The sequence below is a fragment of the Podarcis vaucheri genome (assembly GCF_965113315.1).
Source record: "Podarcis vaucheri genome assembly, chromosome: 7".
Lineage (NCBI taxonomy): Eukaryota > Metazoa > Chordata > Lepidosauria > Squamata > Lacertidae > Podarcis > Podarcis vaucheri.
Window position 1 is genome coordinate 66,096,537 of NC_138765.1, and position 126,178 is coordinate 66,222,714.

General features: G+C 46.1%; 5 protein-coding genes across 9 annotated transcripts; 1 reads left to right on the forward strand and 4 right to left on the reverse strand.

The window, feature by feature from the left end:
- Positions 1-2,666: 2,666 nt before the first annotated feature.
- Positions 2,667-14,893, reverse strand: PPIH (peptidylprolyl isomerase H). 2 transcript variants are annotated; one of them, XM_082233284.1, is made up of 10 exons: positions 14,679-14,893; positions 14,502-14,566; positions 9,630-9,653; positions 8,525-8,569; positions 7,987-8,029; positions 6,537-6,629; positions 5,440-5,527; positions 4,352-4,392; positions 3,774-3,860; positions 2,667-2,793 (listed from the first exon to the last, which is right to left on the reverse strand). In XM_082233284.1, the coding sequence occupies exons 1-9, from the start codon at positions 14,742-14,744 to the stop codon at positions 3,792-3,794; spliced, it is 534 nt and encodes a 177-aa protein (XP_082089410.1). In that variant the 5' UTR covers positions 14,745-14,893; the 3' UTR covers positions 2,667-2,793; positions 3,774-3,791. The 2 variants fall into 2 exon arrangements, with proteins under 2 accessions (XP_082089410.1, XP_082089411.1); XM_082233285.1 differs by lacking the exon at positions 9,630-9,653.
- A 1,607-nt stretch (positions 14,894-16,500) lies between these two features.
- On the reverse strand, positions 16,501-62,996 carry CCDC30 (coiled-coil domain containing 30). 3 transcript variants are annotated; one of them, XM_082233277.1, is made up of 26 exons: positions 59,923-62,996; positions 56,019-56,201; positions 51,381-51,501; positions 45,699-45,889; positions 44,594-44,683; positions 43,838-43,991; positions 42,089-42,142; positions 39,811-39,926; positions 38,852-38,962; positions 37,635-37,726; positions 36,804-36,996; positions 33,116-33,208; positions 32,824-32,949; positions 32,453-32,569; positions 31,973-32,142; positions 31,185-31,431; positions 24,371-24,532; positions 23,458-23,667; positions 22,526-22,683; positions 21,698-21,863; positions 20,915-21,036; positions 20,110-20,251; positions 19,481-19,617; positions 18,184-18,298; positions 17,445-17,512; positions 16,501-17,164 (listed from the first exon to the last, which is right to left on the reverse strand). In XM_082233277.1, the coding sequence occupies exons 1-26, from the start codon at positions 59,938-59,940 to the stop codon at positions 16,957-16,959; spliced, it is 3,564 nt and encodes a 1,187-aa protein (XP_082089403.1). In that variant the 5' UTR covers positions 59,941-62,996; the 3' UTR covers positions 16,501-16,956. The 3 variants fall into 3 exon arrangements, with proteins under 3 accessions (XP_082089403.1, XP_082089404.1, XP_082089402.1); XM_082233278.1 differs by lacking the exon at positions 59,923-62,996 and adding an exon at positions 59,546-59,666; XM_082233276.1 differs by lacking the exon at positions 59,923-62,996 and adding an exon at positions 59,351-59,499.
- A 135-nt stretch (positions 62,997-63,131) lies between these two features.
- PPCS (phosphopantothenoylcysteine synthetase) lies at positions 63,132-66,347 on the reverse strand. The gene is made up of 3 exons (XM_082233282.1): positions 65,767-66,347; positions 65,081-65,184; positions 63,132-63,679 (listed from the first exon to the last, which is right to left on the reverse strand). The coding sequence occupies exons 1-3, from the start codon at positions 66,278-66,280 to the stop codon at positions 63,362-63,364; spliced, it is 936 nt and encodes a 311-aa protein (XP_082089408.1). The 5' UTR covers positions 66,281-66,347; the 3' UTR covers positions 63,132-63,361.
- Positions 66,348-66,395: 48 nt separating this feature from the next.
- On the forward strand, positions 66,396-73,208 carry ZMYND12 (zinc finger MYND-type containing 12). 2 transcript variants are annotated; one of them, XM_082233280.1, is made up of 8 exons: positions 66,441-66,640; positions 68,381-68,522; positions 68,814-68,985; positions 69,569-69,738; positions 69,966-70,088; positions 70,397-70,517; positions 71,302-71,447; positions 72,975-73,208. In XM_082233280.1, the coding sequence occupies exons 1-8, from the start codon at positions 66,525-66,527 to the stop codon at positions 73,092-73,094; spliced, it is 1,110 nt and encodes a 369-aa protein (XP_082089406.1). In that variant the 5' UTR covers positions 66,441-66,524; the 3' UTR covers positions 73,095-73,208. The 2 variants fall into 2 exon arrangements, with proteins under 2 accessions (XP_082089407.1, XP_082089406.1); XM_082233281.1 differs by lacking the exon at positions 68,381-68,522 and having other exon boundaries at positions 66,396-66,640.
- A 770-nt stretch (positions 73,209-73,978) lies between these two features.
- Positions 73,979-115,483, reverse strand: SLC2A1 (solute carrier family 2 member 1). Its single transcript, XM_082233279.1, has 10 exons — positions 115,161-115,483; positions 90,607-90,699; positions 85,197-85,357; positions 83,835-84,075; positions 81,695-81,857; positions 81,132-81,319; positions 80,641-80,745; positions 79,202-79,303; positions 77,802-78,009; positions 73,979-76,620 (listed from the first exon to the last, which is right to left on the reverse strand). Exons 1-10 carry the CDS (start codon positions 115,179-115,181, stop codon positions 76,424-76,426), a joined length of 1,479 nt encoding a protein of 492 aa, XP_082089405.1. The 5' UTR covers positions 115,182-115,483; the 3' UTR covers positions 73,979-76,423.
- Positions 115,484-126,178: the final 10,695 nt, after the last annotated feature.

The window sequence follows — 126,178 nt, forward strand, 5'->3', positions numbered from 1 at the left end:
CATTCGACCCTCTTACTCAGACCACATTTTGTCCAACCCACATCAGCTCATCTTCCCAGGCACCAGCTCCTAGTTCTTACCTTGAAAGTTCTCCCCAACTTTTTCTATCTGCTTTCATTTCCTTTTAAATGTTTGTCTGAGACTTTTGCTCCTCCAGCTCTGCCACCCTCAGGCCATGCAATGTCAGCCATTCTGCATTGTTTCTCCTTAGGCAGCAGTGGTGCCAAATTTGGGGCGCCTCTGCAAGTGCACCTGCTCCTAGTATCTGGTTGCTCAATATTTCAAAGAGTAGACAGACCCTTGTGTTACTTTTATTTTTACATGTCTGAGTTCTGATCGTGCTCCTCAACACTGAAGACAAAGCGCTAAACACCAGGAAGATCTATCTGGCAGTAAGAACTGCTTGACAGTGGAACAGACTCCCTCGGAAGATAGTGGACTCTCCTTCCTTGGAGGTTTTTAACCAGAGGTTGGATAGCCCCTCTGCCATGGATACTTTAGTTGAGATTCCTGCATTGCAGGGGGTTGGACTAGATGACCCTTGGGAATCCCTTCCAACTCGGATTCTATGAGCAGATACACTTGCATGACAAGGACTGCTGGCATAGTTCAATCCTAGTATTGGGCTATGGAAGCATCTTGCTTCTCTTCTTCACCCAACCCTTTGCCCATTCCCCCTCTTCATGGCAGGGATGGGGAAATCTGTGGCTTTCTGAATGTTGCTGGGCCATGGTTTTCACTGGGGGAATTGGCCATGGTGTCTGGGGCTAACAGGAGCACAGTATCATCTAAAGGGCAGCAGGTGTCCCATAGACTAGTGCTTGAAACTGAGTATCTGATGGAACCTGCTGCCATAGCAGCATGGAAGACTCAGCTGCATCTACACCCTGTGATCATTGTCTGATCAAAGTATCTGGCAAGCCAGGAAGCTATTTTGCCAAAGATCAGAAGGGTAGGTCTGTGCCACATGTGATGCACCACAGGCTGGCTAGCGTGCAGGCACCACCTGCAAACAGCACACTGGGCAGGTCCATGGATGACCGCAAACAGGAAGCAAGTAAGAGTTGGCAAAGACATTTCTGTAATCTAGGAGAGTGCTAGCTCTAATCCCTCTCTCCTGGTCTGCCAGAAATCCCATTAGGATGTTATAGGCACACGGGCTAGCAGAAAGTTATAGACAAATAGCTTTTGTGGCGTATTGTGCGATTTCTCAAAAGGGACACTTTAGATCTGTATCTGTTCACTCTATTACTTCCTCTCCCCCAGTAACCCATTAGCCTCTGCTTGAAAATCGGGAGGTAGACATTTTTTTTAATATAAAGTAGGGTGAGATCCAATAGGCATTTGCAACTGTGGCAGCTTAGCTACTGCCCCTGCCAAAGCTGTTGCCTCCCTCAAATTATTTTGCTGACTTTTATGCTGTTCCTTCAGTTAATTGCTTATTTCAGTCTATAGCTACACAGTGGTACCTCGCAAGACGAATGCCTTGGAAGACGAAAAACTCGCAAGATGAAAGAGGGCTTGCTTCGCAAGATGAAAATGTCTTGCAAGTTTGTTTCCTTTTTCTTAAAACCGCTTGAAGAGGTGCAGTTGCGACTTGACCATGCTTCGCAAGACGAAAAATTCGCAAGACAAAAAAACTTGCAGAACGAATTAATTTCGTCTTGCGAGGCACCACTGTACTGTATCCTTTTTGGTTTTTGGGGGCAATTTAGGATATGCTTTTAATAATAAAGGGTTTTGTGCAATGCTAATTCTACTGTATACCCACCTAAATTATCGAACATGACGTAGGCCCATTTCTTTCACTGAGAAAGTTAGATATAACCCATTATTCCTGCTACACCCACACAAGAGGAAAACACCAGGTTGTGTTGCTGTATACTCCTTGCTATGCTCTTCTGGGGAGAGGCAGTGTCCAAATACCCAAACAACTACTTCCTGGGCATTGTGCTTGCTGTCTGCTGAGGATTGTATCCAGTTCTTGCCCTACTCCGCGTAGGACCACTGGAGTTAATGAACACAATAACTTGAGTCCACCACTTTCAGCAAGTCTCTCAGAGTAGGACATCATTGGATACACCCTTAAGATTGAGCCACAGGTGCTTAATGAATCACACAAGGTTTCTCAACTGGATTTTTTCCTTCCTATTTCTCTTGAGTAAAAAATGGACTGCCACACCTAAAAATAAAATGACATATATCTAGCATATATACTGAGAACAAACTTGATTCTCCATGCCATTCCTCATGTAGCCAAAACAGCACCACCAATGCAGAAAAGAGAGGGAGCAGCAGGGCTTGAGTGAACCCAGTGGTTTGCAAAAATAAATTTCATGGGGCAAAAGCTTTTTTTGAGGGGGGAGAATTCAACCCAGTGAGGACTAAGAATACTCAGTGGTCCAAAAGACTAATTGTTGGAGGGTGGGACGGAAAACAGGGGAAAGGGAATGAAATGGAGAGTTCAGGAAGAATCCTGGTGGAATCCTGACCAGGAGGCATGGTGCACTGCAATCTTTTATTGGAAGCCTCACTTGCAATTGACCCAAGTCCAGGTTCCCTGGGATGACTCACTCGATGGACTTTGCTGATGTCACAAGACAATGGCCCCCAATAATTCTTCCCATTTGGCAATTCCTTGTGCATTCCAATGGAACAACAGACACTTAACCAAATTCCTTTATTTACAATGGGGGGAGAAAATTAGTTTGGAATGTGGGGTAGATTAGACACCACAGGAAAAACATGGAGCAATCGGGAAGTGATGGTGATCCAAGATGGAAAGAGACTAACCTGGAATCAGGAAGAGGCAAAGAGTCAGTCATCATCACAGCTGTAACACAGTGTACCAGAAACAGCACATTCCAGCCCAAATAAGATGCTTTGTGAATGGATCTTGGCAATGCCACTAGAGGTCCGTGTGGGGTTGCAGCACCCAGAGATACTAGTGATCCACTCAACTATGTAGCTGGGGAGCTCACAGGATTGGTAAACTTTTTTCTCAGCTGGAGGGTCACATTCTCCCTTGTCCAACCCTACATGGGACTTTATGTCATTGGTAGATGTGGTCACACCTGCTGTAGGGGTTGGTGATTGCCAAAGCCTAAGAAGAGTCTTAAAGGATGGATTTTATGCCAAGGCAGCTCACACAATGCAGTATATGAGTGTTGTCAGTAGACAAACCTGATTTCCTTTTGATTAATATTTTCTGCATTTATTGTACTTAATAGAATTTATTTAGCAATGTGCTGTGGGAACTTGAGGGCTCTCAAGGGGAGTGTAGCCTCCACTCTTGACCACTGTAAATCTTTATTCAGCAATTGGTCTGTGTTGGAGACTCCACCAGGCTGAAACAGGATTTCAAAACCAGATGAGCAAAACACTCAGTTTCAAAATGTTACGTGATAATTACATACTTGCCTCTAGTTTGAATGAATGTTAAGATTCCTACAAAGCTGAATTCTGCACTTTTATGGAGCACAACATACACTAAGGTTTCATTCAACTGAAGTCACATTCAAAAGTAGACCCACTGAAATTGATGGGCATTATTAACTTAAGTTTGACAATTTGATGTGGTCTACTTTGAGTCTGACTTGGCTGAATACAACCCTTGGCATATGCTGTATTCCATAAAAGGAAAGAATTCAGCTTCCTAAAAATCTTTATTTTTTTACTCAAGCTAGAGATAGATATGCAATATAGCTTATCCACCCTCCCCAGCTTCATTGGGCCAGGTTGCAGCTATCTCAGCTATGGAGATGGGTACCTACCTTGAGAATCGTTTCCCCCTACATCTCACCGCATTGGGCAATCACCACTGGCAGCTTGGGCTTGTTATTTGGACCGGTGGGCACGTTCTGAGGAGGGAGCAAAAGGCAGCATTATGAGGAGACCCTCAGCCCCTGCTGGGAAGAGCCATTATATACTTTTCCCACCCCTTAGCAAGCCATTTTCAAGATAATTTTTCTCATCTATGATTGGTTGGTGTCCTCAGGACTTTATTTTTCTACTGGCAAACCTGCAACCCACAAAGTTGTGTCTCACAAACTGACGGAGATCCTTCTCAGTTTTGAACTGAAGAGCTGCCTGCCACTTTGAATGATGTAAAGCAGCAGCCCCATTTACAGTTAACAGATCAGAATGGTTAAAAAGGCAGCAGAAGTCAAGCCTGATCACTCAAGCCCAGGGTGGTCAACATCTTCATGTGCTTTACATTCTGCCACAATAAGGACTAGAATCTTAACTTAGATTCCTAAGCTGCCCAATTCTGCATGGTAATCAGACTGCCGACTTGTGCACCAAACCCGCAAATTAGCACAATAGTTACTTCTCTGGCTAAAATACTTACTTCAATTTTTCTCATGACAAGCAGCCCGTCAACTATTTTACCTGCCGGGTTTAAAAGAAAAAAGAAAAAAAGGATGATTTTAATTTTTCAAGTATTTCCAACTCATCGTCAGCAAAATGAAGGTCGAACAATGCAATATACAGATGTGGCCTTGCTTGACCATGGAGATCTGCAGGGGAATCTCTTCTAGGGGTTCCCTATGGCTCAGACACACGACTCGTATCTACTAGGATCTGTGCATTTGGTATTGTAGGATTGATTCTGTGGAACTCCTGACTGAGACCCCCTTCCTGTTAAACTTCTGATGACTGATAAAGACCTTTCTATTTCAGCCAGCATATAAGTGAACTCTCCTGTTTTTATTATTGATTCTATCTACTTCATTTCCTTTGTAACTTTATTGTATGCTGCTTAGAAGCTATGCGTTACAGGCTGAATAAGTTGCCTAAATAAATAGAGGGGGGGGGAAATGAATCATTCAAAAGCAGATAGCAGTATGGGGATGGGCGATGGGTTGTTTTTTTGGGGAGGGAACTAAAAGAATTCCCACAGGCCCTCCCAAGGCCATGGACACACCTAAAGGAGCTTTTCTAATCTTGGTCCTTGCCCAGATTGGAACTAAGAGCATAAGAACGTAAGAAGAGCCCATGGCCCATCCAGTCCAGCATCCTGTTCTCAGAGTGGCCAACCCAGTGGCGTAGCATGGGGGGTGCAGGGGGGGCGGCCGCACCGGGCGCAACATCTGGGGGTTAGGGGGTGCAAATCCACGAGTTAGGGGGCGCAAATTACTTGCCTTGCCCCGGGTGCTGACAACCCACGCTACGCCACTGGGCCAACCAGATGCCTCTTCTGGGAACACTGCAAGCAGGATTCAAGCACAAGAGCACTGCCCCTTCCTGTGGCTTCCAGCAACTGGTATTCAGAAGCATTACAGCCTCTGACCCCTGGGTCAGACCACAGCCATCTATAACCCTCTCTCCTCCATGAATGTTTCCATTCCTGTTTAAAGCCATCACTGCCTCCTCAGAGAGAGAGTTCCACAGTTTAGCATGAAGGTAGGACTTAAAAATTTTGTCCTGACTACTCACCAAAGACTACATGCTTCCCATCCAGCCAGTCACACTTGGAGCAGGTGATGAAGAACTGGCAGCCATTGGTGCTGGGTCCACTATTTGCCTAGCGGGGGGGGGGGGGGGGGGAAATCCACATAAATCATGGAAGGCAAATGCCCACACTCAGCCTCGCTTTGCCACAGCTGGTCTAGTGCACAGGATCCCAAAGGAACAAATAAATAAAAGGTGGTCCTAAGACCGCCCTACTGATATGTCGACTAGCTCTGATCTGGGCAGAGAAATGAAAATCACTTCTTTTCAGGGTGAATAAGCTAAAAACAGATTAAAACATATACCTGCATATGCCTGACTAAACCATAATACTTTTAGCAGGTGCTACACCAGGCCTTTATGGTGGCAGGAAAGGTGAAAAGTACTCTGAGCCCCTGCTGAACGACCGCAGTTTCAGACAGCTTATGAGGAAATTCTGTTTCTTAAAAACTGTTTAATGAGTATTGTGCAATGTATCTGGTGAGTGGCTCAAGGTAATTCAGCAAGCATCATGCCCAAGTAGGGTACCCCATGCCAAAGACACTTGACGTCCCACTGCTTTTTAAAGGCACACCAAATGGCAGGCTAACCCCATCCTTTTATAGGGGTCAGAAAAGGGAGCCTGAAGTCAAATTACCGTATTTTTCACTCTATAACACGCACCTGACCATAACACGCACATAGTTTTGAGAGGAGGAAAACAAGAAAAAAAATATTCTAAACGAAACAGTGGATGTACGATTTTTGTGGTTCATGCTGTAGCCACAGACATGTGATCTGACGGTGAGTTTGGGGTGGCCCAATGCAAAAATCCTGAGGATCCATGTGGATCCATGCTTTGTAACCATGTTTTTGCACCATCGTGGCCCCAGGCAACAGTGGGTGCGTGATTTTTTTGGTGCAGGCTGTAACCATGGATCCTCTGCTCACGACTGCAGCAGATCCCCCTGTCATCTGTAGGCATTCGCTCCATAACACGCACAGACATTTCCCCTTACTTTCTAGGAGGAAAAAAGTGAGTGTTATGGTGCAAAAAATACGGTAAATTACTGCACCACAATAATTTTCTCCAGGCTACTTACCATGGACAGCAGACCAGGAGCGGAGTGTTTCAGCTTGAAGTTTTCATCTGCAAAGGGACCCCGGTAGATGCTTGCCACTCCGGTGCCATCTCCCTGTTTTAGAAAGTGGTCATGCACTCAATTCCACAGCTGAAGTTTTATTGGGAGTGAGTAATGTTCTCATTTATTGTTTATTCTGGATGCTGACAAGTGTCTCTTGATAAAACCAGCCACATAATTAGAACACTTGCAGAAATGTGTTTTGGGAACCTCTTTCCCTGAACAGCTACATGATCCTCCTCTCTTCCTTCCTTCAAATCCGCCCTTAAAAAACAGACTTTCCTCAAGTGGCCTTTGGCTCATCCTCTTAAATCTGTTTCCAGCAGCAACATAGTTTTGCAATACAAGTGTAAAGGCACATTCTTGGGCTGCCCAGGTCTGTTCCTGACACTTTGGCCACACTCATTTTTATCCTTTGACTATGTCCACATTTACTTGTGTCCCTAGGGCAGTTGGCCACTGCTCAATGTGGCCCTTGGTCTGAAAAAGGTTAGCCTGCCCTGATTTACATAGATTGTATGTAATAGTAATAATAAATAGCTAATTGAGGAGTTTTGTGCATGGTCTAAATCAAAGTGCTGTGGGCTGATTATTTATTGCATTTACAGTGGTATCTCAGCTTAAGAACTTAATTCGTTCTGGAGGTCTGTTCTTAACCTGAAACTGTTCTTAATCTGAAGCACCACATTAGCTAATGGGGCTTCCCGCTGCCACAGCACCACTGGAGCACGATTTCTGTTCTCATCCTGAAGCAAAGTTCTTAACCCAAGGTACTATTTCTGGGTTAGCGGAGTCTGTAACCTGAAGCGTATGTAACCTGAGATACCACTGTATATACTATTTTTCTGTCAAGGCACCTAAGTAGGTTTACAATTTTAAGGTACTAAAGCAAATGATATAACATCTAAAGTTGGCTGTGGGGCAACTGAATGTTGTCTGTGCCTGCCTCTCTTGACTTCCTCTTGCCTCTTATTTTACAACTGACGTGTTGTATGCAATATCAAGGCTTGTCCATTCAGGCACCAATTCAGGTAAGTCTGCCAGAACATATCAGACTACCTATTTTGTGAAGCTTAAGGGCAGTTACACAAAACTTTCTGCAGCCTCAGTTAGCTTTTATTGAGCACCCACCAAAGAATTATATTTTGTTGGGCAAAACATGGCTTAGGGTGAACATGCAGACTCCCATAGAGGAGCTCATAGCTGCTTTGCTCCTCCTCTGGCCCTGCTTCTGTGGATTAAGCCATGGTTTGGCTCAGCATGTCGCCTGAACTTGGGTTCAACTCAGCCAGATGGGCGGGGTCCCAACAAGCAACAGGTTGTAACTAAAGGTAAGATTCCAAGAGGAAACACTGCAGTGTCCTTCCCCTTGATGACAACAAAGCAGAATGAAAAAAAATGGAGCACTTACATTTACAAAATCACCTCCTTGGATCATGAAGTCCTTAATGACCCTGAAAAAGTGGATGAAATAAATAAAGTGTAGGCTAGACAGACAAAACAGTTACTCTTCAGCACACAGTTGGGAAGACTGCCAGTTGGCTGTGTGTTCTTCAGTGGCCTTGCAACCAGCCAAAGAGCAAAATTGCACCCACAGGGCCACCTGCTGATCATTGCCGGCATTGGAGTAGTTGTTAATCTTACTCAGAGCAGATCCACTGAAATCCATGGTCATAGCCATTTCTATTAATTTCAGTGTGTTTACTCTTGAGTAGGACTGATGTTGTCTACAACAGACACCTATTGTTTTTAATGAAGGAATGGGAAGAAGCTATTTGTGCTGCTGTTCCCAAATCCTGCTAAGCCTTGTTTTCTATATCAACAGTGGGTGATCCAAGACAAACTCTTGAGAAACCCTTCAAGGCTTGCCCCTTGAGCAACACTTCCCAAACATTGGGTTGTTGCCATACATCGAAAGCTTCACTTTAAGAGTCAGACAAGCAATGTACCTGTGAAAAGTGCTGCCTTTGTAGCCGATAGGAACTCCATCTTTCCTAGAATACAAATATACAGACATGGTGAATTTGTGAAGCCTCGGACCACAGGAACTACCCCACCCCAGTCATCAAGGCATTCACATCTGCAGTGGGTCTTGAATTGGTGACCTGAAAGATCTCAGATGTGGTTTCAGTTGTGCGCCACCAATGAGCTTTGGTCAAAGAAGTGGATTGCCAAAGGCCACACAGCCCCAAAAGGTCAAGGCAGGTCAAGTGCTACTTTCTGACCCTCAGCAGATGTGTCTGGGTCATCTGGCTACATATGGAAAGCAGTCATAGAAGCCAGCTTGGACAAAGTGAGAGGCTGGCTTTCTGTAAGATGGGCAGAAAGTGTCCTCCTCCCCCTTCTGCCTAGTGCAAGTCTGCTTTGATTAAACCAAGAGGCCAAGTGCTCTTTTTACACCTGTCTGCACACCCAGGTGAAGGGCAAGAGAAAATACCACCCAGAGAGGCATCAGCGTTCTAATTATATTTAGGACTTATTAGACCAACACTCATCAACACACAAGGGACTCAGACTGCATAAATAAGAACTTGCGGCTTAAATTGAATGGGGAAAGTGTGAGGGAGAAATCAAGGCACAGTATTTCTGCAATCTAGGAACTCATCAAAATCCCAGTTTTCAAACTTACAAATTCCCAGTTCTCAAGGAATGTATACTCCAAAGAAATTGCTGACTTATGACCACTGTAAAATAAACTCCCATGTCACTCTCCGAGCCTTTCCTTCTGCACTCCAGGTGATAAGAAAACAAAAACTCCAAACAACAACCAAGTACATCTCCGGAACCAAAGAAATGTTGTACACAAGCAGAGATGAGCATTTGCAAAGCCAGGCAGGTTATTCTTTGGGGGGTTTTTGATTCTTCTTCCAAGGCGACAAGCCACCATTTGATCTTTAAAATGGTTTGTCTCCTTGATGTTGTGCACTGCTGCAGTGAAAAGGGCAGCTACCTCTGGTTCTCCTATGTATACGTATCACAGCTTTAGAACCCGGCCAGGGAGGAAGGTTTCCCTGCTTGCTCAAATGCTTATTTTTTTACACCGAGACAACATACCTGAATTCACCTGTGCAGAACTGCCTGAAAAGAAGAAAAAAATCTACAAGTTAGTTCTTCTTACAGGGATGTTCTTTTTTAGGCCCACAAGTTTAAGTACTCCTGAATACTGGAATAACTGCTAAGATGGAATTCAGTGTTAAGTTGGAATTCTAGAATTCACAGTGATTGCTAGAAAACCAACTTAAAACTTTTAAATTATTTCTGTTACAAAATAGTACATACCAAGTAGGAAGGGACCAATAATAATCTAAGTTCAGTGCTGAGCAAATATTTTTTGGCTTGTGGGCTACTATGAAAAAGACAGAGAAAAACCATTATGTTCTCCCTCCATGGTATGCCATATTCTTTTGAAAAGGATGGAAGTTTGCTCTGCATTTAGAGAAAGACGTTTAGTCCAATACAGTGATATCTTGATTCTCAAACGCCTTGGTCCTCAAATGCCTCGGTTCTCAAATGCTGAAAACCCAGAAGTAAGTGTTCTGGTTTTTGAACGTTTTTCGGAAGCTGAACATCCGATGTGGCTGTCGGCTATTGTTTCCAGGGCACCTGCACCAATCAGAAGCTGTGCCTTGGTTTTTGAACATTTCAGAAGTCAAGCGGACTTCCAGAACAGATTAAGTTTGGCGCTTTTGTTTTTGGTGGTTTTGAGGTTTTTTCAGGTTTTGTGACTGTGTGGGACCCAGTTCAGCTACTGATTTATTGTGTGATTGCAGGAACTGATAAAAGCCCCACATCCAAACAATATCATCAGTGCAGGTAAGAAAAAAAGTTAATTTTTATTTTTATTATCTACAATACTATCTTACTTATTTTATAGTATAGTACATTGATTATTGCTTTCATTTTATGGATCAATGGTCTCGTTAGATAGTAAAATTCATGTTAAATTGCTATTTTAGGGGTTGTTTTTAAAAGTCTGAAACGGATTAATCCATTTTGCATTACTTTCTATGGGAAAACATGCCTTGGTTTTGGAATGCTTTGGTTTTGGAACAGACTTCCGGAACGCATTAAGTTTGAGAACCAAGGTACCCTTGTACACAAAGAACAGATTATGTCTAAGTCTAGTCTTTTTCTCTTTCCACCCATTGCTTTCTCGCACCATGTGACAGATTGCCTGGGAAAGAGATGAAGAAAACCCAGAAGCCTTCCCAATCTAGTGCCTTTGTAGTTTTGAACTACAAGTCCCATTAGACCTCCTCGTATAGGGTGGTATATAAATTCAATAAATAATAATGATCATCAGCCCCAGTCAGCATGTCTAAAGGCTGGCAATGATGGAAGGTGCAGTCCAAAATACCTGGAGGGCACCAGATGGGAAAGACTGTGCCAGAAGAATGGCATAAGGAATAATATTTTTTCACGTGCACTGGCTGAACCAATCTGAGGAAGGGAGGGGAGGTTATTTATCTGGAGATGGTGAAGACCAGATTAAGCCAGTGACCTGCCAGTTACTGACCTCTGATCAAATCCAACCCTACAGGCAAGAACTAGCTGTGTGGTGAGAGAAGACAGTCCCCAATCAAGGTTTATTGCTGTCTTAATACAGATCTGCCTATGGGCACATTTTGCCATGACAGGTTTTCTGGCTGGATGGAGAGCAAGCCAGTAAAACCAGTGGTTGCATTGTTTACTAGACTCTATTTAAATTCTAGTCAACATGAAAAGGCTGGGGAAATCCAAAGTGCCAAGTCACTATGATAACCAGTGACTACTTGAGCAAATTATTAGTCATTGGATCACAATGAGTAAGACTTTGAGGGGCTTCCCATTTCATGAATCTAAGAGTTGACAGTGGAAGTGAGGAACAGGTTTAAGGATTTAGATTTGCTGGACAGAGTGCCTGAAGAACTATGGGTGGAGGTTCGCAACATTACACAGGAGGCAGCAACTAAAACCATCCCAATGAAAAAGAAATGCGAGAAAGCAAAGTGGCTGTCCAACGAGGCCTTACAAATAGCGGGGGAGAGAAGGCAAGCAAAATGCGAGGGAGATAATGAAAGATACAAGAAATTGAATGCAGATTTCCAAAGAATAGCAAGGAGAGACAAGAAGGCCTTCTTAAACGAGCAATGCAAAGAAATAGAGGAAAGCAACAGAATGGGAAGAACCAGAGATCTGTTCAAGAAAATCGGAAATATGAAAGGAACATTTCGTACAAAGATTACCATAATAAAGGACAAAAGTGGTAAAGACCTAACTGAAGCAGAAGACATCAAGAAGAGGTGGCAAGAATACACAGAGGAATTATACCAGAAAGATATGGATGTCTCATACACCCCAGGTAGTGTGGTTGCTGACCTTGAGCCAGACATCCTGGAGAGTGAAGTCAAATGGGCCTTAGAAAGCACTGCAAATAACAAGGCCAGTGGAAGTGATGGTATTCCAGCTGAACTGTTTAAAATTTTAAAAGATGATGCTGTTAAGGTGCTACACTCAATATGCCAGCAAGTTTGGAAAACTCAGCAGTGGCCAGAGGATTGGAGAAGATCAGTCTACATCCCAATCCCAAAGAAAGGCAGTGCCAAAGAATGCTCCAACTACCGCACAATTGCACTCATTTCACACGCTAGCAAGGTTATGCTTAAAATTCTACAAGGAAGGCTCAAGCAGTATGTGGACCGAGAACTCCCAGAAGTGCAAGCTGGATTCAGAAGAGGCAGAGGAACCAGAGACCAAATTGCAAACATGCGCTGGATAATGGAGAAAGCTAGAGAGTTCCAGAAAGACATCTACTTCTGCTTCATTGACTATGCAAAAGCCTTTGACTGTGTTGACCACAGCAAACTATGGCAAGTTCTTAAAGAAATGGGAGTGCCTGATCACCTCATCTGTCTCCTGAGAAATCTCTATGTGGGACAAGAAGCTACAGTTAGAACTGGATATGGAACAACTGATTGGTTCCAAATTGGGAAAGGAGTACGGCAAGGCTGTATATTGTCTCCCTGCTTATTTAACTTATATGCAGAATTCATCATGCGAAAGGCTGGGCTGGATGAATCCCAAGCCGGAATTAAGATTGCCGGAAGAAATATCAACAACCTCAGATATGCAGATGACACAACCTTGATGGCAGAAAGTGAAGAGGAATTAAAGAACCTTTTAATGAGGGTGAAAGAGGAGAGCGCAAAATATGGTCTGAAGCTCAACATCAAAAAAACGAAGATCATGGCCACTGGGCCCATCACCTCCTGGCAAATAGAAGGGGAAGAAATGGAGGCAGTGAGAGATTTTACTTTCTTGGGCTCCATGATCAGTGCAGATGGCGACAGCAGTCACGAAATTAAAAGACGCCTGCTCCTTGGGAGAAAGGCGATGGCAAACCTAGACAACATCTTAAAAAGCAGAGACATCACCTTGCCAACAAAGGTCCGTATAGTAAAAGCCATGGTTTTCCCAGTAGTGATGTATGGAAGTGAGAGCTGGACCATAAAGAAGGCTGATCGCCGAAGAATTGATGCTTTTGAATTATGGTGCTGGAGGAGACTCTTGAGAGTCCCATGGACTGCAAGAAGATCAAACCTCTCCATTCTGAAGGAAATCAGCCCTGAGCGCTCACTGGAAGGACAGATCGTGAAGCTGAGGCTCCAATACTTTGGCCACCTCATGAGAAGAGAAGACTCCCTGGAAAAGACCCTGATGTTGGGAAAGATGGAGGGCACAAGGAGAAGGGGACGACAGAGAATGAGATGGTTGGATGGTGTTCTTGAAGCTACCAGCATGAGTTTGATCAAACTGCGGGAGGCAGTGGAGGACAGAAGTGCCTGGCGTGTTCTGGTCCATGGGGTCACGAAGAGTCGGACACGACTAAACGACTAAACAACAACAACTTGAGCAAATTATTAGTCATTGGATCACAATGAGTAAGACTTTGAGGGGCTTCCCATTTCATGAATCTAAGAGTTGACAAAAGCATAAAATAAGGAAGCTTTGCTTTAGGGAACCTGTGGCACTCTTAATGTTACTGGATTACAAGTACCACCAGCCCGCAACCAGTATGGCCAATAGCCACAGATGATGTGAGTTGTAGTCAAGTGACATTTAGAGTGCCACATAATCCACACAAGACTCCTGGTTTCCAACAGTCTTTAGAGAAAGATGCCTTCAGTGGACTTCCTGAGTGGGCCCATCAGCTGCCTCCTCACCTTTGTTAATTCATGCAGTTGCCCCTTCATCTGATGTCTCCCCTAAAACCAAGACTGTGCAACTGCCTGGGAAGGGAAAACATCTGAAGGTTGGTCTCCTGTCTCACCATTCCCCTGCGAACTGGAGACAGCTGTCACAGTAATGGAGGGGCCACAGGAAGAGCAGGCCCAGGAGGCTTTAGGGTTGGCAGTGGGGTCCCTGCAGCTACAGGGCAAGGCCAATCCGTAGCACCAGTCCTAGGAGCAACCCAGAGTTGTGACTGGTCACCAGAACAAGCAGCATCAGCGAGGAGCTTCTGCTTTTTCTAACTCAGCATTTCTTGTTTGTTTAAGTATCCACACAAAACAAGATCAGATTTTCTAAGCAACCCCACTTGGCTAACCCCATTTCTGTGTCGGACGTCTAGGGTTGCCCGTGCCGATTTCGACAGAAAATGGGATTTTTAAATTTTATTTTTTAAAAGGGAAGGAAATCAGCCACGTGGGACCAGCCCAGCTTCCCGCGCGCATATGGGCCAAGACGCGTCGCTCTAGGCCTGCAACTCGTTACCCACCGCTACCATCATTGGCATAAAAGGGCTGCCGGAAGAAAAGGAGGCCGGGAGACTATGCGGCCTGGGGCCCGGAGGTGCCGCTCTCGCCGCGCATCTTTATGGCATGCCGTATTGTCTGTCACACACAAACACACGACCAATCCTCCGCCGAGTTTTCTCCTCAGGCTTACCTAAAGTTCTCCGCCGTCTTGGGTACCACGTCGGCGAAGAGCTCCACTTTCATGCGGCCGACCTCCTGGGCATGGGCAGAACCGTCAGAGCCTCCTCTTCCTCCTCCTCGCGCGCCCCTCCCTCCACCCCACGCCCAGACCCTTCCCCCCCTTCAGCCTCCCCCGAGCGAGCCTTACCTGGCCGCCTATCGTGACATCAAAGAACACCACAGGGTTGTTAGGATTGGAAGCCAACACCGCCATGGCGACCACCTCTCACCCGGAAGTGGAAGCTCGGGGCCCCCCCTCGCGGTTCACGGAGAGGCACCCGGTTGGGAAATACGTCACATCTTGTTACTTGCCGGAAATTTTAAATGCTCACAGTTAAAAGCTGCCTCGCGGTCTTTGTTCGGGTTTCCTGTCTGCCGTTGCGCTTCTATTCGTTCGAAGCTTCGACGGAGGATTTTTGTTTCTTTTTGTAGAGATGAGTGGGCTTACCTGTTGCCCTTCGTATGGCGCTGGAAACCAACTCTTTATCAGCCCCCTGCTAGCGTGTACAGCAGTCAAGGTTGATGGGAGTTGTAGTCCAGCAGCGTCAAGGCAACACGGGGTGGGTGGGGCTACCCTGATATGTAGGTAAGGAAGAGACGCTGTTCCACCCGTTTAAGGAGCTGTGGTGAGAAGAGTTTCCATTCCCCACCCCACCCACACATTGGAAGTCTCTTAAATTTGACTACCCAATTAGTTAATTAATTAAAATCAAATTTGTATACTGTACCATAGCTGTCAACCTTCCCCTTTTTTGCGGAGAAATTCCCTTATTCCAGCGCTGTTCCCCGCTGCTATTCCGGATTGTTAGATATCCCGTAGACTGTCCCCGGGACAGGTGAGGCTGCTGATCCCTTCTTTTTGAGGCTGCTGATCCCTTCTTTTCAAATCTGAAAGTTGACAGCTATGTACTGTACCGTCCTATACCCGCAGTTCTCGGGGCAGTTCACAGGATAAAATCACAACACGGCAGCTTCCTTTGTTGGCACAGAGCCACGTGGCAAATATATCTGTGTGGCATTTTAAGTGAGGCAAGGAAAACATGAAGGTGCATGTTTTACTCTAATACACATTCAGAGATTAAAGATGGAAAAAATGAAGATGTTGGATGTGAGCACAGAAGGACATGTAATGTTGATGAACTTTGAAGAATGTTGCCATTGACTGATGAACTGATAGTTAATGGTTACAACTTGGCCCTTGTGATCTACATGGTATTGTTGGATCTTCAAAATCTTCATTCAAAATGCTGCTCAAAATAGTGCTTTAAACGGGGCTTCTGAAGATTCCTGCAGGCGATGTCATTGTGATGTTGGGTGATGCACATTTGGACTATCAAACCTGGCCTGTGAGGGCTGGGGAACATAAGCACCTGGCTTGCCAGGCTAGAAAGGTTCCCCAACCCTGTCCTACCTCAACAAATCCACCTTAAAAACAAGAAAATGGAATTCCTCAAGTTTTGAAAGCAACAGGAAAAGCATTGAAAATATAGGATGAATGTGTAACTATCCAGGAGGCAAGAAAGAGCTAACCTGCATAAGCTTTGTGAAAGCCAGTTAAGATGAATGCTCAATAAACATCTGGAAGGGCCCTTCGTCTGCGATAAAGCTGAGATTATATAAATCCATGCTACGAGATGGAAGGCATTGGACTTTGCACCACTGAAACCAAGTGTGTTCCTCTGAAGCCTGTTGCCTATGGTGTGATCCCTCCCATATTTTGCATTGACTCTGTATGAGATGGCAACAGCATCTCAATACCATTCAAGCTCCAGGGGTTTAGGGCCCAGAAAAAGTAAATGCATATGGAGGCCCAAGGTGTATGTCCAATGTTACTCTTACTCAGAGTAGTCACACTGAATATAATAGGCATGACTACCACAGGACTATTAATTTCAGCAAGTCTATTCGGAGTATAGCTTAGTTGGATGCAACCTTCTGAGTCCTCCTTTGTTCAAAAAGTTTGTCACAGATACATTTCTGGAATATTTATTTAAAAATCTGGCACAAGATAAAAGACTTATAACTAAAATAATATGTGGCATATTCAGCAGGAGAAGACAAAACAATTACAGTAGTTTCCTTTCAAGTGGGCATTTCCTTAAGGTATGGAATCCCCACACAGACATGCCAAATGAAAAAATGAAGGAACGAACAGTTTTGCTGTTTTCTTCTCTCTTTTTTGTATGTAAAACTATCCCTCTCTTGTTATAATTTACAAATTTTAATAAAATATATATATATATTTTAAAGACTCATAACTACATCTGTACAAGTCACATTTTTAACAAAGACAGTAAGGTCTTTAGAAGGTTTTTTTAAAAGCTAAAAGTCTGATAAAGCAGCCTGACAAATGGAAGCAATACTACCTAGCAGTGACAAGAGGTTTCTGTACTGTTATTCCACTTCGGAATTTCCCCCTTGTCCCCTTAGACGTGATCGCAGCACAAGGCTTGACTCTGCTCCTCTGTGCGTAAGTCTGAGGTTTCCCCGGGAGAAGCCACGTTCAAGTAGCCAATCTCCGAAGGTGGGCAGGGCAAAGAGGCAAGCAGAGACCTTTCTGTGTGGTCCTCGGGTTTGCCATCCTGGACAGCTTTCAGAAGGCCGTGAGAGTCCGAAAGCTCCATCACTGAGAAGCTGGAACAGAAACCATTAGCCTCACATGAGCCACTCAGGCTCATAGCATCATCTGACTGAACCTAAACACATCTCTGAGTCCCTGGAGAAAGGCTAGGAGGCCTGCTAAAGAGGTTGGCAGAGCTTTATGCATATTAAGCATAGAGCCAGAAAACAAGGGAGGCAGTTACAGAGAAAACAAATGCACCTGAGCACATGCAAAGGGCATTTTCTATTATTACTATTCCCTCCACCATCCCTCCACCCAGCCCCCCACATGTACAGCTCAGGGGCACAGTACCTTACGCTGCGAAGGGGGAGAACTTTGCTTTGCGGTTGGAATTCAGAGAAGCCGATACTCTTCAGCTCCTGGAAAAGGGGAACATGCACAAAGTAAGACCTTTAACAAAAAAAGAAGAGAGAGGGAGGAAGAAATCGGGCTGTTATCCATAAATGCTTTGGGCTGCAGCCAACTCAATTTTCTCAGAGTAGACACAATGAAATTAATGGACCTAAGTTAGTCCTGTCTAATTGCAGTGCGAGGAATGGCCAGCCGGCCCAAGAAAGCAGGGAGAGGTCCTTCACCCAGCAGTTCAGTGAACTGCTCTGTGCAGCAGCCTCCTCTCATTTAAAAGGGGGTGGAGTAGAGGGGCAAGGAGATAGGGAGGCTGTAAAGATTTGGGGGGGGGGGTTTGGTCAGATGCTGCCAAAGTGGCAAGAGGAGTTGGTGATCAGAGTAAGCAGGGGCAAATACAGGATAGTGTGTGTGTGTGTGTGTGTGTGTGTGTGTGACTAGCTATCTATACTGAAATTCTTGGTGGCAAATGAAATACCATGAGGGAAATCATGGCTGTGATCTGAGTATAGGTAACTACTAGAAAGAGCCAAGTGGCAACCAGAGAGAGGAAACGGAGACCTGGTGGACCAGCTGAAAAGGCCCAAGCCTATAAATAAGATGGCCCATAAAGACACTGACTGAGCCGCAAGCCCTGATTCTGCAGAGGAGAAGACCAAAAGCCGCCACAGCAGCCTATCCTTACCTCCAAGCTGTGGCTATGAATGCTCCTCAGCGCCCGCTCCAGGAGCCCAACCTGACCCGTCAGCTGCAGGGTCCATTCCTGGAGCTGCTTGTTCTCCTCGTCCAGAAGCCGCACTCTGGAAAAAGCCACAGGGAAGATGCCTCAGTGGCATGTTCATCCCTGCCAAGACGGAGCTGTGGGAAAGGATGTGGCACAGGACTGCAAGGGAGGGAAGCGACCGGGGCCAGAAGGAGAGAGGAAGGGGGAAGTCGCTCTGGCTGGGACCATAGCCACTTTCCCCTTTCTCCATTTGGCCCCAAGTGTCACCAGGAGGAAGTGACGTCCCCTGCCTCCTCCCGGGAAGGGAATTGTGGCATATGGAGAGCAGCCTGACCCCATCCGTCAACCAGAGAAGGGGCAGGGTGCTTGCACTCCCTGCTTGAAGAAAGCTAAAATAATTAAATCACCTGTTCAGGCCTCTTCACAACTGTCATTACTGAATATATGGACCAATAAGATGAAAGCTTGTTGCTCTAAAGCGCTTTTGACATGGATGTTAGCTGCAGCTAGGATTTCAATAGCTCAGCAATGGAAAGCCCTGAGAAACCTGCTATTGCAGAAAAAATAGTCTGCAGAGGGATAAGGGCAGATACAAAACACTTGTATGTCATCTGATCTGCTTCAGACTTAAGATGCCCAACATTCACCATCCATGGCAGCTCAGGAAATATAGATATCTTGATTTATATTGGTGTGTTACCACTTCTTCCTCTAATTATTTTTTGTTTCCTTGCTTGCTTTGTATAGGATATGGTGTATTACCCTGCTACTGCACCTTTGGGTTGTTAGTAATGGTCATCATGTTACAATAAAAAAATAAAGAAACAATAAAAAGAAATACTTATAAAAGAAAATTTTATAAAAGGGGAAAAAAAGAAATGAAAATATGGGGTGCTGATTTATCTTGTCTCGTTTTTATCCAAGTGCTCCTCTTTATCTGTCTTGGTTAACCTCATATCTTTCTGATGTTTTGAACTACAATTCCCATCATCCTGTGCAAGTGAGGTGTGTATGGGAGGTTGGTGAAGGCTGTTCTATTACAAAGGAGACAAATTTAATATTTGGACAAGGTCTTTGGACAAAGCGTGCATTTCATACATTTTAAACAACAAGGGTGAGACCAATGTGGTCAAGATGACTCCTGCGGCTGAATGCCAAACAGCACAGACACCTCAAGCTGCATGGCACTGAATCACAAGGCTTGCAATTCCTTTTAAATATTTTTTTTAAAAAAACAACAACACAAAGCTGCTGCTACCTGCTCTGGATTGTGGAGAGTTCCTGCTTGCTGCTCCGCTCCGCTTCCTCCAGTTTGTGGAGCTGCTGAGTGAGCTTCCGCTTTTCTTGGAGTAAACTGTCGTTCTCAGTGGTCACCTGCGCGATCAGCATTGCATCCTGCAAGGAGGGATGCCACACAGAGAAGCCCCGTCATGGGATACGTTTCCAGCATTCTCTGCTCCTCTTCCCTTCCCCTCCAGAATTGTAACCCCATCAAACCATGGTTAAAATGCAGAGGGGAAAGGGAGCCTCCAGACCGTCAGGATTTTGCATGAGGCATTCAAGCAAACAGGAAAACATCTAAGAGTTGGCACCTGGAGGATTTGAAAGCTTCCACATTATTTTATGGTGACATTTTGATGGGCCTAATAAAGGTCTTGCTCTATTAGGGATTTTGGTGTTATTATTCTGCTACATGCTTTTTTTGTCTAGCATTTTGGCAGACTAAACTCCTTTTTCTTCTTTGACATTTATGATCCAATGTGACTGGGGGTGCAGTTGTAAAACATATCTAACAAGAAAAATTATTGGAAAGCTTCTTTTTTTATATAACAATTCAATTACTATTATTATTTTTAGAAATAAACCACCATCTGAGAGGGCTCTCACCTTTTCTGACTGACTTTTGGAGAGCTTGAGTTCATTCTCGAGGTGCCTGATGCGGACATCACGCTGCTTCACTTCGCAGATGAAGGTCTCCTTCGCTCGCCGGAGCTTGGCCTTATGCCGGAGCTGTCGCTCTTTCTGTTTCCTGAGAAAACAGGCCGCAGCCATCAGAAAGGGGGCCCTGGTGCCCCAGACACACAGCCAAGTCAGCGGAGGCCTGGCAATCCATACCCAGCCTCTGTCCTCCCTTAGTCAGCACCCAACTCCTGACTTTCAACCAGTCCAGGGGGTGGCTTCCTCCTCATCAGTGGCACTTAGATCTATAGATGAACATGAAAAGGGAAGAAGCATATGACCCATCCCAAAGACTCGAGACATGTAGTATTTATTGCCACTGGTGCATGCAGGAGAAACCCCCTATGGATGGCCACTCTTGCCATTAGCCCAGGGCTGAGGAATCTTTCCCAGCCTGAGGCTACATCCTCAAATGGGCAACCTTCCAGAAGCCACAAACCAGTGGTGGATGAGATCAGAGGCAAAGGTGGGAAGAGCAGTGACTGCCCAATAGGCTGGTTTCTGCATAGGGACCCCTCTCTCTGCTGTCCACCCAAGCAAGCAAGAGGCACGATCAGAGTTCAAGGACACAGTCTAGGCAGACAAAAGCATGCAAGGAGGCTGCAAAGCAGAGCCAGGAAGGAGTGTGGCCTGAAGATAATCCCAAGGGAAAGGCAGATAAACCTGGAGGGCTGGATTCATACCCCAGGCCAAAGGTTCCACAGCCATGCTTTAATCTCATTTGTGTGGTCACCTGACAGAAATGGCCACCTCCTTCAGGATGTGCTCATACTCTTCTCGGAGGGTTTCCCTCTCCTGTTGCAACCCCAACAGCTGCCCTGAAATCTTCTGGCTGTATTTCTGACACTGGAGATGCTGAAAAGGAGATTTGGCATGGGGTCATCAGTCAATTGCCAACCAAATTCAGCCAGAGGCCAGCCATGTGGACAAGCAGGCAGGTGGTCACTTGTGACAGAGCCCATGTAGCTGCTGTTCTAAAAGGACAATCCCTGGTCTCAACCTTGCAGAGCCTGGAACCAGAGCATCTAAGGGCTACCTGCTCCCATATGCTTACCCAAGAGGCACTGTAAAGGCTACCAGGAAAGGGTCTCTGTGATGCTGTGATAATTGTTCAGGTAACTATAATACATGATTTAAAGTATGTGTCAGGTTAGGAGGGGAAGACAAAATGTGCTTGGAAGTGATTGGTGATTGAATAAGCGTTTGAAAGGGAGTTTGAATGCTGATGGGCTCAGTTTGGGGTGGGGGTCAGCTGAGTTTGGGAGTGAGTGGCAGTGGAGAGAGTGTTTGGATGGTAGCAGGGCTGGTTTAATAGAATAGGATCAGTACTGTTATCAGCCACTACTTTATATGAGACAAAGTAACAGGTAAGAGAACACAAAACTGAAACCATCTGCTTCTGTACACTAAATAATCACAAAAGCCTTATTTATTATTTCTGTCTTTGTAGATTGAAAAAATGGTAAACTGAATTCATTGCTGGATTTGTCCATCCCTAGCAGCGACTTTTTCTCACCTCATTGGAGAGGGTTTTCTTCTCTTCTTCCAGGATCCGCAACTGGGCCTCCTGATGCTGATGCTGGATCTGCAGCTCAGCAAAAGTCCTGGCCAGCTGCGCCTCATTCTCCTGGGAGTGCCTGAGCTGCTGCTGCAGATCTTCTGTCTGCTGATCCAGGAGCTTCCTGGCAGCCAACAAGGAGAAAAATCCGGTGATGCAAAACAGGAAGTCATCCAGTGTGGTTCATTTTTCCATGGTCATTAGTAACAATGGGTTGTATCCAACTAAGTTCTACTCAGAGTAAACTTATTAATGTACCTGGGTTAGTGAATATCAATGGGTCTAGCTTTGAGTAGAGCTTGCACTGGACATAACCTTATGACTGGATGCCAACTGCAAATATGGTATTTGGCAAGTTTGACATTTTTGAAGCTTTTCATTTTGTTTACTAAAGATAACTAAAATAAACATGCTAAATTGGATCACTCTCTGGGGCATCACCATTTTTATTTATTTTTTGGTAATGCCAATTATCCAATTCAAAAATGCAAATTATCCTTTGCGTCTTATCCAATTCAAAATAGCCCTATGCAGATTACCCCATTCATAGTGTCTCAGCCAAGCCTACTTCATAGAGTTCTGAGGATAAAATGGGAGCGAGAAGAAACGTGCATGCCACCTCGAGCTTCTTGGAAAGAAAGTGGAATGAAAATGTAATAATTAATAAAGAATAAAGAACAAACTTTTCCTGGCCAAATCCCTGCTGATTATCAGCTGGCCAAATCTCCCTACACCACAGAATTTGTTCCTGTCTTACAGAAGAGAAACTGAGGTGATTTCTGCTACCTTTTTCGCTGCTCCTCTTGGAACTGCCGCTGGGCCTTGGTTTCCTCTTCCCTGGCCTCCTTCAGCTGCTCCTCCAGCTGCTTCCTCACCAAGACGTGGGTCTCGGAGAGCCGTACTTGGTGGTGAGATTCCTTCAGTGTTTGCTGCAGTTCCAAAATCTAAGAAGAAGGTGATGCGAGACAGCAAGGGCTCTGAGTGGCCCAGGTAGGTAGCCATTAACAAAAGGGACCTGAAGAATTTAGGAACTAAATAGTCACAGCTGTATGGGATGCACCTTCCCAGTCTGCCAGAGAAGTTGGATGGGAGGAAAGAGCAGCCTCAGGAGCAGCAGAGATTTGGAAGGAAGAGATACACAGAAAGCAAAGCATTGCTTCAATGTGGGAGATGCAGCAGGAATGAACAAAGAACTCTTTAGGGGCTACAACAACCCACTGACACTCATCAGGAAGCAGCAAGAGGGTTGTAGGAGGATGTTTCAAACTAAAGAACATTACTTAAGAACATAAGAAGAGCCTGCTGGATCAGGCCAGAGGGGGCCTGTCTAGTCCAGCATCCTTTTCTCACAATGGCCAACCAGAGACCTATTATGGGAAGTCCACAAGCAGGACTCGAGCACAAGAGCACTCCCCCTCCTGTGGTGTTCAGAAGCACTGCTGCCTCCAACCATGAACGCAGAGCGCAGGTATCCTGGCCAGCAGTCCTCAATAGCCCTCTCCTCCATGAACTGGTCCAGCCCTCTTTTAAAGCCATCCAAGTTGGTGGCCATCACTGCCTCCTGTGGGAGCAAATTCCACTGTTTAACCAAGCCACATTGAGGCACATAGTGCAAAGCAGGGTCTAATTTTTTTTAACTAAACAAACACTTATGCAACTTTTCAAGATGGCATTGTCGAAAGCAGCTAGGGACCGTGAACCCAGCTGTGGCCACTGACCTTTCTCTCAGCCTCAGTGGCCCTGGCTTTCTCCTGGGTGATCTTCTCCCTCAGGCCGCTCAGCTGCTTAGCCGCCTGCGTCTGCCTGAGCAGCTCCAGCTCCAGCTCTTTGACCTTCTGCTGGCTGAGCTCCCACTGTGAAGTGAGTGACGAACAGGCCTTGGCGGAGTCGGAGAGCTTCAGCTGCATTTGCCTCAGCTCGGCTTTGACCTGACAGGGTGGGACAGAGAAAAGGTGGCACTTTCAGGAAAGTAGGACAACAAAACGGCAGTTCCCTGATAAAAGTCCAGGCCCTCCTTGCCAGGCAAAGAACTCCAACTCCCAGCTATGGGTCTGCCAAAGGCTTCAACACTCAAATTGGACTGGGACATGAGGCAAACAGGAGGTGACACAGTTCAGCTGGTACATAAAAGTATTGATACAGGGCTAAGTGCAAGCTAAAATGGTGATCCAACAAGCAACACCTTTCGTTTGGAGAGTTATTTGCATGGCAAGACTAGGCAAGCAAACGCCAACTGAGTCTTACTCAGAGGAGACCTACTGAGATTAATGGACCTTAAGTTAGTCATGTTCACTAATTTCCAAGGGTCTGCTTCAGGTGGAACTTGGTTGACCACAGCCCACAAAATCCAGCCTGAAATGGCCAGGAATAAGCAAAGAGTTGTCTTTTCAAGAAGCACCTCATGAATATCATAATGAAAATTGCGTGCTAGTCAAGTGGAGATGCTTTGGCCTAACAAAGCCAGGCCATAAATCTGTTCAATGAACACATGTCTTAAAAGGAGGAAGAAAAAGAAGAAAGAAAAGGAGGAAAAAGAGGAGGAATAAGAAGACAAAGAAGAAGGGACATGTCCCCATCTCTTTCAAAACTGTCACTTGGCTTTCCTGCCCCTATGGGGATGGGGTCACCTACCTTGATGTTTTCTTGCTGAAGCAAGATGTTGCATTTCAAGTTCTTCTCCCTTTCGTACCTCAGCTCCTTCTCGGCAGAGCTGCCCAAGTTCTGGATGCGCTGAACATCCTGCCAGAGAAGATGCCCGTCCTCCTTCTGCTCAGGTCTCTCCCCCAGCAGACCCTGTGAGACAGAGCAGAAGCTGTGAGGAAGGCAGCTGATACAGTTGCCAGATGAATGCAGAGAGGAGCAACACAGGGCTTGGACTGGGACTGGCACCATTTCCTGCTCTCTGTGACACAACCTGAGCAGTATTGGCCACATGAGTTGGGGACATGCCCAACACTGCCTAGGAGCCTTCTGGGAACCAAGTGATGCTCAGTAGCCAATCCCATGCCAATACCTGCCACAATGCTCCCAGATCTGCTGAGCTCTCTCAGCCTTACCAACAGACCACAGAGGGTTGCCAGTAGACCATGGGTTGTATACATCCATCCAGTGCAAGTCCTACTCAGAGTGGACGCACTGCAATTAATGCATAGTTCAACAACAGGAGGCAGTGAAAGCCACCAACTTGGATGGCTTTAAAAGAGGATTAGAGAAATTCCTGGAGAAGGCTCTTGATGGCTACTAGCCATGCCAGCTATGCTGGAAACCACAAGAGGAGAGAGGTGCATGAGCTCTGGGTCCTGCTTGCTGGTTTCCCACAGGCATCTGGTTGGCCACAGTGAGAACAAGATGCTGGATGAGGTGAGCTGCTAGCCTGCTCCAGCAGGTTCTTCATATGTTCTTAATGGGAATGACTAATTCAGGTCCATTCTTTTCAGTGAGTCTAGTCTGCATAGGGCATACACCTGTGACTATGGACTATCCACTCACTGCCGAAACATTAGGAGGAACTTTGAGCATAAGAGCTGTGATGGGATGATTAGCTGCTTGTGCGTAAAATCGTGGTCCCTCAGAGTTTGTGCAACTCCACAAACCTCTGTGTGTGACAGAGCTCCTCAAACATGTCTGCCCTAGTCACTCGTAGATTCCGACAGTGGCTGTCTGCGGAAGCGCTTCCAGCAAAGAAGCTCCTTAACGGAAACGCGTCTTCTGGACTCACGACGTGGCAGCTTCCTGCGAAGCATGGGTCTCCCTATGGGAGCTTCTGACACCTCCCCGCTGTTCTCGCTGGACGTGTCCCTGATCCCTCCCTCTTCCCTGCTAGTTCCTGCTTTAGCTGCTGCGTCTCTCTCCGCATTCATGAGACCCTCCTCCAGAGACCCCTCTCTCCCCCTGCTGGTCCCTGCTTTCGCTGCTGACTCCCTGCCAGCCTCTGTGAGCCCTTCCACCTCCCTTTCCTCTGATGGCAGTTCCCTGACATCCACCTCCCCTCCAGGGCCCCCTTCCCCCCCGCCCATTCTCTCTCCTCTGGGCGGTGAGGAGATAAAACCCCGAAAAGAATCCTCTTCATCTTCAGACGTCTCGAACATTTCCCTCCATCGGTCTTCGTTCCGGCTCGCTGAATCCTCCTCCTCCTCGGAATCAGGGAACCCCTCCAACTCTTCTTCTTCGTCGGTGGTGGCAAAGTATTCCCTCCGGAACCTCGCCACTGGCTGAGGTTTACGTGGGAACCTCTGATGAAAAGTTTCTATTAAAACCTCGTCATCTACATCCTCTGCCATAACCCAGGTGTTTTCCGACTCCGGCTCCCCTTCCCACATTACCAAATACTCTACTTGATCTCCCTTCCACCTGGAATCGAGAATCTCCGCTACATGGTAGCTGTGTTCCTTCTCCTCCATTGCTGGTCCCCTATTGACCCGCCCTTCTCTGTCCCCTTTATACGGTGACAGCAACGACCTGTGGAAAACTGGGTGCAGCTTCATGTGGTTCGGTAACCGGAGTCTGAAAGCCACTGGGTTGACCTGCTGCGTGACTTCAAATGGGCCCAGCCTTTTGGGTCTTAACTTCTTACAACCCCCTTTGAATGGTAACCCTTGGGTTGACAGCCACACCTGGTCCCCCACCCTAATGCTTTCCCCTTCTCTTCTGTTTTTGTCTGCCTGCCTCTTATATTCCTCCTTAGCCCTGTTTAAGTTAAGTTGGAGCTGGCGATGGATCGCTTCCATTTCTTCTACGAACTGTTCTGCAGCTGGAACGCTCCAGTTCTCCCCTTCCCCCCCTGGGAAGGCTCGGGGATGGCACCCGTAATTAGCCAAAAAGGGGCTCATCCCTGTGGACACGTTCTCTGCATTGTTGTAGGCAAATTCTGCCAACGCCAGCTTCTCCACCCAACCATTCTCTCTGTCATTCACATAACACCTCAAATATTGCTGGAGGACGCCATTAGCTCTTTCCGCCTGCCCGTTGGTTTCAGGATGCCGGGCAGTTGAGAAATTAACCTCTACATGCAGTAAGCTCATGAGCTTCCTCCAGAACCTGGAAGTAAATTGTTTCCCTCGGTCTGAAACCACCCTCAAGGGGGCGCCATGCAACCTAAACACATTTTCTACAAACAATTTAGCGGTTTCTTCTGCCGTGACCGCATGTGAGCAGGCTATAAAGTGGGCCATTTTGGTTAACAGGTCTACCACAACCATGATGGCTGTTTTCCCTCTGGACCTTGGCAGATCAGTCATGAAATCTATTGCCACTGTTTCCCATGGTCTTTCAGGTGTGGGTAGTGGTTCTAATAACCCTGCCGGTGCCCGCCTCTCCCCCTTGGCTCGTTGGCATTGGTCACACCCTCTCACATACTCCCGCACATCTTCCCTGACCTTGGGCCACCAAAATTCCCTGGTAACCAGCCACATGGTTTTGTGTTGCCCAAAATGCCCTGCTGTGGGGCTATCGTGCAGTTGCTTGAGTACCTTCTCCCTCAATTCACCTTCAGGTATATATAACGCTCCCTTGTAATACAACGCCCCGTTTCTCTCCTCAAAACCCCCGGGTTTGTCTCCCTCTCTCCTGAGACCCCTGAGTTTGTCCTGGGCGTATTCATCATGCACCGTTCCCTCTACCAGTTCCCTTTGCCCCACCAATGCCGCCCCACACACCCAGCGGTCCTCTGGAATGACATGGGTTTCTTCGGGTGCTCCCTCCCCCTCCAAATATTCAGGTTTGCGTGAGAGAGCGTCCGCCCTAACGTTCTCTGGGCCTGGCACGTAACAAATCTCAAAGTTAAATTTGGAAAACTCCTGGGCCCATCTCAACTGCCGTTGGTTGAGCACTCGCGCAGTTCTCCAATACTCTAGGTTCTTATGGTCCGTGCACACTTGCACCTTATGTTGTGCACCAATTAGCAGGTGCCTCCATCTCCGGAAAGCCTCATGAATAGCAAGAAGTTCCCGGTCGTACACCGTGTAGTTCCTCTCGGATTTGTTCAGCTTTCGCGAAAAGAAGGCACACGGTCGCCACTCTGACTCCTCCTTCCCTGGCTGCAGAAGAAGAAGCACCGCCCCTATGGCTCTGTCCGATGCGTCTGTTTCGACCCTCAGCTTTTTTTGTAAATCCACATGCAGAAGTTGTCCTTCAGAGGCGAAGGCCCTTTTCAGTTCCTCAAACGCTCGCTCCGCCTCCGCAGTCCAAACAAATTTCTTCTTACTGCTGAGACAGTCCGTAATGGGCGCCGTCAGGTGTGCAAAGTTTCGGATGAACTTACGATAAAAGTTTCCAAACCCTAGGAACCTCTGCACATCCTTCTTGGTTTTGGGTGTTTTCCATTCCAGCACTGCCTGGACCTTGCCGGGATCCATGGCCAATCCCTTGTCTGACAGGCGGTACCCCAGGAATTCCACCTCCTTGGTATGAAACTGACACTTCTCCAGTTTCACCCACAGCCTGTTGGCTTGCAGCCTGCTCAACACTTCTCTGACGTCTCTCACATGCTGCTCCTCATTCTCCGAATACACCAACACATCATCTAGGAAGGCCACGCAATTCTTGTAGAGCAAAGGCCCCAGTACGTGGTTCATAAACGATTGAAAGCATGCGGAGCCTGCCTGTAATCCAAATGGCATAACGAGATATTCAAATGCCCCCAAAGGGGTGAACATGGTGGTTTTCCATTCATCCCCTTTCCTTATACGTATCAGGTTGTACGCCCCCCTTAGATCCAGCTTTGTAAAAATCTTTCCCTTCCGCACCCTGGTCAAAATGTCATCAATCCTGGGCATAGGGAAAGCCACTGGTTCTGTCACTGCATTTAACCCCCTGAAATCACACACAAGTCTCGGCTTGTCCGTGTTCTTTTTATCCACAAAAAACACTGGGCTACCCCCCGCTGCTTTGGACTCTCTGATGAAGCCTCTCTTCAGGTTCTTGTCAATGAACTCTCGCAGCTCCTGCATTTCTCTGTCTGACATGGCATACAACTTGCCTACAGGAAGCTGTGCTCCAGGGAGTAAATTGATCTGACAGTCAAAGGGCCTATGCGGGGGTAGTTGGTCGGCTTCCTTCTCGCTGAACACGTCGCTGAGATCTGCATATTGTGGTGGTACCTTCACCTTCTCCATTACTTCAGTCCCTGCTAGGGTGGCTTGGGCCCCTGCTGAACCCTTTTCCCCTTTGCAGTGTTCTAAGCAATGTGCTGAACCAAAGGAAACCACTCTCTGATGCCAGCCCACCAGCGGATCATGTAGCGCTAGCCAGCTCATTCCCAAAATAATGGGAGCGCCTCCCAAGGTGGCCACATTAAACGCTATCAGTTCTGTGTGCCTTGCCACCCTCATTATCATTGGGACGGTCTGCAAGCTGACTCCTCCTCCCAACAACTCCCTGCCATCGATCGTGGTCACCTGCAGGGGGTTGCTTAAAGGGATCGTCTGTATCTGGTGTTCAGCAGCAAACTCCTTGCTCATAAAATTGCAGGAGCTGCCTGAGTCCAACAGCGCCTTTATTTTTAGGGGGTGTCCATTTTGCAGCTCTAGCGACACTTCAATCACTAGAGCAGGTTGAGGAGCTTCTGGCACGGGCACTTTCACTGCTCTTTGGCCTGGCTGCTGTGCCCCGACTGTGGCAACCAGGCGTTGGCTTTTACCTGCTCCGTTTCTCCCTGCTCTCTTCCCTCAACAGCTCCCACCATCCCTTGCCATTCCTTCCTCTGGGGGCAGACTCTGGCAAAGTGGCCTGGCTGTTGGCAGAGATAGCATTTCCGTGCGCCCTTTCCCTCCTTTCTTAGCCCCCTCACTGGGCTTTGAAACTGCGCGCGCGCGCGCTGTTCCTATTTCCATCGGCTCTGCCGGCGGGAAAGTTGTCTCTGGAATCTCAGGAATGCGGAACTCCTTCCAGCGTTCCCCTTTCCCTTCCCGCCTCTCCAAAGCTCTCGCCTCCTGGCGCGCTCCTATAGTCAGCGCAGATTTAGTCAGCTGATCCATGGAATCCGCCCTAGGACCCCAGGACAGTTCGTCTTTCACGGCCGAAGCCAGGCCTTCTTCAAATAGCATTTGAATGGGCGCCGCCGATAAGTCCCAACCCAATCTGTGAACCAGCATAGTGAACTCAGTCCAGTACTCACGGACAGATCGGCTTCCCTGCTTGCAAGCCATGAGCTGTCTGCGCACCATTCCCTCCTCAATATCGCTGGAAAACATGAGATCCATTGCACGAAAGAACTTCATGGTGTCCTTTAGGACGTCATTGTGCGTTGCCATCAGGGGCCTAACCCAGTCTCTCGCCCCCCTCTCAAGATGCCCAATCACGAAAGCAACTCGCGATTCCTCGTCAGGGAATTCATCAAACTGCACATTGAGGGCATATTGCATCTCTGTTCTAAAGGCATGATAGTCCTTGGGGTCCCCCCCAAATTTCTGCACCAATCCTGGTACCTTTCTGTTGAACTGGGTGGCTCTCCCCTTCTTGTCTGCATCCTGAGCCCTTCTCTCCTCAAGCCTAGCCGTCTGCAGCGCCAATTGGATTTCCAACGCTCGGTACCTATCTTCCAAGCTTGGACCCGCTCCAACTCCTGCCTCTCCGGCTCCGGCTGGGTCGCTCATGATGCCTCCTCCTGCACAAACAGCTTACAAAGACTGTCGGAATGCTGTGATGGGATGATTAGCTGCTTGTGCGTAAAATCGTGGTCCCTCAGAGTTTGTGCAACTCCACAAACCTCTGTGTGTGACAGAGCTCCTCAAACATGTCTGCCCTAGTCACTCGTAGATTCCGACAGTGGCTGTCTGCGGAAGCGCTTCCAGCAAAGAAGCTCCTTAACGGAAACGCGTCTTCTGGACTCACGACGTGGCAGCTTCCTGCGAAGCATGGGTCTCCCTATGGGAGCTTCTGACACCTCCCCGCTGTTCTCGCTGGACGTGTCCCTGATCCCTCCCTCTTCCCTGCTAGTTCCTGCTTTTGCTGCTGCGTCTCTCTCCGCATTCATGAGACCCTCCTCCAGAGACCCCTCTCTCCCCCTGCTGGTCCCTGCTTTCGCTGCTGACTCCCTGCCAGCCTCTGTGAGCCCTTCCACCTCCCTTTCCTCTGATGGCAGTTCCCTGACAAGAGCTGTTCAACAATGGAACAGACAACCTCAGGAGGTAGTGAAGTCTCCTTCTCTGGAGGTTTTTCAACAGAGGTTGGGTGGTCATCTGTCCAGGATTATTCAGCTGTTATTCTTGCATTGCAGGGGGTTGGACTATAGGACCCTTAGGGGGCCCCTCCCAACTCTACAATTCTAAAAAATAGCTTTGGAAAGTTCTAGGTTCCTCTGTTTACATCTGCATCTGCAATGGTTCCATGTTCCTACTGAGACACCCCCCCCCCAAATCACAGTACTTTCTCTTTTTTGCAGGAGGCTGTCTTACTTTGGGGGACCTCTGTCTTGCAGAGAGGTATTTCATTCAGGAAGCCTTCTTACCTGCTTTGGTTCCCCATCTGTGCTCCCCATGGGAGTCTGTGTCTTGCGGGGTGGATTCTCTCCAAAGCCAGCCTCGCGCTTTGCCCTGACGTTTGCCGTGCTCTTGGTGTTAAGCTGACACTGGAGATCCAGCATGTCTTTCCTTAACTGCATGTTTTCTTCCCACAGGCATCTTCTCTCTTCATAGCTCTCCTTAACCTTCTTTTCTAGTTCCTCCGTTTTCTTCTTGCTCTCTAACAATTTAATGCTTCAGGTTGAAGGTGGAGGGGGGAGGAGAGGAGAGAAAGAGGCCGAAAGACATATGCCATTTACTGCAGCATAACCTATTAAAAATGGGGTGTGAGTTTTGTAATTCCTCCAAGATAAGGGACAAAAATATAAGCATGGATACTTGCTGGAGTATTGGTGGCTTCTTGACATGGGCTGTGTACAAACCATCCACTTAAAGCACATGATATACCCCAGGGAATCCTGAGAACTGCAGTTTGTTAAGGGTGCTGAGAGTTGTTGGGAGACCCCTCACAGAGCTACAGTTCCCAGCACCCTTAACAAACTGCAGTGCTCATTTATTAGTGTGGTGGCAGGGAGAGACTTGACTGCAAATGTGCTTTAAATATATGGTGTGGAAGTGAGCCAAGCCCTATTCAGAGAAGCCCTATGAGAGTCATGTCTACTTATTTCAGTAGGTCTGCTCTGAGCAGGCTCGACACTGGAGACAGCTCAGTATGCTTAGAAATGCATACATTGGGATAAAATATACTTTTTAAATCTTTATTTAGATATTTTACCGCAGCTGCTCTCTTTCTTCTCCCTGGCTGTGGATCTGATCTTCCAAAGCCCTCTCCTTAGCTGTCAGCTCAGGGCACATCCTCCGGCTTGCCAACAATATTTCCCCGGGTTTTTTCCCTTCTGTAAGAATGTGGTTCAGCTGCTCACATTCCTGGAAGAGCTCTGACACCTGCAAGGTTAGGAATGCAAATATCCCAAGTTTAGAGTGCTGACCAGGACCAAGTAGTGTGGCCCTAAAGGGGTGGGCTTGTGCAACTCAAACAGCACCCTCACCCTTCCAAATATCACATGGCAGTGTTCTGAAAATGTTGGGGGACCTCACTCTGTAACGTGATGTGGGTCCTCCTGGTTCAAGGTGGGGAGTGGGAGGCTAAGATCCAGTCATAGTGTACTCGATTGTCTGTCTCAACAGAAGGAAGCTTATTCATGGGCATTGTTTTCAAAGCACTTCTGATTACTAAGCTTCCCACAAGGCTCACCTTCATTTCCAGCATCACATTCTCCTGCTGTAGTTTCTCAAGAGTCACGTGCAGAAAATCTCTTTCCTCAGCTGCTCCCCGAAGCCGCAGAAGCTCTGACTTGGAACTGTGCAGCTCCTGGTTGAACAGCCAAAGGAGTTAGCTGGGCCGGCTTGCAATGAGAGCTCTTTAGCTGGCAAGTTTGGGGGGTGGGCTCAGTCTGGATGATACCCAGGGGTCCTTTCCAAGCCTGTGATCTTGAGTATGTGAGGCTGGAATCTCTAACAGGAAACTTGCTGAACCAAACTATTTCCTTTGTCAAGGCATCAGCTGACCTAGTCCTTGAAGGCTCTCTAAAAGCAGCTGACAATAGTAATTTGGGGACCACTCACCTTCTTTCCATCTTTCAATGCTTTCTGTGTCATTTCGAGGTTGCAGGCCAGCTGCTTCCTCCACTCTGCCTCCTCCAAGAGTTTGCTTTCCAGCTCTTCCACTTTCTCTCGCTTACTTTTCTCCACCTGAGACCAGTGAAAATTGCAACCATTGTCAGCCTGCTGAAAGGGGAGGTCTGCAAGTATGGACCATGCAACCCAATGGTGATGGGCCTCAGAGGTGCACCCCCACCTTCCACCTCCTTCCCAATCTAGGGCCCCCCAAAACACCCCCTTCAACCTTGCTCCTTGCCTCTTGGGAATCTGCCACTTTGCTTGTTTCTTCGTCAGCCATATCGGATTTACTCTTCTGCGCTTTCCAGAGTTCTGCCTCTAAACGAGAAATCTTGACAGACACCCCAAACAAGAGGGAAGAGGTTTTATTTTAAAAAAAGAAGTGCCTTTTTCAGTCCCCCAACCCCTTCACACAACTCCTGATGTCGGAATACATGGCTTGGGTGCCCAGGTTACCTGAAAGCTCATATGTCCCACTACAAGCCTGGCCTAGTTTTAAGATCCTCAGGGGAGTACCTTCTCTCCGAGAGGCATGGCTGGTGATGACATGAGAGCCTTTTCTGTAGCTGCTGCCATATTGTGGAATTCCCTCCCAAGAGAGGTTACACCCTCTTTATTAACCTGTCGCCAACAGGTTAAGACCTTCCCGTTCAGATAGGCCCTTGGAAACGAAGGGGCAGATGATGCTGACCTGAAGTCAGGGCAAACTGGATTTTAATTGCTGGTTCTGAATGTGTTTTTGATATTATTTGTATTTTATAACAATGTTTTTAAATGTAACCTGAGAGGAAGGTGGGATAGATGTGTTATATATATTAATAAATTACATTTTAAGATGTGGTAGATATAATACAGTATTTAATATGCTTTATACATTTGCTGAAATTTCAGCAGCCAATATTCTTTGTATTTTGATTTTGGGATTCATTGTTTAGATTGTATTTTTATGCTGTTTACTGCTCTGAGCTCCCACAGGAGGAAGGGCAGTATAGAAATGGAATCAACCAACCAACCAATCAATCAATCAATCAATCAATCAAAGAAAAGCTGGTTGAGAGTGTGAGCTGAGAACTCATGAGCTCAAACCTCACCTTCCCTCTGAATCCTTTGGAAAGTGGGCTATGCACCGCCACACATGCATGCAAAAAAAGGCCTGGCTTCAGGTGCCGGCATATCTCATGTAGCAAGGACCACACAGGATCACTGCCAGTGGGAAGACACAGCTCTGGGCTAAATGGAGCACAGGCCTGACTCAGGACCAGACAGAAAATACATTAAACTGCGGCTCCAGATCCTGCTAGACTCCAGCCCCCATCAGTCCTAGCCAGCTGGGTCAATGGCAAGAGATGATGGAATTGCTGCCCCAAGCCCTATGTTAGGGTAAAGGACAGACAATAATTATGATTAATAATAATAATAACAACAATGTCCTATCCAGGAGACTTTCCCCATGAGAAATGTCAGCCACCCCACTCATTCCCTCGTTTTCTATTGCTGTGGCACCGGAACAGAACCCCACTTAGGAGCAAAACTGAGAATTATTATAGTTCTGTTCAGTGCTTTTTTTTCTATTAAAAAAATGTTTAGGAGTACTCTCATTTTCCTACTCATATTGAAATACTGCCCCTCAATGAGGCCAAACTGAAATTCACAAAATGTTTAGGGGTATGCGTCCCCCTGCGTCCCCCCAGAAAAAAGCACTGGTTCCATTCACCTAGGAGAGATAGGATTGTTTTTGGTTTTGAAAAGAACCCTCCATCTCCATCAAGAGATGAAACCCAGGACCTTGTGGTCTGGATGAGGCCAGGAACTGGGCTTAGTAAGATGCGTTGGCCCTACAGTTAGGCCAGGGCTAAGGAACCTCTCTAAGCCCCCAGATGTTGTTGAACCACAACATCCATCACCCCTGACTGTTGGCCATGCTAGCTAGGGCTGATTAGAGTTGTTGTCCAGGAGCATCTGCAGGGCCACCCTTCTTACAAAGTGAGGAAAACCAAATGAAAATACCTGTGTGCCATGTTCTCTCACTGATCTCCTCCAATTGAGCTACTCCTGGGTATATTATGTTTCTTTCTGGCTCCCTATCACTGAAGTATTCCTGTAGCTCTATCTTATAAAGGGAGGCACACGAGGCCCTTGGCTCAGGAAGACTCCAACTGCTCTTGACAGTTGGAAACTGTTAGCTCAGCCTTATAGCTTCCAGCTGTTCAGGGTTCTAGATCGCTTTCCTGCCAGGGAGATTTTCCCTGCATTGGATCCAGTGATCATGCCCCACATCAGTCCTTTTTACCCATCAGCGTATATTCACCAACACAGCATACAAAAAATATGTTATGTAAGGGCAAATGGCAAATGGCTGACAAGAATGCGCATATTTATTTATTTATTCAGAAGCCTTTTTAAATTTTAAAATGCCTGCTGAAAACCCTTTTATTCTTCAGTCAGACTTACTGCAGGCAGTTAAGAAGACACGTTTCCACAATAGTACAGTACGATGATTTCTTATTTTAACTTTTCAAATATGGTTTCTGGCGGTTCCCTCACTGCGAGAAGCCAAGTTACAGGGAACCAGGCAGAGGGCCTTCTCGGTAGTGGCGCCCTCCCTGTGGAACGCCCTCCCACCAGATGTCAAAGAAAACAACAACTACCAGACTTTTAGAAGACATCTGAAGGCAGCCCTGTTTAGGGAAGCTTTTAATGTTTGATGTATCACAGTATTTTAATATTCTTTTGGAAGCCGCCCAGAGTGGCTGGGGAAACCCAGCCAGATGGGCGGGGTATAAATAATAAATTATTATTATTATTATTATTATTATTATGGTTTTTATTGTGTGGCTTTATGTGCAGATCACTGTGATCACTTTTGTATTTTTAAAATGAATTAGCATCATATAAATGTTTAAATAAATAAAACATATGCCACTTGATTGTAAATTGGGAAAAACTGTATATAATGCGTATGTTACGGGAAATGTGCCTGAATTTATTGAATAAAGAAATAAATAAATCACAAACTGATGTGGAAAAGGAGTGAACTGAACTCAAGGTTGTTAAAAAAAAAAAGGAACTGAAAGAAATCAAAACTGATAGATTGTCTGTCCTAATAATAAAACAACAACAACAACAACAACAACAAATTATTTATACCCCGCCCATCTGGCTGGGTTTCCCCAGCCACTCTGGGCGGCTCCCAATAGAATATTAAAAACACGATAAAACATCAAACATTAAAAACTTCCCTAAACAGGGCTGCCTTCAGATGTCTTCTAAAAGTCAGATAGTTGTTTATTTCCTTGACATCTGATGGGAGGGCGATCCACAGGGCAGATGCCACTACCGAGGAGGCCCTCCGCCTCATGTCCCATAACTTAGAGACTGTCTCCTCCCTCCAAATCCTACCTCAGCCTCTACCCTTTTTCAAAGTTCACTGCCTGCTTGCCCTCCAGTTCAACCAACCATTTCACACCGTACAGACATTCAACTCCAGCGGAGGAAAAACAACAACACAAAATGCCTTGATGGTCAACAGGAGTCCAGCTTGCAAGAGTGTGAACTGGGCTTTGAAAGCCCCTCCTGGACCCCAAGGTCTAGAGAAAAGACAGCCCTGTGACTTGCCTCAGTGGGAGAGACAGGAAGCAGAAGACTTATTCCATCAACTTTGCCAGAGCTCTGGCTCCACCAGGCACCTCCTGCCCCTGAAACGGGGCAGCTGATCATTATACGAATAACTGTCTAGAAATTGGTGTCTGAGTTTTGATTTTCCTCTTCCCTCCCTAACCCTTTTCCCCTGCGTGTCATTTTAAAAAAAACTGTAAACTTTCGCAGGCAGGGACTGTCTTGTTTTGGTTGTATGTGGGAGCCTTTGGGGCTGATGAGCAGGGTATAAAAATGCTCTAAACAAGTAACACCTGGCCAGTCGGGGTTACCTTCCTCTGCAGTCCGTCTATCTCACACTCAAACTGCTCCCGCTCATCCTTAGTCTGGTTCTGTGTCTCCCCTAGGAGGGACTCCAGTTCCTCATTCCTCTCCACCAGGTCCTCGTGTTCCCGCTCCAACTTCTGGAGCTTGTGGAGGAGCTGTGAGTTTTGGCATTCCACGCCTTCAATGGCTTGGCGGCACCTACGTCAAAGTGAAACACATTAGCAGGAGGCCCCTGAAGCAGCTGGTACAGTTTAAGTTAAAGATTTGAAATTACAGTGGTACCTCAGGTTAAGTACTTAATTTGTTCTGGAGGTCCGTACTTAACCTGAAACTGTTCTTAACCTGAAGCACCACTTTAGCTAATGGGGCCTCCTGCTCCTGCCGCGCCGCCGGAGCACGATTTCTGTTCTCATCCTGAAGCAAAGTTCTTAACCTGAAGCACTATTTCTGGGTTAGCAGAGTCCGTAACCTGAAGCGTATGTAACCCGAGGTACCACTGTAATGTTGCTACCTGATGTAACCTGAGATTCTACCAGTATCCGCTGTGTGAATGGACCAAAGCATAAATTCACAAAATGTAGTTTGCGGAAGCAAGGATTGTGGGCAATGAAACAACAGCATCAAAGAAAGCAGCACATTTACATAATTTAAGTGGTCACAGAATCACAGAATTGGAAAGGACCACAAGGATCATCTAGTTCAACCTCCTGCAAAGCAGGAATCTTTTGCCCAATGTGAGGCTCGAACTCACAACCCTGAGATTAAGAGTCTCATGATCTACCAACTGAGACTTGGTGGAAATCATTTGCTTTTTAACATTTGCTTAGCTTATTCACCTCTGATGAAGGGCCTTGTTATGTTCAGATTCTGAGGCAGCTTCGTCCAAAAAGCTTGTTTCTTCTTCAGCTTTCAGCTTTCCATTTTTATCCTGTGATCCAAGAAAATTTAGGAGCATAGTAAACTACCTTCTATCCAGACAGACCACGGGTCCATCTAGCTCAGCTTGGCCACCAGCAGCTCTCCAGGTTTTTAGGCAGGAATCTTTTCCAGCCCATCTTGATATGACCTCCTGCATGCAAGGTGGAGCCCTAACTACATTGTCCCATAGTTGCAAATCCTATTCAGCAAAGGTCCTCCTACAATGTTAATTAGAAGCTTCCTTCTCCAATTACTTTTGTTCATCACAGCTAATGAACAGGCTCTTTACTGGTCCTTAGTTAGCCAGTTCTGTTCTCTGCTTGAAGGTCCATGTTAATTACTGCTTTTTCTAATTTTTTGTCTATTCTTTCAGGTCTGTTTCCTACCCTCCATGAGAAATGGGGTTCCTCTACAAGTGTTGCCAGGGCTTGGGGTAAAGCACTCAAAACATATATTTAGAAGAGCATGATTCCACTTTAAATAGTCGTGGCTTCCCCCAAAGGATTCTGGGAGCTGTTGTTTGGTTAAGGGTGCTAAGAGTCATGAGGCGGCCCCTTAGTCCCCTCACAGAGCTACAATTCCCAGAGTTCCCTATGAAGTGGGATGGATTTTTAAGCCACTCTGGGAACCTTAGCTTTCGGAGGGGACTAGGGGTCTTCTAACAACTCTCAGCACCCTTAACAGACTATGGCTCCTTTGGGGGAAAAGCCATGACTGTTTAAAGTGGTGCTTTTAATATTTCTCTAACTGTATGGGGTGAATGTGGCTTAAGAGCTGGAAATAAGTGGTGGGTAGGGGAAGTGTTGAAGATTAGCCCCTTCAAATCACAACCTCCCCTCTACCACTTAAATCCGACCCTTATGTGGGGTGGGGTGAGAAGAAATAGACTGCCAGTATGGCATAGAGGATAGACAAGACTGGGACGATCCAGGTTCAAATCCCCTGTTGGGCCCAAAGCTCACTCAGGAAACATGGGCCAGTAACTCTCTCTCTCTCTCTGACTAACCTTCCTCACAGGGTTGTCATGAGGATAAAAGGGGGGAATCAATTTATGCCACTCTTAACCTTCTTGGAGAATGCAGGGGACACAAAAATAACAAACAAACATGCAAACAAACAAACAAATTTAAAATACCTGCAACAAGCAGCCTTCTTGTTCTTTAGTTTGGTCCGTCCTGGCTAATACATATCTTGGCTCTTCCTCAGTCACCTGATACTTGGGAACCTCCTCATCAAGCTTTTCAGCCTTAAATGCCAAAAAGAAAGAAAGAAAGAAAGACTTCCAATGGTTTTCATTCAGAAGAGAGAATTCACATCCAACCTCTGCTCTCCTGGGCCAGTTCACCCAGGTTAGAAAGACCCTCTCAGAGCAATTCCTCGCCTGATGAGGATTTCCCCCTCCAAAATGATCTTGCATAATCTAAAAACAGTTTTTCTCAGTTTCTCATTTTTCCATTCTTCAGTTCTCCACAATTCCACATATTTATGTGATTTTTTTAAAAAGTAAATTCTCATGAAAAAAGTACCAGAAGTTTGGTGTGTAATTCTCCTAATACACACATTTTTGCAAAGCAATCCCCCCTAATATAATGCATTTTGTATGTTCCCCCTCCCCAATATATGCACTTAGATGCAAACTTTACCCTAGTACTGTATAAGTATTTTTGTACACATTACTTGGCTGGAAAGCTGCATTATAAAATTCAGAGACGTCTTAATTTCAGTTCGCCTCTAAATGCAAACTGATTCGGAATTCTCCCCTATCCCTCCTCAGCACTGAGAGGACCACCAAGCATGGGTAGTTGCAGTTAGCATTTTGGGTCGGCAGTGTAATAGGGTCAGCAACTTGGGCCATTGGCAACTGCCTGAGGATGCCAGCCCTTAGCGGCGAGCCTGTCTGAACAGATCAACACAACAGTTTAACAAAAAGCCAATCTGGTGCTCCAAAGGTTCACGTGCACAACAGAAGGCCTGCCCTGCTCAGGTAAGATGCAGCAACACTGGTGATGGATGAGTGACTCTTCGGCTCCACCACACACACCACACCGGCAACTATGGTCACTAGTACTCCAAACATTAGTGACCCAGACTGACCTGCTCCAAGAACATTTGTCTCTCCGAGTCGAGGAGCTGGACTCTGCTGCGTAGTGCCAGGATTTCTTGGTCCAATCGGATGTTCAGCTCCCTGGCCTTCTGTAGCTCTGACATTTCTAAAGGCAACCAGGGGCCATGACCAGCAGGTATCCAAGTAGACGCTGTTCTACATCTCAGAAATGGCACCGCTTTGCATTTTGTGACAGTGGCTCAGGCCACGATTGCCAAGTTTTGGAAGTCTTTTATCTCAACAAGCTGGAATATTGGTATTCCAAGGCATGGCATAAGGTAAAAGTGCCCAGGGGCCCAATTGCTTCTTTTCCATAGGGTCTAATCTTATTTTATATACAGATAGAGAGGCTCAGGAGCATCAGGTCCCACAGGACCATGCGACTGTCTTGGGTTTAGTGCAGTTCAAGGTTACTTTTTATCTTTTTTTCACATTAAAAAACATAATTGTTTTTTATGTTTTTGTTTTTTATTGTTTTTATGTTATGGAAGCTTTTGTAATTATAGATGACACATCCTTTCCCTCTTGGTATGTTTTACTACTGTATCCTCTACTTATTTGTTGGCAATGTGACAATTTTTTTTAAAAAACGGGGAAAACTTGTTGGTTATTACTAAAATTCAATTTAAAAAAATTGGGAAACAAGAAAAATTAATGACCTAGTTCTTTAGAGGAGGCACACAGCCCATTATGTTTCCTCCACCAAAATCCTCCTATTATCACAGCAGTGCAAATTCCTGGACACATGACCAGGATATTGTTACTGAGTTGTGTCATAGAAGTGCTTTTTCTGGGGGGGGGGGAGGGGACACAGGGAGATGCATTCCCCTAAACATTTTGTGAATCTTTGTACTTCTGTCCATTTACTTTTCCCAATTTGAACTACAAAATGGTGATTTTCATGAGTGAAAATGAGAGTACCCCTAAACATTTTTTTTTTTAAAGCACTGGTCATACCCACTGATCATGCTGGAAGAACCCTCTTCAGAGTTTAGCCTGGCACTCCCAAAGCAAAACATCACAGGGGAGCAGTCTGTGAGGCCAATCAGGGAGATCCAGGGCCCTCAGGGGAACTAGCAAGCCAGCCTACCCCACATGTCATAAGTAGCCCCTTCTCAGGCTGCATTCAGATGACACTTTATTCTGTCTTCTTGTCATTTCTTTACATGCTCAGTTTTCTGTTTTATTTGATCTTTCATCCAGCATAAAAACCACTTCTGGGAATTTAGTGGAAGTTTAATGCTCATCCACGTTAATTGTTTCCGGGAGGAAATATAGCTGTACCACTTCAGGCTACTGGTGGGGCTCAGTTGACTGGATGCTCTTTCTGCACAAAAAGGCTCCTTCTGCCTAGAAGACTAGACGATGGCTCTAGCCCAAGCTTTTCCCCTGGCATGTTTTCAAGTACAAGGAATAACTGGGGGTTGAAGGAACATCTAGTCATGCCTGTTCCTACAATGTGGAGTGGTGCAGCTCAGATGCTAGTTGACTGCCCCAGTGAAAATGTCGTCAGACTGGGATGTCGTCAGACTGGGACTGAGAAAATACATGAAGACACTGCTGGCAAGGCCAGGATTTGGCTGTTGCCCAGAAACATTGATAGCCAATGAGGGGGAACCAATGAGCTGCCTGGGCAGATGCAGCTATGATGGAACCGAGCAGGACAGCACAATTCTCTCTAATAACAAAATCAGCTGGTTGAGTGCCAATAGGATCATGCTCTTAAAAGCCACAAAGAAATAAGAGAGGTATGCCAGCATGCTTGTGGGGAATCCTAATGTTTGCAGAAGTACAAAAAAGAAAAGAAAGAAAAAAGAACAAGGATCTTAAGGAAAACCCTTGTGGGGGAGAGAAGGGGAAGCTAAGGGAGCAAACAAACCCTGAAATATTCTTCAAAATTTGTTCATTCACCCCATCCCCCCAAATTGTTAAGTGATTTTTAGGAAAAGAAAAGGAGATGAGGAATGGAATGGAGTATCCAGGTCGCGAGCATGCTGGGGCAGGAGTACTCCATGCTGCCTCTAGTATCAATTTCAGATGATGACTGTGACATTTTGTTGCAGTTCCCCCCACTTACATCTCTGAAAACCAAATGCAGAGAAGGCCTGTTGCCTTCATGCTCTGCTTGTTAAATGCTCTGCTTGTTAAACATCTCTTTAGCAACTGCTGCTAACAGGATGCTGAACCAGATCGTTCTTTGGTCCAATACAAATCATAATTATTCCTGCAAATGTGGTAAGCAAGTGATATAGGCAGCATGCAACTTACCACTGTCTTTCACCTTATTCGCCTCTTCTTTCAAGCTCTCTGCCATGGATGGAGCTGATTGAAAAATGGAGCAGTTTTTTGGGGGGTGGGGGGAGGAGAGTTATAGATTACTGCTGTCCCTATAATTAAACACATACACAGTAAGTACAAACAGTGTGATGGAACAGTGTTCTTCAACCTTGGGTTCCCAGGTGTTGGGACTACAAATCCCATGATCCTGGTCAGCATCTGGGGTCCCAAGGCTGAAGAACGCTGCTAGAAGAACTGTCCCAGAAATCTCTGATCAGAGGGGTCTGTGTGCTTTAGGCAATGCTTCTCTATTTACTAATTTTTTAAAATCCATTAATTTATATTTTAAATGGATGCGTGTGGGGCACCAATAAACAACATTAAAGCAATTGCTAGGGACTAGCCACATTCATCTATCGTTGCAAAAACAAGAAATAATATTGTTGTTAACCTATAATAACCCACAGTGATCTATTAAAAGTGAAAAAGGTTAGGGATAGCTGCTTTGTACCTAAAATAAATCAGGGATTCCATCTGATTTGTTTTGAAGAGGTAGAATAAATCCTTTACAACAGATTTCACAAATTATTAAAACACACAGGTCTTCTTAATACATCACCCAGAAGCCCAAGTTTAACCTAAAGAGCCTATCTGGATAAATTTCTAACCTTGAAAATGGAATGCCACAGAATAACATAAAATTCAAAATACTAAAAGCCATAGATACACAAACAAGTGTAAAAAAAGAAAACACCACTTGCAAATTGTAACAGATTTCTCACTGGCTCAATGCACTCGAGGGTCACCCAGAAAATGAATCCACCAGCAGCTCTGATGGGGATCTGGCGGCGCACTGCTGTTGGGAGGCTGAGGCACATTGTACAGAACATGCCCTCTGAGGCAAAAGCTGCCCTAAAAAGAAATTGATCAACCAAAGCAGAGCAGGAGGTTGGACTGTGCTGAGCAGAGCAGCCAGTCTGGGACCCACACTAACTGACAGTTCTATGGTGATTTTGCAACACTCTCTGCCTTAAGGGAAAAAGGAGTTTAGAGTGTCACATTCCCAACTTGTCAAGTCTTCGGGGGGGGGGGAGCCTCCTGTGTTTCACAAAACAGCTTCCACGTCTTTCTCCTGGAAAGTAGTTATTTTGGGGACAGAGGCTGTATATCTCTCTCCTTGAACTCAGTTTCCAGGTGAGAGTTCTTGACTGCCTTGAATGCAAGTTAGAAATCTGAGCTGGCACAGATACCAAAATGTGTGTCAGGCTGTGTCCATCCCCATTTCCTCTTGATGGAGATCACCTGGTCACAGTGGCCCACGCTCTGACAGCACCCAGATTAGACTCCTGTAATGTGTGCTACATGGGAAGTTGCCTTTGAAAACATCTCAAAAACTCTCTTGGATAAAATCAAACCAAACCATAAGTGCTACACCACTAGCTGTGGCTGGCTATATGGAGCACATATTGCCAGTCCTTAAACAGCAGTGCAAATTCTTGGACATGCAACCAGGCCATTGAGGGCAAATAAAGAGAATAGATCTGTAGGCCCCTTGGCCATTGCTAATATTTTTATATGTTAACATCATCTTAATGTATTCCTTTGTGTTTATATCTTATGTAAGATTGGGGGGGGGGGGGTTGACATAGTGTGCCATCTTCCGGAGAAGAAAAATGGATCACAGCCAAGGTCCGCCAAAAATGTTTGAGTTGTCAGTGGCTGCAAGCAGTTGGAACTCACCCAGTTTGCTCTGGTTTTCCTTCTGCATGGCCAATTCTTCTGTCAGCCTCTGGATCTCTGCCTGCGCCAACTGCAACCTGTGTGTGGCTTCCTCCAGGTGCTGCTCAGTGTGCCTAAGCAAGGCACTTTGTCTAGCCAGCTCTTCAGCATGAGACTAAAAGACAAAGTAAAATATTTAGAGGAAGGGCCCTGGCTGGGGATGGCCTCTCTGCATCCTAGCTGACAGAGCCTTCATTTTTAACAGATGGGCACAAGTGGGCAGAATTAAGGGCCAATGACATTGCTTCTCACTCAGGGATGGGAAGGTGGTTGTGGGTGGAGCAAAGCTTTCTTAAAACCGGTGGCTTCATCTTACAATAGCACACAGCCCTAGTACAGAGGTAGCAAATGTGGTGCCTTTCAGGATTACAGCTCCCATCAATTAAAACAAACAAACAAACAAAAATCTGTGGGCAAAATAGACCAATCTTCTCCTGACTTTGTACAGGACAGCTTCATAAATTCACATAGATCTTCATCCCATAGGGGACTTTCCATTTCATTCCCCAAGGTTTCTGTCAGTGCTGTATCTGGTCCTTCCACTACAACTTCTATAGACAACTTTTCCCAGGAATTATGTGATACCTTAAAAAAAATCCATGCATGGCTGTCTTTCAATTGACACCATGTTACCCTTGATGCGCCCAAGATACACTATGACGCTAAGCAGCATGAGCAGAAGTGAAAAAGGTTGGACCAATTTCTTCTCTTTATTACTTTATGCGTCATCTCTTTGGTGCACTGCATAGATTTCCGTTGCTCCTGAAGCTCATCTTCTAGTGTCCGCTGGATATGATCCAACTGATCCTTAGACAAAAAAGAAAAAGTAAGTAAGAAAGAAGAATTATTAAAAATACATAACTTCACCAAAATACTTCCCCTTGCATTTCTTCATAGTACTAATATAAATAACACGGAGAGTAAAAACAAACATAATGTTTTATAGGGTGAGCAGATGTTATCTGAAAACACCTTTTCTGCTCCTTGAATATACATACTTCTCCCCTATCAATCTGGAGGGAAATTAACTGGGAAATCTTATGTTTTCCTGTCTTAGTGAGACCTGGAAACAAAATGGACAATATATATTTTTTAAAGGAAAAAGCCAGCTGAGGTGGCTAGCACATTAAGAACATAGGAACAGCCTGCTGGATCAGGCCAACGGCCCATATAGTCCAGAATCTTGTTCTCACAGTGGCCAACCAGATGCCCCAGAGGGAAACCTGTAAGCAGGATTCGAGCACAAGAGCCCTCTCCCCTCCTGTGGCTTCCAGCAACAGGTATTCAGAAACATGGCTGCCTCCATCTATGAAGGGCAGAGCAGAGTCATTATGGCTAGTAGCCTTCAATAGTTCTCTCCTCCATGAGAGGTCACTGGTCTTCAGCTGCTGAGTCAGGACCCTGTGCTACAGGGTGGGGAGCTCGTGGGCCTCCAGATGTTGTTGGACTCCCGTTCCCATCGGCCTTGGCCAGCATGGCCAACAGAAGTTGTAGTCCTCGTCAGAAACCACTGCTAATCTACAACACATCACCCAGAGACCTACCAGTAGATTGCAACCTAGCTTTTGTCCACCGCTGGTGCAGACAATACTGAACAAGGCAGACCAATGGCATGACTCGGTATAAGGCAGCTCCCTATGATTCTAGGGCAGAAAATGCTGCCTCAGTAATCCTGGCCCCATATGGACACCATGGCATTTCTGTTTCCGATGCTACACTTGAATGAAGACTATACTATGACTCTTTCGCAAGTTGCTCTGGGAGTCTCTCAGGTCTTTAAGGCAGAATACAAAAGCATTCCAAATAAAGAAGGATGATGTACCTGAAGCTGAGCAGCGCAAAGGCTTTCCAAACAGCTGGGGGATTGCAGTTTTTGCTCCAGTGCATCTATCTTCTCCAGCAGGGTGCTTCTCTCAACCAGCAAATAAGCAACCTGTTCACTGGGGCTACTGTGGGCGATATCAAACAAGCCTTCCTGCTCCAACATTTCTTCCACTTCCTTCTGCTGAGATTCTGGTGGGGAAGAAATGCACACCTAAGCATCCTAAAAAAGGAACCAGCTTTCTTGGAAAGAGTTGCTGGGCTTCAAAACAAGGCCAGAGACAGGAAAGACCCACCTCCAAGATCCATAGCCAAAGAGGGGGCTGCCTCCACGCCTGCCCAGAGAGCTGAAGGCAATTCAGCTGCTGCTTTGTTGTATTCACTCATTCCACTTCCACCTCCAGAAAATAAGATTTGCAAGATTTTTGTCCCATTTAAAAACAAAACAAAACTCTGTTCTCCACACTTGTCTACCTCTATTCATAAAAAAATCACTATCAGAGCACTTTACAATAACCAAATACATATACAATAAAACCCACATAAAACCATAAAGGATAAAATCAAAGATCATCAACTGTCTGCAAAAACTTGGTGGCACAGAAAAGTTTTGAGCAGACATTTAAATGTTTAAACAGATGGCACTTGCTAAATCTTTATTGGAACAGCATTCCACAAGACTGGGCCAACAACCCTAAAGGCTCAGTTTTGTGTTACTGTCAGATGAGGCCTCCCAACTTGGGGAACAACCAATGATGCTCCTGCAGGTGATCTCCATGACTGAGCTGGGTTAAAAGGGTTCAAGAGGTATCCAAGTACCCTGTGCCTGAGTTGTTTAGGGATTTGCAAGTTAATACAAGGCCCTTGAACCCAGCATGGTAGTAAGTGGGCATTCAGTGTAGCTGTTTCAACAATGGGGTCACATGTTGTCGGACAACAGCTCCCATCAACAGTCTGGCTGCTGCGTTCTGCACCAGATGGACCTTCCGAATCAGGCCCAAGGGCAGCGCATTGCAGTAACCAAGCCTCATGGCTCCCAATGCATGGACTGCAGTGGTCAGGCTATCCCAGTCCAGGAACAGCCATAGCTGGCAAACCTGACAAAGATGTGGGATAAATCTAGGGTATCATTTGGCTACTGTCTCTAGTTGATCTCTGATTTTAAAATTTTAAGTCGTTTTATTGAATGGTTTTATGTATGATTTTTATGTATGTCTTTCTTCATGAAATATTTTTATAAACAAATAAATAATCCATGCAGCGTGATTCTAGCACAGCTATTTCTGCTCCCCTCTTGCTCCCTTTTTGGTTGTTACTGCCTATCCTCGGCCTTTTGTACACCCCCTTTATTAAACTGCAGTTTAAAATCAAAGGGGATAGTACAGAGTGGAAACTGCAGAGATGTTTTCGATTCCAAGAGCAAATGAAACCGGCAGCAGGGCCTCTGAGTGGAAACATGCAATTGATTTGGTCAGGGAGTACACAGTCTGGCTTTTGCTCTGTTTAAGCATGTGGAGCTCAGGGAGTGGATGGAGGAACAGTCGTGCCTAGGTCCCACAGCAATGATTCCTATGTACTTTCTGTTCACATAGAAACATAGGAAGAACCCTGCTGGACCAAAAAGAGCCCATCTAGTTCAGGATCCTGTTCTCACAGTGGCCAACTAAATGCCTGTGGGAAACAAGCCAACAGGATTTGAGCACAGAAACACTCTCCCCTCCTGCAGCTTCCAGCAACTGGTATTCAGAAGCATTGCTGCCTCCAGCTGTGGAGGCAAGTAGCCATCAATAGTCCCTCTTCTATTTGTCCAGTCCTCTGTGAAAGTCATTTAAGTTGGTGGCCATAACTGCCTCTTGCGGGAGCGAGTTTCATAGTTTAACTTTGCGCTGTGTGAAGAAGTCCTTTCTTCTATTTCATCTCAATCTCCCAACATTTAGCTGTGTTGGATGTCCACAAGTTCCAGTGTTATGAGAGAGGGTTTTGTTCACTTTTGTTCTGTAGGCAAAACCACTGCTGTTCTCCTCTCTAGATTCTTTCCTTCCTTCCATGTGATAAGCCCAAGCTAATCTGTTTTTTTTTATAATAATATTTTTTATTGCTTTTTTTCCCAAGGTCAGAATATGTCTTCAATAACACAGCAAAAGCGATTTTACAGAAAGAAAGAAGAAATTAAATAAAAGAAAATTCACTTTTCCGAATCTTTTTTCATAATCAACTGGACTTCCCCACATCTTCCATCCCCTGCTTTCTTTACAATAAAAATAAACAGCAAATTGATACCTTGTTTCATATGTTTTTGTGCTTTCATCTAATTATATACTCTAAAATTTGAACTTTTCACAATCATAACTTAATTTCCATCATTTTCATATTTCAATACTGAAGCATGTTTTTCCCAAAACTTAGCAAATTCTCAACATTCATATAACTTATAATGTTTTTGTAGATAGTCCTTAAATTTTTCCAGTCCTCTTCCACTGCCAAGCCCAAGCTAATCTGGATGGTTCAGACATCAATGTCACTGGACAGATTCTTTTGCATTCACTGGGCTCACTTTCCATAAAGATGGCACAGGTCTTGCTGATGACTGACTCTACTCTGCCAGCTGCCTCAGGCCAGTGGAGAGTAAGTCGTAGCTCTTCAGAAGTTGTTGGACTCCAGCTTCCATCAGCCTCACCAGCATAGCCAGTGGCCAAGGATGAAGGGAGCTGGATCCAGCAACAGTGAATGTTGGATCTTCTGCATGAAAAACAGATACTCTGCTGGCGAGTTTCAGCCTTTCCCCTTACTTTTTTCAGCGGCCCACTTAAGTGGTCAGCTTTCCTCAGTGGCTGACCAGATGCATTTGGGAAGCCAGGAGGACCTGAGTGCAACAGTGACTCTCCTCACCTGTGATCCCCAGCACACTGCCTTTGATTCCCTGCTTCCCCTTCCAGTTCTGGCAAGCACCAGCCACCAATGGTCACTTGGGAGGTGTGAAACCAGGGCACTGTGACTCTCATTGGGGAAATATGCTTTTGTTGGGAACCTTGTACTAAGAGGAGAAGAGAGTGCTGGGAACCAGGTTTCAAAGTTAAGATGTGATATGTGGCATGGGTTGAATCAAATGAGAGCTGGAATACCATTACTGGTTTTGAATATGCTGGTCTCTTCTACTTCCATCTCTTTGAGGATACATTGAAAAGGTGATGCCTGTTTTATCTTGCTGCTCTCTCATGTAACTTTTCTGTGCATTGGCAACTGAGATTTAAACTGCCGTAAGCTGCTTCAGGAGGCCAAGTTGGCTGCACAGCCAGGCACAAATACAATAAACGAGCAGGTCAATTTTAAAAAACACTTACAGTGGTGCCTCACAAGACAAAATTAATCCGTTCCGCGAGTCTCTTCGTCTAGCGTTTTTTTTGTTTTGCGAAGCAATCCTATTAGCGTCTTAGCAGATTAGCGCTATTAGCGGTTTAGCGGCTTAGCAGCTATTAAAGGCTTAGCAGCTAAAAGGCTATTAGTAGCTTAGCAGCTTAGAAAAAGGGGGGGAGCGAAAAAAAATCGCAACACTCGCAAGACGTTTTCGTCTTGCGAAGCAAGCCCATAGGGAAATTTGTCTTGCGAAGCAGCTCAAAAACGGAAAACCCTTTCGTCTAGCGGGTTTTCCGTCTTGCGAGGCATTCGTCTTGCGGGGCACCACTGTATTTGATTCTAAAACATCAGCAAAAACATCTACTCTGTGAACGCTTAAATTGCTCCATTCTTTTTCTTAGTTGGTTTGTGTGCAGGGCAATTTGGGCTTTGTGGTTTGGAGGTTGAGCACGCCCCGCCCCCCGCACTAAAGCTGTTGATCCATTATCACATAATGCATCGATCCACTCACTAAATGCATAGCACGGGTTAGGCAACAGCTGTGGAAGTAGCTTCTTCCTCAAGGTCAGCTCTCCGCTTGCGGCACTGTTGAGAACCACTGTGGGCAATGAGCAGAGGAAAGCAGCAAGAGCTCAATTCTGGTTTTGCAACTATACTCATGTGTATAGTTATTACTTTCCAACTCATGTTCAACCCTTTAACTTAACCACCTTATGTTCAACATTTATTTAACAGGACGAACTTAACAGGGTTTAACAGCTAAATGGTAAATATATTTAACAGGATTTAATAGGTTATCAATAGCTACTAGCTATCGATGGCTATACTCTGCCTCCACAGCTAGCAGCAGCGATGACTCTGAATACCAGTTGCTGGAAATCACAGGAGGGAGAGTCCTCTTGCGCTTGGATCCTGATTGCTGGTTTCCCACTGGGGCATCTGGTTGACTACTGTGAGAACAGGATGCTGGACTAGCTGGGCCATTACCTGAACCAACAAGCTCTTTTGTAATTAAATTAAAGCATACTTATTGCATCCACATTTACTGCCTGGTTTGTTTTATACTGATTCCAGTGCAACAAAGAAGGAGCCAATTTTTCCTTGAAGCCTCCACTGAATCAATCTCTCTCTTTTGTAGCTGTGTGTCAGAACCCAGATGTTTGCCCACTTCCTGTTTAGTCATTTTACAGAGAAAATATGTCTCCAAAAAGGGCCAAAGGAAAGCCATTCTGTAGTCCAGAAACATTTGGAGGGCCACAGAATTCTTTGCCCCAGTCCAAAGTCAGTATACCTCTAGATAACAGATGCCGAGGAGGGGAAAACTTCAGGAGAGGTTCTGGCCCTCAAGCTCTGTTTTAGGATAAAATACATTTGGAAATGTGTACACTGAGATAAAATGCAGGTCGTATTGAACTAAGCTGTACTCAGGATAGAATCACTGAAATCGCAGAAGTTAAGTCCATTGACTTATCTTATTTTTACGATAAAATGCATATTTAAGAACATATTTAAAACATGGATTTCTGTACAGACCACAGATTAATCCAGTAAGCACATCACAGACACCTGGACTGTGGTTCTCAGGGCTCCTGAGGTGAGCCATTTCATGAGTTCCCCCGGAACAGTCAACAGTCAAATAAGAGGTGCCCAGCACCTCTTATTTAGGGAAACTGGGGGTGGAAGTTATAAGAGGAAGAAAGTTACTTCATTGGGAGAGATGGGAAGCAGGGCTCATTCCATCAGCCAGCAGAAAGACCAATTCGATCTGGTGCCTCCTGCCTCTGAGCTGCTTCCATGCCAGCTGGCCATTATATTTATTATTTATTTGTAAAAATATTTATATACCACTGTATCATAAAAATGTGCCAAGCAGTTTACAATATAAAAACAGAAAACCAGACAATAAAGCAAATCTCAATAGACCATTGTAGTCTAGTTATCGTCTTCCAAAGCAACTACTCTATTCCGAACTTAAAAATGGAAAGCATAATGCTGGTGGTCAACAAAAGAGGTTTAAGTCTGCTTTTTCCCTCTTCCCTCCCTATCCCTTTCCCTTTGTGTATTGCGTATTGTGCTTTATACCTTGTAAGCCTGTGGTCAGGGACTGCCTTGTTTTAATTAGTTGTATTTAAGCCACTTGGGGAATGTTTCTGGCTGAAGAATGGGGTCCAAATGCTCTAAGTAGATAAAGTAATAAAAAGCAGGTTTCCAGTTTGATCAAGATCCTTGTGAGCAATGGGCTAGCTGAGGGAACACTTTTGGGAGGGTGGCCTCAGCTTCACGGTGCTGGATCTGACACATTCAGCAAAGTGAGGGGGAGAGAGAGTACCTTGCTCAAGTTGTAGCTGTGTAACTTCCACCCTAAGCTGCGCATTTTCTCTCTCAAATGCAGTTGCCAAAGAATCCCGCGCTTCCGTCAACATACGGATGTGGGCCACGTAATTTTCCACCTGAAAAGAGAAGGACAAAGCAAGTCTGTGATTCCCAATCAGCAAGGACAGGTCAGGCTGCATTATTTGCCCATTTATTTATTTATTTAAAAGTACATGCCGCTAAATCATAAAAATATATCTATGCACTTTACAACATGAAAAAGATAAAAACCGCACAATAAAAGCATAAAAAGGGGGAAACAATTTGAAAGCAAGAAAGTTAAAAACAAGCATCAATAAACCACTGAAGAAGGATGAACTCTCAATTGCCTGCATAGGCCCTGAGGAAAGGTTTTCAGCAGGCTTTTCAATACTGGTATAGCAGGTGCCTGAATCACTACTGGAAGAGTTCTATAGAACCTGACCGATGACACTAAAGGTTCCATTTCTTGTTGTTGTCAAATGAGCCTCATCAACTCGAGGAAATACCAGAGATGAATAGCTGTCAATGTTTCCCATTTTTTAAGGGAAATTCCCTTATTCCGAATAGGATTCCTCACAAGAAAAGGGAAAAGTTGACAGCTATGCAGAGATGCTGCTGTAGATTATCTCACCAACTGAGTTGGGTTTAAGTGGTAGCTGTAAATTAACACAAATCCCTTGAACCTGTGTCATTAGTAAATGGGGAGCCTGGGCAGCTGTTTTAACAACTTTGCTGTATGTTTTCTGCCAGAAGCTCCCATCAGCAGTAACATCTACTGTGACTGGCACTAGTGCTCCAAGGTCTCAGGCATAGGTCTTTCCCAGCAGCCAAAAGAGTTTTCTTTTGCTCATGCATTCATTCATTCCTGTCTTCTATGGCAAAACCCAGTTTTTGTTTCTGGGCTCAATTTAAAGCGATGGTATTAAACTTTAAAGGCCTGATTTATTTGGGATCAGGTTGTTTGAAAGACCATATACCCATACTAATCTGCACAGTGCTGAAATTAGGTAATTTCTTTAACTGTCAGCAGATGGAGTCATTGCTTTGCTTAACTCTTGCTGTGACAAATGAGTTTTTTTCAGCGGACCAACTCACTTCAACACTCCTGAACTTGCTTCAGGATCACAATGCAACTTCCTGTCAGATCGTGCAGCTCTCCAGATCTGACTATGCGGTTTAATGTACAAAAGTAAGGGCACACACAAAAATATATATTTTAGCTAAAATAAGGCACACAAAATGTGTAACACAGATATGAGTTTGGGGCACATTTTTTTCAATGAAGCTGTACAAGACAGAATGGCACAGGCCTATGCCTTAGCACCCAGCGAGTCAGAGAAAGAACAGAATTAGGTTGCTCAGTCCATCCCTACGAGTGCCCTGCCTGAAAACACTATGGGACTCCCTACACCAGAGCTTTCCAAACTTTTCATGTTAGTGACATACTTTTTACACAAGCATCATTTCACAACACAGCAATTCAGTTTTACTAGCAAACTCGAGGCAAAACAAACTCCTTTCCAGCCCTGGGAATAGTGTAGGGAGCATTTGCGTGACACACGTATACGCTGCAGCCGACACACTAATGTGTCACGACATACAGTTTGGAAAGCTCTGTCCTATCTTCTGCTCAATACTGAGGTTAACCTTCATGTGGATTTTCACATGTTTGAGAAATCTTCAGAGTCCCCTAGATCAGAATGGATTTATGCCGTTCATAGCTAAAGAAGAAGCCTTCAAACTGTCTAGTGCTAGAGAAGAATTTCCATGTTAACTGGTGGGCATGGGACCATTGGTACATCTGCCACAGAGAACTCCTGCACATCACAGAGGATTCAGGTAGCTTTCTTGGATTATGCCCATTTAATCCAGTGCTCCACTGTCAGAGTGGCCAACTGGATGTCCTAAAGGGAAGCCTACAAGCAGGTCTGGAGTGCCACTTTTCAAAAGTGGCAGCACTCTTCCCACCTATGAATCCCAGCAACTGCTATTCAGAGGCAGATTACCTCTCACAGGGGAGAAAGAACACACCATTTATGGGCACATAGATCTATCATGACTGATCTTCCCCTTATAACCAAATGGAAAAAACCAACAAAACACAGTTGAAAGCCACTGATCTAAAGTTTGAATCAACAAGAGTTTAAGGTCAAGACAAGGGAAGCCTGAAGCCCCCTGCCCACACCAATATATTTCACTAGAACAAAAGAAGCTGTCCTATACTGTTAGCTCAGTATTGTCTGCACTGAATGGCAGCAGCTTGTCAGGAGGGCTTCAGGCAGAGGCATTTTCAACCCTATCTGGCATTGATAAGAACTGACAGGCTCTTCCCCACTTTATCATTTCCAAAGGAGTCCAGGTCTGGCTGTGCTTGTTGACACTTCCACAAGCACTTGGCCTCAGATTGTGATCTGACCATTTCCTAAGTGGACTCCTGGCATCCTTAGCCCCTGAAGCAGGACACATCCAATGAAATGTGCACATGTTCAAAGGGTTGTATTCAATCCAGGACAGGTTGAGAAGTGCAAGTAGGAACTGAAACCACCTGGATCACTTTTAAATTATATATTTCCAACTATTATTTTAGACTGCCAGTTCCTTAAGTGCAAGGGTCCCATCTTTTTTTTTTTTAATTATTACATTTCCAGAAATGTGAATGGTGCGCGGGGTCAGGAACAGAAAAGCCACACAAAATGGTTGCTGTCTGTACTGTCTCTTTGAAACACTTTGCTGATTTGAGGATTCGAACATACTTCTCCATTCATGCAAGGGGCTTTTGCCACGTTGGAAGCCCATTAGTCCACACAACCAGCTTTGTATGCTGAGGGGGCAGTTCCAAAGCAAACAGCTTTGGCATCATCCCTGCAAGCCACCCCACACTCCAGGCCCTGTAAGGGGGTGTGGGAAATTGCCCTATCTCCTGGAGCGGGCAACATAATAGCATAGGAAGAGACTACTGGATCAGACCAATGGCCCATCTAGTCCAGCATCCTGTTCTCATAGTGGCCAACCAGATGCCTGTGGGAAACCAGCAAGCAGGATCCGAGCACAAGAGCACTCTCCTCTCCTGTGGTTTCCAGCAAATGGTGACACAGGAGACATCTGGCTGGCCACTGTGGGGAACCAGAACACTTTTCTGAGATGGACTTTTGGCTCTTATCCAGCCGGATGATTCTGGCGTCCTTCAAGTCTGGGAAAACCACCAACCTGAGACATCTATTTTGCTCCTTTTCCGTTCAATTAGCACAAAAAAGTCAAATGGCATATTAAATATATCCAGACATATTTTACAGACATCCTCTGTTCAAAGCAGGAGGAGATGTGCTTACACAGCCTTCTGTTGCTCACAGTGGGCAGGGGGTTCTTTACAACTGTGATGTGGGCAGATTTTTCTCTTTGTGGACATTCAAGCCACATGGCAAAGATCTAAATTTCACCTTGTCAAGCTGACGACAGTTGAGAAACGCAATCAATCCTTTGCGTCAGACATAAGAAAGACCCTACCACCTGCTGTTCCTATTATTTTTGCTCTTCTCTTTGAAGGCCACAGGGAAAAAACCCACCTAGAACGATTCCCATCACCAGCCAGGCTGAATCAAACGGGACTTGCCCAAGAACAAAGGATGCCATCCTGTGCAAATCCTGTTCCTTTCAAGAGACCTTGCACAGGAAGGTTCCCTGTGAGCTATGCACTATGAGTACTTTTCCTCTCCTATTGACAACATACCAAACACCTATGACAACCGGATGCAAATTCCAAAACAAAAGCCAGGAAACCAACAGAAATCATGGAAAATTTTGCTCCCCTGCCCCATGCCAAGGTAAGTAGGATTTTTTGTTAAAGGGACAAAAAGATAGAGCTGTGTTTATGGACATCTTTGGGAGGCCCTAAAATATGAGAGGGATAAGCAATGGGCTGAACTGGGACTCATTCACACAAAGCTAGCCCTCTCTGGAGAAACCACATCAATTCCCAGTAGCTGTCACGGTAAGCCTGGAAGATTAAAATGTACAGTTCAAACATGCTCCAGCTCTGTTAGAAGATTTGTGCTGGGACAGAAACAAACCACAGACTTCTATAACATGTTCACACAGCAGCTATATCAGCCTTTGCTAACAGGGCACCCTCTGTGGGTTCTGAACCACAACTCCTCTCAGTCCCGGTTGAGAGAAGCTGAGCTAAAAGCTCAGTTCCTGTGCTGTGCCAAAGATGGAATGTAATGCATAAACAAGCCCAGGTCCTATACTGCACATTATTAACATTATGGCCCAGAGGACAGGCCCTCCATGCCTCTCTCGTTGTAGTCTGGGCACCTTGAGAGCAGCCACTTTCAGAATAAAAAACATTGTAAAATAAGCACAACTTGCCCAACAACTGTGGTGTAACATCCACCATATGCATAAAAATGGTATTTTCAGTCCATGTACCCAATACTTATTTGCTGTGGGAAGTTCTTCAGCATGGACTTCTACCTTGAGCAAATTGTCCACACCTAGCTTGGAACAATCCCAAGGGCTGTAAACCTGAAAGCATCTACCTTTGAAAAACCCTTTAGAAGTGGTTGGCCTACTCCAGTGTCAGCAGCCAGTGGCTGACAATCTTCTCACCTACCTCTCTCATCTCTTCCACTTGCTGTCGCCTGAGTTTCTCTAACTCTCCGGCAGCAGAATGCAACTCCTCTTGACTACGTAGGAACAAACTCCAGACATAACAGAGCTGGTCCTTTGCAGGCGCTGTAGTGTCAACCCCTTCTTCCTTGAGCTGCTGAGTTATGTCTTCTATATGTGCTTGCTCCTGTATAAAGGAATGTAGAAAGGAATCAGAAAAGGGGTCTTCCCTAAACAATTAATAAATATTTTTATTTATTTATTATATTCAGTCTTCTCAGTTATACTGCTTCAGCAACTGTATTTGGAAACATTCTGCTAGCCCTCGTGGCTAACAGCTATGGATAGATCTCTCTTCTGTGGAGCAGGCTATATCTTTCGACACTATAAATCGTAATGCCCTGTGGATTGTCCTTCTGAAAATTGGCTGCCCGGATAAATTTGTGAACATCATTTGGCTCCTCCATGGTAATATTACAGCAACAATCACAGATAACAATGGCTCTCAAAGTGAACCATTCACAGGGGGATCAGGTGTTAAACAGGGTTGTGTTACTGCACCAACTCTATTCATTATTTTCATTGCCATGATCTTACACTTTGTCCAAGGGAAACTCCCCACCACAGAAGAAATCTTATATCAAACAGATGGAAAGCTCTTCAATCTGAGCAGGCTGAAAGCAAAGAGTAAGGTTACCGTAACTTCCGTCATAGAGTTTTAGTATGGTGATGACAACGTAGTGTGTGCACATGCTCAGAGGATGCCCTCCAAACCATCCTAAATATCTTTGCAGAAGTTTACGAAAAACTTGGCCTATCACTCAACATCCAAAAAACCAAAGTGCAAAAAAGTGCAAAAAACCACCAAGTGCGAAATAACCCTTCTGCAGTGCCACAAATCCAACTCAATGGTGTAGCGTTGGAAAATGTCGATCACTTCTCCTACCTGGGCACTTATCTTTCCACAAGGGCTGACATTGATGCCAAAATCTAGCATCACCTGAGCTCTGTGAGTGCAGCTTTCTCCCAATTGAAGTGCAGAGTGTTTGAGGACCAGGACATTTGTAGGGAAACAAAATGCTTGTTTACAAAGCTATTGTACTACCAACCTTACTGTATGCTTGTGAAACATGGACCACTTATAAACACCATCTCCAGCTCCTTGAAAGATTCCATCAAAGGTGTCTCCGAAAATTTTTACACATCACTTGGGAAGACAGGCGAACTAATACCAGTGTACTGGAAGAAGCAAAGATCACCAGTGTTGAAGCAATTATTCTTCAACATCAGCTTTGTTGGACTGGTCATGTTGTGCAGATGCCTGATTATCGTCTTCCAAAGCAACTACTCTATTCTGAACTTAAAAATGGAAAGCATAATGCTGGTGGTCAACAAAAGAGGTTGAAAGACTGTCTCAAGGTAAATCTTAAAAAATGTAGTATAAACACCAACAATTGGGAAACACTTGCCTGCAAGCGCTCCAGTTGGAGAACAGGCTTTACCAAAGGTGTCATGGGCTTTGAAGTCACTTGACCTCAGAACGCAAGGGAGAAACGTGCTAAGAGGAAGGCACGCTTGGCAAATCCACACCATGATCAACTCCCGCCCGGAAACCACTGTGGAAGGACATGTGGATCCAGAATTGGCCTCCACAGTCACTTACGGTCTCATTGTTAAAACCATGTTTATGGAAGACAATCTTACTTGGCTACGAGTGAGCGCCACAGAAGGACAAATCTCTGGGCCCAATTCAAAGTGCTGGTTTTGACCTATAAAGCCTTAAATGGTTCAGGACAGCAATACCTCAAGGACCACCTCCCCACATATGAACCGACCCAAACCCTGTGTTAATCATTGGAGGCCCTTCTTCATGTGCCCTTTCCACAAGAGGCTCAGAGGGTGGCAACACAAGAATGGGCCTTTTATGTGGTGGTTCCGTTTGCAGAATGTGCGGCCCAGGAAGGCTCCCCTGGCGCCTTCATTACATATCTTTAGGTATCAGGCGAAAACATTTCTCTATAACCAGGCCTTTGGCTGATTGAACATTCCATGGCCTTTAAAATGTGTTTGTGGGTGGGGGGTTATTGGTTTGTTTTGGTTCTAGTTTTAGTATGTATTTCGTGTTCTCATTTTGTATTTTTGTGTTGTGAACTGCCCTGTGATCTTTGGATGAAGGGTAGTATACAAAATAAACAAGCAAGCAAGCAAGCAATCACATGCTCTGCATGCAAAAGGTCCCATGTTCAGTACCTGGTATCTCCAGGTAGGGCTGGGGAATGCTCCCTGTCAGAAACCCTGGAGAGGGGATTCTGGTCAACATAGACTAGGGATAGGGGACCTATGGCTCTTCAGATGTTATTGCACTCCAGCTCCCAACATTCCTGGCTACTGACTATGCTGGCTCAAGGAAGTCTAGCAACATCTGGAAGGCCATAGTTTCCTAATCCCTACTGTAGACATTACTGAGTAAAGTGGAGCAAGGGTCTGGCTCGGTATGTAAGGAAGAATCCTATGTTTCCTCCTCCTTTCAATTAATGCATTTAATTCCCTTTTGAAGCCATCAAAGTTACTGCCCCTCACCACATCTTGTAAATCAACATCTATCAGCTGCAATTGTCAATTTTTCAACCAGTCCATGTAGCTGCATCTTTAACAGCCGCATTATCTGCAACAATTGGCCAGTTACAACACTGGTCTCCAAAACATTCAAGACACATCTAGAAGAACATCTGGGCTCTTGCCAGATTGTTGGCACATTTTTCTATCTTTGGTGGGAATGCTCCTTGGTTTCTAAATTCCGAACTGCTGTTTAAATCTCTAATGTTTGTTAAATCTCTGGGGTGGCTAAGTGTGTAATACACACCTGAAAAGATCTGATAATGTGGATGCTGGCTGCACCCAGAATCTCAGTTGCCACAATGGTGGAAAACATCGAAGCACTGACATTTAACACAAATATAAAAATACATGGACTCTAGGGTTTTTCAGATAAACCTTCCCGATCTCCAGGGGGTCAGAAGACCTGGAGTGGTTTCACATTATACGGTGGGACTTTATTTCTTACACTTTTGAAACAGATGCACAAAATTGTCTACATGCACTGATGATGGAAATCAGGTTGTCTTGATGGACCCTTTTCCTGAATACGCATGTATGATGCAAAACTTACTTTTGATATTCCGATCCAGGAATCACTTTTTTTTTGTAATTGTTTAAATAAAGTTGTTGGCTTTTTTGTTTTAAAGAATCTCACACAAAAGAAAAACAAGGGCAGGGCAGGGCAGGGTGTGTGTGTGTGTGCAGCAGTTCAGAGGTGCACTTTTAGAAGAAATTTACACGAAACAGAAACTTGGCAGCGTAGAGGGATCTTGTTCCAGTTTTCATTAACCCAGCAGGGATTTTTTTTAATCTAGCCAGTGTGATGTAGTGGTTAAAAATTTTGGGCAAGACTTGGGAGACCAGGATTCAAATCCCACCATTCGGCCACTGGGTGGCCTTGGGCCGGTCATCCTCTCTCACGGCCCAACCTACTTCAAAGGGTTTTTGGGGTGACTTTGGGTCCCTTCCAACTCTACGAAAAGGGCAGAAATGTATCTACAGCAGATATGTATCTTGTCAGGCAAATTCACTGTTGAGCCTTCCCTGGCCAGGCACAGTCTACCTCCCGCTGCCACTGCGAAGACAGCAGCACAAGGGGAGGTTCGCCGGGGGCTTCCGTGGCCGCTGCTTCTCGGCGGAATGCCGCGCGGCTCTTTTCTGAGGCGCTTGTAGTGTGTTTTGTTTCTCTCCCGACCAACAGCCTCGCCGGGGCAAGGAAGAAGAGAGCTCACGCTCCGCTCCCCGCTACTCCCGGCTGCCCTTCTTTTGCCTTTACCGGAGGAGCCGCATCCACCCCCTTCCGTACTCACCGGCTGGGCTCCCTCCATGCGAGCTCGGCAGCGCCAGTTCAGAGCCGGTTCGGATTACCCGAGCCCAAAGCTAGGCCGCGGTCACCATGGCAACGAGGCCTACCCTCCCGGATAAGCCTCAGTGCAGTGGGGGGAGAAGGGCGCCCCCCTCCCGCGGAGCATGTAGTCGTGGCAATGTGACAACGCCCCCGCCCCCACCGCGGGTAAAACCCATTTCGCTTGCATTGCATGCGTTACTCGGAAGTAAACTTTGCTGCTTTTCTCCCTAAGGCAAGCACCCACAGGGGTTTATTATTTCATTTATGTCCCATATTTTCCCGCACCCCCCCCCCGCAAGATGTTTAAGATGGTGAATAGTTCTCCCCAATCTCCTTTAATCCCCCCTCCACGACAACCCTGCGAGGTAAATTAGGCTGAGAGGCAATGACCGTAAAAGGTAATGTGACTTGCTAAACGCTCACAGGGTTGTGTTTGCTGTGGGAATTGTGCTTATTTGGAAGTTAAGTTGCCCAGCATTCAATGGGGCTTACTCCCAGGTAAGCATGCAGGAATGGTAGTCACGCACTCGTGGCAAGGTAACAGGGTAAATTCAAAGAGTTCACTAGGATTTGTACGTAAAAGACATGCATAAGTATGAAGCTTTCTGCTAAGAAGTAGGTGCCAATTTCCGCTTTTGAAACATACGACCAACCCTTAAGCATGTTGACTCAAATGTTAAGTCCCAAAGAGTTGCTGGGATCAACTCCAATGCAAGATAGCACAGAACTGCAGCATATGGGGTCAAAATAATCACAGGAAAATCCTATACATTTTTGGATGAAAGACAACTGGAATGGAGTATTCCCACATAAGGTATGTATGTATGTATGTATGTATGTATGTGTGTGATTCTTATTCTATCTGCCACACATGCCAAAATGTATGTATAGGATTGCAGCCACACAGCTTAGACAGATACATTTCTAACTCTGCTTTGGAAACAGCGGAACTTACCTGTGCATAAATATGCACAGGACCCAGCTTCAAAGTGAGATATCAGACCAGCCTGCATAGAGATACCTGCTGCTCTCCACTGTGAGCCAACCTTTGTCCATACCCATGTCCCTGTCCCTTGTGGGCAGTCAAGATTAGTGTGTGGGGTGGAGAAATAATAGGAAGTCTCAAAACCCAGGTTTTTGTGACATTGCCAGTTTTTGTGACATTGCTGCTTGATTTTCTGGCATTGAAAAATCAGAACATTAATTCCAATTGTGGGTGACCTTTTCACTGGCATTACAAACCTATGCTCCAGATTTTCTCAAACTAGATACTTCCATCTCCTGGCACTGCTACCTTATGGTAGGTTGTTTCCTGAGGGTTGTTTCCAACTAAGTCCTAGACAGAGTAAACCCAATTGAATTAAGGGGTCTAATTAGTCATGTTCATTCATTTCAATGGGCCCACTCTGAGCAGGGCTAATGTTGGATACAATCCATTCCTCAGTCAACTATCCCCACAAGGAGACAGAATCTGGATCCTGTATGCCTGTGTACTCTGTTATCTGTTATTACTGCTGTTGTGAAATCTCGCTGTGCTTGTTTTCAACATATATATGCCATTGCAAAGTTCCTTTTGTACTTTACATATGGAGGCATACGGATGTGTGTACCCCGATCCCCATTTACTGAAAGACATTAGAGATTTAACTTCACCAGGATTGAAACATTTAAAGAACAATTTTAGTCATCTACCTGGTTCTGAATCTGAACATGAACAAATACATCAGGCCTTGAAGCAGCCTTCTTCAGCCTGTTGCCCTCAATATTTTCGGCTAAAAACCCATCATCCTCAGGCAGCACAGGCTACTGAAGAGTTGCTGATGGGAGTTGTTATCCAAAAGGTCCATAGTGCAGAAGATGGGGGAGGCTGCCTTTCAGACCATCTAGCACATATTCTTCTTATATAAATAGACTTTAAAATAAATGCAACACCATTTTGGTGGAGCTGTGCACTCAAATAAATGAACATAGAAAGAACTGAGGAAGCATGGAATCACATGGCAGGAAATGGACAGACACAACATTCCTTTACTGACCTGGGAGGAAGCACTGCTGAAGGGGTTTACTTCTGTGGAGACATGCATTGCTCCTGCACTGATGTTCTGTGCTGCTCTTTTGTTACCTTCATCACTGATTAGTTTTGTGATTTCATTTTATGATTTTAATATAATTTGTACCTGGCTTAACTCCGGTGTTTTTGAAACCTACTCTCGGACCATTTGATTAAAGTCCAAATAAATGTATGTAAGATTATGCTTTGTGAAGCTAATGGGATTTGTAGTAGAAAACACCTGACAGGCACCAAATTGGGGAAGGCTAGCAAAAAATGGTACTACATACATCACTGCCGCCTTTCAAATCCATCCTCAAAACCAACCTCTCTCAAACCCTGTTCTTAATTCCCAAATGGAAAACTCCTCAGTATAATCATTTCCTTCCTTCCTCTCCCATCACACCATCATCTTGTCACCCCCAACTATTGAAATTCAGATTACTGTATAGCCTCGACATGACATGGCTGTTGTCATTTTCAATGCTTATGGTGCCCTCAACTGTGATGTACATGGGGCACCGTATATCAATTTAAACCATGGAAAGTACAGCTGAATACACAGTATTTTACTCCTTAGCAGAAGTAAAAAACTGAACCCAAATTAGTGGCACATGGCACAAAGGTGAACACCTCCAAGCCAGAGGTGGGTTTCATTCAGTCCTACAGCCTGATTTCAAAAGCCCCTATGCACAATCAGCTCAGGCCTCCAGCAAGAGTGAACTGCTCCTTCCCCAGCAGCCCACAGGGTGGAAAAGAAAAACCATGCCAACTTCTGGCTCTGCCCACGGCTGGCTTCTGTCCCAGCCACTGCCAGCACACAGTTTACCACTGACAGGAATGCAAAAGGAAGGTACCTCGGCCCTGCTCTAACCCTATATAATATTTTAACATAGACCCAGAAGGTTATGTATTAGCAAGAACCTTTATATGGCAATGCAAACAGCACCAGGGCCAGTCCTGGTCAGACTGTGACCAAGTGAAATGGCCAGAAGTCATCATGGTCAAGGTGTAGCCATTTAACCTTGCTTGCAAGGAGAGAGTATGCAAACATTCCCTGAGGTTTGATCACACAAGGCTAAACAAAACAGGAGATAGGGATGGTACACTCAGAAAAGCCGTGACTTAGGAATGTTTAGATTTATATGGTATATATTTCTAACAAGCAGCAAACGTGTGTTGTGCAAAAATAGCCAAAATTATGTCAGAATTTCACCCTTTTGATCCTATACACCATTGTAGTAAAGTTTTGACACGATTTAGCATTAATAAAAACATCTTCGGTTCACCTCTTAACCATTTGTCTATTCTGTTCTGAGGAATCAAAGAAGTCACTTTTACTCAGGAGAAGTCATTTCTCCATAAAAGCCCTGTGCTGGGACTCAAGATAGCTGACAATCTTCTCTTCGATTTCCATGCCTTGGGCCACTTCGTCATCAGAAAGCGACAACTGAGTCTCCAAGTCCTTGGTGACCACAATCACGGAGGTTCTCCGGGAGTCCAGCACGTTGGCAACCACCACCTGGTGGCGGTATTTCTCCAATGCCTGCTTTGCTTTGTCAATCAGGATGGAAGGGTTTGTTTCCAGCTTGAATGAGATCACAAATGCCTCTGGAGCCCATTCCTTAACCAGAGGGGATAACATCTTTGGCACCATCTTCATTGTGATCTGCAACAAGGAAAGGAGTGTTAGACAAATTCACAGAGGAGATGGCCACGGCTGGAGACAGTAATGATTCTGCATGCCAGTTGATGTAAACCACAGGAGGGGAGTGCTCTTGTGCTCAACTCCTACTTGACAGTTTTCTACAGGCAGCCAGTTGCCCACTGTGATATAGGATGCTGGACTAAATGGCCTTGTGACTTGATCCAGCAGTGCTCTTCTATGTTCTTAAGAAAGAAGTTCAGCATAATGCACACACACTAGGCCTGGGCGATATATCACCCAGGACCAGTATGAGGAGCAGACCACGAAGTCGGTTTCACTCAGCAGTACATTGCTGGTGAAACAGCCACGGCTCCCGAGTCCTTCTGCTAGCAGCGATCACTGGAGGCACTTACAGGCAGAGCCAATGCAGCTCATTTTTTCAACTTTGCAGTATATAGCCAAAACACAATGTTTAGCTGGTGATACACTATGAAGTTGAAAAACTGATATCGCCTAGCCCTAACGCACACATGCTCTTGATGCAGTGATAGCCTGAGCTTGGGAAAGGGATGGGTTAGCACAGAGAGAACAACAAATAACCCAGCCTTTATAAGCAGTCCTAATTTAAAAATCAGTGAACCATTTCATACTCTATAACTGCACTGGTGGTTCTGGCCACAAAGTCAGTTTTCTTCCCGCCTGCTATTCTGTGAAAACAAACATTGGTGTTCCTTGGGTTTGGTATTTATTTGTGTTTTCTCATTTGTCCCAGTGTGATCATTCCATGAACACATGTACAGTACAGACAAACAGACACACAAGCAGATCTAGTAACAGGGCCTAGACTGCCCTGTCCACCCCAGTTTCCAAGTAAGAGATCCATCCCAGGGCAACAGAGGAAAAGCTGATGAGTGCTTCTAGAGGGGGAATATAAAAAGTGGAGCAAAGTAACAATCTTTTACTACAATCCAGGATTCTGGTGCTTGGCTACAGGCCTCTGTAGCCAAATATATTGATGTATATGTTGTTAAGTAGCTTACATGTGAAGAAATATTGTTAGGAAAATCTGTGAGTGTTTGTGCAGGGGAAAACTAAGCTTAGGACCAGTTTGACATAGACACTGATTTCTTGCTGAATCAGGCATCCATCTCTGATAATGCAGGCATGCTTCCCCTCTGAAAATATTATTTTATTTCTATGCATGCAGAAAGCAAAGGCAAAGGAATGCCTCTATATAGGCCTGTCTAATTTACAGGCCTTTAGCCACTACTTTTGTGGATTCCCCAGCAGCCCCTGTTGCTCTGACAACATAAAAGTAATCTTATACATCACAACTGGAGTGCTTAATTGAAGAAAAGTCACTACACCTCTTAATGGACCACAAGTCTCCAGGAACAAAATTCCAGTACCTGCTGACCTCACCTGTAGAGGTCCATCAGTAGACTGGATCTTATGCTCAGGCATCTCTGAAGCTGGGATGTAGAAATCAGACACAGCTGCTGCCAAGTAAAACATGGCACTGGAACCTGGTTGAGGATTAAGCAAGTGAGAAAAATTGGTACCATAAGTGGTGCTAGTTGAAAGACCTCCACAACAATTTCCACATGAATGTGCAAAATTTTAGACTGGAAGGTTTTAAGTTATTTTGAATTTATTTAGTTTCCAGAGTGTTAATGTTAATAGAAAATTTTTAAAAAGTAAAAAAACCTAAACCATAAAAGCGGGCATGGGGGAGGCAGAATGTATTTAAACTTATTATCTTAGTCTGTTTTGATTCAAATTTATGATTGTTCTAGACTGCAGTCCTGAGCACGCTTACTTGAGTGTAAGCCCCACTGAATCAGCAGTCCTACAACAGAGCAAATGTGTTCAGGACTGGGCTCCAGAGCTGCAAGCTTCAATACACAAACCTGGATCCATATTACCCACCACCCAACAAACATGCTCCAGATCCTGACCCGCAGAAAACGACCATAGCATTGCTGGCAGGAACTCCAAGGCTCACACTTGGAACCCAGGAGAAAACTGCTGCCGGCAATACTGAGGTGGACGAGCAGGCGCGGGCACCACGCCCTCCTTTCCTCCGACCTCCCACCACCTCCGCTTACCGAGCGGTGCGAGGGCCCGGGCGGCAGCGCGCAGGAGCGCCAGGTACTCCACCAGGCCGGTGAATTCGAGGACCAGGAGGGCGCCCTCCTCCTTGGCGCGGTGGTAGGCCAGCAGCGCGGGCACGAGGTCCGGTAGCGCGCTGCCGCTGCAGTCGACCAGGACGCGCTGCCCACCTGCGCCGCCGCTGTCACCATCGTGCACGCGCAGAACGTCCAGGAGCGCGGGCCCGCTGAGCGGCAGGGCGCGCGCCCAGGGAAAAGCCGACCGTGTGCGGTAGAGGAAGCAGACGCCGTAGCCGGCGCGCACCAGCCTCTCGGCCGAGGCCGCCCCGCGCCGCCCGCTGCTGAAGTTCTCCAGGAAGCGGACGGCTCGCGCCTCCAGCGGGACCTGCGTCCCGCCCGACGTCACCAGCGCCACGCGACGGCCCCGCGTCCGCTGTGCCTCTGCCCACGCCCGCACTCGTCGCTCCGCCTCGACCTCCACGGGAGACACCGGAGGCACCTGCTCGGCCATGGCGGCGTCGGCAGAGAAGGAGCTGCTCTGGCTCCGCGAGCGTTTCAGCTGCTTCTGTTTGCGCTACTTCCGCTTCCGGGAGAGGTGCGTTCATGCTGCGGGTGTCGCTCTAGCCGCCCCTTCTCTATGGGCGCTCCCTTGAGGCTTCAGGATTGGTTGGTTGTGCCGGAAGCAGAAGGAGCGTGTCGGAAGTCCGGCCCGCCGCCTTAGCGACGGCTCCCCTAGCAACCGATGCGTCGGAGCGATGCAGACGCAGCAGCTGGTGCCGCTCGCGTTGCCTCGCGGGCAGAAGCTCTTCTGCGAACTGTGCCGCGGGCCGGCCACGCTGCGCTGCGGATCCTGCGCTGTCACCTACTACTGGTGAGCAGGGCTGCGCTCCCTAATTCCCTGCCCCCACCTATGCCCGTAGACACAGCAAGCAGGCAGGCATTCGTAGGGTGAAGCTGGGGAGATGCTATGGAGCGGCGTCCTCAGGGGCAGTCGCCTCCTGTGGGCTTATTTCTTTATTTAGTTATTTTGCATTTACATGCCACCTTTTTCTCAAGGTGGCGTACACGGTTCTGCCCACCCTCTTTTTTAATCCCCCACGACAATCCTGTGAGGTAGGTTATAGGCTGAGGGGTCGCCTAGGTGAGCTTGAAGGCGACCAAGCGGCGATGCGAACCCTGGTCTCTCCCAGGTCCCAGTCCGACAGGAATAAGGAAGGGCTAGGTCTGGTGATGTGTGGCTTTTTAAAGGTCTATCCAGCAACCCCTTTAATCAATTTTGAATGACGGGGATGGATCCATAAGCAGAGCAAGCTTTTTGTCTATATTTTATTTGTTTTATTTTTTTAACAAGATTTATGTATCACTTAAGGAAAGAAAGAAAAAACCTCCAAGTGGTTTACAAAGAATATAAAATATTTGTTGATAATAAGGAAACTGTAAGCATGATAAAACCCAAATATGGATAAAACTGTCAGTTTTACTATATATATGCACAGTTATTATTTCTGCTCCTTGAATAAATACATATATAGATATATAGATATATAGATATATAGATATATAGATATATAGATATATATATAGTTGATATATAGTTGATATAGAGAGACTGTGTGGTGTAGTGGTTAGAGTGGCAGAGAGACCAGTGCTCAAATCCCCACTCCTCCACAGGGTTGTTGTGGGGATTAAATGAGGGTAGGGAGACCACCTTGAATTCCTGGTTGGAAAAAAGGTGCAGTATAAATGTAAGAAATAAATACAAATATATTAAATAAAAAGCAAGCAAAAATTCTCTCTGTCACTGATTGGGATGCTTTAAACTGGTCACTATTTTTTGTTATTTCTATCTCTGAATGTCGTCGTCGTCGTCCCCCTATTATATTATTCATTAATTTATATCCCACCTTTTCTCCAAGGAACTGAAGCTACCTTGAGTGTTATGTAAAGAGATGCAGGATATACACCAGAACAATAAAGAAATTGTTTATTTTTTCAAATAGGGTAATATCCGACACTTTAGTGTACCAGGTGGTAAGATTGGCCCTGTCTAAATTTTTCCAAAATTGTGTGATTGTCATTCTAGCCACTATAGAAGATGCGCTTTTTGTTACTCTTGACAAATATAGATAAAAGTGGTAGCTGAGAAGTTGGGATAATGTGGCAGTTTAGGATCTTAGCAATTTCTCTGAATGCTGTTGCCTAAAATTATTGCACTCTAGTACATCCCTACCATAGGTGGAAGTTTATCCAATTTCTGTACATCCCCTCCAACACCTTAGGGATGAAGATTAATTTTTATATGAGAGTGTTCTAGGAGTCATGTAGCATTTATGAATCAACTTTAATGACAGGCTTGTGTTTAACTGAGTTTTAGTGATAATTTTAAGAGAATATTTTATGTATACTACTTACAGGTTTTTGCAATTAAGCAGACTATCAATTCCATTAATTTAAAATAAATAAAATGAATAAACAGTTGTTTTTTATACTAGTAAACTGCTTAAAGCCTATTTTGGCAGGAAGCACTATATAAATTACCTAATATTAATTATAATTCATGCACGCATCACAATTTGTGCTGCTAATAGCCATGTCTCTCATCTTTTCTCAGCGATGTAGAACACCAGAGTGCCGATTGGGTCAGCATCCATGAGAAAATATGTCAACTTCTCATCCCTTTGCGTACAACGTTACCTTTTTACAATTCGGAGGAAGAAAGGAAGCATGGGCGAGAGCAGAAGTTAAGAAGAGAGGTAAGGGAGTGGTCCAGGTCCGGTAGGTTCACGGATGGACAGCAGGGTCCCATTCAGTTCATATGGGGAGAGGTGATCCTTGAGGTGTTGGGGTCCTGAGATGTGTCAGGTTTTATAGGTCAGAATAGGCCCCAAAGCAAACGGGTGGCTAGAACAGCGCAAGTACCAAAACTACTAATCAGAAATAAACAACAATAATAAAAGCTCTGTGTGTGTGTGTGTGTGTGTGTGTGTATACCTGTACCTGTACCTGTACCTGAGAGTGGCTTAACAATCCATGCTTGTCCACAGAAATTCCTGGCCGAGTTGACCCAGGCAGTCGCTCAGAATTTTCTTCTTGAAGGCAAACACGAAGATGCCATTCCAGCTGCGTTGCATTCGCTGAAGTTCAACATCAGTGTACACAGTTCAAATGCTGTGGAACTGGTGCCAGCGTACCTCATTTTAGCTGAGGCAGGTCTGGGTGAGTTTGGCTGGAGCTGTGCTGAAGTAGTTCTGTGTCAATTTCTAGATAGGGACAATGGTCTCTTTTTTAAAAACGTAATCGTGTCTTGCGCAGGGATTACGTTTTGGGGATGGGGTGTATATGCGAAAACGTGTATACTCAAACTGCCCCCTTGGAACCACTCCCACGTGAGCATCCTTACCTTTCTGTTGCCTGCGCTGAGTGGGCTTTGCCCCCCAAAGCAATGCAGAGAGCAGATATATACAGTATGATCACAACTTGCACATGTATAAGTTGTGCGGCATCAATCGTGCGCAGTTGAAGGCCTCCTGGTTGAAATTGCACAAATTAAATGCAGACAAGGTGCAGATCTTAAAAGCTCTTTTTCGCATCAGCAAAAGCTCTTTTTTCCTGGTGCAGGAAGAGCTTTTAAGCTCTCTGCCTTGCTTACCAGGCAAGTCCTGCTCAGTTCACAGGCTCTGGGGTGCTCTCTCAAGATGTCTCAGGGTTTTCCGAGATCTTGATCAGGATACTGTTTGCACTACAAACACAGACCACCACAGATTGCTGAATCTTTCTTGGCTTCTCTCCTTCCTGCTAGGCCTCGGGCACCTTACCCAAGCAGAGGAGTACCTCTCACAAGCCCAGTGGATTATCCTCAAGAATTCCCACTGCAGCAACGCCATTCAGTCTGACTTTCATCGCAACCTGGGCCTCCTTCACGCTGCCAAAGGGAACTTTGAGGACTCTTTGTACCACCTAGCTAATGACGTAAGCCTCTGCTAAAGTGCAAGGTGGACCTATGTGGCCCCCCAAATGGCTACACAAAGCTGCTTCTGTTGGTGGTTGGGTTTTTTTTTTTAAAAAAAAAAAACAATTTTAGTTGATTTTATCCATTGTATGTTTTTAATAATCTTATTGTAGAGCCCTTAGAAACTTTGGCGATTTCAGTGGTGTACCGATAGCTGAAATAAATAAATACATTTATCCCATTTCAGATTTACTTTTCCTCTTGTGCCTTTGGAACGAACCACATGGCCGCCTCGGGGGGATACTTCCACATGGCCAATGTCTTCTTCCGTCAGAACAGAATGGACATTGCCGATTCCCTGTACACTGAGGTCAGTCGGCTTGAGACGGCTGGGTTGGAAGTAGAGGTGATGCTGAACGCGGCAGCCTCATCTCAGGTTCCATCTCCCCTCTGTGTCATATCCCCATGGAAAAGTGTTATTTTTCTCAAGTGTGCCTCGCGCGCGCACACACAGCCAGCTGTGCATTGTTGGTAGCGGAGGTGGGGGGATATAGCAGCTATATTCTGGATCAGTTCCAAGAAATTGTTCAAAGGTGGCCCCAACATACAGTGGACGTTAAGGGGACAGGGATCACCACACCCTTTTCTTCCTTGCTTAATGAGCCCTCTTATCATCAGGTGACCAATATTTGGCACCACCATTTCAGCCACTTCATCGGCCTCCAGTACCACACGCTTATGACTCCGGCAGAACTTGATATGCTTGCGGAAGAAGAGGAGACTACAGAAGAAGTCCTTGGTAACTTCTGCTCTTTCAGATGGCTTCCGCTTCTCCCCATCCAAAGAAAATGGGGTGGTTTAAAATTCAGGCTGCTTCCCTCCTCCTGCCAGAGAGTTAGGTGGGGGCAGGGCAGAGAGATGCCTCTTCTGAGCCTGCTAACTGTGGCACATGGCTACTTCTTCTGAAAAAGAAATAATATTCCTCCCCATTCCTTTTCTGAGCTATTATAACATCCGCAAGTGGGTGCAGATTCAGTCAACCATATGAGGCACCTCTTTTTGCCACATATCTGTATTTTGTTTTCTCTTAGGTCAGGGGTGAGGAGCCTTCATCCCACGGGGCTTTTTAGGCTCTCCAGGCTCACATGGATATTTTGGCCATGTCACACTCACCTGCCCTGCACCTGGTGTCATATATGACACCATCGTATACGACATCAGGCACAGAGGGTGAAGACTGAGCTCAGCCAAAACAGTGTTTGCAGGCACCGTCAACCAGCAGTTGGTAATGCCCTGCAAAACCTTCTCAAAGCAGTGTACAAAATGGGGCTTTTCAAAAGTCACCTGATGTCCTAATGATTGGCAAGTAAGCGGTCTTGACAGGTGCATGGAAACTTTGCCTACAAGGGCTGGATGAGATAACAGCCTGATCCATTGTGCTAAAAAGAGAAAGGTCCCCTTCAGCTCGGTTTGGTAAGGCTCTTGCCTAAACAGGTCAGCCAGGCCAGCCAGGCCCAGAGATGGACCGTGCTCTCTTGACTGCAGTAGATCCTCCTTCATGGAGTTCCCTTTCTCCCTTACAGATGCAAAGCAGCGAGCTGAAGCAAAACAGATGCTGAGCGCCATCTTAGAGATCCGAGAGCAGTCTCCGCGACCTCAGCTGGCTCAAATAGCCAAGAACCTCCATACCCTGGCCATGTTTCATTACTTGATCCTGGATGTGCCAAAGGCAAGTTGACAATGCTGTCTGTTTGGGTTGAAATACATCACATATCCCAGACCAGTGTCATCACCCGGCATCCCTAAGCAATTGCATCCTGCCAGGGCCTACCAGCAATGTTTGCTCTGGTCTTTGTGTAGTCCCCCCCCCCCCGCTCGCTCTGGCCCAGCATTCCGAACAGAGTGCAGCATGGGAAATTAAAATGGGGGCTAGACCCAGCTGCTTGAGTTGTTGCTGCCCCCTGACCAGTTTGTGCTTGGCCCCTTGAAACCTAGAGTTTATACCATGTCAGATTATTTGCCCACCTAGTGCAGCATGGTCTGCTCTTTCCTAGTTTTGGATCAAACATTTCTTCTGAAACTTATCCTCTTGACAAATTAAAGAGGCAGATGTGGTGCCCAACGTAGAATGATACTCGGAGCTGATTAATTTTGGGTGTGTGTGTGTGTGGTTTCCCCCCCAGCGCTTAATATGTTCAAAGGAGGCTACAGAGGGAAATGCCTTGTTGGACATCATTGGGAAAGGAATTGGAAATAGAACTGCCAGTATTGTAGTGACCTTTGTACGAATAGATGGGGAGACCACACTTAGAAGGTTGTTTCTCAGTGCCACACCTCAAGCATGACATTGTAGACCTGGAAGAGGGACCTAAAAGAGGAAATGAAATGATCCAAGGGCTGGCAGAGTTGCTCCTGAGAAAAGGGCTTTTCATTGTGGAAAAAAGGAGAGAGTATAAAATGATGCATTTGTGTGGTTGGAGAGATGTTTTCTCCCTGTCCCATAACACTAGAACTTGAGACATCTAATGAAGCTGAATGTTGGAAGATTCAAGACAAAGAAATTAGTTCTTCACACAATGCATAGCTATGGAAAATGCCCTGTAAGAACTAGCGATGGCCAACAACTTGGATGGCTTTAAGAGAGAGCTAGACAAATCCATGGAGGATAAGGCTATTGGTGGCTACTGGCCACAGTGTATCAATGGCTATGTTCTTCCTCCAGTGGTGGAAGCAATATGCCTCTGAGTGTCAGTTGTACGGAGTCATGAGCAGGAGAGGGTCTTACTTGTGGGCTTCTTGTAGGCATTTTGATAACTGCTGTGAGAAATGGGATGCTGAATTGATCTGCTCCAAGGCCTTTTGCCTGCTTCCTTTTCTTTAATGAACATACTTCGCTAAACTACCCATTGCCACTTGAAACAGCAGCAGAGTTCCCTCCCTTCTTCTTCCCCCAAGTGGCCCAATGGGAATGATGTTACATTATGACACAATGTGGTTCCCAGGGGCATTGCTGGAGAAACAGACAGGAGTGCTTTGTGATGCAACATTTTGTTGCATGCCCAGCTTACCTATTTAAAGAAGCAATTGATGATCATCCAACAACAGAGATTGTGTGAGGAAAGGAATATTATGTTAACTGGAGCCAGGGCAGGGCTAATAGGAATCAGGCATTTAAAAGAAAGTATCCTTTTTAACAATTGCTAAGGAATAATGTTGCATGTTCTTTCCTTCCTTCTCTTCCTCTTGTCACTCTCAGGCTCATGAACTTGTGATGAAACTTCTGCAAGTTATGAAGAAGCTGCCCAAGTATGAACCAAGTGAATCACTTCACCAATTGGTTAAATTGTTGAAATCCAAACCAATCTATGCAAAATAGACCCACCACTGCCACCCTCAGGCCTGGCTTCCCAGATGAACATTAGATGCCAGTCGCTAATCATCCTTTCCTGTTTCTACTTCGTTTTAATTAAATTGGCACTTCTTAGATATATCTGTAGATTATATTCTTCAACCTGGAGAGGAGCAGATGAACCTCCAGTCCATTTCTTTCCAATTGCCAGAGGCCACTTATCTTCCCATCTGAGCCCCCCACCAGCTGAGTAACAAAATCCAGACGATGATAAATATGCCTTGGGCAGAGAGCAGGCAGGACCCAGACATCCTTTGCAGAGCCAGTTGTTTCAGATTCCTCAGCCAAATGGAAGATAAAAACTCACACACACACCCTCCAAAGGTGAGCTGCTGAAGCTGAAAGCAAAGCATGGCATTTAACTGTATCTAGGGGGCTCTCTGCCCTCACTGCTGTCCCAAATCACCCAGCTGCACAAAACTTAAAGCTGTGAAAATTAACCACCACATTGGTGTGTTTTTTTAAAAATACTCTGTGCATATGAACGTACAGTTGCACCATGTCTATATGGGGCATGGTTTGGCTAGAGCAAGGCAAACTCCAGAGCCCAAGCTCAGGCAATATGCTAAGCCATGATTGCTCTGGGTAGCCCAGGAGCAACAGGATGTAGGAAGGAATGAGACCCGCATGCACTTGCTGTGGGAGGGAATGATGCTCCAGATTTATTATAGCAGCTCACTGAGAATTCCCTCAGGGAAGAAAGTAGAGGGCCAATGGAGGGGTGGCCTCCAACCCTCAAGGTGAGCAGGCAGGAGATTCCTTCAGAGGACCCCCCTAAGCCCAGGCTGACCCCTCCCTCTCAAGGCACAGGATTTCCTGCAAGGGCTGAAATGAAACAACATGACACAGTCCAGGGTTCTCAAACGCTCATTTCATTTATTCTGTCCATACAAGGTTCTCCTTTCTGTGTGTCTTTTTTTCTTCTCTTTACTCTCCCACCCCTTAACCATTGGCTCTTTAGAAAGGAGTTCATTCTGACATCACACCATACACAGCAAATGCAAAAAGTTAACATTTCATTTTCTTTGCAATTCCTAAAAACATATTGTCCTTTTTTTCCAAGTGTGGTCGTGTCTTGATTTTAAAAACAGAAAAATAAATTTTAAAAATACTTATTTTTAAATAGCTGTGTGTCCATTTTCTCTCTTTTATTTTTTTGCAAACCTGCCAAGAGCTTCTATCCAAAAAACACACTTGCTCAGGGTCCTTTAAGGGCTTGGGGTAGTTGACTATATGGAGGAAGGTCTAAAATGTCAGTGCATTCAGATGCCACTACAGTGCATATTAATTTTATCTATACAAACAAACGAACAGTCATCTTAGTTAAATACAACTCTTGCTAGAGCAACTAAGATCTGTTTTATCATATATTTATTTACAGTAAAGTTGCTTGTCCATCTGAAACCACACTATAACTTAGTGCTCTATTAACATGGTGGAACAAAATAAAATACATACATATATATATATATAATATAAATATTTTCCAGTCTATACACAGTAAGCAGGAAATGTGTGCAGCCATTTTTCACTGAGTCTCTGTCATTTCAGTGAGTCCAGGGTGCTAAGGGAGAGGAGAGGAGCTTGCCAGAGGCCCTCTGCAGCAGACACAATAGAACTGTGTCTTTATGGAGCCTTTTGGTAAAAGATCAATATGTGAGGTTCAGGGTGTTCTTTTGGATTCCTCTCCTGCCCCCATTTCCAAGGCATTTGTCACACCGCATGTCATTAAATGTCTGGAATTTGCTGGCAGAAGGAACAGCCGTGGCCACCGGCTGGCTTAGAGGGCTCTAAAAGGAATTTAGATGAGAGGTCTTTCCAGCGCCAGGCTTCTGTTTCCATGGCTACTGGTTAGTGGAACCTCCATCTTCAGGAGCAGTCTACCTTTGAACAGCAGAGGTGGGCAAAAAGCAAGCGGGGTGCTTGTCAACTTCACGCCCTCCCCTTGTGACCTCAGTAGAGGCAGCTCATTTGTCACCATTTGAATACAGGGTATTTAATGATCAGATAGACCTTTGGGCCTGATCCAGCTGGACTCTCCTCATAGGGTGGGGAAGCAGTAAGGAGAGAGGGCGTTAGGGCTGAACAAGGAAACCTTGGGTTATGTCTGCTTTGTTTCCTCCCATCCCAACATGTGGTTGTCCACTAAAAGCTAAGCTATGTGGAGCAAGCCAGGACAGGTGAAAATACCCTCACCATGACATAATGGCCTCAAGGGTCTAGCCCTCCCCCCATCTACAATTTTAAAGAGGGAACAAATGGCTGCATGATAGCTTTAGGGCAACAGTGGGGAAACTTCCAGGCTGAGGGCCACATTCTGGATGCAACCAGAGGCAAAAGTGGGCAGAGCAATAAACATTCCTCTTTGTAGTTTACCTTTCAGACATGCAAAATCAGAGGTGGATACACACACATATATGTATATGTATACGGATGCCTCTCCCCAGCCAAACAAGCAAAAGACGCTATCACACTGCAGGGTCAGAAAGGGGCATGGCCCTGCGAGAGTCAGCTCCTGGGCCTGAGCCTTTTAGGGCCTCTGCTCCACCAAGCCAAAAAAACGATTAAATTTTTCCTAAACTGACTCACTTCTCTCAGCTTCCCCTCTGGCTGCAGCCACCTCTCTCCTCCTGTTGAGGAAGGGTAACCGACAGAGAGGCAAATTAGATGTGGGTGTTAAAGGGTAAGGGTCCTCAATCACTGACCTTTTAAGAAAATATTAAACCTCCTTTTTGTAACAGCCTTATGGGAAGGATAAAAGAAGCAACCTCAATCGTTTCAGGGCCCAACCCAGCAGGAAATTCTTTTGTCATCATGGATCAGTCCTACAGTCTCCCCACACCCCTTCAAATTTTTTTAAGTGTCTCATTAAAATCAGAATCGGAACAGTTGTCTTTGGATTAAAATGGGCTGCTTCTGTTATTGCAAACTTGGAAGTGTGTGTGTCTGTGTGTGTGTGTGTGTGTGTGTGTGTTCCTGCTGTTCTTTTTTTTCCTTCTAAAAATAAAAGTGAGGGCCTGGTCACTGGAAGGACTTACTGCTGCCCCACGGAAGAGGCTTGGCCTCAACCACAGCCGCGGCTTCCGAACATTGTCAGCATTGAAATCCTGGACGTGAAAAACCAGCTAACCGTTCCTAGGGCTGGGCGTCAGTTCATCGCCTGGAAACCAGGCGGCAGCCCTGAAAAGGAGGCCTCGGCGCCTGCTTCGCCATGAGCCTGGCTTCTGTTTACAAGCGTCAAGAACAGGCAGCAAAGGAAGTGAAGCGAAGGGAGGAGCCGGTCGGGGCTTCGGGGCTTAGACTTGGGAGTCTGCGCCCAAGCTGTGAAATTCATCCGGCGTCTTGTTGTCGCTCTGCCCACCGCCCCCTTGGCGGAAGCCGGAGGCAATCTCATCAAAGGTGCGGCCCTTTGTCTCGGGAACCTTGAAGTAGGTGAAGATGAAGAAAAGGATCAGGAGCACCATGAAGATGATGAAGACATAAGGACCGCAGACTTCCTGCAGGGAAAGAGAAGGGGCGTGTTTCATATTGCTGGATCTGCCCTATCAGTTTGGGGCTGTAGTTTGGGACTGCTGCCAGTCAGTGTAGGCAATAATGAGCTAGTTGGACCGATGGTCTGATTCAGTGTAAAGGCAGCTTCCTATGTTCCTGTTGTGTTTTCCAACCTTATACCCCGCCCCGGCAATTTCACTCCCTATTTTATTTCATAATTTATTTTATTTCACAAAATGGATACACTGCTTGATTGTAGAAAACCTCAAAGTGGTTAACAAAAAGAATTTAAAAAACAATTTAAACCAGCAATTGTAAGAGTTCATTGACGAATGCTTCTCTTTCATACTTTTCTCATCATTTAAGGGTCCTGAGCATCCTCCTGTTTTGCCTGAAAGGTCTGCAAATTAAGTGTACAGTGGTGCCCCGCAAGACGAACGCCTCGCAAGACGGAAAACCCGCTAGACGAAAGGGTTTTCCGTTTTGGAGGCGCTTCGCAAAACGAATTTCCCTATGGGGTTGCTTCGCAAGACGAAAAAATCTTGCGCGTCCCCGCGGGTTTTTTTTCGCTCCCCCCCTTTTCCTAAGCCGCCTATCAGCTGTTCCGCTGAAAAACCCGCTTAACAGCTGATCACGGAAAGCCGCTAGACCGCTGTAGCGCTAATCCACTAGGCTGTCAATGGGCTTGCTTCGCAAGACGAAAAAACCGCTAGACGAAGAGAATCGCGGAACGGATTCTTTTCGTCTTGCGAGGCACCACTGTACTTTAAACAGCCATGGGTTCCCCCAAAGGATTCTGGGAGCTGCAGTTTATTAAGGGTGCTGAGTTTGAAGACCCCTATTTCTCTCAGAGAGCTACAATTCTCCAGGGTTGTTTAACCATCCATCCCTCGTCACAGGGAATTCTGGGAATAGTAGCTGCAGTTCCCTCACAGAGCTACAACCAACGCGACAAACTACAGCTCCCAGAATTCTTTGGGGGACGCCATGACTAAAGTATTGTAGTGTTTTAAATGTGTGGTGTGGATATTGCCCTAATAACATTGCAGTGCAATATGAATGTAAGTTGACCATTAGGAGGTGCTTTGTAAAGAAACACCCACCCCTTGACTCAAGGGACTGAAGCCAGAATCTATGGGGAAGGCCGCCTTGCCCAGAGTGAAACTGGCCTAGTAAATCAACTTGCCTCAATGTACTGAAAGCTCATCCCCACAATGAAGTTTGACGTCCAGTTCGAGAGGCCAGCCACAGCGAAGGCTGCAGGCCGGGGGCCTTGGCTGAAGAGCTCCGCCACGATGAACCACGGAATGGGGCCTGGGCCGATCTCGAAAAACGCCACAAAGCCAAAGATGGCAATGATGCTGAGGTAAGACATCCAGGCCATTTGCTCCTAGCGTCGAAAAACAAGACCAAGTCAGAGCCAAATACACACAGGGGCGTCGGTCCTCATTGCCCACAACAACATTTGACCCTCTATCCCATGAGACGCGTGAGCCTGTGAGTGAGAGAGCGGCCAACCTAAAGTCATACGGGGAGCATCACAGGGAAACCAAGCCCCAAATCAAATATTTCTGTATACTGACCACACGTAAGCTTATCCTCATTGAGCTGTTTCGTGCTGCCCTAAATTTTATTTTTTTAAAAAGGATGTATTTTATTTTTTACTTCTAAAAAACCTCAGAGCGTTCCCCCAAGTGTGCAGACAGCACCTTCTGGCTTCCATTACTGCAATTAAAAATGTATACATTACTTAAAATGGTGCTCCTCTGCTTTTCCAGTGGCCTCTTTCACCACCCATTTCAGAGCTAAGGCTGCTCCATCTGGTGTGCAGCTCTGCTACCTGAATGTAGTAGCAAAGAAAGTGCTCTGAAGGGCATGCTTACAGACCAGGGGTGGCAAACGCAGCACCCTCCAGATCTGGTCTGGCTTCCAACTCCCATCTGCCCCAACCAGCATGGCCAGTGGTCAGAGGTGATGGGAGTTGTAGTCCAGCGACTCCTGGAGGGCACCACGTTGACTAGCCCTGTGGTAGATGAAGGAAAGCAAACTAAGCCAGGGACCCAGCCTATTTTTCTTATTTATTTGCTCCATAAAATTTATACACCGCTTGATTGTAACACCTCAATGCAGTTTGCAAAAATAATAAAAAACATAAAATCAATAAAAACAGAGACTTAAAACATGCAAAAAATAATTAAAACAAGCTAGAAACAGATGTACATCTGTCCGGAAAGGCTTTCCTTTAATAAAGTGCATTTAGAAGGTGCTGTAAAGAGTACATTGAAGGCGCCACCCTGGTGTCTATAGGAAAGGAGTTCCAAAGAGCCAGGTGTTGCTACAATATAAGGTTGATTTCTTGCAAGTACAGAATGGCTATTATCTGGCAACTATAGCAGCACCAATTCCTCAGACTGAAGCGGCAGAGTGCGCATGTATGGGGGGGAGACAATCTCGCAGGTAAACTGGTCCCAAGTAGTTAAGGGCTGGGGCATTGGCCAGGATTCTCTGCAGTTATTTCAACCCCAAGAGGTGGAGGTATACTCTCAGCTTATTTCATTGTCTTCTGATCAAATGCCACTCACCAGAAGCGCCAAAGCAATGGTCATGAGGACTGCGCACCCTGCCATTCCGGCTAGGCCCACGAGATGCAGAGTCCGCCGTCCGGCCCTCTCCACCACAAACAGCTATCAAAAGGGAGACAAATAAATGAGTTACTCTTTGGAAGGATGAATAAACCAGAAGGGCTCTACCCAGAGCAGTCTGTCCTGAGAAATAACTTTAGTTAGAAGTTCCTGGGAAGCCCAAGGGACCCACTCATAGAGGAGCTGCTTGTTGTGTTTCTGCATGACTTAGAAGTTGTTTTAAAACATAGACCACTGGTCTACCTAGCTCTATACTGTCTATGCTGAGTGGCAGCAGCTCTCCAGCATGTCAGACGAGGGGAGTTTATTCTAGCTCTACCTGGAACTGCTGCAGGGGACTAAACAATTGATGGGATAGCTCAATTGATAAGAGCACGAGACTCTCAATCTCTGGGTTGTGGTTTCGAGCCCCACGTTGGGCAAAAGACTCCTACACTGCAGGGGTTGGACTAGATCCCTTTCAACTCTATGATTCTATAGTGGTACCTCTGGTTACATACTTAATTCGTTCTGGAGGTCCGTTCTTAACCTTAAGCACCACTTTAGCTAATGGGGCCTCCTGCTGCTGTTGCGCCGCCACATAATTTCTCTTCTCACCCTGAAGCAAAGTTCTTAACCCGAGGTACTATTTCTGGGTTAGTGGAGTCTGTAACTTGAAGCGTATGTAACCTGAAGCGTCTGTAACCCGAGGTACCACTGTATCTGCATGCAAAGCAGGCAGATGCTCTGCCACTGAGCTACAGCCCTTGTATCCTCCTGCCGATCAGTCTCTGCTGCTGGAGTCAGTCATTTGAGTCACTCCTCCTGCAGCAAAGTGGCAGAATGACTCCAGAAGAGACAGACCTAGAACAAGGACTCGTGCAGAAACACAGTGGGGCATATTCCTCCGACAGCATAGGACAGGAGCGGGCAAACTCCGGCCCTCCAGATGTTTGGGACTACAATTCTCTTCATTCCTGACCACTGGTCCTGTTAGCTAGGGATGATGGGAATTGTAGCTCCAAACATCTGGGGGGCTGGTGTTTGCCTATGCCTGGCATAGGAGCACAAGACCCACCCATTTCAATTTGGACAGCAGAGGTCCCATACAGAGAGGGACTTCCCCCAGTGTCTGCCTCCAGGAACCCTGCACAAATCTCATTATCTTTAAAAATATTAGGGAACTGTATTTGGGAGGGGTTAATGAATGCAACTAACATGGGTCTGGTCTGAGTAGCACTTACTTGGATACAGCCAACTGCAGATAGAGACTGCAAGATATTTGGGACACCATTGCCGCCAGTGAGCTCCAGTATTAAAATAGCCCCTGGCATAAGGATGCCCCCTGCCACTATATTTGGAGCACCCCCCTTCTGCCAGCAGCAAAGGAAGGCACTTACCGAGACCACCGTGAAGGCCGTGTTTACAACTCCAGACCCGATGGTAGCATAGACGGGCTGCTGCACCCCAGATTTTTCAAAGATGCTGGTTGAATAGTAGAATACCTGGGGAAAAGAAAGAAGAAATGTAAAGAGGTGACCTGCACAGGACCAGTGCCCAGAATCCAGCATCGCGGGGCACGGGAAGCTACCTTATACCAAGTTAGAACATCAGATTAGCTCAGCATTGCCTGGTATGCCACTGGGGATTGAAAGCAAACCAAGTGTTCTGCTACTGAGCTATGGCCTTTCTCTAAAAATAAAACAAGATTCTAGTCCTCACCGTAATGCATATAGGATTGATTTAATCAGCAACTAGCCCTGGTATAGGAGGAAAGGGGCAAAGAGAGAAGATTCCTAGCCACGAATGGTGTTGCGTCAGCAGACCACTCACAGAGCCTCTTCATCCTCGAACCAACCACCAGCTCCTCCGCTCCTCTGCAGCCACTTACCGCATTGATCCCAGAGAGCTGCTGGGAAAGCTGCAAGACCACGGCGATGAGGATGGGCTGGCGGTACATGGGCGAGCGGAAAAGCTCCGGGATGGTGACTTTCTTCTCCTGCATCATCTGCCGGCTCTCCTCCTTCATTTCCTGGAGGTCGCTGCTGACGTCGGTCGTCCCTCGGAGCTTCTTCAGGACTGAAGAGAAATGAGGGAGGAATCAGGTGAGATGCACTCATGACTTGCAGGTGAAGTAAGGAAGAAAGAATAAAAGAGGGCTCTTACACCTTTAATAGATACACATAGTAAGCTACACATTAAATGTGCACTAGCCCTGTGTTTTCTTCTCTTTTCAATCGCACAGTGTTTGCAGCAACTATTTTATTTACTTGTGACATTTCTAAACTACCCTTCATCTCGAGGGATCCCAGGGCAGTGGATAAGACAGCACATGACCTCAGTCACATAGCTCCACCCAGAAGCATGCTACCACTGTGCCACATGCCTCCATGGGCACTGAACATGTGCAGGCCCCACTCTAAAGGCCTCTTTCGCAAGGAGGCGGCTGCTCACCACTCTTGGCTTTGTTCTCCTCATTGCGGTTGATAAGAAGGAAGCGGGGACTCTCTGGGGCAAAGGGCAGCAGGATGCATTGCGCCAAGGCAGGAACAAAGATGAACCCCAGCAAGAGCGGCCACAGGCTATCGCTCCCCATGATCAGATCCATGCCGAACACCTGTAGAGAATGACATAATAATAATTTATACCCCGCCCATCTGGCTGGGTTTTCCCAGCAACTCTGGACGGCTTCCAGCAGAATATTAAAATCAATAATTCATCCAATATTAAAAGCTTCCCTAAACAGGGCTGCCTGACATAGTAGGGAAGAGGAGGCAGGTTTAATCTGGGAACTCTGAATCTCGGAGGGGTAACAGTGTTTGAGAGTTCTACATTTGCCTGGATCTCTTAGGGTGTTGTTATGGGTTAGCTGACACAAGCACTCTCTCTCTCTCTCTCACACACACACACACACCGTCTTTTGTACCAGGCCTCAGATCTCCTGTCCTGACTCCCCACTTAAGAAAAAATTCTTGCAAAAAATATTGGGTTCTAGCCAATGCGCCTCCTACACAGAGCAGACCATTGAAATTAAAAGACAGGTCCATTCATTTCAATGGGCTTACTCTGAACAAAGCTGAGCTGGGTACACCCCAAAATAGTTGCAAATAAAACACACACTAGAGGGTTGTATCCACCCGAATTCTACTCGGAGTAAGCCCCAATGAAATTAATGGACCTAATTTGACCGTGTCCATTTCACGGGGTCTGTCCTGGATTGGACCAGCGCTAGGAACAACCCACAATATTTCATCTACACATGTAAACACGGTTTCATAAAGTCATACATCCATTTACAAGAAGTCAATCATAGTTTATCCACTGCGTATATTTATTGGGGGTCTTTGCTTATTGTTCTTCTTTAAGCAGAATGTCAGATTATAGGAATGAAAGTAGAGAAGGCTGAATACATTCCCATAATTAACAGACTCCATTCTTCAGCCAACATGTTCAGTGCACATCCTTCAATATCTCTTTCATAATATGCAAGTGCTATAGCCCATATGGGTGGTAGTGTTTTTTCAACACTGTAGGATGGTCAACTCCTTTATCTGACTTTTAATGTCTTGCGCTGACTAATCTGGCTGCAGTGATCACAACCGTTGCCAAACTTTTGACATTTACTATGCCTTGCAGCTACTCCAATAAAGTATACCTACAAACGTGTGAGGGGAGACACACACACACACACACACACACATTGCTTACAGAGGAACTTTCCCTCTGAAACTCAGCTTTAATTTGCATCCATGTGTTACAAATCAACATGCGGAAGTTGTATGCTAAACTGTCCCATTTTTATTGCCTTCCCCTTTGACATTTATACTTGGAACTGAAGCAGGCAGCCTCTGTGCATCGTAATTGCTTGGCCCAGTGCAAAGCATCACCACACCCGTCCCTGGGAGATTTGTGTAGCTGGGACTCTGGTTTTTTGGACAACAAAAACTCTGATAGATAAAGCACGTTCCTTCTCCAAACTGAAATCAGAGGTTTCACCCAGTGTTAGAAACTGAGATATGAAAACTAGGAGCTAAATGGCACCTTAAACCTAGGTTATGGACACAACAATGGAATGTCTAGGCACACATTTCTATAACAAGAATACAAAGCTGAAAATGAATGAACTGCAGCTAAAATATTATGTTCATTTTTCACATGGTTTAGTCTTTCCCCTGCCCACCCCCCTAATATTCATAAGAGGGTCTCTTCTCCAGTCTGCAGAGAGTAGCTGGAAGTGGAGAGGCAGAAAAAGGTCCTCCTTTCCTTCCCCTCTGCAATTTTAATCTGAAATCTTAGGCGCAGTACTGAACCCAGAGCTCGGAAGCTGCTTGTGCTAATGAAATTCCGTCACAAAATGCGCCTAGAACAATGGGAGTTTCAAACACTGGTTTCACCTCATTCAGTCAAGTGGGCAGGTATGCATGCATTTAAGGGGAGCCCAGGAGGCAATGACTTTTTGCACAGGATAATTATCACCCTCAAAAAGAACCAGTTTCCCATCATCCCAGAAAAACCATTTGCCCCCATCAACCCCTTTTGCAGGTGCACCGTTTCCCATCCCCCAGCAGAGGGAGCCACCGATAGCCCACTTCACCTGCGCTATGAGGATGCCTACGACGATGCCCAGCTGGTGAAGCGTCCCCAGAGCCCCCCGAAGGGACGTGGGCGACACCTCCCCCACGTACATGGGCACGAAGCCTGTGGTGAGGCCAGAATACACCCCAATGACGAAGCGACCGAGGACCAACATCTCAAAGGAGCTGGCTATCTTCGAGAAACCCATTAGCGCTGCAGCCAGGAAGGCAAGGCTGTTGGACATCAGCATAGAATTCCGCCTGCAGGAGGAAAAAGGTTGGGCTAAGTGGGGGCATCCGTAGAAGTAGAGTGTCCAGCTCAAGGAAAGCGACAGTACTGTTCTATTCCACCTTGGCCCAGGGTGGATAAAAATCAATTTTTAAAAAAAAAATCAGATTTTTTTATTTAAATTGAATTTTTAAAATAAAACACTTTTGGAGGAAAAATCTTTCTAAAGATAGCTTTCTGTTTAAGTTACATTATAGTCCAAAGGCTATTCATCAGGAAATAAGGATTTGTCATGTGTGCTAAAACTCTTAGTTTAATTGTTTAACCACATCAGTTAACAAACATGGATACATATGCCATAATGTTATTGTTTTAGTTAAATAAATTGTTTAAATTTTTATTAAGGAAATAATTATTTTTCTCCTTCCAATGAAGTACAGCAGAAAAGTTGTCCAAATATAAACAGTTAATTTATTAAACCTCACAATAATTTCATAATTATCTGTCTATGCATTTCTAATAGTATAACCAAATCAGTAATTCTTTATGTAACTGTAAAAACCACTCTGAAAATTTATTATTCCAAAACCAAAACCTTCATCTGGTTGTCAATATTAAGGTTATACCAGCAAGAATGAATCTTTCTGTTAAAAAAAATAAATGATTCAAATCAAGTCTTACGGACTAGTGATTTAAATCAAATCCACCCTGCCGTGGCCAGACCCCACCTGGAGCCCTGTGTCCAGTTCTGGGCAGCACAATTTAAGAAGGATATTGACAAGCTGGAAGGTGTGCAGAGGAAGGAGACCCAGATGATCAGGGTTCTGGAAACCAAGCCTTATGAGGAATGGTTGAAGGAGGTCTGGATTGGTGTTTGCTCCAGAAAAAGGATGAGGGGGTGTTGAAACAGCACTGACGGAACAACCCAGGAACATAAGGAGCTGTCTAATACTGAGCCATACCATTGGCCCCTCACGCTGAGTATCTCCTGCACAGACTGGCTTCTCCAGAATTCTGGGCAAGACTCTCCCCCAGACCTACCTGGAAAAATGCCCTTGGGAGTTGAACCTGGCAACCTCTGCACAGAAAGCAGGTGTTCTAGCACCGAACTAGGGCCCTTAACCGCGGAAAGCCAAAAAAGCTCAGCGCTCACCGTCCAAAGCGGTTGACGAACAGCCCCACCGAGAACGACCCAATCATTCCGCCCACCGAGAAGATGGACACCGAGAGGGACCAGAGTGTGGTGAGGGTGCCGCGGCTGATGTACTCCCCATAGCGGTTGTACCACGTGTAGTTGTAGAATTCCTCAATCACCTGCAGAGGAAGAGAGCAAGGAGAGACCCGGTGAATTGAACCATCCCTCAAGGCGGCCACTTTAACAGATTGGTAGCTGCCCTTCAGAGGTCCTGAAAAGGTTGAAACGCGAAACACCAAGCCACCTGGTAAAAACAAAACCTCTTCCCAATATTAGGGTACAGTGGTACCTCGGGTTAAGAACTTAATTCGTTCTGGAGGTCCGTTCTTAACCTGAAACTGTTCTTAACCTGAGGTACCACTTTAGCTAATGGGGCCTCCCGCTGCCGCTGTGTGATTTCTGTTCTCATCATGAAGCAAAGTTCTTAGCCCAAGGAGTTTTTGTTGGGGTCAAGATTTAATTTTGTAGATGCTTGATTTTTTGGCTCTTATTGGTATCAAAACTGCAACGGTTAGTCAGTCTCTGACGTTTTTAAAGTTTTTTTACTGGATAGTTTTATGAACAATTGTTGTGATCAGCTCTTTTTCTCCCCAAAGACTACCTTAAATTGCATTGGGGAGCTTTAGTCCCAACACATCTGGCGGGCAAAATATCATTTTGGGGCTTTAAGGTGGTGATTACTCTCTCCACTAGGTGGCAGCAAGGAGGAGCTTGGCAGGGCACCCAGCCAACCAGGTGACCCTCACCTGGAAGGAAACAAGAATCTTGGACAGGTGCTTTTCTGTCACCAGTTCATAAAAAAAATAACCCTATGCCATACAGTGCAACTTCCTGGAGTTTTGGTTCTTTGCTGAGTCACCGTGGGATGCTGAGTCACCGTAGGCATGCAGGAATGGACTGGGGCAAGGGGAGGGGGGAAGGCAGGGGGAATACAGCAATGGGGAAAGAGATCCCGCTTCTGTCCCTCAGAACTGCATTTAAATTCTTAGTTTCTTCACAAAAAAGGGCAAATGCTGTTGTTGGAGGTCAGCCTCTCCATCCTGGAGGGAACGTACTCTTCGCCATTTGCATTTCCAACAGGTGCTTTTGTTTGTTTACAGTATTAAATATATATATACATATATTATTATTTAAACAGGATTCCAAGAATAACTCACGAGTCAGGACCCAACAGCTCACATTGCATGTTCAGAATAAGCAATGGATTCCTTCTTTCCTCTCTCACCCGAGGAGATGGCAAACCCCAACTGTTTTTGGACAATTCTGCTGCATTTAACGGTGTTTTCTTTTAAGCTCATTTCTCCCCCATGGGAACCAAATTGGGAAGGGGAGATTAAAGAAACCAAAGCTCCGTGCGAAGAGAAGGGAAAAGGCAGCAGTAGGCCTTTGGAAGTGGCAAGCGAACCACTGCTTTGCTCATCCCCACTCAGGACTGTGCGCTAAATCAGCTCAAACCAACCTGAAACCTTAACAAGCAGCAAACTTGCCTCACGTTTTCATGAATCAGGGATGGGAGACCTGTAGCCCTCCAGGTCCTGCTAGGCTACAACTCCCCTCATCTGTAGCCGCCGACCATGTTGGCTGGGGCTGATGGGAGTTGGAGTCCATTCCCATTTGGACAGCCACAGGTGAGCCCACACCATCACCACAGAGCAATACTGCAGGGGTGGAGAGTCTGTGGTCCTCCAGGTGGGGATGGACTCTTACTACCATTAGCCCTGGGCCAGTGTAGTCAAAGTCAGGGATGGCGAGCGCTGGAGTCCAGCAACATCTGCCCCCCACTCCCATCCTGTTTGATGTGTCTTTAAAAGAAGACTTCATCAAATGCGAGGCACCTAAAAGGCAAACACACGTCTTATTCCAGATGCTTTTATGAGTCCATTCCCTCAGATGCAATGCCCCCCCTTATTCATCAGATAAAGCTTACAGCGTAATCCGTTTGTTAGTCCTGTGGCACCAAAAAGATGCTTGACTGGTTCTCCCACAGCAGCCTTAGCACAGCTGCTTTTCTGGGAACCATTAAATAAGGCTCTGGGCGGGTCTACGAAGGGCTCGATGAAGAGATAAGACAGAATTGAGAGACTCTCCCCATCAATCGTAATAAGGGCTGTTCACTTGTGTTCAGCATTGTCTGCACCAATTGTCCAGGGTTTTAGACAGGGTCCTTTCCTACCTTGTGATGCAGATAGGGATTGAACCTGGGATGGCCTGAATGCAAAGCAGATGCTCTACCATTAAGTCACAAAAGCCCTGACGATAATAATATGATAATAATCTATTATTTATACCTCGCCCATCTGGCTGGGTTTCCTCAGCCACTCTGGGCGGCTCCCAACAGAATATGAAAAACACGATAAAACATCAAACATTAAAAACTTCCCTAAACAGATGTCTTCTAAAAGTCAGATAGTTGTTTATTTCCTTGACATCTGATGGGAGGGCATCTGACATCTGATCTGATGCAGAAGGATTCTATTGCACAGCATTTTACAATGAACAGAGCTTTGTTTAAATTTAAATGATATATAAGCGGCTCAAATAAACATTTTGTTTACTTGACAAAATTCAAGTAAACAAAAGAACCCCAACAAAACAAAACAACCTCTTACAGAATCAGAGTTGGAAAGGACCACAAGGATCATCTAATCTCCTGCAGTGCAGGCAGCTTTGTGGTTGACAACCATATAAAACATTAAATGTGCCAGTATTAAAAATATTCAAAAGCACTGGTTACCAAAAAGAAGTAAATACAACATTCTACATTATCTGGACAGGCTTGCCTGAACACAGAAGTCTTTTAAGGAGGCATTGAAAGAGAGTACAGCGAAGGCACCAGTTTGATGTCAATCGGCATGGAGTTCCAAAGTGTGGGTGCTGCACCCCAGAAGATCAATTTCTTACAAGGATGGAACTGGGTATTATACAGCACTTTTAACAGCGCCAGTTCCATGGACTGGAGCAGTCAAGTGGGCATATGTGGCGTAAGACGATCCCGCAGGTAAACTGGCCCCAAGCTGTTAACTCAGAAAGCTGTTCCTCAGTTGTTGCAGTGAAAGAAGTGATTACTTAATTAGCGACGGGGCAACCTCTCTTCATTTCAGTTTGGTTTAATAACTTAAGTAGCAAGTGCACAGATTAAAGCACGTCTAAAAGAGGCAGCAGGGAGGGTATTAAAGGAATCTCAGAACAATAAGCAGGGGAATATCATTTATGCCAACCGTTTGCAACTATCATTGGCTGGCAATTCAAATAAACATGTGTCTAACCTCAGCAGCTCTTGGCTATGTGCTTAGTACAACAATTATGACTTGGGGTGGGGAGCTTTTGGCCTTGGATTCTATTATTCTGGAATAATCAGGGTGAGGAAGGTCAGTTTTCTTAGTTTGCCGAAGGAGTAGCCCCCTCCGTCACATCAAACTGTGGTGCATCTAAATCCTGCAGCCTGCATCCCGTGAGGGACAGCCCAGGAAGCCCAGAGACAGAGCACAAAGGAAAAAATTCCTTCCTGTTGCTGGTCCCCCAAGCACCTGGAAATCAGAGGTCTCTGGCCAAGGAAGTTCTCTTTAGCCACCCAGGCTGCTAGCCATGCCACACTACTCCTCTTGTGGCTGTGGGCTCCATACACTCAAAGGCTGTGGGCTCCATACACTCAAAGGATGCCCCCCAACCGGAAACCCTGTAAAACTGCTGCCAGTCAGTGCAGACAACACTGAGCTAGATGGACCAGTAGTGTCTGACTCAGTATATGAAGCCGCTTCTTATGTTCCTATTATTGGAACATATGCGTCATGTATATGCAACACCATGCATCGTTTTCTAAATCTCTACTGTGCCCCTGGCTAATCAAACTGACAGCCCTTTCTCGCAAGGAGGGCTCCAGCTCCCCAGTCGTTTTCGTTGCCTTCTCTAAAGCTTTCCCAGCTCCACGTTATCTTGAGATGGAGCTGATCCAGACCATGGTCTGAAAATCATCCTGGGCATGCTTAAATCCCACTCTGGAATCCGTCTCAGGGGCATTGGGTGAGTATTAGCCGAGAAGGGTTGAGAATGACGCAGCCGCACCCCCCCCCTCCTGCCGCCCTAGTCCTTTTAAACAAAACACTCAGCACAAGAGGGACTGTTAATTCTCCTGGGAACCAGCTTAACAAATCCCATTAGAGTTGGCAGTAAGCTGGCTAACCGGATGTGCTATTTTTGGGGGGTGGGCAAGGGGGGAAGCAGAGGGAGGGAGCCTGAATTTCCCACCTTGCACAGCATTTTCTGCATTTCGAAAGGCAATTTTCCTGTATAACCAGGCCTTTGGCCTTTTAGAATGGGTGGGATATTTTTAATGTATTTTTCCTATTGGTTTTAATGTCTCTGTGGGGTGTTTTTGCTGTTGGCTTGTGCAAGGAAAAGCAAAATAACTGATAATTATTTTTGCAGTTTTGCAAAGCGGGGGCTTATGAGCACCCCTTTAAAAATTATTATTATTCATTAAAAGGGGTGCTCATACACCCCACTTTGCAAAAGGAAACTCTATGAAACTAATTCATAGCATGTTCATGCACAAGCTGGGAAAAAACAACTTTTTTAATGCTAGGTTGCTTGGACACAGTCCTGACTCACCACAGGCAACCGTGCAAGCAGGTATGGACAAGCCTTGGATATATACAGCATGTGCTGGACCCACACAGAAGGGCAGGAAGACACCGGCACTGTGCGGATAATGTATCCACAAAGAACCTCTGCACAACCAGTCAAACCAGGCTACATGCAGCCCACACATTTACAAGGGCTATTAAGTCCAGATATAACCTCCATAGACAGAGAAATTATACCTGCGGTTGCTGGGGTACAAGGCTGCTGAGGGCCTTTCCCAGAGGCCACTATGGAAAGCAAGGATGCTGAACTAAACAGACCTTCAGCCTGGTCCAGAAAAATAAGAAGCTGCTTTATACTGATACAGGTCATTTGTCCATGTAGCTCAGTACTGTCGGCACTGACCACCAGCGGCAATCCAAGGTATCAGAGATGGAACATTCCCAGCCCTACCTGAAGATGCTGTTGGGGCTTGAATCTGAGACCTTCTGCAGAAGCTATACCACTGGGCTACAGCCCTTCCCCTTCTTGCACCCTTGGGGAAATTGTTGAGGCCTGGAGCACTATGTATCTGTATACTCTGAACCCCTGAAAGAGCAGCTGCATTCTCCTAAGGAGGTCGACTGAACATGCATCAGATGTCCTCCCCACCCTGCTAGCACATCTTTCCCTACCATGAACAAGTTGCCTCCTACAAGACCTGCACAGAGGCTACGTGGGTTTGCCCATCAGATGGTTTGCCCATCAGAGAAACTGCAAGCCATTCGTTCATTCCTCCAGCTCTCACCTTCTGTGGGGCGTTGATGACTCCAGTGTTGTAGCCAAACTGCAGAGATCCTAGGACTGCTCCTCCAACAGCCAGCATCAACCGAGCCGTCATCTGCTTGGGACGGGGGTGGGGGGGAGAGAAGAGAGAAAACAAGGCAGATTTTTAATCAGCGGGCAAAGCGGCAACTTCCGGCACTTGCTCCCCGGGTACCTTCAGATAGCCCCTTGAACAAGGGTTCCCTTAAACCGCACCTGTGAAGTCAAACGTTTGCATCATTCTGCAAGCTGTGGGCAGGGAGTCTGCTTCACTGTTAAACGGTCCTTAATCTCAGAAAGTTCTTCCTAAGGTTTTGTTGCAATCTCCTTTCTTGTCATTTGAATCCATTGGTTTGAGTCTGTCCCCCCCCCCCCCCGGCCCCGGAGCAGCAGGAAATAAGCTAGCTCCATCTTCCATGGGACAGCTCTTCACATATTTGTTGAAGGTGGCTATCATATTGTCTCTCATTTTTCCCTGGGCTCGTGTGTTGCATAAGATGGAAAGCAAAGATAAGATTTTAAATTAATAATAATGATGATGATAATGAAGAAAAACGGTCCTCTCAGGATATCAGCTCTGAGATGGGATAGGAAGAAAACAGGCCGCTATTGTTATTCCTCCCTAACGAAAGAGGGCAAAACCGGGCATGGAATCTCTCCAGCAGCTCTTTGGCAAAGCCCCTTCCCCACCTCCTTTCTGGCTAAGCCGAAAGCAACAATTAGGGGCTTGTTTCAAGCTGGAGGTTAACAGGGGCCACCAAGTTTGGACACCAGCCTGATTGTGGAGGTGGGGGTGGAGGTGGAGAAGGGGTTCTCCCTCAGCCGCAACGGGAAAGCAAAACAGGGGCCCTGATTTTCGCAGGCTGAACTAAGCCGCTTTGGGTGCCCAAAGCCCCTTTTCTGTTCCCACCCACGTCACAGTGGCTCTTTGTTTTGGGAGAGTGGGATCTGGGATCCGGCCTTTGCTAATCCCAGATGGTCTCTCTCTCAATTTGGGGTGGGAGGAATTTGAGGAGCCATGTGAACCTGCTTTTAGGACAATCTGGCTATACCCTTAAGCTTTATTGCCGTGAGGTAATGTTCTCTCTCTCTCTCTCTCTCTCTCTCTCTCTCTCTCTCTCACACACACACACACACACATGCCACATTCACTCCATACACTCAAAGCACGGCAATACCACTTTAAATAGCCATGGTTCTCCCCCCAAAAAAATAATCCGGGAAGCTATAGTTTGTTAAGGGTGCTGAGAGAGTCATTAGGAGGACCCCACCCCTATTCCCCTCAGAGTGGGTTAATAATCCATCCTCCTTCACAGGGAACTCACAACTTTCAGCACCCTTAGCAAACTGCCAGTTCTGCAGGCAAGGGGTGAGATAACTGGGCTCCTGAGCCCCACAGGGGTGCCACAGAAAGAATGGAGTTGGTCAAGGGAGCCGATTAGACAGTTGCACCAGGATCTTTCTGGTCAGGGTGAGGGTGTTTGAACCAGGCGCTCTCTCTCTCATCTCTCTCTCTCCCTCAGCTGTCCTCCTCTGATAGTCTCATGCATTTGATCAGCCTTACAGATCTGAATAGAAAGGTTACCAGTCCCTAACCCTACAAGGTCAAATACTGCAATATGGAACGAAAGCTTGTTTTAAGAATAAATGGGTGCTGAACAGTTTGTAGCCCTCATTATGGCCAAACACTCTGATTTCCTCAGTTTCTACATGGTAACACCAAGGTCTGCATTTCCTGGCCAAAATAACAGCAGCTTCCCAACGTTACCATTCTGCATGGCAGGAGAGTGGAGCAGAGATTTCAATGTGGGAGAGCAACGTTCAAATGCCCATTTACAATCTCCCCAAAACAAACGATCCGATTTTGTTACCACCCTGTTACCACATGTTGAAAGCTGCATGTGCTTCTGAGGAATACCTATGTTAAGGTTTAATTCACACCTTTTCTTCTTCATTTTCCTGGAATGTATCTCAATACTGCCTGCACTGACTGGCAGTAGCTCCCCAGGGTCTCAAGACAGGAACCTGCCCCAGCTCTAACTAGAGATGTCACTGGAGATTGAACCTGCATGAAAAGCAGCTGCTCTGTTTGCTGAGCTACAGCCCTTCCCAAGATTCCAGATTTTCAAATTTTGCAGGCTTACCTTAAAGGCTCACCACAGCATCCCCAGATATGTTCGTTACTGCTTGATTTTTTGAAAATTTATTTTGCAAAGACAAAAGAATGTTCACCTACATGCTAACTGCAAAGTTCTATGAACCAGGGATGGGCAAAAGGGTCTTTGACTATAACTCCCATCAGCTCTTGTCCACGTGTTTTATGCCCTTAGAAGTGATAAAAATGCCGCAGCAGAAACTGGCCGGCCGCACCTGGAACCAAGCAGCTGCAGTCTGCTGGGCTAGCATCCAGCTCCTGTTAGTGTGGGTTGCATAGCTGCCAACCTTCCCTTTTTTGTGGGAAATTCCCTTATTCCAGCGCCGTTTCCCACTGCTTCCCGCTGCTATCCCGGATTGTTAGATATCCCGTAGACTGTCCCCGGGACAGGTGAGACTGCTGATCCCTTATTTTCGAGGCTGCTGATCCCTTATTTTCAAATCTGAAAGTTGACAGCTATGGTGGGTTGGGTGGCCACATCTCTGGGGCTTCAGGGCTGTCCCTTGTGAACAGAGTGCACCTAGCAAAACAAGGGGAGACCCAGCACAGCAAACTCCCAGTCTTTTCTGCCACAGCAGCCCTTGTTACATTCACTGTTTTATTCTGGGTTTATCTGATGTTTTGATGTGTTGCAAACCACTTTTGAGATTCTTTCTTCAAAACATAAAGCGGCGTAGAAATGAAATGCAAAAGATTAATGAATAATATTGGAAAAGTTATAAAGAAAAGCTTTGGAAAAAAAGAAAGAAGAAAAGAATGGTGAGAACCTTGAGGAGGAGTCACTAATAAGCTTCCAAGGAATCCCAGAACAGTCTGGAAAACCTCTGCCTGCTGCGAAAAAAACCTGAGCATCTGTAACAGTCCATGATGCTCTGGGCAAGATCATAGGATTGTAGAGTTGGAAGGGACCCTAAGGGTTATCCAGTCCAGCCTCTGCAATGCAGGAATCACAGCGAAAGAACCCGTGACAGGAGCAGAACACATGTTTGTGCCATCTTCCAATGCCCTCATTTCCCATTTCTCCTCCCTCCACATACTTTTCTCAAAAAAGCTTTGGAGGCTCGGGAGTGGGGAACCATAACAAATTTAGGGGAGGGGATGTGTTGGGGGGGGAGAGAATGTTCCATTGCGCAAGGGCAAATCCGAAACGGGAAACTTAAGAACTGCTTTGGACGCAAGCCCATGTCCGCAAATTAACCCAAACCCGAAGGCTCAGCAAAACCCCAAGGGACCAGCCCCGCAGCGAAGGAGGTTGTCAGAAGGAGCGGGGGACTTAGCTGATGTTCCCATTTCCTGGACCAGCCTTCCATCAAAGCAGGTAGGAAAAGCCTCCTGCTAACTGGCCTCCCCTAATCTCAAAGGCGCCCACACAGCTGTCAGGCCCTGGCAGGAGTTCATAGAAAATCTAGCACAAGAGAACCACAAACATTGTCCAACATGCTTCCATTCAAACTTGAAAGGGAAAGGGCAGGAATTTTGTATTATTATTATTTTTAAAAAACCCTAAACACAACCAAGCTTGCACACCACTCAGGAGGTGTCTGCCAAAATAAGATAACTTGGCATAGCCTAGTAACTAAAGGAGAGAGAGAGCTATATAGAAGCATGTCGCTGTGTTTCTATTTCCTCTTTCTTCCACAGAGCTCAAGGCGGTATACAAGATTTTTCCTCCACCCTCAATTTTATCCCTAACAACAACCCTGTGAGGTGGGTAAAGTGGAACGTGGGTGACTGGCCCAAGATCACCCTAGGGAGCTTCATGGCTGAGTGGAAATTTGAACCCTGGCCTCCCAGGGTCCTGGTCTGACACTCGTAACAACTATACCACACTGGCTCGAGAAATCAAGACGGGACCCCTGGTTCGAATCTAGCCTCTGCCAGGAGCTCATGCTTCAGTCCTTCCTTTTTTTTTTTTTTATAAAATTTTTATTGGTTTTACAAAAGTTTTTATAACAAACAAACATTAAAAAAAAGACAAACAAACAAGTATAATTTCATAATGTCCTTTCATAAACTTCTTTCCTCGGACTTCCCCATACCTCCCCTTTCTGCATCCTCATGTCCAAATTTTTATAGCAACTTGTAAATGTTTTTTCCCGTCCTAATTCATCATAGTCCTTTCTTAATCTAATCTTATATTACTGCAACCCTTTCTCTCTGTAAAATCTCGACATTCTAAGATTCATCAAGTTTATAATAGTCCTTAAGGTAAATCTTAAATTTCTTCCAGTCTTCTTCCGCAGTCTCCTTTCCCTGGTCACGAATTCTGCTCGTCATTTCCGCCAATGTCATATAGTCAATCACTTTCATCTGCCATTCTTCCAAGGTGGGTAAGTCTTGTGTCTTCCAATACTTTGCGATCAGTATTCTTGCTGCTGTTGTTGCATACATGAAAAAAGTTCTATCCTTCTTTGGCACCAATTGGCCGACAATGCCCAAGAGAAAGGCCTCTGGTTTCTTAAGGAAGGTATATTTAAATACCTTTTTCATTTCATTATATATCATTTCCCAGAAAGCCTTAATCTTCGGGCTTCAGTCCTTCCTGACTGCATTATGGGGGCTCATAATTCCAACTTTAAGAGAGGCGTGAGGAGCCCTCCAGATGATGCTGAACCGCAACTCCCATCCTGCCAGGTGACTGGCCATGCTGGGGCTGATGGGAGCTGTAGTCAGGCAACACCTGGAGGGCCTGCAGGTTTGCCCACACCTGGTTTAAGAGAAATGCACACAAAGCACTTCAAAAGCCACAATGCCTGACTGCCCTTTCCCCAGCAGTATTTGGGTGCTCTGCAGAAACTGTATGTGGAGACAATGAGGACTTGCTCCTTGAGGTTAAAGAGAGTTTTGAAATGTTGTTGCCCCCTCCTTTTTTAACCCCCCCCCCCACAGTAGCCTCACTTCTGCAGAGACCAGTCCTTTGGTTCCCTGCTGTTGGACCCGACTCAACCCATCCTCTTGCACTTCTTGACCAGAAGAAAGGGGCAGCGCAGTTTTTGGCGTATTGCACTTGGAACTTGCCCTGCCCAGGGACAAATCCCATCCTCTAGCCCCACAATAAAAGGTAAAGGCTAAAGGGACCCCTGACCATTAGGTCCAGTCGTTGCCGACTCTGGGGTTGCGGCGCTCATCTCACTTTATTGGCCGAGGGAGCCAGCGTCGGCGTACAGCTTCCGGGTCATGTGGCCAGCAGGACTAAGCCGCTTCTGGCGAACCAAAGCAGCGCACGGAAACGCCATTTACCTTCCCGCTGGAGTAGTACCTATTTATCTACTTGCACTTTGACGTGCTTTTGAACTGCTAGGTTGGCAGGAGCAGGGACCGAGCAACGGGAGCTGACCCCGTCACAGGGATTCGAACCGCCAACCTTCTGATCGGCAAGTCCTAGGCTCTGTGGTTTAACCCACAGCGCCACCTGCATCCCTTATCCCCACAATAACCCCGTGCAAAAGCAAAAACAGGGACTCTACAGGATGCAGGTACTATTCCCTTCTCCACAAAGCAAGTAAAATTTGTGTGTTTGTGATCTGTGGTTGCCCCTGCTGAGCAACTGAATGGGTCAGTGGGGGAGCAGAAATGACATCATAGTGTTGGAAGGGACCCAAGGGTCATCTAGTCGAACCCCCTGGTTCACAGCGATGGCAGCGACTCCTAACCCGCTGTTCTTTATTTTCAGAGTCTACTTTTATGAAACAAAAAAATTCATTCTGGTTAAACAGAAAACTTTTAACTGCAAAAGAGGTATGCGTCATACAAACAAACAAACCCATCCCGTGTTAGCACAACAAGTTATTACAGCTCAGCAGCCAAGGCTGAAATCTAACTTACACTTACTTGGGAGTAAACTCCTTCTGCATCAAAGGGGTTGGGATTGGGAAGCCTGTGCTCCCCCCCCCAACCAATCCAGTAGAAATAAATGTCTCATCCGACACAACCCTATGCCTGTTTGATCAGAAACAATTCCCCCTGTGTTGAGTGGGGCTTAAGGTAAAGTTAAAGGGACCCCTAACCATTAGGTCGAGTCGTGGCCGACTCTGGGGTTGTGGTGCTCATCTCGCTTCATTGGCCGTGGGAGCCAGCATACAGCTTCCGGGTCATGTGGCCAGCATGACTAAGCCGCTTCTGGGGAACCAGAGCAGGGCACGGAAACGCTGTTTACCTTCCCGCCGGAGCGGTACCTATTTATCTACTTGCACTTTGACATGCTTTCGAACTGCTAGGTTGGCAGGAGCAGGGACCAAGCAACAGGAGCTCACCCCGTCACGGGGATTCGAACCGCCGACCTTCTGATCAGCAAGTCCTAGGCTCTGTGGTTTAACCCACAGCGCAGGTGAAGTGTGTGCCTAGGACTGCAGCCTTGATTTTAGACAGAGGAAGACCTACATCTGACGCAGTGGGGAAGCAAAATGGAGACACCAAAACAAGGAATACAGTTATGCTGGAAACAGGTGGGGTGAAGGAACTCTTCACTCTTCCCCTCCTAATAATAAAAAAAACCTCACAATTTATCCAAGGTAAAATTTGTTGGAGGGCGGGAATCACCAGCTAGCTCTGTTCTTGTTTTGGGGGGTGGTTCTCAGGCTGCTCCAAAGCTGAAGTAGTTTGGGGGTGGGGTTGATGGGGATCCACAGAATTGTAGAGTTAGAAGGGAACCAACAGGTCCTTTAGTCTAACTCCCTGCAATGTAGGAATCACAGCAGGAAAAGCAGAACCAGAAAAAGTAAAATGCAATATTTTGGAGCCCTCCTCTCGCCAGGTGAGAATCCTAAGCAGGAAATCACCATTTCGAGGCTCCATGAGGATATCTGCAGAAATTGTGCCCAGCCTGCCTAGCCACAATAAAACAGAAGAATCAGAGCAGTTTGAAACCCAATTTGGGAGCAGGATGGGGGAGAAGGGACCCCGAATAAATCATCAACCAATCTGGTTCTGATGCCATCTTAAGGCCAAACTGCTTGTCAAAGTTAAACACAAGTGGAGGGGTGGATCAGGATATTGCAGCTGCCTCCTATTTGCATTGGAAAGTTTCCTTCTCAGTGCAAACAGCAACTGCGTAAATCGTGATGTCTGCCGGGACCTGGAGAAGGAGCGAAAAAGGGAGGTTCGCCCTTTCCATACCTGCTCCAGCCTTGATCCCAGTTCTCTCTCCAAACCCACGACTGGTATTTGTCATTAAAAGCAAAAAAAGTTCCCCCCGCCCCCCGCACACAAACTCATCACTGACCGTTCGGACACTTTTTGATTCCTGCCTGAACAAACTCCAGGAAGTCCACAGGGAGGTCAATTTCTTTGATGACACAACCTGTGTGCATTTGCGTTGCAACATACAGAGAGGGACAGGCAGGGACGTTGCTCTAACTACTTTAAAGTTAAGTCAGAGACATGAGCATCAAGGCTCATAGAATGGTAGAGTTTGAAGGGACCTTGAGCGTCATCTAGTCCAACCCCTTGTAACAAGAGAATCTCAGCTACAGCATCTATGACCAATGAGAGGGTCTTAAATTAATGTTGGTGACTTTTTTGTGACGATTTTATTGTTTGGAGGGTTGGTTTGTTTTTTGTAAAACACTTGGGAGGTCGGTTTGTTTTTTATACAATCAAGCGGTTTATCAATTTTATGAAATGAAATTAATTTTGCGAACTAAATAATCAAACCGCTCCCTTCAATTGCTCGCCTGGAATGCAAGGTCCATCTTTCAAATCGACGAACTTACGTTAGCCATGTTCTTTGATTGCAATGGGCCTACTCAGAGCAGCGTCTGGTGAGATTCAGTCCCTGAAATTGGGGCAGGATTCTGTCTGCCTCTGGATCTGCTTGTTTTGTATTTTGTGGTTGTTACAGTATTTTAGATGTGCTTTTAATTTAAATTACGTTCTGTTCTTTTGTCGGATACCCTGGGATCTATTTGAATGAAGGGTGATTCACAAAAGAGAGATAGATAGATAGATAGATAGATAGATAGATAGATAGATAGACAGACAGACAGACAGCAGGGTCTGTCCTGCCAATGAGCTTCAGATGGGAGTGCCTGTTGGACCTCTCCCCTGCTCTGGTGTTGTTTCCTTCCATAAGCCTTTGCTGGAGGAATGGAAGAGGAGCAAGAAAGGTGTTGCAACTGGGAAGCAACAGAATTCGTCCCCACCCTCAAGTTCCACAGCAGATCAATCAACCACTCACTCCAGAGACAGAAGCATCCTAGAAATAAACCCGGGGGAGGCTGCCCATGGCAGCTCTGAATGAGTCCCTGTTCTCAGCAACTGGGTCTGAAGAGGAGCCACACACCTGAATTCTCAGAAGTGAGCCATCTGAGGATGTGCAAGACAGGCAATTTAAACATGCATGCAAGGTTGAAGGAAAATGTTGCTGCATACTTGCTTTTCTTAGCTTAAAAAAAATAATCTGGCTGATAGGTCCTATTTCAAGATTTTGCACAGATGTGCATGTGGGGAACTGGTTCACAGATCAAAAACAAAGTGAAACCTCACAACCCAACCTTTGTGCATTCCTTGCCCCCCCATCCCCTGCTCCCTGACTGATGAGCACCCTAGATCATGTTTCATCATCCACCCTTCAGACACCACCATCGCCTGACTCACTTCCTATGACTAAGCATTCTCAACGGACAAAACTAAAGTGCACCAGCTGGTTTATAAAAATGATCACTTGTGTGACATTATCTATTTGCAAAGGAGCTCAGGTGCTTTAAGAAACACCCACCAAGGTGTGCTACAAATTCCTACCATCACTATTTAAAGACACTTGGGACAGTCAAAGTTTGGATTGTGAAAGCAGAGAACTAATTGGCTGCTTGCTAATGACAGCAAGATGGAATATCACACATACATGGATAAAGCCACAGTGGAAATTTGGAATGACGAAGTCTAGGTTTCTGACCATGTCAGAAAAGCCAATGCAAATAATGATACTACTACTAATAATAATAATAACAATAATTTTATTATTTGTACCCTGCCCATCTGACTGGGTTGCCCCAGCCACTCTGGGAGGCTTTCAGTATATATAAAAAGACAATAAAACATTACATTAAAAAGCTTCCCTATGCAAAAAGTTCGCTTACTGAGAGGTACCTTTTATCCAGCCGGATTTCAATTTATTTAGTATATAATGAGGGAGAAAAGCCCCCAAATACCCCAGCAAAATATTGAATTTTATGAAACTCTTAACAGCAAAAAAATGGCTCCACATTAGGGATCAGTGACCTGGATCTTGGGAATTCTATGCTGCGCACGATAGAACATGTGGCAGAGAAACAGAAAAATCAGACATAAGAATTTAAGTGGAGCCTTGCTGGATCAGGCCCACTAAATGAAGAAGCGGCTGGTAGGTCAGAACTTAAACCAGGTTTACTGTAGGAAGTATGAATGGGGATACAGTGGTACCTCAGGTTAAGTACTTAATTCGTTCCGGAGGTCTGTTCTTAACCTGAAACTGTTCTTAACCTGAAGCACCACTTTAGCTAATGGGGCCTCCCGCTACCGCTGCACGATTTCTGGGTTAGCGGAGTCTGTAACCTGAAGCGTATGTAACCTGAAGCGTATGTAACCCAAGGTACCACTGTATTTGAGCTACAAGATACGGATGCAGAACATGTGGCCACCCAGATGTGTCTGGACTACAACTCGCAACATCCTTGACCGCTGGCCAGGCTACAGCTGGAGCTGTTGGGAGACCCACAGCATCTGGGGGGCCACCAGTTGCCCACCTCTCAAATACGGCATCCCGGCTCCAAGGTGGGCGTAGATGATCTCACCAACCCTGAGTCATTCAGAGGGGGATCCAAACAAACGACAAGGTGAACAATCCCCTGCAACTTATCTGGAGGAAACAGCACAGCAGCCAACATTGTGGCGGGCTTACAGCTTTGAGATTAGTTTGCGGAGCAACAAAAGCTGCCGGCCGCTATAAATCCCCACCGAGGTGTAGCGTGGGAGCGGGCAGGCCAACAACCCGTCTGCTTCTGGTTGTGTAACGGCTATTTACCACAATCACATGCCGGAGCTTTTGCAAAAGACATAATAAGGCCCGGCCAGCCCCTCCTGACAAAGCTTATGACAAAGGATTAGGCCACATCGAGAAAGCAGCACATAGTCCAACTATGGAACTCACCCTGCCCCCAAAGAGGGCCACCAATTTGAATGGCTTCAAAAGAGGACTGGGCGAATTCAAGTAATAGGGATGCTCTGCCTCTACAAGCAAGGCTTCCGAATACCAGTTCCTGGAAAGCACAGCAAGTGAGGTGTGCTTTGGCGTTCAGTCCTGCTTGCCAGTTTCCCACTGGGGGGGCGTCTCGTCCGCCACTGTGAGAACAGGATATGTTGGACTGGGTGGGCCACTGGCCTGATCCAGCAAGCCCTTCTTCTGTTCTACATATCCATCATGACCAATAAGCCAGAGGCAGTCCTCTCTTCCTCTTCTACCCCGATTTATTTCATCTCATTTATGAATCGCTTCCCAGCGTGTTTTAGCATCCTTCCGCGAATCTGTCCAACCCCCTTTTTGAAAGCAAGCATTCCGTCTCATTCACTTAGTACCGTATCCAGAAGTGTTTTCCTTGGTCTGTCCCATAAAAGAATAAAATTAAATTTATTTGCTACAAAAAAAAGAAAAGAAAAGTGCAAACTTAACAAAAAGAAAAGAAACCCTGGCAGAATCCGAGACCAGGGAGAAGAGTCGGTGGAAGAAGATTGGAAGAAATTTAAAGACTATTTACAGAAATACTGCAAAATTAATGAATGTTAGAATGATGTTGGATTGAAGTTAAGTGGTTTTTAGCAGCAATGTTAAAAGGAATATGTAAAAATGGATCGTTAACAGGTGATAATTTAAAGTTATTATATTTTAAGAAGAGATTAAGATAAAATCAAAGAGGGAAAGGATTTGCTGAACTAACTAATTTGAACTGGAATACAAAAAGGGAGGTGTGAGGAGGTCGGGGAAACAAGCAAATGAAAGATAAGACATGGAAAGACTAATCGGTTTTTTAATTGTTTTTATCTTGTATTTTCATTCCCCCCCCTTTATTTCTTTTTTCTTTTTTCCCTTACTTTTGTAATATGTTGAAACTTTAATAAACATCTTTTTTTAAAAAAAGAGAGGGGGAAAAAACAAAAAGAAAAGAAACCAAGAAACAAAGGTTTGAACCGCAAAGGGTCAAAGCCTCAGAGGGACAAAAGTAGAAAGATACAACGCAGCTCCAAAGAGATCATAAAGTGTCCCCAATGATTACATCGCGTGGCTGGGATGGCTAGTATGGTGGGGAGAAAACCCCTCTTCCTCCACCTTCTCCTCACCAGGCATAATTTTGTAAGTAGAGCGAGATAAATCGGTCTGGCTCCATCTTATGTCCATTTTGCCTGCACTCATTCAATATCCTGTTCTGTCCTATCGCCACCACAATCCACATTTTTAAAATTTTGAGAAATCTGCACATATATCAGTATCCATGTGAATGTTTCTCCCAAAATGGTAACACATTTCTAAACACTGTTTCTCTTGAGATATGCAGCACTTTCCTCAAAGCAGAGGACAGCATTGCAAAATTCAAAAAAATATGAAATCTGAAGGATAGACTGTCCCAGGATACTGGGGGCGATACAAAGTATTTAGACTCCATTTCTACCTCCCAAGCACTCAGCGGGAGTCAGTATCATCTCAGTAATCCTTACAACACCCCCCTGGAAGTCAGACTAGGGTTACCAATACAAACTAGAGATTATGGGAGAGTTGAAAAGTAAGAGCTTTGGAAGGGCGCATTAGGAGTTCACAGTGGAAAGGAAGATCTGAACCAGAGTTTTTCTGCTTCGCTGCTCGCTCTCTTATTAGACAGTCCACTGCCTCTAATATCCATCTTGGAAATGTAATGCATTTTATTTCGGCTTTTGGGTGGGGAGGAGGGGCTGCCACCTTCTGCTTGAAGTGTTCACTTAGCGGAAACAGTTAAAAGCACCAAGGAAATATATTTCCTCCCTCTTCCTTGCTCGGGCAAGGAGGGGGGAGGGAGGCCACGGAAATAAGATTAAGTGGGGGACTCATTTTGCTCTCCAAGACCAACACCTCCCTCCTTCGTCCCCGCCCCCTGGGACGTGCAAAGGGTCATGTACACACCCGTTAGGTTCCTCAGCCCAGCTCCTGCCTACAGATTACCCACGACACTGGACAAGGCTTATACATTTGTACACCTCCCCCAGTACGAACTGGACTCCTCACTAACTAAAAGAGAGAGAGCTCTGATCTCAGGTTGCTGGGGGCTCGTCCCCCCACAGCCAATCAGGATGCTGATCCTGCGCATGGCCCTCCCTTCCCCCCTCGTAAGCCAGAGCATCATGTTCACCTTTCGCCCATATTCGCTGGGCTGCTTCTGCCTGCCAGCCAGCCCCCGCCCCCGTCCCGCCAGGCGGACATGCCAGCAGCACCCTCCCCAATGGAGGAGTGGGGGTGGGGGAGGAGAGAAAGGGGCCTCCCCATTTCAGGAGGGGGGAGGGAAGCATGGCAAGATGCATCCACTTTGAATATGCCCAAATGCCAGAAGCAACCGGAAACAAGCAGAGTCTCCCATCAGGAGGGGTGAAGGCCTATCCCATCGCAAAGACTCTCTCTTGCCAGGGTACAGACCCTCCCCGCCCCCAAAATTCAGGAGCTTAACAACAGGGCTCAAGTTAGAAACCTTTTGTCATTTGCTTTCCAGACAGAAGCTTGCACAGGCAGAGCAAAAGGCTGGGGAACTGGAGCAGTGAGGTCTGACAACTTAGAGGCAGGGAAGCAGCTAAGTTCCTAGTGGGGGACGGGAATTACTGCTGCTACATCAGGTCCTCCTTGCAGGCTTCCCTTTGGAACACCTGGACTGCCACCGCATAGCTGTCAACCTTCCCTTTTGGTTGCGGGAAATTCCCTTAGTCCAGCGCCGTTTCCCGCTGCTTCCGCGGATTGTTAGAAATCCTGTAGACTGTCCCCGGGACAGGTGAGGCTGCTGATCCCTTATTTTCAAATCTGAAAGTTGACAGCTATGTGCCAGCGTGAGAACAAGATGCTGGACTGGTTGGGCTCCTGGCCTAATGCAGGGTCTTCTCGCGTTCTTAAAAGGCTTCGGGACCAACTCAGCTCAAATTCAGCTGCTCCACACTGCTGGAGGTGCAGCCTCAAACAGACCTTTCTCTTTCAGCAATCGTTTTAAATTAAATTGCTTTATGGATCTTGTGATTTTACCTGTGGGATTTGTGGTTGTTGTTCATTAAACACATTATAATATCCTTTTGAGTGGTAAGATTGTTTTATTGATCTTACATAAAACTCTCTAACTAACTATGGTGACAAGTGGCTTAGGGATATTATCAATCAATCAATCAATCAATCAGTCAGTCAAATGGCCCCAACCTGGAGAAAACAATGCCTGCGGATCTCACTTTCCATCAATTATGTGATTTTAAAAAAAGAAAATAAAGATTAGAAACATGCCTTGCGTCCAGAAATGCTATTATAAAATTGACCTGGTGGAGAGGGAGAAACAGGCCTACTGCCTTGGCTAAGCTCCTCCATCACCCCTACCTTGAGTGCTCACTGTCTGGGGTTTCCTACTCCACCCTAATGAAATTTTCTTTATATTTACTCCCCCCCTTTTTTTACTCTTCTGCCTAGAACAGACTTGCAAGGAGCGACTCGCCTCTTCGCCTACTGCGCAGACTCAGAACCACCAGCAGAAAATTTCCATGAACCAAAAGATGCTCCTTTTCGGATGGAAAAACCCCAGAAAAGGCCCCGCGCCCCCCTGAGCAATTGTTTTTAAACTGGTGCAGGATATCTGGAGCCCAGAGGAATCCTGGAGAGCAGCAAAGCGTATCATGATAACAAATGCATTTTGTCAATATTTATTATCCCCATCCTTTCCAACAATGATCCGGGACCAACTCCCACTGACCCGGTCTGGTCTAGAGGGGTCTTTGTCCAGGAGATCAAAGGCTGCCCCATTGTGTCCCAGGCCTCTTTGATGAAGGAGCAGAAGAAAAAAGAAGGAACGCCGCCCCCCGCCTTCTTCATAAATTGTTGTTTTAATCCTATCGGCTTCCGAAATTTTTGGCCTGGGGGGAGCAGAGAAGGAAGCGGACCACGAAAGTGCCCCGCTTGTGAGCTTCTCCATCCTTCCCCTGCAGGACGAGCGCAGTGGTGTGCTCCCAGCTGTCACGTCCCACATTCCTGTTCCAAATCCACACCTTATGAGCAACTCAGCCCGTGGCGCTGCCAAGATTCCAGCCCAGCTCTTCCCTGCCGCCACCCTCGCCCCTGCCGACTGTGTCATCAGCAATCAGGGTTCCATCGGCAGTCTTGTGACCAGTCTCTGCACACAAGGGGGGCGGGGGAGACACACCACGGCATGGAAAGGAAGCAATTGACAACCCTCTTGCACAATTTAAATCTTTCAAAGCATCCTGACCCAGAAACATTGGATCACACATGAGCAGGGTTGCCTCAAATACCCTTTGATGTGGGTGAGGCTCTGTCTTGGGCCGGTCTTCCGCCTTTGCAAGCCTAAAGCAGGAATATTTTTTGCAAGCTTGATTTATCAGTGTGATTGGGCCATATGCAGGCTCTATGAATGGGAAGTGGAGACGCTATAGGTGCTTCCTCTTATTTGTTTATTTTCTTAATGGAGAAAAATCTTCAATGAAAATGAATGAATGAATGAAATGAATGAATGAAAAGAGCCAGTGTGGTGTAGTGGTTAAGAGCGGTAGTCTCATAATCTGGGGAACCGGGTTCGCGTCTCCGCTCCTCCACATGCAGCTGCTGGGTGACCTTGGGCCAGTCACACTTCTGTGAAGTCTCTCAGCCCCACTCACCTCACAGAGTGTTTGTTGTGGGGGAGGAAGGGAAAGGAGAATGTTAGCCGCTTTGAGACTCCTGAAGGGGAGTGAAAGGCGGGATATCAAATCCAAACTCTTCTTCTCTTCTTCTATAATAATACAGTGGTACCTCGGGTTAAGAACTTAATTCGTTCCGGAGGTCTGTTCTTAACCTGAAACTGTTCTTAACCTGAAGCACCACTTTAGCTAATGGGGCCTCCCACTGCCACCGCACCGCCAGAGCAAGATTTCTGTTCTCATCCTGAAGCAAAGTTCTTAACCCGAGGTACTATTTCTGGGTTAGCAGAGTCTGTAAACTGAAGCGTATGTAACCTGAAGCGTATGTAACCCAAGGTTCCACTGTAATAAAAAACTTAAGCAGGAAGAGAAAGCGTTTGCATTTCAGGATAGCAAATGGACCCGAGAGACCCTTTAGCTACAGAAAGATCAATGGCTCAATGGGTTTGCCTCTATGGCAGCAGAATTCGGAAATGAAGAGCAATAGCAAATGTCCCTTTATTAAAAAGGGAGATGGCCCCATAAGAGTCGGACCATGTCTGCAGAGACACGAGTTCAAATCCTCACTCCTTCTTGGGCCAGTCACACACACACACGCACACACACACACTCAGCAATACCAACTTTATGGGATCAGTGCAAGGGATAAAAGGCAGAGAGGAAATTGTATGTGCTGCTTTCACTCCTTGGAAGCAAATGTAATTAAAACGATGAGTGAGTCTGCGGTTACACACAGGCTTTGAATGGAGAGAGAGCCCGGGGCTCAGTTTCTAGCAATTGTCACTGAAGTGTCTTCAGTTAACAGAGCTGAAAAGGGCCTTGTAAAGCAGGGGTGAGGATCTCTCAGATGCTGCTGGGACTCGAACTCCCATCACCTCTGGTGACTTGGACAGGGCTGCTGGCGCTTGTAGTCCAAAAAACATCTGGAGGGCTACAGGATACCACCACAGCTGAAAAGCCACCACCAGCCCCTTGGTCTGACTTGGGAGAAGGCAGCATCATAGTTCAGAAGGCAGCCCTATTGAATTGCATGCAGGTTACAGGTCTAGCACAAGTCTGCAACTTCATCTAGATAGCCCTGGGAATCTATGTGCTGCCTACCCTAATAGTCAACAAGTGAAGGCACATGGGCTAAATCCAGCCGCTTGACTTGCCAATACAAGGACTGCCTTATACTGAGTCAAACCTTTGGTCCATCAAGCTCAGTGCTGTCTACACTGGCTGGCAGCAACTCTCCAGGGTTTCAAGCAGGGGACATTCCCAACCTAACCTAGACTGAACCTGGGACTTTCTGCATGCAAAACAGGCTCTCCGCCCTTGAGCCACGATTCTTCCCCACAGTAAACCCAGAAAACCACAGTAAGCAGTAAGGTCTTCACTTGCAGTGGAGAAACAAAACTGAGACCTCAGGTCCAAACAAAGCAGGCCTGCTGCGTTATACAAAATGAAAACAATTATACCAATGTACTTTTTTAAAAAAAGGCAGACGAAAAGCATAAAACTAAGGAGCAGGATAAGACAAAATTGCAATAGAAACGGCACCTAATGAAAGGATTTGCCAGCATCCTAAATCCAGGCTCAGAAGGAAATAGGCAGCCAATTCAACTCTTTTAGAACAGGCATAATGCGAGATGCCCATCAAAATTCTGGTAGGGAAAGACCTGCCAAAAAAGTTGAAAAACATCTTCATGTATGCGACAATGGCCGCGAGAGTTCTGGTAGCACAAGGATGGAAGACTGAAGAAACCCCCAAGTAAAGAATCATGGCAAGAAAAATTGATGGACTATGCAGAACTGGCAAAATTGACATATAAGCTACGGGACAAGGATAACTGTGACTTTAATGGGAACCCTTTACAAAGTATCTGAAGAGGCAACAAAGCGAACTGGACTCCTTGGCAGGTTTTGAATAAACATTCACAAACTTTTTATTGACAATAATCAGCTAAATAGTTTGAGGATCTATACAACTTTGTAACATGCAGAAAACAGCATTCTTAGAGAAACCAAAGACTGGAACTGAGGGAAGTCGGGGGGTGGGGTGGGGGGAGGAGGAGGAAAAATGGGGGGGGAACAAGGATGATATGTTTTTGGATAATATGTCTTGTTATAATTTTGAATATAAATTTTTTTTAAAAAAATTCTGCTAGCAGCGGTCTGCCCCGGTGGAATTAATATCTGCCTGCCACACCAGGGCTTCCCTCTCTCTTAGGAATCACCTGTGACCTCGTCTTGGTCAGGGTGAGCTGAGAGCATAAGGGAAAGTCACCAGAAGATGGGGCAGCTCCTAAGTAACTGCTTCAATTGCTTTTGCCTGCTCTCTCCTTTTGAGAATTAGAAACCGGGCCAGCCCTACCGTTAGACAATCACATTAGGTGGCAGGCACTTGTGGGGAGCTGGAGGACAGAAGCAGCAGCCATAGCTCTTGAGCCCTGTGGTCATTCCCCTCTGTTAGAAATCAGGGCTGTGTGCACCCCCTCAGCTCCACTCAGGTATAATGGAGGATATTATCCCATTGGGGCATCTCTGTTGTGATGGATAGGCAAGATAGGGGTCCAAGTCCACAGCCTGTGAGCTTTGTTGAGTTGCCATCTGTCAAGCCTGCCTATCTCACAGGGTTGTGGAGAAAGCTTCCTCCCAAAATTTCATGTCAGGAGTTTACCTGCCCTATAGTTCAAACCCTGCACTACAGCTCATCTTCAGGCATCACACAGTAGGATTTCTGCTGTTTTATGTCAGTCATTGCCAGGATACTGACACTCCCCAAATGTAACCCGAGAAAGAACTCAGTTCCAGCTTAGAAACTAGTCTCCTGCATGAGATCTCCATAAGCCAGTGGTGTCCAAACATTTTTCAAAGAGGGCCAGATTTGATGAAGTGAAGGGCCGTGAGGGCCGACCAAAGAGCCAATCAAAGTTGTTGACTTTTTTAAGGATTGAAGTGGTTGGCCTTTCTTTAGAATTTTACCCCAAAGTTGTTGAACTTTTTTTTAAGATTGAAGTTGTTGAGGTTTTTTTTAGGATTGTACCTCAGGAAATAAACTGCTACAGGGGCCGGATTGATTAAACCGACCGGCAGGCTGGATTAGGCCCCCAAGCCAGACTTTGGACATGCCTACCATAAGCCAACAGAAACCGAGAAATCCACTGTTGACTCAAATGCATTATTGGCAGGGATCATAGGAGCCAACTCCTAGGAAACGTGGGGGCTTTGGCCCCCCACAATAAAATATTTGAGGGGGCTGAACAAAGTTGATGGGTATTCCCATTCAAACGGGGTGTGTGTGCACTTTGTCATGTGATTGATTATGTGGTGCGGGGCTTACCTGGGGCCCCCACAATATTTTATTCAAGTCGGTACCCCTGGCAGGAATCCAATGGAACATTTGCTTGGCAGCTGTACGCCAGCTCCCTCAGCCAGTAAAGCGAGAAGAGCGCCACAACCCCAGAGTCATCCACAACTGGACCTAATGGTCAGGGGTCCCTTTACCTTTTACATATACATTGCAAGGGGTAGACCTGATGACTCTCTACAATTTTAAGTTTCTATACTGTAGGTCTACTTCTCAAACTGTGGAGGTTTGGGCTGAAAAGTGGATGGGAGACCGCCCAACAGCAATATCCCTGCTGCTTTCATCTCTTTGCAGGACAAGCAGCGTATTTGGTGTAACAAACATATTAGGTCACCCATTTCACAGACAGAGAACTGAGGCCAGGAATATAGGTGGGAGTTAGACCTCAACAATCGAAAGGTGAGTACCACAGATGATTCTTGAGCAGAATTTTTTCCCCCTACAACACCACACTGAAGAACAAGTGTGAGATTCCAGGAAAGCTCTCTTTTTCATTAGTGACAGGGACAATAAATTGAAAAATAAAGATGAAACGCTTAAAGCATCATTACAGATCAATGATAGGGAAAGTGAAAGAAGCCGAGGTAGCAAGCCTATACATGCTTACCTGGGAGTATAACCGTTTGAGCTTAATAGGGCTAAACTTTTTATAGGATTGCATTGCACAATTTCTAAAGAAATTTGCAACTGGCTGCCACATAATCCAAGTTCATTAGCGATGGAAAGGACATTCCTAACCCAAGCTCAATGTTCGTTTTAGTGCTGAGGTTTCACCCTCCATTAACCGAAATGTACGAGACAATTTTTAAACACAAAGCCATTCATTTTAAAGAATGATTAAACATCTCTCTATTACTCCTGGGGAGGAATGTCTGCAGATATTGCACAACTGTCATTTCCTAGATAGGAAATGTTGCAGAACAGGTATGTATGACATTTTGAGAGGAGAAAAAGTCCAATTACAGACACGTCAGTCTGGACACTTGCAGGCATGTACACCGTAAAAGCAGAAACGCACCCTGAACTTAACTGTATTTTAACTGGTTTTCAAGAGGAGGATTTCGGAGAATATAAAATGTGATTGTGTTTAATCAAAATATATTCTGCTGGATCTTCAAAACAGAAACTAACCAAGTTACAATGTGTGGCGGTACATGACAGGCAACCCCCACAAAAAGAGGGATGGGATTTAAAAAGTGAAAACAATCCAGTTATCCCTCCCCCTTGTGAGCCTTGTAAGGAATTTTAAAATGATTTCAGAGTCTAAAAAAATATTTCTAATATAATGTAATAGAAGGCAACATTTTACAGCATAGCCCTACTGATATTAATGGACCTAAATTAGTCATGCTCACCAGTTTCAATGTGTCTAGTTAGAGAACAGCTAACATGGGACCAAACCTATCTGCAAACTCTGAAAACAAAACCCCAAGGTGGCTATCACCGATGGAGGCAAAGGCTCAGAAAAAAACTTAATATGGAGGCTAAATGGCCAAAATATTGGGAAATTTTGGAACAAGAAGGAGACAAATTGAAATTGCAGAGTTTTGAGAAATTAAAAGATAAAGTGCGAGACTGGCTACACTACTATCAGATAATGGAGGCATATAACTTGGATAAGAAAATTGGCTTCCAGGTGGAAAAATCAAAATTAGAAACAGAACTGTTAGAACCTAAAACTAAGATTTTGTCAAAGATGTATAACTTGCTGTTGAAATGGAATACTCAGGATGAAACGGTCAAATCTGCTATGATTAAATGGGCACAAGATGTTGGATATAACATTATGTTTGCTGACTGGGAACAGTTGTGGACCACAGGTATGAAATTTACGGCATGTAATGCCCTAAGAGAGAATATTATGAAAATGATATACAGGTGGTACATGACACCAGTCAAGCTTGCAAAAATCTATCATCTGCCCGATAATAAATGTTGGAAATGTAAAGAAACCGAAGGTACATTCTTTCACCTTTGGTGGACGTGCCCAAGGATTAAGGCTTTCTGGGAGATGATATATAATGAATTGAAATGAATTGAATGAATTGAAGAAACCAGAGACCTTTCTCCTGGGCATAGTCGGCCAATTGGTGCTAAAGAAAGATAGAACTTTTTTTATGTATGCCACAACAGCAGCAAGAATACTCATTGCAAAGTATTGGAAGACACAAGATCTACCCACCCTGGAAGAATGGCAGATGAAGGTGATGGACTATATGGAACTGGCAGAAATGACTGGGAGAGTCCAAGACCAGGGAGAAGAGTCGGTGGAAGAAGATTGGAAGAAATTTAAAGACTATCTACAGAAATATTGTAAAATTAATGAATGTTAGAATGATGTTGGATAGAAACTAAGTGGTCTTTAGCTGTAAAGCTATAAGAGAATATGAGAAAATGGTTATTAATAGGTACAAACTTAATGTAATAATATTTTAAAATTGAAGATTAAGATGATTGAAGAGGGGAGGGATTTGCTGAATTAACAATTTGAATTGGAATACAGAAAAGGGAGGCGTGAGGAGGTCCGGGAAATAAGCAAATGAAAAATATGTGACGGAAAGACTGAATTGTTTTTAACTATTTTTATTTTATATTTTTCTTTTTTTCTTTTTATTTTGTGATTTTTTGAAAATCTCAATAAATATTTTATTAAAAAAAACAAAACAAACCTATCTGCAAACTCAGGGGAGAGAGTACAAAAAAACAGAACCGTCTGCCAATAAAGGTACGTGTGAGAAATAGATTACTTGTTCCCAAAATAAAAAGTAAGCCTTACTAAAACACTAGACTGATGGTGTGATCCACAAGCCAGTTAATCTCACCAAAGTCACCATGACTAGCAGACAGCCTGACTTACCGTATTTACTCTAAGGCTGCAAGCCTATACCTTGGAGTAAAAGCCCCACTGAACTTAATGGGGCTGACTTCTGAGCAGACATGCAGAGGAGAACATTAAGCTCAATGGGATTTACAAGCAGCACAAAACTGCAGCTGAACCATGCAGCACCAAACACAGTTCTTTCCTATCCATAAGCCCCATTGAACCTATTGGAATTTAAACACCAAAGGAGAAAACATGCATAGGGGCAGGCATGGGCATAGCCAAGGTGAGCTGCCCCCTAACAAAAATCCTGGCTACACCCCTGGGGACAGGTTACACAGTGCGCTTCCTTGCAAATAAGACCCAGTGCACATAGTGCAACTTCTGAGTCAACATATGTATAGGCTTGTTGGGTGTTTAATCCCAGGTCTACCCAAATCCCATACAAATTCAGGGGTGGGGTCCTCAGATTTAAGAGCTGGAGTGATGTTGGTAAGTGTAGCTGGATCTTCAAAACTTCCCAGAGACCAGCCTTTCTCAGTCTTGGCTACCCAGATGATGTTGGACTATAACTCCCATCATCTTGCTAACTAGGGATGATGGGAGTCGTTGTCCAACAACATCTGGGGTCCTAAGGTTGAGAAAGGCTGCACTAGACTATTTCCCCTACCCTACCCTGTCTTATTTCTGGTACCTGAACTCAGAGCCCCTCTGGCTGGGAAAATCAGCTCTCCTCCATTTCACCTGCCTTTATACAGCAACGCGGGTGGCGCTGTGGGTTAAACCACAAAGCCTAGGACTTGCCGATCAGAAGGTCGGCGGTTCAAATCCCCGTGATGGGGTGAGCGCCCACTGCTCAATCCCTGCTCCTGCCAACCTAGCAGTTCGAAAGCACGTCAAAGTGCAAGTAGATAAATAGGTACTGCTCCAGCGGGAAGGTAAATGGCGTTTCCGTGTGCTGCTCTGGTTCGCCAGAAGCGGCTTAGTCATTCTGGCCACATGACCTGGAAGCTGTACGCCGGCTTCCTCAACCAATAAAGCGAGATGAGCGCTGCAACCCCAGAATCGGTCACGACTGGACCTAATGGTCAGGGGTCCCTTTACCTTTTTAAGTACAATGCATCTTCTGAGCCTTAAGCTGCAACCTCATCGTGCACACTTTCTGGGTAGTCCCACTGAACCCAGTAACATTGCAATTTCAAACAGACACACGTAAGACTGAGCACCAGAACTGGTTTGCAAATCCTCACACACTGCTAGTTCTGGATCTTGCCTGTGCAGAGCCGCACACAACTCAATCCAAGCGCCCTGAGTTTGTGGGCTTGCATTACTAGTCAGCTGTGGCTGCTTCTCCTTTTTGCAAATATCACCGTCCAACATCTCAGATAGCCAATATGATGAAGTCTAGGCTTTGCCAACCTGCTGTCCTCTGGATATTTTGCAGCCTGGCAAAGACTGGGACAGAGGCTAGAAGACTGGACAGGAAACATCGTGGGTTCATTTATTGTATCTTCTGCTTTATGCTCACAACAGCCCCGGCAAGGCAGGTCATGGTCAAGATAAAGCCAGGGTTACAACATCACCCATGAACTTCCCAGCAGAGCATGATTTGAACCAGCGTCTCTCCTGTCCTGGCCTAACAATTTAACCAACACACCATGTCCTCTGCGTAACTTGAGCCCAGCCAATTGCAGGGTTGTTGTAAAATAAAATTACCCCAGATAAGTGACATACACTAGCCTGATGACCTTGAAGGATGGAATGCACTTTTTTTGTTTAAAAAAATGTAATTTAGGAAATAAAGCAGAAACTGATGCACACAGTCAAATATTCCAGCTTCTCAATCACGGCATCATCAACAAAAGTTGCCATTTCTCCCTGTTACAGAGGCTGCAGATTTTCTGACAAATTTCCAGCTGACTGTTACAAACAAAGTGGGCTGTCCCAGACTCAGGGGTTTTTGGAACACCTTCTGCAGCCCCAAAGGGCACTTGAACTATGTTTAATAGGGAACACAAGCACACAAAACTTTGCGAATTGCACCCTACTAATGAATAAACCAGTCACAGAATATTGACAGGCGTAAAGTTGCCAAACATAAGGATAGCTTTAAGAAGTCCTCATAAATGATACAGGTGTCCCCCCATTTCTTTTCATTCTTTTCTCTTCTTCAGTTTCAGAAAAATATAGATCTACTGCACATCAATAAACCTGTTCAGTGTGTTGCCAAGAGTTTTGCATCCAAACACAAAATTTCCATTCAGTAGAGGAAAATTTAGACGCTGAAGTAGAGGCAAAAGGTGGAACAAATTATTCTCTGTGGAGGTGGGAGCCCCTCAAGCTAAGAGCGGGCTAACAACACACACACACACACACACAGGCTCCAAACCAAAAATTTCCACTCTGCCTCACCACCCACTCAGATCCGGGCAGAAAAAGGAGGAAAAGGCAAAGTTGGACTTTCCTGCATTTTTGTCCAACGTTAAGAAGGCTGCCTTTATTTATATTTCCTTATTTCCCCACCTTCATCCTGATGTGTTCCCCCCATCCCATTTAAGCACAAGGCCCTGAAACCAAAAACCCTATTTACAACCATTGTTTGAATCGGAAACAGAGGCGGGACATGAACGCTGCCATTCAAGCCATCACCCTAAAGACTCAAACAAATTCCGTGGGGGGGGGGAGGAGTGGGGAAGAGAGCGGACTCATTTGGTTTCCAGTGTAGAGATTGCCCCCCCCCAAAAAAAACAACCCAGTCCCTCTAAAACCAAAGGAAAGCCGATTTAAATATCAAAGCAGCCGAAACACAGGACACCCTCCCAGGAGCCTTTTAAAGGAAGTAACACTTTTTCTCCATCAGTGGTTCGTTGCTGATTTTTTGGAGGGTAGGGAACAGTTATTTTGAACTTCAGCCCTTCCTCGACTTGCTTGAGAGTATTATGGGTTGCCCCACGGCCAACCATTTGGAAAGCGACATGATGCAACGGGAGGCAACGGGGGCGGGGGAGAGGAGCCCGAGCGGTGGCGGGACAGCCTGGTGGGGGCGGGGAGCAGTAGTAAGCACGGCACGGCGTTGCAGCGCGCTCCCTCCCCCGTCGCCTTGCCGGCTTCAGCCACACGGGGGAGCCGCTGCCAACCGGCTTTCTCCGGAGGGGTCTAGCGGTCCGGCGCGCGCGCCCGCTCGCTATGGAAGCCCCCCGCCCCCGATCGCCTGCTTGGACGCAAGGAAGGCGCGGGGATCGGGGGGGATCGGGGGATCCGTGACGCGGGAGGGATTCCCGGGCAGAGACCCGGGGAAAGAAAAAGAGGGAGAGAGTTGGAGAGGCACCGCGCGCTCACCTTGCCGCCGCCGGACTCCATGGCGCTGCGCCGTGCGCCCTCGTCGTGCGCTCCGTCTCTCCAAGTGCCCGTCGAGCTCCGCCGCGCTGCTTCTGCTTCTGGGCTCCTCGGGGCTGGCTACTTCCAAGCCTGGCTGGCTGGCTGGCTGACTAGCGGGGTTGGCTGGCTGGCTGCACGCTCCTTCGCTCGCTCGCTCTCGGCGTCGTCGTCCCCGCCAAGCTCCCGTCCGTGGTGCGGCTCTCCAAAGTGGCCGCGCGTCGTGCCTCGCCTCCTTCTCCTTGTCCCGGCCCGGCGCGTGGAAGCTGCTTAAGTGACGGCGTGTGTGTCACGCAGGCCCGCCGCGGATTGGCCGGCCCGGCTGGGAGGTGTGTCGGGGGTGTGTGTGGCCGCTTCCCGAGGAAGCGGAGCCGAGATGGGGCGGGGGGCGCCTCCCGCGTCCTGCGTGAGAAACTGCAAGGCAGAGATGGCGAGGGAGCCGGACGCAAAGGAAAGCGGCGGGGGGGCGCGCTCCGGAGGCTCCTCTGGCCCGCGCAGCTCCGAAAAGAGAGCAGGCGAGGCGAGGGGCAAGGAGAGAAGAAAGCATATTTTAAAGCACATTTTAAGGAAAACGCTTATTTTAAAAGCACATTTTTTTTAAAAAAAGAACATTTTTACTTTAATTAAAAATCCCACATGCGCGCCTAAGAGAGAACATCGTCGACATGACGTTGTTGCTTTACTGGTTTTAGGCAGAGTTTCGCTTTAAACGGTCCAGTTATTTTCAGACCTTGTGCCGCGTAGAGGATTTTGTTTTCTTTCAGAAATATTGAGCGTTATATAAGCAGTGGAACTATTAAGCGTTGCGCCTTCGCATTTGTCTGCCGCTTACATAACGCTTGATATTTACTATGGTGCACGTTATTTACCGTTTGTTTGTTTGTTTGTTTCGTTCTTTTTTTAAAAAAAAAAGTCTATCGTGTTTATTTGGTCTTTTAAAACTGCCACTCCTGGGATTCTATTGTTCTTTTTTTACAGTTGTATTCTCAAAAATAAAGATATATTTAATCGATCTTCTATACATACTGTATATAGTTTTAATTCTAATTATAGTGTTCAATTGCTTTTTAATGAGTGTCTGGAGAAAAGATGGGACATTAATATTATTTAAAGAAACTGTTTTTGTTAGTTGCTTAATGCACATTTTAGCATATACTGTATCTTTCTATCTCTCACAGGTTCAGCAAGCCAAGTTTCTTTTCTGTTTTTATAAAATTATGTTGCCAAGTTCAAGATTCTATTGCATGAAAATACAGACTGTATCCATTGCTAGACTCCTACCCAGAGTAGAACAACTGAAATTAATAGCACATTCATACCAACTGGTCTACTCTGAGTAGGACTTGATGCAGCCTTGCCTATGCATAGCTGTCAACTTTCAGATTTGAAAATAAGGGATCAGCAGCCTCACCTGTCCTGGAGACAGTCTACGGGATAGCAGCGGGAAGCAATGGGAATAAGGCAATTTCCCACAAAAAAGGGAAGGTTGACAGCTATATGCCTATGCATATTATATTGTACATACAAACAGTACAATAAACATAAGAAATGAAAGAAGCAACTATAATTAAAGATGTCGTGGACCTCTTGGACCATGGGTGGGTCTAACCCCTTATGCCCTCCAGGTATAAAAGCAGGGAGGGATTTTGCATAGTAAATGGTATATAAATATTGATGATGATGATGATGATACTCAGGAATGTTGCTGGTGGGTGGGAGAGAATTCTAGAGTAACAATCTGATCCTGCATGAACTTTCTTTGTTAGTTCATCCCTGCCTGCTGTATCTGTACTGGAGTTGTTTCAAGGATGCTTTTATTGTCTAATTTAGTGGTTCCCAATTAGCTTAATTACTCAGGACCCTCTTTTTCAAAAGCCAAACCACAGACCCCCTACTTTTGAAAATTTTGATAACTCTACAGTAGTTAACTCTGCAAAGCAATTTTTGGAATAAAATGTGGGGTGTCCCTAATAAGCAAAGGATTTTAGGTATACTTTTTTTTAAAAAAAACAGACCCTAAAAATTGTGATATTACAATGCAAAAATGACAAAAAACTTAGTTGAGGGGGAGGCGAGGGATGGTGCCTTGGAACCCCAGGGGTCCACAGACCCCTAATTGGGAACCATGGGTTTAATTCCTTGTAAATTGCTGCTCTGGGCTACTTTGGGAGGAAATGAACACCAGTTGCTGGAAGCCACAAGAGGGAATCCTGCTTGCTGGTTTCCCTCTGGGGCATCTGGTAGGCCACTGTGAGAAGAGGATGCTGGACTAGACAGGCCTTGGGCCTGATCCAGCAGGCTCTTCTTACGTTCTTATGGCAGAAGTATTGCATGCTGCAGAATTACTAACAAGAATAATAATTCAGGGGGGCCAGCTGGCACAGCTTGGGCAAATTGGGGCTCAAGAACCCTTTGTATCCTGAGGGCCGCATTCCCTTCTGAGGGCTGTATGATAGCAGTGGGCGGGGCCAGAGGCAAAAGTGGGTGGGGCCATGAACATCAATCTTACCTTTGTTCCTAGGAGAGTTTCTACGCAAACTCAGACATCCCTTTCTGTCTTCCACCTGGGCAAGCAAGAAGCAGTATTGGAATTCAAGGACACATTTCCAGACAGGCAAAAGCAGAAGGTGCAAAACAGGCCATTTAGGGGTGCAGCCTGGATAAAGTTCTGGGATAAGGTTACCAGATTTTTTTCACTGAATCCGGAGATGCTTTTCAACTTCAATGGATTTTGTATAGAGACTGATCTGTAAATCCGGGGACTGTCCCCGGGAAACAGGGATGTCTGGTAACCTTATTCTGGGAGCCAGAATGAGATAAACGGGGGGCCTCCTTTGTCCAAATGCCCCCAACCCTTGCAGCAGCAGCTTTTTACTATCTTGCTCATATTGCAACCAACCAATCCCCTTGTCTTGAGCCAGGAAGGCCTTTTTTCCCTAACATCAAGTGTCTGATGACATTAAGATGTTCAACTCGTTTTTCAGCTTCCTTGGCAGGACTCGCAGAGCCTCCCGAGCTGTCCAGGGATGATATGCAAAGTTTATCCACGCCTGGCGCGGCGGCTCCTGCCTCCTCCCATTGTGACGGCCTCTGGGCTGCACGCGAAAGAACAAAACACAGTGGGGCTTGCATGCTGTCCTTAAACATAGCAAGTAGGTTTGCTTAGAATATCTCAGTGCATCCCACGATTCGGGGTCTCAGAGGTTCTAGCATCATAACAAATGAGAAGGGAGTGGGTGGGGGGAGGAAGGAAGAAGGAAAACAAATATATAAATGAATAAATTTGCAAATGCATCCTCTAAGGTGCATCCCATGACATGGGGAAATAAAACCTCTTTTTAGAAAATGGCCTTGAGGATTCCTAACGCAAAAAGATTGGAAGTCTAGATATAACTGATTGTATAAACCGTGGGTACTTTTTAAATCAGATGCTACGCTTATTTTTATTTTTATTAGGTTTTTTAGTGATTGCGTTTTGTTCGCAATTGTAAGTTTTTTAAATGGTTTTCGAAGTTCCATTTTTAAATTGTTTCCCTGGGAAGGGGGAAATGGGGGGTGTAAAAATAATAATAGTAATCATAATCATATCAGGTCAGCTCACACAGGACATGAAGTCAAACCTGGGAGTTGCAGCCAGTCATAGCTCCTTATTTTAAAACAAACCCTTTGACCAAATTAGGGTTTACCTGATGAGTATTGGCCCTGATGCAGAGAACAATTAGAAAGTCATTCAATGTCAAGAGAGGAATCAGCAATAAGAGACAAGATTTTGCAACTGCTCACACCGTGTGTTCATGCTTGTGTTTGTCTGGTGAGCTTCAACAAACATGACATGGACTTGATTTCTGGAGCAAAGTTCACACACCCACAGTCGTGGCAGAGGTGCAGAGGGGGTCAGTTTGGCACGGACGCGTGATTCAAAGTGAATGTAAGGTACCCACTTGCCCTGAATCAAGGTTTCCTGCACGCATTGCAAGCATGTGTCTTCTGTGGAATTTATCAGAAGAGGGAGGGACAGAAATGAATCACCAGCAATCATATATTCTATTAATAGGCCTATTTCTTCAAATGCCACCTGTGCACAAATGGGGGGGAATAGGTGCCTGCAGCTTTGTATGTGTGGAGAGGGCGGGGTGCACTTCAGTGGGAAGAAGAACACAGAAACATTGGGATTAAAACTCCAAAAAACCTAATGGCCACTGGTTGACTGTTGCTGGAAGGGGACAGTGATGGAAAAATCACTGAGGAAGGTGAATGGAATGGAGTATTCATGAAAAGGGCATGGCTGGCCAGCCAGAACCCTACAAAGGAGCACTCCATGACACTGCAACATTCCTTTGCAGATCCTGCCAGTTGTAACTGTCTAATGTTGTGTGGGAAAGGTTTTCATTTGACGTATGAACCAAGGATAACTCCCCTGCAGAGATCATTAGGGTGGAAACGGCACTGCTCCACCTGTCCTGATCTACCAGAAAGCATCTTCTGTTTTTTTTGTCCCATTTGCTAGCAAATCACTGTCCTGGTTTGCTGTCTCATGGAATGCTGTGCATACATGTGTGTGAGCGGCATGTCTTGCCACTTCTAGGGTTAAGCTCTCTTCCTCTTTCCTAGGAACTAAATCTCTAGGAGCACTCATGCATGCCATGACATCCCTGCTATTTAGCACCCTGCAGCTGCTGCACAGTATTCTGAACCACTGATCAAATATCACAGGAGATTTTCACTCTGAAGAACACAAGAAGAGCCCGGCAGGATTGTGCCAAAGGGAGCCCATCGACTCCAGCATCCTCGTGGCCTTTGGGAAATCCCTAACCAAGACTGGAGGGCAAGAGCACTCTCCCCTCCTATGGTTTCCACAAGAACATAAGATGAGCCTGCTAATACAGTGTTTCCCAACCGGTGTTCCGTGGCACACTAGTGTGCCGCGAGACGTTGCCTGGTGTGCCGTGGGAGGGAGGCGGGCGAGTCGGGCGGCGAGAGGCGGGGCGGCGGCGGCGAGGAGAGGCCGCCCAGCGCGGGGCTCTCGCCGTCTGCCTGCCTGGCTGCCTGCGTGGCGCTGACGTCACGGGGCTGTAACGTGCCCCACATAGGCACACGCGGGGCGGCGAGCTCCCTCCCTCCCACATCCCATCGCCGCTCGCTTCGGCCGGCCTACTGGGCTGTCGCAGGCGGAAGGCCTGCGCATGCGAGAGGTTTTCGCGCCTTCGGGATTCCCTTCACGCCTTCCTCCTCCCGGGTCCTTGAGAGCGCGGGAAGCGGCAGCGCGAGACCGGCGTTGAGCATGGTAGGTATTGCGCTTGCCAAGGCAGTCATTTGGGAAATGAAAACTTGCAAAGCAAGCAACCAGTTCAATCTGAAGTACGTGTATGCTTAATATCCTGTATCTGAAACCTGTTCTGCCCCCTCCCCCACACTTGGTGCCATTTTTATCTACACATGCAGCAGAGTAAGTTGACCCAGAATAGTACCAATTCAGATGGCAGATGGGAGAATGACAGTGCTGAATGCTTTCCCATGTAGAACAGTCCCTGCAAATAAAAACCTAGCATATTTGGAAGAGGGATGCTAACCTAACCATTACCTTCTATGCTGTTACTATTTTTTTATTTTTTTTTACATAAGTAAAAAGTGACCTTTCCCCATCTGGCATGGTGGTGTGCCTCGAGATTTTTTTCATGAAACAAGTGTGCCTTTGCCCAAAAAAGGTTGGGAAACACTGTGCTAATATACTTTAGCTCTGATTTCTGCATTGCAGGGGGTTGGACTAGATGACCCTCGGGGTCCCTTCCAACTCCACAGTTCTAGGATTCCCACATTTCCCATGAACCTTTTGGTTAAACACCCTGGGAGACAGTGACACTGGAAGATGCGATCCCGGGTGGAATTCACAGGGAAGTTTACAGTGGTACCTTGGGTTACAGACACTTCAGGTTACAGACTCTGCTAACCCAGAAATAGTACCTCAGGTTAAGAACTTTGCTTCAGGATGAGAACAGAAATTGCACGGCAGCAGCGGGAGGCCCCATTAGCTAAAGTGGTACCTCAGGTTAAGAAAAGTTTCAGGTTAAGAAAGGAGCTCCAGAACAAATTAAGTTCTTAACCCAAGGTACCACTGTACCTCCCGCTGCCACCGTGCCGCTGCCACGCAATTTCTGTTCTCATCCTGAAGCAAAGTTCTTAACCTGAGGTACTATTTCTGGGTTAGCGGAGTCTGTAACCTGAAGCGTCTGTAACCTGAGGCACCACTGTATTAGCATATGGTTTTCATGTGCTGATTTATTTGTTTAAAAATATTGGGTGATATTGTTCTAAGTCCCACTGAAATCAGTGGAGGGGAGTGGGTCAAGCCATTGATTTCAACAGGTCTAGTCTGAGTGTGAAATTAACATTGGTTATCAGCACCCAATGATGGTAATTTTCAGGGCAAAACAGTGGTGGGCGGATCCAGCGTCCTAGAGGAATGGGCCAGCGTATTCCGTTTCCCTTGGGGGGAGCAGTAGCAAAGCAAAGCAGGGAGATGGTCGGGAAAGTTTTACCTGTTGTATCCACCTGGTGTTCAGTTACAAAAACCGACAAATGCGGCTGCACATAACTAGAATTGTCTGTGTTGTCTTACTGTCAATGTGCAGGTGAGAAAGTTTGTAGAGAGTCAGTCAAGTTTGCAAGCAGTTATTCAGAGCTGTGCATGCATTGAATCATGGGTCAGCAAACTAAGGCCCGGGGGCTGGATCCAGCCCAACTGCCTTCTGGATCTGGCCCGTGGACGATCCGGGAATTGCAGTGGGGATTCTGATAGTTCAGGCTGCGCCATTTCCCCCCCTCCCTCACACACACCACGGCGGCAGCGCCTCCTCCCTCCCTCCTCCTGGCTTCTCCCCGCCCTGCCTAGAGGAGGAAGGTGGCTGGACTTTGTTGAGCCGCGATTGGCTGAGCGCCATTTTAAGCAGCCTCTCTCTGGAGCCAGCCCTTTTGCGCCGCTCATTGTCCCTCCGCCGCTGCTGCCAGCCCCTGCTGCTCACAAAGCACAGGTAAGCAGCCACTGGGGCTTGTCCGGTGCTGTGGAGAGGGGAGGGGAGAGTCGTGGAGGGATTTCCCCCCCCCAATATAATCCAGCCCCCCACAAGGTCTGAGGGGTAGTGGATCAGCCCCCTGCGGAAAAAGGTTTGTTGACCCCTGCATTGAATGCAGGAGTGTCAGCTTGGCCCTGCCACCATGGGTGCCTGGGGCCATGGGTGCCATGCAGCGTACATAGCCCTGGCACTGAAATTTGTGGGTGCCCGGCCCCTTCACGGGGAATTTTGTGGGTGCTTGGGCACCCAGGGCCCCAAGAAGTTGGCACCTATGATTGAATGTGTGTGTGTGAATTATCTTGTATCGATCTTGCATTTTATTCTGTGCACCACTCTGAGATCTTATGATGAAGGGTGGTATATAATAATAATAATAATAATAATAATAATAATAATAATAATAATAATAAATGTATACGAGACAGTCAGGGGCCTACTGGACCCTAATAATTCGTATCTGCTTTCTGTCCCCTCTGCTTCTTATCAGCCCAGAACTGGACCAGGACTCCAAGCAGGGTCTGACCAAAGACAAATAGAGCAGTACAGGAGAGTGAAGTTGCAACAACTCTCTTCAAACGGCTTAAAAAACACACACTGATATCAAACAAGCCTCTAAGACCACAGTGGCCTTTGCTGCAGCTCATCAATGCAAGCAGAAAGGGGCGTGTGAGAGCTGGGGGTGAAGGAGGAGGGGGAGGCTGTTGCACACAGAGATTGCGTGCCGTGCTGCACGATTCTGTCTGTGGGGCATGTGCGCCCCAGAAGGCAAGTCTCCCCCCCCCCCCAGCGATAATGCAAAGCGAGGCTCTAAACCTTTCCAGGAAATCTCAAATCCATTGCCTTTTGAGGAAAGCCTTTGTGAGGCTGTCTGCCGGGGTGGGGGGAGGACTAGAGAGGCTTAGACTTGCAAAGGACGTAGCAGTTTCCTTTCAGACAGGGCCAGAGGCTCACTCAGGGGGTGGGATGGAGGTTTAGCAAGAACCCTCGGGACTCGAAAGTCCCAGACACAAGGCGCAGTATGGGGGGAATGAAAAGTGCTCCTTAGACTTCTTATCCCATGAGATCCGAGAAGACGAGATGGGGAGACTTGCTCACCTGGATGCAGATTGTTAACGTGGACCTCAGATATCTGGAAACAGAGCTGCAGCTTGGAGCAAAATCATAGGATTGTAGAGTTGGAAGGGATCTGAAGGATCATCCAACTAGGTGAAAAGGTGCGGGGAAGTAGTTCCTTTTTCATAAATTGTCTGGAAGCACCCAGTGTTCTGAGAGAGGAAGAAAAACTTTCCTCTGTCTGCTTTCTCTCTGCCGTGCAGTGCTTAGTAACAAGGGAAGAAGAAGAAGAAGAAGAGTTTGGATTTGATATCCCGCTTTATCACTACCCAAAGGAGTCTCAAAGCGGCTAGCATTCTCCGTTTCCCTTCCTCCCCCACAACAAACACTCTGTGAGGTGAGTGGGGCTGAGAGACTTCAGAGAAGTGTGACTGGCCCAAGGTCACCCAGCAGCTGCATGTGGAGGAGCAGGGACCCTTCTCTCCAGTGGCAGAGCATATGCCCGCGCTACCCAGGGCTGGTGCGCTCCCGAGGGGGGTGGGGCACGGAGGGTGCCCTCCCAGGTGCGGGATAGCTGCTCAGGTGCATGGAGTGGCGCACGCACCTTGCAGCCAGGGGCAGAGTGAGGCGCCAATGGCGGACATTCGCCGCACCGCCCACCCACAACTGCCAAATGCAACCCCCTCAGCGAAGACACTCGGGGCGGCCCGCCCCCACCGCACCCCCTTCCTCCGTCCCTGCTTCTCTCAGGGTACCCTATGCCATTTTTCTCTGCTTCTTCTGTCAGTACTTGGAGCAGAGATGACTTTTCATGCGCAGCAGGTCCTGCCTAAAAACAAACTCAAGCTCTGCATTCAAAACCTCCGCCAAGGAAAGATGCAAATTATACAAATGTCTTTCGCCTGCAAATTTCCCTCGTTTGCATCTGGTTTTTCCTGTAAAAACAGCAAAGTGGTATCTAAACTTTAGCTGGGACAGGAAGAAAAGTTGCTTCCAAGTGTCAGTCTGTATGACTTCTTAGAGCCTATGATCCTGTATCTGTGAGGGTAGAATGTATAAGAAGAAACCTGCTAAACTAGTTCCTTTGTTAAGGTAATGGCCTTTGCCTGCCAGTTAAGTACCACCACTTACAAGTTGCCATGGAGACAAATGAATAGGCCTATTCCCACCTCACCTGACCATATCATCCTAGGATGGAGCACAATAGACCAAGCAAGGCTGCGTGATAAAGTTTTTGGCTGGTGCTGGAAGCTGGAGACACAGAGACTTGTCTTGCTCTGTGCTGGCCCAAAGGTGTGGCTTCCTGCTTCCCTGGAAATCTAATAGGGAAGCAAAAACTCCTGGGGTGTTAATGCTGTGAGCTCCTCTTCAATCCTACGCTCAGGTTATAGACAGTTTTAAATAAAACCATATATGGTATCCTAAAGCAGTGTTTCCCAACCGGTGTTCCACGGCACACTACTGTGCCGTGAGACATTGGCTGGTGTGCCGTGGGAGGGAGGCGGGCGAGTCGGGCGGTGAGAGGCGGCGGCGGCGAGGATCCGCGTCGAGCCGGGGGCGGCTCCGCGGTGGTGGTGCCGAGCGGCGGGGCAGCGCGTGCAAAAGGGAGGAGCGCGAGACAGCGGAGGAGGAGGAGGCCGGCATGTCCGGGCAGCAGCAGCAACAACAGCAGCAGCAACTCCCGGCGATGGCTCCTCAAGCCCCGCCGCCGCCCCCTCCTCCGCCAGCAATCGCCGCCACCACCACAACAGCCGCCGCCGCCTCAGTTGCCGCCATCCCTCAGTCCCTCGCTCTGCTGCCTCCTCCCACCCCCAAAGCTTGGAGGTTCCCCGGCAAGGGGGAGGGAAAAAACTTTCACTTTCGTGCGTCCCTCCCGGCGTGACGCTGTGCGCTGACGTCACGGGGCTGTAATGGTGGTGTGCCGCGAGATTCTTTTCAGTAAACAGGTGTGCCGTTGCCCAAAAAAGTTTGGGAAACACTGTCCTAAAGGCACCACAGTCTCCACAGGTAAATCCTGGCATGCCTGGGATCTCTCACTACTTGCAGATTGGGATGTACACAACAATACAAAATACCTTTGATAAAAGGAAGCACTCACTGGGTACTTCCAACTGCCGTGATATTTAATTGCATACAGGAAAATTCAGCTTGCACATTTATAGTTGATGGGGACCATCATGTAAGTTACTTGTGCAACCATGTAAGTTAAGACTTTTTGCAGTAAGGAATGCAATGCCCGGGAGCATGTGGGTTAATACTGTACTTGCTTCAATGCAGCGCCAGGCAAGCTGAATTCTCATTAAACAGCCAACATTGTCTGATGTACCAGCAAACAAATCAAGATGTTCATATTTAAAAGCAAATCAGTCAATTTTGTGCTTTCCTAAACAATGTGAGAACCCAAAGAACAGACACCCTTCAGAATTCGCGCTTAGCCAAATTTTGCAATGCAGTTCTTCAGCCAAACAACGTTTACCGACAATGCATATATTATGTAAAAGTGTGCCTAAAAGCAAAGGCGTTGGTGAAAGTAATGCACAAAAAGGCATTGTTTTAGAAGAAATTGCTGTGCATTAGTCAAAACTAATGTGCATATAAGGAGAAATTTTGACTAAAATGCTGATGAATTTTCATGAGTTTTTTTTTAAAAAAAACTGCAAATTTTTTAAAACTGCGAATTGCTGCAAAATGTGGAGAACTGGAAAAAATGAGGAACTGGGAGGATAGAAATGGACAAATCCTTCCACCCCACAAGCCAGGAACCAGTGGCGTAGCGTGGGGGGTGCAGGGGGGGCCGGCCGCACCGGGCGCAACATCTGGGGGTTAGGGTTAGGGGCGCAAATCCACGGGTTAGGGGGC

What these genes read in the sequence shown, in the direction of transcription:
- PPIH (XM_082233284.1), bottom strand. Translation starts at nt 14,744, where the DNA reads ATGGCGGTGTTGGCTTCCAATCCTAACAACCCTGTGGTGTTCTTTGAT. An exon ending in AAAGGCAGCACTTTTCACAG is followed by an intron (nt 8,030 to 8,524) that starts GTACATTGCTTG and finishes CCACTTTTTCAG; the next exon opens with GGTCATTAAGGACTTCATGA. An exon ending in TGGGAAGCATGTAGTCTTTG is followed by an intron (nt 4,393 to 5,439) that starts GTGAGTAGTCAG and finishes TAAACCCGGCAG; the next exon opens with GTAAAATAGTTGACGGGCTG.
- CCDC30 (XM_082233276.1), bottom strand. Translation starts at nt 59,398, where the DNA reads ATGAAAACTGGAACAAGATCCCTCTACGCTGCCAAGTTTCTGTTTCGT. An exon ending in CTGCCAAGTTTCTGTTTCGT is followed by an intron (nt 56,202 to 59,350) that starts GTAAATTTCTTC and finishes TCCTTTATACAG; the next exon opens with GAGCAAGCACATATAGAAGA. An exon ending in GAAGAAAGAGAGCAGCTGCG is followed by an intron (nt 31,432 to 31,972) that starts GTAAAATATCTA and finishes TTCAACCTGAAG; the next exon opens with CATTAAATTGTTAGAGAGCA.
- PPCS (XM_082233282.1), bottom strand. Translation starts at nt 66,280, where the DNA reads ATGGCCGAGCAGGTGCCTCCGGTGTCTCCCGTGGAGGTCGAGGCGGAG. An exon ending in CCGGGCCCTCGCACCGCTCG is followed by an intron (nt 65,185 to 65,766) that starts GTAAGCGGAGGT and finishes ATCCTCAACCAG; the next exon opens with GTTCCAGTGCCATGTTTTAC. An exon ending in CTACTGATGGACCTCTACAG is followed by an intron (nt 63,680 to 65,080) that starts GTGAGGTCAGCA and finishes TCCTTGTTGCAG; the next exon opens with ATCACAATGAAGATGGTGCC.
- ZMYND12 (XM_082233280.1), top strand. Translation starts at nt 66,525, where the DNA reads ATGCAGACGCAGCAGCTGGTGCCGCTCGCGTTGCCTCGCGGGCAGAAG. An exon ending in TGCGCTGTCACCTACTACTG is followed by an intron (nt 66,641 to 68,380) that starts GTGAGCAGGGCT and finishes ATCTTTTCTCAG; the next exon opens with CGATGTAGAACACCAGAGTG. An exon ending in CCGATTCCCTGTACACTGAG is followed by an intron (nt 70,089 to 70,396) that starts GTCAGTCGGCTT and finishes TCTTATCATCAG; the next exon opens with GTGACCAATATTTGGCACCA.
- SLC2A1 (XM_082233279.1), bottom strand. Translation starts at nt 115,181, where the DNA reads ATGGAGTCCGGCGGCGGCAAG. An exon ending in TGGAGTCCGGCGGCGGCAAG is followed by an intron (nt 90,700 to 115,160) that starts GTGAGCGCGCGG and finishes CGTCCCAAGCAG; the next exon opens with ATGACGGCTCGGTTGATGCT. An exon ending in CGGCCTTCACGGTGGTCTCG is followed by an intron (nt 79,304 to 80,640) that starts GTAAGTGCCTTC and finishes CCCTTTTGATAG; the next exon opens with CTGTTTGTGGTGGAGAGGGC.